The following is a 116180-nucleotide window of genomic DNA, read 5'->3' on the forward strand; positions in this document are numbered from 1 at the left end:
TAGAGTGTAGAATTCTCCTGTAATCAAAGGAGGCAATGCTTTTATTGGAAAGGTGCAAACTAGAGGGGAAGGATGACAGCTGTGTGAGGCTCTGTAGAGCTAAAGGCTTGGGCTGGGAAATTATTGTGACAGAGTCAGGCCATAGCTACTGGGCAAGGGGAGGGGCCGTGTCCTGGGCAAGGGGAAACAGGCAGTAGGCGGCCTTCGTGATTAGCCTTAGAACGTGCTGAGGAGTTCCCAGGGGGGGATTACGCCTTCACTTTCCTGGGTCGCCCATCAGGTCCATGAAGTGAGATTTCCTCTCTAGCTCCCATTTTATAGGGGAGGAATTGAAGTTCAGGGACGTTAATAAGGTCCCGGAGTTGAAGCTCTAGCCTGTCCACTTCTTCTCAGAAAGCAGACCTGACTAGCGTGAGGAGTGTGAATGAGAAAGGGGAAGCCTTGCTCTCTCTAAGCACATCCTCCAAAACTGGCACCTTCTTATTGCCTCTTAAGGGAATTCTGAAAAGCTGTTAGAGGATGTCAGGTGAAATTTATGACTTAAACATGAGATGTGCAGGTTGTATGTGTCTGTTCCAGTTACGGCTGCATAACGAATCACCTCCAAACTGATTGTCTTCCAACAACGATGTTAGTATATTCATGGATTCTGAGTCAGGAATTCAGGTAGGACCACCCTGAGGATGGCTTCTCTGTTCCATGATGTCCTGGGCCTCCGCTGGGAAGACGTATATACAGAAGGTCAGTTGACAGCTGGGGGCTGGAATCTTCTAAGGGTCCAACTCGTTGGACATCCAGGATTGCTCATCACATGGCTGGAAGTGGATGTTGGCTGTCAGCTGGGAGCTCAGGGGGGACTGTTGACCAGAGCACCATGTGTGGACATGGCAGTCTCAGGGTCTTTCGTGCGCGTATATGGAGACTGCTTTTCCCCAGGCTGAGCATCCCAAGAGAACCAGGCAGACCTTTTTTTGACCTAGCATCATTGCCACCCCGCTCTGTTGGTTGAAACAGACACAAACCTGCCCAGACTCAAGGGAAGGGTCACCGACCCCCCATCTCTCAATAGTGCCAAAGAATATGTAGCCATTGTTTTAAACACCACTATGTTGTCTGATTCCTTCATGTCCTTATTCCTCTGTGACCCCCGTTGAAGGAATTATCTCTCAGGAATTATAATTGGAGTCAGCAGGTGCTGGAACCCTGCCTTGGCTTTGCCACGAACCAACTGTGTGACGTTGGACAAGTCACCTAATCCATCCAAATGTCTGATTTCTCATTTACAAAATCACTTATTACAAAACAAACAAACTTTCAGATATCTTTTATCACTTACAAAGTACCTTCAAAATGTAGCTGTCCTATACAACTCTGAACAGAATTAATATAAGGGGTTGGAATAGTCGTAAGCTGCTGGCAGGACTCTTTTATTGAGCAGAAGCTTGGTGACGATGGAGGCATGGGGAGGGGCCTGGAGAACAATGGTGGGGAGATGGAGTCGGGCTGGACAGAGGTGAGAGGCGTGTGTGAGGACCACCTGAGGCAGGAAGAGACTGGAAGGCGATCCAAGAGGGCAGGTGTGAGCTGCAGTGATGCCACTGCTGCCCAAGGCAGGAAGAGAACTGTAAGAAGGAATGAATATTCTGGAAACTGTGATGATGGAGACTACAGGATGTGGACCTGGCCTAGGCTTAGAGAGTGACATATACAATAAGTAGAGGAAGGAAGAGTGTTTCTCCTTCAGAGTCCTGTATGGCTCAGCCCAGGGCTGGACGAATGTCAATGGCAGGTGTCAAGGCTGTGGCCTTGGGGGTAAGTAACAGGCAGTGTGTGCCACCTGGACAGTCACACAGCGCCTTGCACTTGGAAGGGCTTTGGGTTTGGGTCTTGGTCCTTTATTCAGAGAAGTCCTCTTTGAGGCCCAGCCTGGGGCAAGAGGGTACCTTGGCTCCCTGAGAGAGCAGACTTGGGTCTTCAGAGGGGCTGGTGTTTTTGTAGTTTTAAGGTAAAACTCAGTAAATCTGATCAACTAGACTTCACTGAAGTGTCAGTGCCCAGAGTGAGTTTGATAGTTTTTACAGGTTGACCATCTCTAGGGGTGAAGTTACCACCCTTCAGATCACATGGGCAGATACCTGCCTCCTTCGTATGTAGCCTACTCATGGGAGGCAACTTTTGGGTCGCAGGGTATCTTGGGGAGATCACTACTTTCCTCAGCTCTTGACCCGCATTCCTTCGGAGATCTCTGAGAGGTTTCCAGCACGGGGAGAGACCCCGTCCCCTGTGCAAGGAGCGTAAGCTAGGAGTATGGACCTCAGGCACGTCTGTGCCATTAGCCAGCCCCACAAGGTGACAGTGACTTCTGTAAAGGCAGGACAGGTATGTGTGTATGGGGGGGGGGAGGGAAAAAAGGAGGGAGGGAGAGAGTAGAGAAGGGAAGACAGAATAGCAAAGGAGAGAGGAAGGATGGATGAATGTCTGTAATGTTAGTTTTCCCATCCTCTCCTTCAGAAGGTAGCCAGCCTCTCTCTTCCCATGCATTAGTCACTGTATTTTAGTGAATAGATTCACATTTGAAATGTTCTGTGCGGTGGGGGACAGAGCCTTGCTTTTTTCGGTCTCCTTTTTCTTGGCTGTATTTGTGCGGGTACAGGAAGGAAGGTGGGAGAAGCACAGAAGTGCTGGGGACCACATCCCTCCTTGACCACAAGGAGGGATGTGGTCCCGTAGCTGGGAAATGCCATGTGACTCTATATCCCTGCTTCTAGAGACTCAGTGAAAACCTCAAGCAAGAAGCTGAGCTCTGCACAGCCACACTGCAAATATCATAGGGTTGCAAGACTCCACTCAGGCTACCCTGGAATGATATGGATTTGGTTCCTCTTTCAGTCACTCCTTGTCCTGTGTTTGCTCCTCTCCAACACCCTTGATCCCTCACTCAGAGCCACTGAGTCCTGCTGCTCACCTTTCCCAGCTCAATACACAGAGGAGAGAGAGGTGGAGAGGAGAGATGCTTGCATCTTCACACTGACTAGGAGCCTTGGTTTTTCTCTTTTCCTTCTTCAGCTTGGGGTTTCCTCTCCCTTCTGTTGGTCACCTCTCCATTCATCAACTCTGGTGGGCTCCTCCATATGTTCTGAACCCCATGAAGGAATCTAAGGGGATTTTGACAAGTAGGGAAGAAGTAGTGTCTGTTCAGCCCAGCTCCTCCATTAATGGGGAACATCCAGCTGAAGTCCATTCCACACATCTGGAATTGCTCCCTTTGACTTGTGTCTATCTCTTATAATCTGACCCTTCATCTCCAGCCCCGCTTTCTCTCCAATTCCTTTCCGCTGTCTGTGCCCCTCTGACACACCTACTGGCTCTGTCTGTACTGCCTTCTGGCATCTGTGTGGACTGTGAGAGGCAGCCACCAAGATGGCCCCTAGTGATTCTTGTCTCCTGGTATCATATCCCTGTGTAGTCCCCTTTCACACTGAACAGTAACCACAGGATGTTGTGGGAATAACGGAGTATGACTTCTGAGGCTAGGTCATAAGAGGTATTATGGCTTTTGCCTTACTCTTTGACATCACTTGTCTGGAGTGAGGCAGCTGCCATGTTGTAAGGACACTCAAGTAGGCTGTGGAAAAGGTCCAGGTAGTGAGGAATGGAAATTTCCCACCAACGGCCAGAACAACCTGTCAGCCAGCGAGTGAGCCTGTTCTGAAGTGGATCCTCCAGCCCAGCCAAGGCTTTGCGTGACTGCAGCCCCAGCCAACATCTCCTGAGAGACTGTGAGGCAGAAGCACCCAGCTAAGCCACTCCTGAATTCCTGACCCACAGAAACTATGAGATAACAGTTTACTGTTATTTTAAGCCACTACACTTTGTGGTCATTTCTTGCTAGCAGTAGATGTCTAACACAGACTTGTAAATGATAAGCATCTCTCTCCCAATTTTCCCCACCGTGGAAAACGGTGACTCCGTCTACTCCATGGTTCAGTCTAAAACCCAGGAATCAACCTTGATTCTTGTCTTCCTCTCACACCTCATGTCAGCAAGTCCCTGAAGGCAGCTTTTCCTTGAAACTGTATCACCAACCTGTTTGTTGTCTCTTCTCCATCTCCACTGCACCCAAGCCCCTGTCACCTCTTGCCTGCGCTCCTGGGACAGTGTCCTCACTGGTATTTCTATTCCCACACTCGTCTCCCCCATCAATTCTCAAGACGTCCAGCCAGAAAGACATATATGTTTAAACGCAGAGTATGTAACTCGTCTGTTCAAGCCTTCTAGTGGCTTGTGCCACATCGTCAAACCCAAACACCTCAGTGTCGCCTAGAGACAGACTCTCCGTGGTCCAGCGCTGCCCAATGTGCTGCCTTCTCTCTAACCACTCTCTTACTCACTCATGCACTCACTCAGCTCTAGCCATACTGGCATCCTTGCTGCTCCTTGACTATGTTCCCACTGCAAGGTCTTGACGTTTTCTGTAACCTTCCTGGAATGCTTCTCCCCAGACCTTGGCCCGCCTCGTTCCCACACTTTGTTGAAAACCCAGTATAAATGGTATCTTCTCAGGAAGGCCTTTCTTGACAACTCAGCATAAACACATCCCTTTCACCATCTACTCCCTTACCCATCCCATGTTGGAGTCGGGTTCTTGGGTTGCTGTCAACAGAAACCAACTCTTTCTGCAATTATGGGGGCATTCATTTGACTGAAGGCAACGCTGAAGAGCAGAAAGAGGCAGCTGTCACGCAGCTCTGATGCCACCCCAGCTGAACAGAGCACCTGTCTCAGTTGGAGAATGGGTAAACCCAACTTGGGGGTATGCAGTCTAAGAGGGCTCTTAGTGAAAAGGACCTGCTATTTATCCAACAGGACCCTGGGATTCCTCCTGTGGCCTGGCGGCTGAGGAAGGGAGTCGTGGGGTGTGGGGGGAGAGGTTGGAGAAGGATGACTGTTGTAGAAGCCTTCCCAAAGCAATTGGACTACAAAGAGTTAGCAATGTGATGAGCAGGACTTTATTTTACCCCATTCTCCTGGGAACAAATCAATGAACCGATCATTATTTTCACCAGCGGCCCATTTAGAAAAAGAACATTTGAAAAAGCACACAGAACTGATGGGTTTGTAATGTGTAAGTTTATCTGTAAGTAATTTGTTTCTAACTTCCTGGTGGGTGAAACCCAACACAAGCTAGCTTAAGCAGAAAGGGGCTTTCTTTTTTAAAAATAGAGACACGTCTTTCTTTCATAAAACCACAGGACTGTCATGATGGCCAAAGGAGTAGGGCCAGAAACTTGAGTTTTTAGTAACCCAGAGAGATTCTTATACTGCTTCTTGCCACCTCTCTATAAAGTAGGGCTACTCTTAACTTATAGATAAGGAAACTGAAGCACAGAGAAGTTAACTAACTTGCCTTAGGGTCACACTTCATCTTGCTTTTAGGGTAGGAAGCTCCTCGTTTGTCTTGGCACAGTCCCTGGGGGTTTCAGAATTTCCTTGTTCATTCCTCCATTACTTCCTTTCCCCATTCAAATGAGACCCAAACTGCTGGCACAGGAGATGGTTCAGTGTCTGTGGAACCTCTATTTTACCGGGCACAGTAACACCCTTCCTCAGAGCCCAAGGCTCCTGCTTCCTAGAAGTCCTAGAGGGGGAGAGCCTAACACCCTGCACCCTTTGTCTAAGGCCTGAATATAGAGCAATGGCCTGACTACTCCGGACAGAGTGACATGGAGCAAAGAACATCAGCTCTCGGGTGGAGGAGGAATCATTGAGGCCATCGAATCCAGGCACCACAAACCCACATGCTGTAAGAACCACTCGGGTACCATAAACAAAATAAGCAGGAGAGTAGGAGTGGTGAGAGCTGTAGCTACCGGTTTCATTGAAAACAGCCTGGTTTCTACTCAGCTGTGGCTAATTCTGCCATGTTGGACTGGTGTCCAATGTTGTCAGACTTTCTGATTTTTCAAGAGAAGCCAGAAATGGCTTTTACAACTCCTATCTGAGATTATTGTGACAATTAAAGGAAGTGGCCCACATAAAGTGCTGAGAACATGTGTCTGGCGTATGGAGGGAGCTCTCAATATGTGTCGGTTGCTATTATTATTACAGTACTTCACAGATGTGGAAACCAAGGCTCACAATAGGATCCCCGAAGATCACAGTTAGTGGCAGCAGGTGTTACCTAACAGCCCAGGCTCCTGACCCTGGGCACAGCTCTTCTTTCCTGGTTTCCGTCTCCCAACTTCACCCTCCTCCTGAGGCATCAACCATCTTCATTGTGTAGCACGACACGTTTTAGGTAACCACACAATGCCTTGCCATTGTATCCTTCACTCAGTATTTCTCCTGATCCCCTACTTTCAGAGAAATCTCCTTCCCTTAATAAACAAAACCTTTTTAGAAGTTTGTTCCAGTAGAACAATCCACAGGGTTCTGTCATCTCCCTTTAGCTTCATAAAAGAGTGGCAGCTTTAAAGGAGCTCCCCACCCTAATTTATTAGCTCTGCAGAGCTGAATTATATAAACTCAGACTTCTCCATTTCAGTCAGGGGTTCACCTACTGTTTACCCAGGGCCCATTAAACCATTAAGAAAAACGACACCTTTATGAGTCAGGACTCTTTGTACCCTTTGGTGGGAATGAAGCTAATTTCCTCTTGCTCTGTGGAAAATGCCCTTTATACTCATTAAAAGTTTGAGCAATTCTGTATCCTAAGCTGGTCCAGGTTGTTGTCCCCAACAGACCAGGCAGCAGGGTGACCGTTTCCTCCTGGGCACTTGGCTTCGTGGCCCTCACGGCTCCAAACAGGGCCTGGTGTTGGCCTCAGTCTGTAATTTTCTCTTCTACTTGTTCCCATGGTTCTGAGTTAATGCTCTCACTTCGCTCTCCATGTCAGATTCATCCCACTCACTGGAAGGTCTGACGTTGGATGGGGCCACTCACAGTTTTTTGAACTGGAATTGTCCCTGTGGATTGCCCTGCTGCTGGCTTCATCCTTTACCTTGGGGTGGTCACTATGGCACTTGACCTCAAAAGTCTGCCATGAGTCAGATGGCCTGCTGCCCTTTCTGGAGACTACGGGTGAAGAATATAAAAGGGAACTGGAGACTGACCGCTCAAGAACCACCATAAGAGCTGGACCCGGGAGGCACTGGCTGCCCTGGGTTTTCAGTCCTTCTCACCTGACAGAACGCTACTTCCTATTGGAGCCAACTTTAAGCCATTTTTCAGGTCTGTTTTTCTGAACTACTTGGAAATATGATTAAGGTACAAGGAGAGACAGTTACACTCTTTGCATTTGTCCATCATATAGGGAGTGACGTTCCTGGATAATAAGAATTTCCATAGCAGATGGGAAGCCGAACTCCAGAGAAGGCTTGTAAACGCGTGGTTGATGGCATTAGGGCTTTTCCAAATGAGGAAGATAAGGAGCCATGTAAAATAAGCTGTAATCTTGGGAACTATGACATGCTAATGACAGATGCAGGCAGAAGGGTGGAAGTCTATAAAAAGTTAGACAAAGGAAGATCAGAGCAGACCAATGCCGAGGTTTGTTCAGCTGCAGCCAAGGGAGTGAGATCCTATGTCTGGTGTTCCGCCGGATCTTACCTTGGATCGACCAGTTCTCCACTGCATCAGAAGTTTCAGGCACTGTGTAAGTTTTGGTTAGGAAAACCTGAGAACCTAAACATGTCTATGACTATCTGTTCCCCTTCAGCTCACTTCCAGCCTCAGTGAGTAAATCTCTGGTTATTAATTTGGTTTCCCTGGAATTCAAATTGCTGGGAAGAGGCTGTCCCAGATGGCGGTCACAACTATTTTGTGAGCTAAATGAAGTGCTCTGACCCATCAAAGCTGAGGACAAGATTCTGGGTCTGACCTGACCCATCTGTGAGCTCCTCCCTGCCAGCAAAACCCACTTACCTGAAACTCGAGAAGCCCCTGAATCTCTCCTGGGCTCAGATACCCTTGCAGCCTGGTTATAATACAGCACCCTCTCACAAATCTCTCCCTGCCCTCTTGCTTTTCCGAGGCATCCAATTTATAATCTCCATATTACAGAGTTGAAGAGGGAAGTGAGCTGCCTGGGCGGGACAGCTGTGACTCCTAACTGCCATTAATGACCGAGGTCACTGGGTCACGGTTGCCCGAAGTAGTCTTGGGTCTTCTGTTGCACTGTTCACCCATTAACTTCCTTTCCTGGAAAGATGTTTTAGGAACCACTTTGCCTCTGAAAGTGAGTCCCCTTGTTTCTTCCATTGTTCTCTCTGAGTACCGTGTTCCATAGTTTTCCCAGGATCCTTATAAAGTAAACGGTTCTATTCTTTCAAGGTAAATTGGTCACTTTTTTCTCAAAGAAAGAAGAAATTGGTTCTTCCATTCGCATCCATGGAGTTATGCTAACACGGATGCCTACTCCTAGGATTTTTGGGCACTGAGCAGCCAGGATTGCCTGCTTCTCACGTGTGCAGACTGACCCTAGGTCACCCACACTCTCCTGCTGCCTGGTTCCCAGGGGCCTGGCACTGGTGTGTACTGGTGTAGGGTGTAGACAGGCAGCAGGCCTGGGTGGAATCTCAGGGTGGCCACAGAGCAACGAGCAGCTTTCTCCCTTGTTTAGCAAAGAGCCTGAACGGGTGGGTTGGGACCACACGGAAGAAGGCCTTTAAATGTTTGCTGGGAGTCTTGTTGAGATTTTGTAGGAAACTGAGAGACTTTGGGTTTTTTGAGCTAAGAAGTAATCTGTCCATGCATGAATTTTTGACAGTGTAGAGGACTGATTAGTAAAACAGTGTAGAGGACTGATTAGTAAAGACAAGGGCTGGAGAGGTCTGCTATCATGGTCTAGATGCCAGAGGACAAGAGCGTGAGTTAGAGATTGGCAATGGAGACGGGGAAACAAAGTCAGAGCGGTTTTGGAGAACTCTATGCAGACTTGGCAAAAAAGTGTTTTATGAAGGGTGAAGTTTAAAAGGTTCATGGAAGTGCGTTTTTAATTATACTAGTTATATATTTATTTTTACATGTTGAAGTCCCTGCCTGCCATGGTTTCATGGGAATGACATGGCATAGGTCTGCAGAGAATGGGCATGGAAATGGCAGTATCTGGAGGACTCAGAGGTTCAGAAAGTTCTGACTCTCAAACATACCCTCTGTGCCTCTGTGGTCCCAGGAAGCAGTTCTGGCTTCACTGGAAAAGTATTGCAGTACCTCCCATGCCTCATGATGAAATTGGAAACACAGAACTTGAGTAGGGAAGAGAAAAGTTATACCCACAAGGGATTGCAAGAATTTCCTACTTTATATTTCAAAAATCTAAGAATCATTCATTCATTCATTCATTCATTCACTCATTCATTTAGCAAATGCTATTTCACACCTACAATGTGTCAGGAACCATACTTAATTCTGGAAATTCAATGGTGAGCAAAACCAGGAGTGGTCATAGACTGTGGAATTTACATAATCCAGAGGGAGAGAGAGATGTTAACTGATTCCATAAACAAATGGAAAATTGCCACAGGGATAAGTGCTAAGGAGAGATCCACAGTGCTCGGAGGCCTGAGGGTGGGAGGATTTAGCTCCATCAGGGAGGTCTGTGAATGTTTTTCCAAGGAAATACCTTACACTGATATTTGAAGATCTGGAAGGAGTTTAAGTAAACTAAGAGAGTGGGGGTTCTGAGCGAAGGAATAGCACGTACAAACACCCTGTGGCTGCAGGACACATGGTAAGTCCTAAAGACAGAAAAAAACTGTTGTGGCCAGAGTGGAAAGGGCCAGGGGTAGAATGAAGGGGCCCAAGGCTGGAGGAGCAGGGCCAGACCACACCAGGCCTGTGAGCCACGTTAGAGGGCTTGTGTTTATCATCGCTTACTATGCTTAAAATCTCATTATATAATGTTGTCTTCACTTTATTATTTTTAGGGTTACTTTCTCTTTATGGCGTTATTAGTTTTTAATGGATAGTAGGGACATACATGTTTTTAAACAGAATACATTTGAGATTAAAAATTGACTTGATTTAAATAAAAATGATAATAGTACTGTCAACAATTGTGAACATAACGCAGAGATAGCTGTTGTGGAAGGAACGTGAGTGTTGGAGGAAGCAGACCTAGACTGAAATCCTGGCCCCTCCACTACCAGCAGCTCTGTGACCTTGTCTGTAAAATAGGAAGGGACTTCCTGTTTTACGTGGGTGGTTGTGATGAGTAATGAAATATCATGGAGGATTCTGACAGTGCTTGGCACATCACAGGCAATCAGTGAGTGTTCTTCTAGGGGGAAAAGAATTTTCTGGAGGCACTGGGGATGGGCTATTGGTGAGGAGAGGATGAGGATAGTCTGACTATTCAAATATTCCTGGCAAGAAATGAAACAGATTTGCTCGAGAGTGGTAGACAGAAGAAGAAAATCTGGACAGAAAGTAACACTGGAGTTACGCCTTTCGAAAATGGCCCACCTGTCTAGGTATTAACCATATGTAGAGAGAAAAAGCATGCAGCCCAAGTGGAAGTTACAGAGTGAACAAAAGTGCAGGAGTGGGAATTCATGGGCATGTTTAGGGGGAAGGGAGACGATCCAATCTGGGTCTCAGGTGGGAATGAGTCCAGAAAGGTCGTTGAGGGTAAGGCCTACCCTGGGCAGCTTTATCTGTAGGGTAGACAGTTGTGACCAAAACAAAACTGAACAAAAAAACAACACACACAGTGGCGACGGCTCCCATTTGTTGAGCACTTAGAATGTGTCAGGCAGTACTCTAAATGCCTTTCCAGTTCTAACTCTTTATTCTCATATCAACTTCATGGCCTCATGTAAATTATTTTCTATAATTTACTGGTGAAGAAACTGAGGCACAGAAAGGTTTAGCAACCTGTTCAGGGTTATGTAACTGTTATTCAATAGCTAGTAGGGAGTCTTCCAGGCCTTCTGAGTAGTCTGGGTCTCAGAAGTGGTGCATGCAGCAGGGACGGTAGGAGGAAGAGGAGTCGGCCTGGCCAGAGAGGAAACTGTGGCAACATTTCAGACAAATTATGAGAGTTGGACTAGGCTGGTGGAAACTCAGAGTGGAGCAGAAACCCACTGCTCCACTGTTTTGTTTTTGTCCTTTTTTGTTTTCCAGTAATCACCGTGTACTCAGCCACAGTAATTTCCCTTATGTTTCCTCTTTTATTTAAGAGATGTACATGATCCAAATCCCCCATAGGACACCTGCTTAAGAGAGTCTGATGGGAGCTCTCCAGAGGGTTTACTTCTCTTTCCCAGTTAGAAACCACTGCTCTTGAATGATCCACACTCAGAGCAGTACCAGATACTAAATTATTTCTTCGGCTTTGTTAGTTCTACATATAATGATAAGGCACTAGCTTTTGTGGGTCCTCTGGGTTTGGATAGAGGGACCGGAGAAAACTGAATTCCTGGGCTTGAAGAGCAGGAAGAATTAAAGATCCTGGTTGCACGCAAGAGCGCTGGGGCTTTGGGGAGTGTGACCAAAGAACTGTTAAGATCAGGCGTGTGCAGTCTTTGATTTGAAAGGGTTTGTATTTCTGTAATCTCCTTCAGCAAAGTCTCCTGCATTAGAAAATGTCTTCTTTAAGCTTCACACTTTCTAATCTAAAAACCATGATTCCTTTTTTTTGTTAGCATTTTAATTCAGTGTGTGTATGTGTGTGCGTGTGTGCTATATTTATATATATACACACACACATGTATATAAATGCTAACAGAGAAAGGAATATGGAAATGAGATTTCCCCCCTTTATTTGTACTGACTCCTGACTGCAAGGAGAGCTTGTGAACCTCTAATTAACAGGCTTGTGAAAAAGCTTTTTCTCTTGAGATCACATTTATTTACACACCAGCTTCACTGAAAGGAGAATAGCAATTAAAAACTTTTTCTTGTGCTAAAACTGAAGGTTGAGACTAGTCCTTAAATATAAGATTAAATATAAATTTAAGTGCAACTTTAGGAAAAGGGACACGGTCTTCAAACGTAGACCTGTGTTATGTCTTATAACCCTCTTTTTCTATTTTGGTAAGCATACACATGTCTTTTGGTAGCGTTCGTTAAATGGTCTTGTAGACGTGTAGACTTAAACACTTCACTGTTGTCTCCCATGTCATGTAACTATAACTCTCCAAGCCTTGCTAATTAATTGTCATGTAAACATTCCTTGAGAAATCCTGGTCTGCAGCAGTGCTATATGTTTTTCAGTTTCTTTTTTGGCTGATAGTGTTCTCAGGCTTGCTTTACCTACCTCTTCTCCCTTTGGCCACAGGATTATTATAAAATCCCAGGCTCTAACAGATTCTTTGTCTTAAATGAAGTGTTAGAAAGATTTTTTTCTATGCAGCGCACGCTGAGTTCAATATGCATCTATCCGTCCTCCCCACTGATTAAAGACAGAAGCTCTTACTGTCTTACTCCTATCTGTGTCTCCTTTGACACCCCCTTCCCCACTAAGTGTTTTATAATTTAGTAGGAGCTCAGGCTATGTATAGTGAATAAATAGAAACAGAGGGGGAAAAAATAAGTCAAAATCCAGGTTTTTGAAGGGAGATGAAAATCTGCTGTTGAGGCCATCTGGCTTTCTGGAGGGTGAGCGACATCTGAGTTGGGCCCAGTGGGGGCAAGGTTGGTGTTCAGAGCCCGGGGCATCATTGGGGGACCTCCTGCCACTCAGCCCACCCCTTAGGCCACCTGGCTGCCAACAACTCCAGCCCAAGGAGGACAGAGTGGGTAAAGGGGACCTGACCACCGCAAGAGGCTGGGGAGTGAGGTTGGCCTACGCTTGTCGTCTGGCTTTGTACACGATGGCTTTGTAGTCATGGAGAAGCTTCAAGCCTGAGATTGCTCCCATTTCCCACCCCCATTCAGGCAGGCCCAGCATTTTGTTCCCTCCAATTAACTGTGCATAACAACAAGGAGTGAAACCAAGTGATTTAAGTAATAATTTATCATATTCAGTTCACCATTAACAGCCATCTAATGTTTCCCTTGCCCTTTTAAATGAGACTTTGTTCTGATGCTCAGCTCTTCTGTGTATTCCATAAGCTTTTAGTGAGCGTTTTCCCTCCCTCCCTGTCTCCCTCTCTGCTGCCCTCCTCCTGCTTTCCTTGAGCTTTGAATCACAAGTGTCTTTCTGGAAGCAGCTGAGCCATCTCCCATCTGGCATCTTTCACCCCATTTAACAGAGGACTTGAATGTTAATTTATGAGCATCAACTCCAGTCTGGGTGCTGAGAGATGCAAGCGAAGAGGGTACAGTCTTTTCCCTGGACCAGCTTTCAATCTAACTGAGTAAATGAGGCTCATCCAACGTGAAATGGTCACAAGAGGAAGGAAGGGACAGTATTTGTCAGTGCCAGCAACGTCAGAGCTTTCTGTGAGAAAGGCTCCTTGAAAAAGCGGACTTGACCTGAGTTCTGAGTGTTGGTGTGAACTTGGGGAGGAAGTAGAGGAGAGGGCAGCGCATACAGGGGTCTGGTAGGAGCGCGGTGTGCATTTGGGCGTGAGCCTCCATCTAGCGTGCGAGTAGGTGAGGTGAGGTCAGGAAGGTGAACCAGGCCAGTGCCAGGCAGGGGGGCCCTTTGTCTCCCTGCTTGCTAGTTGGTTTCCTCTTTGGGATCTCCTGGCCTATGAGCTTCCCTTTCTTAACTCCATGGTTTTTGGGGTGTGGGGAGCTCAACCTTACAAAAGAAATCAAGTCGTGGCCCCAATGAAGTTTTAGATTTTCTGGGTCTGTCAACTTTCACAGGTCGGTTCTGCAGGGCTGTGTGTGTGTGTGTGTGTATGAGTGTGTGTGAGAGTGTGAGTGTGTGAGAGTGTGTGCGTGTGTGTGTGCGTGTGTGTGTGTGCGTGTGTGTGAATGTACCCCTGGGCTCTCAGGGATCTCCATCAGACAGTAGTGTTTCTGGATTTGGGGCTGGGGAGGTAATAATAGAACTGTGCAGCAGAGGCTATAGCTTTGAGTCACTGACGGGCTGAGACCCTGGGATCCCCACAGGGGCCCTGATCGCAGCTCTGCCTCTACCTCAAGGCCTGTTGGGCTCCCTGTGGTGGGGGATGGCCCCAAGGATGCGGAGGAGAGGAAGCCAGGGCCTTCAGAGGGGCTGAGGGAGCACCCACTAGGTCCCTCCACTAGAGCAAGGTCCCATGGTCAGGGTGTGCCCACAGCCCACTGCTTTCATCCCTTCTCAGAAGGAAACACCCTGCTGGGAGCTCTGGGGGGGGGGGCACTCACTGGCTTCTGAGGAGCAGAGGTGCAGACAGGACTGCAGACAGGACTGGCCAGGGCACAGAGAATCCCCGAGAACGAGCTGAGGAGGGAGAAGCTCTGGAGGGGCCCCAGTGGTCTGTATACATATGCTCAAAACCTCAAGGTGGGTTTTGACTCAAATGTTTTAAAAATGAGGCCTCAAACAACAACAACATTAACTAAGATTTCTGGTATCTGTTTTAATTTCTAAAATTAAATATAAAATTGACAGTAAAAATAGATATTATGAGCTTTAATTCTAAAGTATGGCACTTCACTGATCTGGAGACACATGTATTTAGTAAAATGTCTTTTGGGGGGAGCATATTATTTATTCAAAAGAAATACTCAGGTGAATTTCTTCAGATGGAGGGTAAGTCCCCAAGCTCAGGCATGCAAAAAAAAAAAAATAGAGGGGGACGTCTTTGAAACTGATATGCTGAAGGCATTGAAAGAAATTTGCCTCATTCCTAAGAGGAAAGATGGTAGGAAATTGAGGTGAATATAAAGAGTTGGGAGTCCAGTGGGGTTAGGGAAAACCAAGAGAGACTCCCCCAGGACAGCCAGAGTGAGTACGGGTACCAGCAGAGGGATAGATAAATAACGTGCATGCTGCAGATGAAAGGAGACATACTTTTAATGATGACAAGTGGCCACAGCTCAAGCACGCTGAGGGTTTGCTTGGGCCACCTTACTTGTATACAAGTATGGAGGTAGTCAGAGGAGGTTTTGTGCTCAGGGTTTTAGAGAGAGAACTGAGCCTCATGAAGTTTAGGTTTTGGCATGAAGCCATTAACCCAACCGAGGCCATGTGGCGAACTGAGAGGGGAGGTCTTCCGATTTCTCCTGTGACACCCACTCATTCTGTTTCTGAACTTGGATCTCAGCAGACATTGCCTCTCTTCCATGCACATTGTCAACTCATTTCCAGATGCATTTAACTTGCTCTAAAATACCAACATCCACTTTCCACCTACCCAAGAAAAAGCAGAGTGAGCTGAAATGACAACTGAAGATGAAGTGAGGCATTCATCTTTAGAGGACACTGAACCACAGCCCCTGGACCACCTTCAGCTGCTAAAGGATGACGAAGGGGGCCAGGGAGGAGGGTCAGGGCGGGGAGTCTGGGAAGGCAGCTTCACAGTCAGGTCAGATATGTTTCTTCCTGTTGGAACTCCCTTCTTCTGTGTGTTCTCTAGGAGTGGCAGCACAGTTATCCGGCGGCATGGCAGGTCCCTGAATTTTTGTTCAGAGCCTAGACTAGATCCTCTCTTTTACAAGCTTGGAGCTGCTGCCCCTTTAAGACTTTTCCATACCTCTTCCCTTCCCTTCCCTCCCTAACAAGGGCACAATGAGAAGAATGAAGAAAATATTTGAAACCTATTAAGCGTGGCTACAAGTTTATAGTGATTCCTAAGTTAATTATATCCTTTTTGACTTCTGGCCAGTCCCTTCACTGAGCTTCCATATAGACTTGGCCACCTATCCCAGCCTCAGGCTGGCAGCATGCCTGCCTTGTTCCTTCCCTCCGCCCTTCCCACTACTTATTCCCTGCTCCCTCCTGCATAAGTAAGTCAGCAACCTGCTGTAGCTGCTACTTGGTGGAGCTTAAATGTGGTTGGGGTGGTGGTGGGTCTTTGACTTCTAAGTCGTGTGTTTCTCTTCTATACTATACTGGTTTCCAAACAGCAACAAAATTGTTGTGCCTTTGTATAACATTTACAGGTGGACAAAGGGAAGTTCATACATGTTGCCTGATTTATCTTTAAAACATTGTGATCTTGATGCTGTCCCCATTTGGGAGTTCTTCAGAATTTGTTCCTCCCAGATCTATCCCCAGGCTGGCAGTCAGAGCTACTTGACCTTCACTGACTATTTCAGAATCCGCCCCCTGAGTCAGGTGGGGCCACTCAGCTCCTTCCCCAGGAATTTTGTGTCTGAGAATGAAAGGGATCAACATGTAAACGCGGTGAGAGTGGCCGTTTTCTGTCTGGTCAATGAGGACCAGAGAAAGCCAGTGTACAACAAGACTGGAGAGCGTAGAGGCCGGGGAATGACAACAGAAACAAGAGACAAGGAGAGACAGAACTTTCCAAGGTTCCAAGGTTTTGAAGACAAAATCTTCAGTCTTTGGTTCTATTCCATGAGGGTCTCTTTCCTTGGTTTCTGTATAACAGCCCTGTTCCTTGCCTTGCTAATACTCTATGCTAGGGTTAGGATTTTGATTACTTGCAGCCAAAAAAATCCCCAATAATACATACCAGAAAATGGAAGCAGAGTGAACTAAATGTTATAAACTGTGGAAGTGAGAGGATGGAGCATTTTTCACTGTTGTGTCGCAAGAGACCTCATTGATTGGACATTAAAGTCTTTGTTCAGTACCTACGTGTATGTGCAGCCCTTTGGCAAACCCTGTGGTGGGGGAAGAATACACAGGAACCATCTTTTAGGAAGTTTCCAAGCATAGCAGATGCTTTTGTGACCCCTGTCACATTCCCTTAGCCTCCCTCTGACGTCCTCTAAAGCTATGGTGCACAACTTCTGCATTCTAACAGCATCCCACCTCAAGGGTCAGCCTTGCTTCTCTTGGCTTTTGTCTCAGTGCTTTCTCCAAAGCCCTGGGAACTCTCAGGCCATGAGCAAGCATAGCCCAGAGATTTGGAGATCAAAGGGAAGTGAAGCCCTAACTGAGATTGGAGGATCTGCTTGAAGATGACTTACTTCCATGGCTAACAAATTGGTGTGGGCTGTTGGCAAGAGGTCTTAGTTCCTCCCCCACGTGAAATCTCCAATATGGCTGATTGAGTGTTCTCGCAGAATGGTGGCTAGCTTGTTCTCAAGTGGCAATCCAAAAGAACAAGGAAGAAACCATCTTGCCTTTTATGACCGAGCCTCAGAAATTACACATTGTCACTTCTGCAATGTCATGTTGGTTACCCCTGTTCAATTTGGGATGGGACTACATAAGAACGTGAATATCAGAGATAAGGGTCATTGGGGCCATCTTGGAGGCTGGGTACCAGGATGTCCCTGTGGACAGCCGTCAAGTGATAGGGGATGTAAGCAGAGGGTAAATGTCCAAACTCCTAATTCTCAAGTGCATTCTGCATGGTTCCTCAGAGGTTCCCCAGAGAGGCTGAGCCCCAGTTGGCCAGAACAGTAATCATCTCAAGTGCACACCCTTCCTTGACTTCTCTTTCTTAGCCTTCTGTTCCTCTTTCCCTCACTCCTGTTTCCTGTGGTCACTCCCAAGGAGACTCCTGCACTGAGTGCTTGTCTAATGCTTTTGGAGAAACCCAAACCAAAACACAAAGGTAATTTCTAAAATAATTTTGAAACGGTGTGAAGCTGATCATAAAAGTATACATTGCACTGTGCTATTGGAATATTGATGATTGATTGTGTAGAGGGAGCTCCCAGAGGGATAGCGTGGTCAGGAAAGTCTTTATGGAAGCAAGAGGAAATGGAGGGATTGGGAAAGCAGTGAGGGAAAAAGCAAGAGGGAGGCAGCTTTAGCACTACTCAGAGTGAGCTCAGGGCCTGAGCAGGGTAGGGCACAGAGAAGAACAAGATGTGGCTGGGGCAGGAGCAGTCAGTGTGTGGGACAGCCTAGCAGGAAGGGGCTGACAGACTGCCCATGGGGAAGGCCATTGTGACAGTCTAGATGAGAGGTGACAAGGGCTTGTGCAGGTGAGGCTGGCTGGAAATGACGGATGAGAGTGAAGAGCCAGACCTCACAAAGGAGGCCTTGCCAGGGCTTCCTGTCCAGAACCAGATGTGTAGGATTGAGGAGCCAGGGCTGGGTTTCAGAAAGGACTGAGAGGAGGTTAGCAGTTCTTTCACTTATTCACAAATAATTATTAAGAACCTGTTAAATAATACGTACTGTTGTAAACATGGCGCCATCGCAGTGAACAAGATCATGAAACTATGTCTTCGAAAACATGTTTTCTATAAGGTCCTACCAAGGAATCTCTCTTAGAACTGTGAAGGCAAGTGCTTCCTAGGAAATGGATTCTGTACTTCCTCAGAGCTGTGTCCCAGAATCAGTCATAGCCGGTTCTCCCACAAAACGTTCTGTTCACTTTGGCTACTTACACCTTCTGCTGTGGCATACGTCATACCCTCAGCATCACCCACTGACATCTGTTTATTTACATGGAGGTCTTATTGTCCGTGAGAGGTCAGCAGTGGTGCACATTAGGGAAACAGAAGGCTGGGTGGTTATACATAAATAATTAAAAGCTGAAGACAGTGCCGGTGTCATGTCTGTGACTCTATACAAGTTCAAGTTCAAACTCCGTAGTGGTATTCAAGTGGTATGCAAGGCCATGCAAAGCATCCCTTCGTTGTCGCCTCCCCTTCTTCTGTGCCCCTCCCCTTGTCAACACTCCATCGTCCTGGAATCACTTGAGATTCTCTACACATGCCCTGTCCTTCCAGGCTGGTGTGTCCTTGCTCATGCTTTTCCTGGAAAGCCCATCCCTACTTTCTCCTCATGTTGAGTTTGTACTCATCCTGTGAGCCTCAGCTCAAATCCCATCTCTTCTTGGAAGCCTTTCCAGAAGGAGATGCTCCTTGTTCCATGCTGTAAAGGCCTCTGGTAGCATCTCGCTTGCAGCTTCTTGATGGTCTCTTTCTTATTTTTTAGTTCTTGGTATACCTTTCCTTGTCACATAATGGACTGCATGCTCCTCAAGGGCTCAGGTCTTATTTTGGTATTTCCAGGTGATCTGCAATAGTGGAGGGTCAATGTCATCTTTGCTAGATAAACAGATGGGAGGTGTGGCTTCTGCTAAAGCTGGTGCACCTCTGACCACTGACATTGAAGCTGGTCAGCTTATCAGATGGCAGGACTGAGACTCGCAGGCTCGCTCCTGCTAGCCTCTGAGGGTGAAGACGCTGTATGGCTCCAGAGATGCAAATGTGGAGTCATCCTGACCATGCTCTGACGTTGGTCTTCTTTTCTCGTGAGTCCTCAGCACAGGTGCTCTGCTCCATCTGTCAAGTGTAAGGAGAGGTAAGTCTGGGGCAAGTCCTGGATGCAAACCCATCCTGCTTGGGTGGCCTGTGTTTGTATATTACTCTGTCACTTAAGTCTTTACATTTTGAATCATTTACATTTACCTCAAAGATGGAACTAGAAAGATTCTCTGAAACTTCAGAGCGGGAAGTCTGCATATGACTTAATAGCTTACAAAAATAATATCTGCAAAGAGTTTATATTTTAAAAGGTCAGAGGCTTTTAAGATAATGGATTTAGAGGTCTCCTTTACTTCTTTAAACACACAGTTTTTTTTTTTAATCCATGCAAAAAATGCTTGTTAATCTAAGTCCTTCTCCTATTCTTTGGTCTTCTCTTATCCTGAGAATCACCCTCAGACAAGGGCTTAGAATTTCTGATCACTGCTTTAAAAAGTCAGGTTACATACACTGTGCCAGGCTAGGTACTAATCCCATGTCAGATTTCAGTACCTTTCCGTGAGATGTTGGTGTTTAGTCAGCAGAGGGAGAAAAGCAACCGCACCTTTTCCTTCTTAAAAATTAACTGATCTTTTTCCTAGTGTTTGCATCGTATTTTGACAGCTATTATCACATTTGCTTCTGAAGACTAAGGATGTTTGAAAGAATTATCCCATTTTATAGGGAGAAAATTAAGGCTCAGAAATGGAATGATTCATCTAATATCACTCAGCTTATAGTGGTAGAGCTGGGACTTAGGCCAATTCTTTTTTTCTTCTTTTTTCTTTTTCTTTTTTTTCCCCCACAAACAGCCCCATAGTCCTACTTAAGGCCTGGTGGGCACCACTTTGTGGACCCTGCCTTGAGTCAACAGGTGGGATGTGATTGTGAATTAGATGGAGCGGGTCCCGTGCTCCATTATCAGCACATAAATAAGCCCCAGCACAGAGAAATGACAGTGTGCAAAGCTGTGTGCACAATATTTGCTGCAAAACAGAACTGAATATTAGTATGTAACAGAAGTAGGCTAGTGGTCGAATCAATTTTGGCACAGCCAAATGATGGACGCCAAATGAAAAAACGATATGGGGCAACATTAAATGACAATGAAAGACAGTCACAAATGGACCCTTTGTACTACATCAGAGCATGCAGCAAAAGAAGTCAAACCCACCCACCGACTGACACAAGTCCTAAAAAAAAAACCCAAAACACAAAACCAATGCTGGAAGAGAAAACATCCAAGTGTTAAGAGTGATGTTATTTAACAACTTCTTGAGTTGTTTATAAAGAAGCTTAGGAGAATGCCCAACATGTTACAAATATTTAATTCCTTTATCCAAGTATTTAGTCTAAGTAATGAGTAAATGAGATAATTATGAATGTTCTTTAATATCACGTAATAGGAATTTTTCCTTACTGTGACCACTGTTTTAGCATTATCTATAACAGCTATTTAATATTCTATTACATGAGTGGCCAATGATTTACTCAACCATTTCTCCATTGTTGGACACAGATTTTTGAACAAAATCATCTAAAATGTTCCCAAGTATAAGTTGGCTTTTAAACTAGTGATTCTAAGTCTTCTGGAGTCTTGCAACTCTTTGTGAATCTCATGAAATAAGACTTTGCCCCCAATTTTTTTTAAAAAAAGGCACATGTAAGAATGAGTGCAAAACACCCACAAGCATTTTCAGTGGGCCGGGACCCCTTCACACCCCGAGGCCAATTCTTTTGACTGGTAGTTAGTGTCCCTTCTGGCGGGACCGAAATCTGCCTGTGATTCCATCCAACACCCCTTTGATCACTTACTTTCTACCTTCTGCCTTTTTGTATACATCCATCTTGTATCCTTTATCACAGTTGGCTGTCAGCTAGCCTCTGCAAGGTGACAATGGCTGAAAATAGCTTATGGGGTGACACTGCCCAGAGCGATTTCATGTTCCCCCAAGAATTAACAAAACAGAAGCTTACATGAGGGAGTTTGGGTTTGGTGACAGATCCATTGTGGAGATGCCTTGGTGACCAAAGGGTCTTCTTGGTGTTCTTACTGAGAACCGCATAAGCAAGCATGTATTTTCCTTGGTCTGAACCCCCTGTGTGGATGGCACAAAAGCAAAGAAAGGAGGAGGAGCTGAATGGGTGCTTTGTTTCATAATGTGAACAGTTTCACATTATGGGTCTCAGGAGGTCCTGGGGTATGAGACCCTGGTCCCCCAGGTCAGGCGGCGTGCAGGCTAAGCTAATGCAGACGTACAGCCTGGCGTTCATAGACTTTTCTGTATTCTCTCTACCACTTGGATGAGGCCAGAGAAAAAAAAAACAACAACCTGTTTCTTTATTAATGATGCTTTCTGCAGATAGATTAAGCACTGATTAAAGGCAGATGCTTCCAAAGTATAAATGTAAGTACCATCTCAGTCACTTCTCTGGTTACAGGGTTTCCTCCACGATTCTTTAAAATCACTTTGGCTCTCTTCCCATTTGCCTTCCTCCACACTCTCCACCCAGCTTCTGAGCTGCTCCTCCCAAAAGGGCTCCAACTGCCAGCAGCAGGAGCTCAGACTCTGTGGGAGACTTGCCCCGAGGAGAGCTTCCAGAGGTACCACGGACCACACGGCTGCTGTCTGGAGCCGCCTTACCAGAAGGCAGGTGAGTCCTCTGTTCTCTGCCTCCAGCCCTGTTCTGCCATCCTTTCAAGGCTGGACTTGCCAGTATGGAACTTGCTCTGTATGTTTTGTTTTTGTTTTTGTTTTTAAATCAAGGTGGAATACAGGCCTTTTGTAAACATTTCCCGCTCAAATCAGAGGCAGAGACCAGGTACAAGATATGTGGCTCAGTGATGGGGACCCTCAGGTGGTTCTCCTCTTTTCAAATGCTCTGGGGGAGGGGGGACATGGGGGCATGGGAACAGGAGATGGCTGGTTGGCTGGCCTCATAGGTGCTCGCAACACTGGACTTTGTGTCAGGACTTGGGCTTTTCTAGTAAATATGTTCTCAAATCCTATCTCCATCTGAGGCTATGGTGCAAATCCTCCAATTATTTTTCTGAATTCCCTGTGGCCAATTAACTTAGTCAGAAATTAATGTATACCTTTTTTTCCCCCGAAGAGTTAGCAAACTGTGGCATTGGTTTTGCACTGAGATCAATTGTGTTAAAGTCTGTCAATGTTCATTTGCTTTCTGATTTTCTTATGTGATCTCTGCAAGAGGAAAGGGATATTAGTTTTTACAACCCATATTAATGAACATGGTTCATGTGTCACTAAAGTTAAGAACTTGTTCAGACCACCACCTGAAATGGACAAAGGGGCGTCCTAGGGTGTAGCTACCATTGGGCTGTCTGGCTTGGAAGGAGGGTTAGGGTGTCATGGTGGGGCCAGAGGAATGCCTATGGGAGTGACATATGATTGGGGAGGTGGCAGTGAGCCTGATGTCCGGGGAAGCATGTCACACACAGTGAGGGTGTCATAAACCCAGCCCAGCTGGAAGCTGTGTGGCTTTCTCTTTCTGACTTCATTCTCTCACTTCCTTGGGATGTCGTAGTCTTGAGTATGAAGAACTAGACAGGTAGGTGGATTGCATGCTGGTAACTTGGGGTTGAAATTCTTTAGCAGTTACGTATGTGATCATAGGCAAGTATCTCAATTTTTCTAAGCCCTAATGTTTTATTTGGTAAAATGGGGATGGTATAATAATATTCACCGTGTATTCTTGGGAAATTATGAGAGATAATCCATTTAGAGCACTTGACACGGTGCTTAACTTATAGCTTATAGCTTTTATTAACCTCAGTGTGGACCTTTGGTATTTCAGGTTGTGTGGACCAGATGCCTGTCAAAATGTTCTGGGCGTGTAGTTGTAAACCTTTGGTGACTTCCCCAGTGACTTCGCTTACTGGTTATGGTAAAGTGTGAGGATCAGGTTGTCCAGTTTTGCTCCTTACCGAGCGAGAAAGCTACAGAGAAACACTAGTCAAGGAAGGCATAAGGTTAAAATCTCTGTCTCTTAAGAGAAGGTCACAAATAATTCACCTTAATTCCAAATGAACATTAAATGGTACTTATCATTGTAGAAATGTTTGTGATAATGCATGAACTGAAAAGTTCATGACATAAAATTGCGCATGCATGGCAACGTACATATGTAACTATGTACAAAAGGAAATATACCAAAATGTTAAAACTTCCATCTGTTGGGTGGCTTTGGCTTCTGGGTGATCATTTCCTTTTCTGTTTTCTAAATTTTATTTAATGGATGACTCTGCTAGGGCACTGGCAGGAAACAGATGGCACATGGAAACTAGACATTTTGAGGATATTTTATTAAAGGGACATTTTACAAAGATATGGGCAGAGGTCAGTAACAGAAACAAGTGAGGGTGCAGTTCTCAAGTGTCGTGAGAGTGGGTGTCATTACACCCTACATCAGAAGGAGCAAAGGCAAGGAGGTGCGACATGACTGGAGAGAGAGCTGTGTGGACAGGCCACCTGACAGGAAATGTGGCCCAGGGCCACCATCAAGGAGAAAGTTGGGGAGGAAAACCCTGACCTCACTCTCTACCAGTCTCTGGGTCTGTTGCTGGTGCCTCCCACTGGCCAAACTCAACTGGAAGGCAGAGTTCAAGGGACCCCGATGAGGGGTTCGTGTAGATCAGCTTCACGGGCACTGAGCAGGGTGGATGAGGATGGAGAGAGAGCTGTAGGGCCAACGGAAAAAGTCCAGTACAGTGAGGTTATGTCACGTCTATAATTGTGGGGAAAGTCATAGATAAGAAACAAAAGGCCCTTTCCTACCCTCAGAGCTTTCACACATGCATACACCTCCCTTTCTCCTCCCAGCTCAATGACTTTTGATTCTCCATAACCAGGCGCTCCGGGCTCCCACAGTACCCAACGCTTCCCCTGGTGCAGCCACACTCATTGTGTGGTTTCATCCTCTGGCCTTGATTTACCTGATTCCCCACATCACTCTAAGAGTCTTGAGGACTAAAAAGTGTATTATTATCACTTTGCAACCCCAGCACCTAACACGTGAAGGAACGAATGCTTGGAATTCTGATCTGAGTATCTCTACAAAGCTTATAGATTTCAAGTAAGGCCAGAGCTACCTAATCTTAACTGCAAGTCAGTTCCTGAGGAATGTAGGATCCCTGCTTAGGGAAGGGAGGCCTTGGCCCTCTTTCCTAGGGGAGCATTTGTCTTGCAGCGCCTCGTCACGGTCCTCCCCGTCTCTGTGATTTCCTAAGTTAAATCATAATTCACATGTCGTCGGCCTCCTGGTTTAGGACTACAAGTTGAGATTATGCTTACTTCTTCTGTGACTCAAGGAGATTTCGAGCCTGTCACTGTACTGACATTTTGACTCAGAGAATGTTTTGAGCCCTCGAAGGATTTTTATGTTCCTTTGCACTTCGATAAAAGTAACACATACATGCACATACATCAAATAGCTCAGAACGAAAATATATTGGGAAGGATCTAACATGAAAAATAAAATGTCTCCATCTTCACCTATATATACTCAGTCCCATTTTTAACCATTTCAGTTTTTCAGTCTTCTAACCATACTTAACCTCAACCGTGACCCTAGCCCTAACTCTAGTTATACTTCTGTTCCTTGATTTATCAAGTTTAGCTAGAAGTTATTGAATTGCCCCTATGTGAGATGAGGAATTTAGCTTACTGGCGTTACTCCTTCTGCTGTCCTCATGATCCTTTCCATTTTTGTTACTTACATTTTAAATTTGGTTTTGCCATGATTATCTGCACAATTTGAAGGGATAGACTTATACGTATATTCCTTGATCCATCAGCCTTCCTTAGAATGCCTTGATTGTCCAAGTGTTTAGGATGAGGAACTTGGTGACTTCGAGGTTTCCTTTGTCTTTTTTCTCCAACTCTAGCTTGCAACAAAATTTTATAACGTTTGTCACATTTGAATTCTATTCTGTAACGGTAATGAATTCTGCTTTATCTATAGGATGACTGTTAAAATTAAAACCTAACATAAAACTTTTATGATACAATAATTTTGTAGCTACTAGTCTTTAAAACCAAGTATCATATTTGGACCCATAGAGAAAGGGACAGACTCTGATATCATTAACTTATTGCTGCATGGAGAATGTTCTAAGTGTCAAGGTCAAGTGGACTCTCTTTTTTTTCCTATTCTTATATTGTGTCTGCTACTTAAGCCATTTAGTTGGTTTCATATGTAAAACATGACTTTCTGAAGAATGAATTGTTCTGATGGAATTTCTAATTACCTTTTTTTTTTTTTTTTTTTTTTACCTATCAAGAAACCAGTTTCTTAGTCATATTCTTTGGTATAGAGAATTTACCTTATTCTTGAGGGTTTTTCTGAGGGCACCCTGACTTCTAATTCTAGTTGAATCAATTGCTGGTTAAGCCAATAGAAATGCAGTCACCCTAGAATTTTTTTATTGCACTCTTGGGTTAGGTACACTGTGTCTTGGATTCCATGCATCGTCCATTTTTTTGGATTCTCTTCATAGTTTGGGACCATACACTTAAATAATTATTTCTGTAAAGAGTCATTTAGTGTCTTAAAAATTTGCCTTCATACTCAATTATTAGTAAGTCTTGGAAAATAATTACACTTAGCCAATTTGATTCTTCAGCCAATTTTCCATGCAATGCAATCTATTTTCTGTACAGAAAAATTTCCAAATTAAGTATTTTTGGTATAAATTTCATAATGAAAATTTGAATCACCCCCAATTTTACCAATTATAGTATGTTCCATATTGATTTTTTATTAATTTAGTTAATTTTGCATGTGCAACCTCTATTTCCACAGCCCAATTTTCCTTTTATTAAAAATAGTCGATTCTTTGATCACTTTTTTTCAGTTAATAAGAAAATTTTACTGCATGTGATTTTATTTTGTCAGATTTATTTGAGTTGCCAATTTTTATAAAGTCCTGTTTTTCCTGGGTCAATGTTTGCCATTTTCAATGTTACCTTTAAGATGTGGTTCTTCAGTTATTTCATCATCTATAACAAACTTTAATATGTGCACTTTCAGGGGTTGTCAGTTTCATTTTGTGTTATTTCTATCAAATCTCTTTTCCTCAAAACCCCAGGCAAAATATTCCCAGGGTCAGAACAGCAGGGTCAGAGTGTCCAGTTTCTTTTTTAATAGTCTCATTATTATGGCAGCAGCCTTCCAGTGGATTCCTTGCTGTAAGTCTGCATAAGGTCCAGTTTTTGCATCCAAGGTCTTTCTCAGCTCATCCATTTTATAGGATCCACTAACATCCATGTGCAGTTGACTGCAAAAGACTTCATCCCTGTCTTAAATGTCTTTCTTAAGCTCTAGAGCCAAATACCCACAGAGTCTTATTATATGCCCACTTCATTTATACAAATTCGGCTATGTATGTTTATGAGAGACAGAGGGGTGGAATGGAAGGGAAGAAGAATGGAGAGGATGGCAGGAGAGACAGAGTAATTTAAGTAGTACGGCCAGTTACATCGTCCAGGCGCATCCATGAAGAGCTTGACCCTGAATGAAGAGGACAGAAAGCAGTGAATCTACAATTCCACATTTCATTTCAGTTGACATAGAGCTCACACGTTGTGAATATCGCATCACCCTTCATGGGTTTAAAGACACACACATTGCCCGTATTATGTCCCTTAGACACAATCCAACTACTTTGGGGATTAACTGGAGAAAGAGTGATGGGCTCTGGCACTAGGAGAAAAGCAGGCTGTGTTGAATTTGTTGACCAATGAGTTTGGATGCCTCTTCAATATGATGCCGTCCTGAGGGATTGTCAAGAGAAATTTTGACAATGTTTTTGTTTTTGTCTTTTTCTTATGTGCTGTTTTCAAAGCCTAATGTGTGTGAGTTGTGATTCCTCCATATTTAAGTGCCACCTGGTTCTCCCCATTTGCAGGTCCCACAAGCAGCTTCCACTCCGCATGTTTTAACCAGAATTTATTCCCCCAAAGCTTCCTCCTTTCCTCGTGCTCTCTATATGAGTGAGTGCCACCAGTGTTGACCCAGCTGTCCAAGCCAGGACATTTGGTTCCTTACTGTCCCTCAAATCTCTCCCTTCCAATTAATCACTTGTCAAGGCTATTTCTTAAACGACTGACAAGTCCATCCACTCCATTAGGTCATCCTCAGTGGCTGTGATTTGTTGCAATAGTTTTCAAGGTCATTCTCTGATTCTAGCCTCCCCACCTCCTTCATCCGCCATGCTAAGCCCTATTCCTTCTCACCAGTTAGAGGGATATTAAAAAAAGAAGAAGCCTGACAGTGTTACTCTGTAATAATAATAATAACAACAGCAATCCACTCTTTAGCAGCTCCCCGTTATCCTCAGGGTGAAGTCCATGGTCTTTACTAAGGATGATAGGACCCCACGTGCTCTCACAATGCTGACTGGAGCCTTATCTGACCATGCCATGCCACAAAATCTCCTTTCCGGGGAAAGAGAACTTGTTGATGGACACCATGTTCTTTCTCACCCAGAGGCCCCTATACGTGCTCCTGCAACACTCTGATGTCCTCTTCTTGTGTAAGTCCGAGATCTCCTGCAGGTCTCAACTAGGAGATTAAAGCATTGGTAGGCCATCCCTGGTTGCCCCAAATTACTTAGCGGCCTCGCCTATGCACAGACATAGCATCCTCTACTTCTCACTATAGTAGCGTTTGTCTTACTCCGTCATAATCTCCTGTCTTTCATCCGTCTTCTCCATTACCCCCAGGCAGGATAACTGTAGGCCCAGGAGGAGGGACTGGTTTATTCCCCATTAGTGCCTAGCACTGTGCCTAGAACAGACTCTGAACACGTGGTTAATCCTCAGTCTCTTGTTGGAGTCCCCGTCATAGCTCCCTGGACTGGTTAGGGGGACAATCCCAGATTGGCATTCAGTCAATAAGAAAGGAGAGGATGGCTGACACGGGGAATAAAGGCATTCAACTTGCAGGTTGTTGCTTTTTCTCAGCCTAGTTTTAAGCCTGGGCTATAGAGAAAGTCCTTGTGGAAGAGGCCGCCAGGGATAGGGGCTGGGAGAGCTATGTCATTCCATGTTAGAGTGTTGCTATAAGCTTTGATAAATCCTTTGTGTTTTCTTGGGGTCTTGCTTCTGCGAAATCTGGGTCTCAGAAGTAAGAGAACTGGCATAGGATCATAGGTGTTCATACAAATAGTCATTCCTGTGTTCGTGGGTCTTTTGTTTCTATCCCACATACTTTAAGAACTTTGTTGGGCCACCAGGTGGGAGTGCAGTGCTCCTAACGCTGAGTTTGCCAGGTCGATTCCCACATGGGCCAGTGAGCTGCGCCCTCTACAGCTGAGATTGTGAACAACAGCTCTCCCTGGAGCTGGGCTGCTGTGAGTGGCCGGAGGTCGGCGTGAGCTGCGGTGAGCCGCAGGGGGCTACTGAGTACTGCCGCGGGCTGCTGAGTGCTGCCATGGGCTACCGTGTGCCACCGTGAACGGCTGGTGGCCAGCGTGAGTGGCCGGCAGCTGGTGAGAGCTGCCGTGAGCTGCTGTGAGCAGCAGACCAATGACAGGCAACTGACTGCCTCAGCCAGGGGAGCTCAAGGCTCACAATACCAGCATGGGCCAGGGAGCTGTGTCCTACACAACCAGACTGAGAAACAAGGGCTTGAACCGGAGTGGGGGTGGGGTGAGAGGTAGAAGAATGGGCGGAAGAAGAACTTTGCTGACCAAATGTGAGAAAAGACCCATGCACTTAGTTTTGATTTTGCAACCCATAGATACGGGCCACTCGATTCCCTGCTCCTTCCTTTCCTGTTCACACTGTGGTCACTTATCTATCATGTGCAGGCCTCACTTCAGTAGCTCAGCTGGTTCCATTGTCTTGCTCCATGCTTGGGTCTTAATTTTAGAGACTGGGCTTCTTCTGCCTCTTGCTCCTGAATTCAACTTCCCACCTCTCCCCAGATCCTCCAGGAACGACGCCCTGCTTTGGTCTTGCCTATGCCCAAAGTTCCTGCTACATTCACAGTGGTGGCCACTTCTGACCTGTCCCACAACCAGTACACTCCCGAGGCCCCTCACCTCAGTCTCAACTCTTGTAGAGCCCCACGACATCGTCCTCGGAGCGTGGAATCCCACGGCAGGCTGTGTGATTTCTGCCTCCCGGAACTCTCTGAGGGTCTGTCCCTTATCTCTGTCCCGAGGGTGAAGATGGATGACTGGTACTACCCAGTGATCTTCCCAGATGCGCGGAATTTCCGCCCCTTCACTTCTGACTCTCTGGCTGCAATTGAGAAGCGGATTGCCATCGAAAAGGAGAAAAAGAAGCGCAAAGACGCGACAGCAGCAGAACCCCAACTTCGACCTCAGCTTGATCTAAAGGCCTCCAGGAAGTTGCCCAAGCTCTATGGTGATATTCCCCGGGAGCTGGTAGCGAAGCCCCTGGAAGACTTGGACCCATTCTACAGAAATCATAAGGTAGTCCCATGGGGTGCCTGGGGTGTTCTAACCACGCTGTTATAACTGGTGTTACAAGGATCTCCAAAAACCGATCTGGGGGTTTGCAGAGGGCAGGCTGTACTATTCCTTTGTATTCCTGAGCACCCCTTTCTGTCCTCATTTTCTCTCTGTAATGCATGTCATGAAGAAGAACGTGAAGAGTAGGAGCAGCAGAAAGGTTAAAAGGAGAACAGAGAGAACATAAAATGGTGTCAGGAAATAGGACTGGATTAGCAGTCAGAAATATTGGATGTAGGCCATTTCAAATGATTGGCTTTATGACTTAGGGTAAATCACTTCACTAATCCTCATTTTTCTAATCTGTAAAATGGGAGGAATGCCTGGTTTCCCTACTTTACAACATAGACATGCTATAGAAGTACTTTATAAACAGTAAAGCATTATACTGATATGAAGGAGTAATACTGCTCTCCAGAAACATCCAGTTCAGCAACAAGAGTTTACCTTGAAACAGAGTTTACCTCTAAAAAGCCTCAGGAAATAGGCTTTTTAGGTTATTTTAGACTTATGATGGTCAAAACCAACACTTGACACATAATCAGAGCTCAATAAATAAAGTCTAAGAATATGGTAATCAAGTAGGCACATGCAAATTATATGTAAATCCCACGCCAATATTGTGATAGGTTTGCTGTTTCATCTACCTAAATATAGTTCTTGCAGGGAAATTCCAATAACAGTTCCTTAAAGCAGCCTCTGAGGAGGCAATATGAGCTCTGGATTCCTCTGATGGCTGTTTGAAAGCCTGTGAGGGGCAGTGAGGACAGTTATCCCCTTTCAGGAAAGGCTAAGAAGACCTTGCCACCATCATCTTACTGTGTGATCCAGCAGAGAATGGAAAACCCACCTCACCAGACTGCGAGCAGGGAGGAAGGAGGCTGGGGAGGCTGGGAAAAGTCCTAGAAAACATGGGATGATGAGAGCATCTTTTGCTGGCAACCATGAGAACTTGAGCTCTCCAGAAAAAGATTACCTGGTTTGTATGTCTTTGAATTGACTTAAGGTTAGCAGGTAAAGTGGGGACCATGTGTATAGAGGAAAATAGGGTATGCGTGGGAAAGATAAGGAAGGGGAAGAGAGCAGAAGGTGCAAAAATACTCTGGTATTCCTCCTTCTCCTTATGCCCCAGAATTCCAGGGGCTTCTTGGAGGCAGAGTTGTGGAATGTGAGCTAACTGCTGAAGGCCTCCTTCTGCCTCAAGGCTGGCTAGGAGACCCAGCAGGTCGCAGCTTGGTGTGTTGTGGACAGTCCTGGGAGGATGGGCTCTGTTCCAGCCTGGGTGGATGTTCTAGAACCATCTCTTCTCAGCCTGGGTTGTCCCTTCAAATCAGAAGACATGATACTTGTCTAGAACTCTGCACACCCGTGATCCATGCTCTCAACAGTCATGTGAGGTACGTGTGGTAACCGTTAACACTCCACCTTGCAGACGAGGAAACCGTAGACTAGATGAGGAAGTAGCTTATGCCAGGTCGAACAACTAGTAAGGGGTGGAGCTGGGACTCAAACCCAAAGGCTCTTTCTATAGTCGCAGGGCACTTCTTCTCTTTAGAAACTTCCATTTTGAAGAGCTACAGAGAAAGGGGTAGAGATGTGTCAGCAAGCAGACGGAAGAAGCTGGTACCTATCATTTTAATCATTAAAACCCTGGCAAGTGTAGTTAAATACACCATTAGTTGAAATATTTAAAGCAGTCAGAGGAGGCAGTAATAAAATATCAAAATCAAAGGGCATAGAAACAGAGCCATATCATGCCACCTATTAATTTGGAGTGACCCCCCTCAAGGAGAGTTTTGCTCTGTGCCCTAATATTGTCCTTCTATCCAAAGGAAGGGCACAGAATTCCCAGAGTGGGTCTTGGGCTCCCGAACTCATAGCTTTTAAAGAACCCTGTGGCTCGTTTAATTTTGTTATGGAAGCAATGGAAAAGACCCCATCCACAGGTTTCCCTGCAGCCAGATGGTCAGCAGGCAGGTAAGTTCCTGCACCTCAGGGAAGGACGGTTGATGGCTGGCAGTGGCTGAAGTTCTGGTACCTCAGCCAAGGCGGCACCTTCACTGCTGTCTTGGGCCTTGGTGACAAGGCCTGTCTTTCCTGTCTGAGAACCTTCTGGATTACGTGTCAAATAGTACTTTTTGCATATCTCAAAGGAACAGTTGCGTAGGGAGACAGGAATGACCCTCGTTCTGTGAAGGCTTTTGTAACTAACAGCCTTAAGGACACATAAAGGGACAGCTGGAGTACAGTTACATGGAAAGAAGGAGGTCTGGGGGCTGATGTTAGAAGCCTGTGAGTGAAGGTTGCTGTCGAGGCCTGCTTCCTTCCCAGAGTCCAGGAAATGTGCTAAGAGGAAATGGGCACTCGTTCGGAGTTCTTCAGTGGAGCACAGTTGGGTCCGATGGAGGGGACAGTGCATCATTTGGCAGGTTGTTCCTGGCTTTGGCATCCCTGGACCTACTCACGAAAGGCCAGTGGAGGCTGCAGTCATTGTGACAGACAACGAAAAACACCCGCAGGCCTTGCCAGATGCTTCTGTAGGCCTTCCCCTGCCAGGTGAAAACCATAGGCAGATTTGCCCCTATGTCCAGGGGGGAATGGAAGAGCAAGTCTGGGAACCTTGATGACTTTTTAATTGAAGATCCTCAGGGTTAGAATTGATTGACAGGCTATCTCATGTAGAACTGCTCAAGCATCACAATATGGACTCTCTCGGTCCCTGACTATTCGAAGATTCATTATTTTCAGTAGTAATCACAACAATTTAAAATAATCTGCTGAGTATGAACGTTCAGTTCTACTTCCATCTCTTCAAGTTCTCTTCTATAATAGTTCTTGTCTCCGTAGATACATACCACGGAGTACAATACGAAGAGCTTTGCTTTACCCAGTTATTATTCTTCATCCCTATTTTCTTTATTTTCAGGACCCATGTGTTCCATCTCTGGGGCTTCGAGAATATTCCACTGGGTGAACAGTCCACATCCCAGCACTTATCTTGGGCCTCTGAGTGAGACCCAGGCTTCCAGAGTCACAGTATTGGCTGGTCAGAAAGTACCTCGGGCTTCAGAGGGAAAACTCTCCAATCAGAAGCTGTAGTTATCGTAATAAGCCAAGCTGCACCTCAATCCGTGGTTCCACTGAATTTTCTCTAAATGCACTCATGATAAATATTGTTTTGTCACTGCATGTAATTCCTGTTGTGTTTGGTCTTTTGCAGACATTTATGGTGTTGAACAAAAAAAGAACAATCTACCGCTTCAGTGCCAAGCGTGCCTTGTTCATTTTGGGGCCTTTCAATTCCATCCGAAGTTTAGCCATTAGGATCTCAGTCCATTCATATCCTTTTGTTGCGTCTTTTACTACGTCTAGATCCTATGAAGAGTTTACGAGCCGAGCCTCAGGGTTTCACATATCTATTGAGTGGAAACGGCTCATTCTTTCAACAAATACTGGCTGAGTGCCTCCTACTCCATGGCAGGGTCGTGCTAGTGCAGGATGTGAACAAAGGCTGACCCCTGCTCTGGGAGCCTGTGGCCTCAGAATGAGCCGGGTCAAAGGCGGGTGATTTCCTTAGTGAGGTGGGCAGTTTGGAAATGGTAGTATGGAGAGGCGCCGCTGTGCTTTGGAGGCAGCAGGGATGGCTTCCTGGAGAAAGGAACAACTCAGTGGAGACTGCAGCAAAGGTCTGCACCCTGTGTACAGTATTTAGCCAATAAATGCATTGTGTTCGTGTGTTTAAAACTCTTGGGAAACACTCTCTAATGTTGAGAGTCCAGGTTTCCAGCTTCTTTTGAAAAATGGAACCTCTGTCAAGGCTTGGCCCGCGCTGCTACCTGGCAGATCAGTGTAGTGAGAAACCACTGCCTCGTAGAGGACAAGTGCAAGCTCTGTTTTGCCACATCTCCACCCCTCTGGGACCCAACATCAGCCTCCTTCTCCCAGTTATGTGGCTTGCCAGGCTCTTAGGACTTTGAGTTTGCAACCTCAGGCTTAACGGATAAAGACAGATAGGAATCATTGAGCACTACTGATACGTGCAGTGGGGGTGCGGTGGGGGGTGGTCAGACACTAGGCAGTTTTAGACTGGGGGGGGGGTGAAAAAGACATTTGGTAGACATAATGGAATGTGGAGGAGAATGGAAAGGAATAACTGTTTAGGTTGTGTTCCCGAGAAGCAGAGACTGAGACTGGGATTTTCATTTAAGTGATTGAGTAGAGAAGTGCTCTCCATAGAAGGAAGAAGGGAAACAGGACGGAGCCAAAGGAGGAGGCAATCAAGGACGGGGTCTGAGTCAGCCTGAGCCCACAGGGAGCTGCCCCGCCTGGAAGCCAGGGACCAACTGTTTGTAAGAGTCAGTCAGACATGGAAGGGAGCTGTAGCCCTCTAGGAGAGGTGTCGGCCATTCAGCCAAGGGCGGTTCTTCAGGGGAGGGGACCGCTGTGAGCTGTTCTCAGCCAACACTGAGACAGGTGCACCTGCAGAGAAGGGGACCTGGAGGCCACCGCAGCCCTTTCACTACAGTCAGTAATGACACATGCCCTCCTGCAGTGTACCTGCCTTAACGGATGCTGATCACATTGTTTACCATGTTCATCATTTGCACTGTCGTCATCAACTGCGTGTTCATGGCCTCAACCCATGGGAAGGGGTACATCGGTTTAGACATCGACAGTGCGGAGTAAGTGTGTGTCCCAAGGTTCTAAACAAATACGCCGGGAAGAACGATAACTCATCAGAGTTTAGATATACAGAGAAAGAGAAAGTCACCCGTCATCCCAATTCCCCAACACAAATGCTGGCAGAGTCAATTTTGTTTTTGTGTGTATATATATATATATTTTACAATTGTCTTTAAAGGTCTTTTAAAATTATATTGGTAATTAACAGCACACAGACAAATTGTATGTCTAGCTCTTAACTGGCTTTCTTTCTGCTTACATAGGCTTTCTAGGAATTATTTGTTGGCTGGATGATATTTTATCAGGTGAATAAACCATAATTTATTTAACTATTCTAGTGATTTTACTACTGTAAATCACATTGCCACAAGCATCTTTTTCTGTCAAGCTACTTTTTCAAAATTGTTACTTTCTTAGGATAGAGTCTTAGAAATGGGTTTACTAGTCAAAAAGTACATTTGAATGCTTTTAAAAATATATATATTGACAAGATGTTTTCCAAAGAGTTTGTAGCAATTTACTCTGCCATCAGCAGTATATTCTGATAACCAGTTGTACTAAGTTCTTGCCAGTATTGCATTTTGTTCTCCTTTAATTTATGGAATTAAAGATATTTGCATTTCCTTAATTTCCAGATGGGTTGAACTTTTTTTCTGTCTTCATTTGTGAATTGTGCATTTCCATTTTTGCCCATGCTTCATTTTTGTTTTCTTCCTGGTCAGTGTGAGTGAGTTCTTTGGACAATTAAAATATTAACTTTTTGTAATTTTTAGTTGGTTATTCAGAGATACAAGTTAATTTAGAATGATCTATATTTTGATAAATATTCTCTTATGTGTTGTCCTCGTTTTAGTCTTTCAGGAACATATTGAATGATGCATTGAATTTATCTCGTATTGTTTAATGTGAGACCTTTTACTTCTATCACATATTTCGCTATGGGATGGAGACCACCACAATCAACATACGGAACATTCCAACCACCCCCAAAAGTTTCCTCATGCCTCTTTGCAGCCAATCCCTGCCTCCCACTCCCAACCCCACGCAAATACTGATCTGCTTTTGGTCACGCTAGTGTTGCCTTTCCTAGAATTTCGCATAAATGGAATAATATGGCATGTATGATAACATACTTTTCTGTCTGTCTTCTTCCACTTACTGTAATGTTTTGAGATGCATTCTTCCTATTGTGTGAAGCACTAGCTTTCCTTCCCCCTCTTTTTTTGCTGAGTTGTGTTCTGTTGTATGAGTGTACCACAATTGGTTTCCTCATTCTGTTGGTGGACATTTGCGTTGTTTCCAGGTTGTTGTTGGTTTTTTTGTTTTTGTTTTTGGCTATTATAATTAAAGTTGTCATGAACATTTCTGTATGAAAGGCTTTTTTTTTTTTTTTTAGGAGATTTTGCATTTTCCTTGGATAAATACCCAATAGTGAAATTGCTAGGTCATATGATAAGTATATGAGTAACTTTGTAAGAAGCTGCCAGACTTTTCCAAACTGGCTGCACTGTTGTACATTCCTGCCAGTAGTGTGTGGAAGTTTTGATTTGCTCCATATAATTTGCTCCTTCAATTTACTTTACTTCGATTTCAATTTGCTCCTCTATTTCTAGCTTCTTAAGGTAGAAACTTAAATAGTTGGTTTTAGATCTTTCTTCTCTTCTTGTACAATTGTATAAAGTTATAAATTTCCATCCAAGCATTGCTTTAGCTTCATGCCACAGATTTTGATACATTGGATTTTTGTTACCTTTCAGTTCAAAATATGCCCCATTTTTTTCTTGTGAATTCTCCTTTGTCCCATATGTTTAGAAGTCTGTTTTTTAACTGCCAAATATTTCATGTTTTTCTAGTTGTCTTATTGTTATTGATTTCCAATTTAATTCTGTGTGGTTAGAGAATTTACTCTGTAAGATTTCATTCTTCTGAAATCAAGAGAAAATTGTTTTATGGTCTACCTTGAGGAATGTCTCACGTGCACTCGAAAAGAACGTGGATTCTGCAGTTGTTTGGTTTGATATTCTGTAAATAGTTGGTTAGTTAGGGTGGTTGGTAGTGTCATTTACATCTTTCATACCTTTACTTCTTCTATTAATACTTCTATGAATTACTGAAGAGTGGCTTGAAATCTCCTTCTATGATTGTGGACTTGTCCATTCTCCCTGTCTTTTCACCAAATTTTGCTTCATGTATTTTGAAGCACTAGTATTAGGTACATGAACATTTATGATTATTACATTTTCCTGATGTATGCATTCTTTCATCTTTATGAAATGTCCTTTTTCTCTAGTAATACTCCTTTTAATATTTGTTTTGTCTGATATTAACGTAGCTGCTTCAGCTTTCTTTTGAACATTGTTTGCATTGTGTATCCTTTCCATTCTTTTACTCAACCTTTTTGTGTTTTTGAATTTTTACTGTATCTCTTGTAGAAAGCATATAGTTGGTTTTTGTTCTTTGTGTGGTCTATCAATCCAATCTTTGCCTTTTGATGCAATGTTTAGTTCACTGGCATTTAATGTGATTTTGGATATGCTTGAATTTAGGTCTGCCGTTTTTCTCTTGGTTTTCTATTGATCTCATCTTTTTTTTTCCTTCTTTGCTCTTGTGTTTCTTGGTCCTCCTTTCCTGTCTTCTTTTGTGTTAATCAGGTATGTTTAGTATTTCGTTGGAATCCTCTACTGCCTTTTTAGTTTTACTTCTTTGCATTATTTTTTAGTGGTTGTGCCCTCTCTGTTGCTGGGTGGGCCCTGGAATCTGGTTAAGGCCAGCCAGCTCAGGGGCTGTGCCGTGGAGCAGGGAGGCATGAACACGCCTGGGAATAGAAACCATCCTGGCAGTGTCACTGCGGAAACGTCTCCCCTTTGGAGAGTTGGCTGTTCCACATGAGGAACTGAATGAGAGCACAGAGGCGGCTGCTCATTACGTTCAGCAGCCTCCCTGGAAGCCTTTGTGGTCAAAAGAGTGGGACCCATGGAAGAGACAGTTCCAGGAGGTGGCATTGCCCCCAGAGCAGTGGTTTGCCCTGCCCAGCACTTCTGGTAAGATATAATGAGTCCTCTCTTCCCATTAACTGGAAGCGGTGGTCCAACTGGAAGCTAATTTGCTCAAGGCCATTTTCACTACGAAAAGACCCGTAAGGCAGAGAGATGAAAAAACCCTTGTCTAGGCTTTATGGAATCAGAGAGGCTGGAGGTAGAGGTGGGAAGTGGGGGAAGCTGCTGCTGTCCCCTGGCGGCATTTAGACCCTGTAGTGGATGCATGAAAGTGGGGCTGGGAGGAGGCTGGTGAAGATGTCCTCATAAAAGGAGACATGCAACTGAGTGGGGGGAGACTTTCTTCAGTTTCTTCAGTTAGAAAACATTTAAATGGGGAAATTGAATCCAAGTTAATAACTCTCAGAGAAGGAATGCAAAAGTTCCCTAGGACCAAGTAATGGTGTTCTGTTAACCTCCTTGGACGTTACCATGGCTCTGCTGGGTCCCCGAAGTGTGCTTGAATTGACAGTGACACGCTCCAGAGGGCTTCTTTTGCCTGATGGGCTGGGGTCTGCCCATCGTGGAGCTCCTAAGTCCTGCTTCCTACTGGTGGGCATGGCTCTACTCCATGTCAAATGTCATCTTGGTCTGCCTGTCCCACCATGGGCCAGGCTTCTGCTGAAAAAGAGAATGGTGGAGGTGGGAGGTGGAGGCTAGATGATCAGACTGAAAAGGCAGTCAGGGGGGCTGTCTCTTTGGCTTGAGAGCTAAAGGAAGACTGGCAAAATCTCACAAATCTGCAATTGCAGCCTTTTCCCCAAATACCAACAACGTTATAAATTTTGCCTGAGCTTAAAAAGTGGCATTTAAGAGCAGACGTTAACTAATCTGCTGAGTTCATCTGTCACCTAAAAGGTGATCAGCTTAAAAAAAGGCTGAAGTAGAGAGGAGCTCTTGCTTGTGCAGCATCATGACCCTTTCTTCTCTTAGACTTGGCTGCTTTTGGATTTTTCAAGTTCTCAAGACCTTAGTTCTTTTGCTTTGAGGGCTAACAATGGCTGGATATTCTATCAGAAAAGGTCCGCTTTTTTTACTCTGAACTAACAGATCGTTTGACTTGATTGTTCTGGTCCCCAAAGTGGAACGTGTGTGTGCCTGCATGGGCACGCGTGCAGATCTAGCTTTTCTGACAATTTGGGATTATAACAAGAGAGATAGGGTATGGTGTTTTGTGTTATTTGGAGGAGGAGGAAGGGGAAGAAGGGAAATAAAGGATAGACATGATGAAGGACTCAGGGAAGAAAATGGAAATCGTTTTTTTTTTAAATTGTGGTAAAATGTACATTATATAAAATGTATCACCGTAACCATTTTTAAGTGTACAGTTCAGTGGCATTCAGTACATTCACATTGTTGTGAAAGCGTTACCACCATTCACGTCCAGAACTCTCTTCGTCTTGTAAAACTGAAACTCTGGGCCTGTTATACAGTAACTCCCCGTTCTGTCCTCCCCTTCATTCCCTGGCAACCACCATTCTGCTTTCTATCTCCATGGAATTTGACTACTCTGTGTGCTTCATATAAGTGGAATCATACAGCATTTGTCTTTTTGTAACTGGTTTATTTCCCTTAGCATAATGACGTCAATGTTCATTTATGTTGTAGTATGTGACAGGATTTCCTTCCTTTTTAAGGCTGAATAATATTCCATTATATGTACCACATTTTATTGATCTATGCATCCATCAGTGAATATTTGGGTTGCTCCCACTTTTTGGCTCTTGTGAATAGCACTGCTATAAACTTGTGTACGCAATTATCTCTTTGAGACCTTGCTTTGAATTTTTCTGTGTATATGCCTAAAAGGGGGATTCCTGGATCATATGGTAATTCTATTTTTAATTTTTTGAAGCATCTCCATACTGTTTTCCATGGTCGTTGTACCAATTTACAATCACACCAATGGTGCACAAGAGTTGCAATTTCTCCATATCCTCACCAATACTTGCTATTTTCTGCTTTTTTGATAGTAGCCATCCCAATGAATGTAAGGGGATAGCTCTCTGTGATTTTGATTTGCATTTCCCTGATGATTAGTGATATTGGGCATCTTTTCACATACTTGTACATTTGTATATCATCTTTGGAGAAATGTCTATTCAAGTAGTTTGACCATTTTTAAATTGGATTATTTGATTTTTTGTTGTTGAGTCATAGGAGTTCTTTAATATAATCTGGATATTAACCTCTCATCAGATATATGATTTAAAAACTATCTTCTTCTAGGAGTTTTATAGTTTCTGGTCTTACTTTTAGCTCTTTAATCCGTTTTGGGTTAATTTTTTTACATGATATGAGGTAAGGGTCTAATTTCATCCTTTTGCATGTGGATATTGAGCTTTTCTAACACGAGTTGTTGAAAAGACTGTCCTTTTTCTATTGAATAGTCTGGCATCCTTGTTGAAAATCATTTAATTATATGTGAGGGCTTATTTCTGGCCTTTCTGTTCTATTCTAGTAGTCTATATGTTTGTTTTTATGCCAGTACCACACTGTTTTAATTGCTTTAGCTTTGTGATAAATTTTAATATAAGAAAGTGTTAGACCTCCAACTGTGTTCTTTTTCAAGATTCTTTTGGCTATTCGTGGTCTCTTGAAATTCCATATGAATTTCAGGATGGATTTTTTTTTTGTTTCTGCAAAAAGTGTCATTGAGATTTTGATAGAGATTGTTTTGAATCTATAGATCACTTTGAGTAGTATGAACATCTTAGCAATATTGTTTTCCAATCTGTGAACATGAGATGTGGAAAGATCCAGTTTTTAGCCTTGTCATTTACTCTCTGCATTCCTTTGCTGTCATCCCCTTCTGTACATCAGAGTAACAATTCTAGAAAAGCAGTGACAAACTACAATCCCCAGTCCTAGGGCTCCACGTGGGCTGAAACTTCTGTCACAAATATGGCTGTGAAGCCAGCCACTGAAAAGCAGTTTTACAACTTTATCCATGGCTCTGTTTTCAGAATTTGCTTGAGGAGCTTGCCTTTCTGAACTCTGGTTTGCTGAAGACCAGAATGTTCAATGTTCCATCATAATGGGTAAAACCATGTCAAGGCCAGATAAAACAGGTGGGCTCTCTGCTTTTCATATAATTTATCATGTTCCTTCTTGTTCTGAATGATTTGCTTTGTAGGTATGTCTTCACTGGGATTTATATTTTTGAAGCTCTGATAAAAATATTGGCAAGAGGTTTTATTCTGGATGAGTTTTCTTTTCTTCGAGATCCATGGAACTGGCTGGACTCCGTTGTCATTGCAACAGCGTAAGAATATTAAAGGTTTTTATTAAAGAGACTTGGGGTGGGAAAGAAGCCCCTTGTCTTGCATCAGGGCTCTGAATCCACTGGAGTGGCTAAGTGTGGCCTGATAATACCTAGAACTCTGAGTACAGTTTTGGTTGGCCCTGAACAGCACCATACAGCTAATTGACCAGAGGCTTCTATGCACAAATCTATTTTTCATTCTCTCATGCTCTCATTCTTTCAGCGTTCACTCACTGAACACTGGCTTATTATGGGCCAGGTTCTGTGCAAGATACAGGGGTTGTGATTATGAAAAAACAAAACAAAACAAAAACAAACAGACATCGTTCTCACCCTCTTGAAGCTCACAGTCCAGACAAAAACAGAAACAATTAATGACTATTACAGTCCAGGAGGGTGAGTGGTAGGATAGGAGCATGTATCAGACTGTCAGAGCACGTAAGAGGAACCAAGGAGACTAAAGAACCTTTAACTACTACAGGGTTACAAAGAGTTTCTCTCATGTTGTCTTCTAGAAGTTTGATCGTTTGTGCTCCTATGTTTAAGTCTGTGATACATTTTGAGTTCCTTATTGTGTATAGTGTATATGACATGAGGTGAGAATTGAAGTTCTTCCTAAAGGAAAGGACATCAATTCGGTATCCGCATGATGAGGCGGAGTCAGCAAAATAAAAAGCAAGAGAACAATTGTCAGCACAATAATAAGAAACCTAACATTACTTAATGCGTGCCAGCCATTATTTTAAGCACTTGCCTATATTTTCCTATATAATATCCATAACCCTTTGAGATAGATATCATGTGCCATTAATTTCACAGCTGTACATTTGAAGTTCAACAGTTGGGTGCTGTTGGTTATTGAAAGGTGGTGTAGTGCAGTGCTGAAGAGTGTGGGCCCTGTCATCAGACTGCCTGGGTCCCTTCTGGGCTCGGCCACATAGTGAGACCTTAGGGAAGGGCACTGAGGCCTGGAACTTGGTAGCCAGGCAACAAATGTTTCGATTGATTTATATTATTGGTGGTAGCCACAACTACATGGATTATTTCAAGGAATCCTCCCCTTTGTCTAAATATAAAGATTAGTTGAGAACAGCCTCCTGTGCAATCTATGGTCCATAGCAATAGCGAATGGTATTCGGAGACCCTGAGATGAAGGTGGGCCTGGGGAGGTGAGGCCCTCGATTTCCCCTGGGGGGGCCCAGGGCCCAGGCTGCGCCTACTTGTGCCTTTATGGACGTGTGCAGTGCCGCTGCAGGATTGAGCAAGCCCAGGCTTTCCCTGTGCCTTGTTTTGTAGGTTTGTCTACTATTTACCAAACGTCAGAGGCAGCGGCATCAGTCTGTCATCCCTGCGTACTTTTCGAGTGTTCAGAGCTTTGAAAGCCATCTCAGTCATTTCAGGTAAGTCACTCTAACTTTCAACGCTGGCTCTTAGTGGGAGAGAATGTTCTTTTGTATTTAAAATGTCTCTACGTGTCATGTAAACCAAAAACAAAAAAAAACAAACTGCTTTTACTTTTCATTTGATCGTTCAACAAATACGTATTGTCCAGGCTCCGTGCTAGCTGCTTGGGATATGTCAGTGAGCAAACAGACAAAGAGCCCTGCCCTCATGGAGTTTACGTTCTAGAGGGGGCGCGGGGAGGGAGACAGGCCCAAGGTACTAGTTACCGTAAGTCAGTAAATTATCTAGCGTGTTAGAAAGTGACGTGTGCCATGGAAACATAAAAAGGAAAGATAAACAACATGAAGGCTACTGGAAGTCACAGGGATTAGGGAAGCAGGTTGCACTTTTCAATAGCGTGGTCAGGATGGGTATCACTGAGAAGGTAAGATGTGAGCAGATTTGAAGACGGCGATAGTTTCACCAGCAGATATATGGTAAAGAGTGTTCTGAGAATAGGAAACAGTCCATCTAAAGACCGAGGAATACGTAGGATGCAGATGAGGCTGGAGCAGACCGAGTGAGGAGCCAGCTGGTGGAGGCGGGACCACGTGGCTGAAAGGGCGGCTTGTCAGCTGGGAGGGCTTGGGTTTGCGCTTAGAGAAACGAGAGACATGTAAGGTCTTACAGCAGAGGAGTTACCTGATCCGACTTAGGTTTTGAAGGGATTACTCTGCCTGTCATGTGGGGAAGAGAATGTGGGGGAGCAAAGGTAGGAGCAGGAAGCCCAGACAGGAGGCATGGGGGGCACCATGGAAATATGCCTCTCAGACCTCCTGCTGCTGGGAACATAGTTGACTAATGGTCCCAGCTGCCACCTCTCTGGATTCCCCACTGCATTCATGTTCATGCCAAGATCATACTTTCTCTACATGTTGGGGACACTGTTCCTGAAGGCTATGGGACTCCTCTATTGGGGGACTTTGACTCAGGGGCTCCCCAGCAACCTAGTTGAGACTGTCACAGCAGCACTCCAGTCTGAGGCTCTTTCTGTCCAATCCTGCTTCCTTCCTGCTCTGCTTTCCCAGGTGTCAGCCCTGTGTCACAGTCTGGAGCTCTCTCTGCCAGCTCTACTCCTTCCCCCTTATTCTTCACAGGCATTTCACTCCACAAATCTCTTGCACATATGGTCCCAGAGTATCTGCTTCTCAGCCCAAACTGACAAAGAGGCCACTGCTGTAATCCAAGCAAGAGATGGTGGTACTCTCAGATCACATGGTGCCAGAGGCGTTGGTGGGCAGTGGTCAGATTCTGTATAAATTTGAAGGTAGAAACAGTAGGATTTCCTGATGGGTTGATTATATACTGGTGTGAGCAAAAGCAGAGAGTCAAGGATGAGTCAAGGGTTTTGGCCTGAATGACGGGCAAGACGGAGTTGTCATTGACTGAGACGGGGAAGGTTGTGAGGAGAACAGGTCTTGGTGGTCAGATTAGGAGGCAGCATGGAACACGTCCTATGTGAGGTGGCTGTGAGACATCCAAGTGAAAGTTTCAAGTGGCAATTGGATATGAGTCTGCAGTTCCGGGGAGCAATCTGGGCTGGAGATGTAATTTTGGAAATTATGAGCCTAGACATATTTAGAGCCATGAAATCTGACAAGATCACCAAGACAGTGAGCGTAGATGGAGAATGGAAGAGGGCAAAGGTCTGAGTCCTGGGACACTACAACCTTAAAAAGGAGGGCAGAAGGGGAGAAACTAGGCAAGGAGGTGAGCAGGAGCCACCAGTTAAGTAGGAGGGAAGACAAAAGTGATCTCCCTGAAGCCAGGTAAGGAAGGTGCTCCGTGAATCAAGATGAAGCCAAGCACAGGTTGTGAATATGGGTTCCAGTTTGTAAAAAAAAAAAATGAGGTTATTATGGCACACTCTTCTCCTTTTCTTCCCCTTTCCTCTCTTTCCTTTACCAAAAAAACCCCATCTTTACTAAAAAGTCTCTCTGATGTCCTTTCCCTCCTCCCTTCCCTTTTAGTCTCTTCTATCAACGGCTTAGCTCCAATACCAAAAGAACAGGCAATGTGGCTCTTTCCAAACAGAGCAGTGGGTTATTTTGAAAGTCCAGAATAACAACTGCATAGTGATAAAGAAACTGGCAGTCAGCGGACACTTATGTAGAATTTGTCCCTCCTTCTCCTTCTCTTCCTTTTTTGCGAGGTGGACCTTGGTTTCCCAGTGCCTTTATGGGCTTTCTGCATGAACTGAGTACCTTATATTTTCATACATGTAAAATACACATTCAGGCAGTCACTTGTAGCTTTCATGTCCCCTTTTTCATCTCCAAGCAGGTGAACATAGTCTCCCTTTTGACTCATGAACACATGAGATCCCTGGATGCTTTTTGGAAGTAAAGGTGTGAGGTACAATCTTTTAGGAACTATGTAAACATTGTTTAGGAATCACAACCATCTTCCCTCATTCAAATCTCTTTGGAGAAGACTCAAGCCTCTTATAGATTAAATTCGGGCTTGGATGAGATTGTAGTAATTTCTTGTTTGGTTGCAATTGGGGACGTAGTAAAGGGGGACATAGCTTGGCCTCAAGGCTCCTCCCCATGTGGCACCACACTTTGTGGGAAGGTCATCCCCTGAGGGCTCCTGCTGCCTTGTATTCTCAAGTCTACTCATCACAGTTGACACCAATCCATGGCAACTTTGTCCCTCAATGTCATCTCACATATTGCAATTCACATCTGGTTGTTTATCTCTCCAGCTGTGTTGCGAGCCCAGCCCATGGCTCAGTGTTGTGCTGGGGCGGACGTGTTCTGGTTCCCCAGCAGATTGTGCATATCTGTTCCCAACTCTGCGTCCAGCAACGTCATGTTGGTAGCTTGAAACCAACTGGGGGACCTGAGTGTATGGAGGGAGAAGAGGAATCTGCACCACAGAATTCAGCAAACAAGGGAATCTGTAAATGCTACAGATGAAGACTTTCCTGCACGCTCACCAACCCCTCCCCCCAGGGAGCTGATTTTAAATATTTGCCAGCATACCACAAAATTATGTTGTTCTTATTTTGTAACTTTGGTAGCCTGCCATGGACACAGGAGGTACTTAGTAAATATTTCTTGAATGAATGAAAAAACATCCCTATTGTTACTTGTGGACATCCTCATTATTTGAGTCCAGACAAAGCTCCTCCTTCCAACTTCCTGTCCCCCAATTTAGCTACATTTCATGACACCTCATGTACCTTGTAGTAGGTAGTGACTACTGAATGTGAAATGTAGCTCTGACTCCTTTTCTGGGGTGGCCTCCCTCTGGCTTTAGTGACACATGTGACCCCCAGCTGTGGAGGTGCCTGCACAGCTGTCCTCAAGTTACTCATCAAGACTTCTGCTCAAAGTCTTCTCATTTGCTCTTCAGAGCAACCCTCTGGCAGACATAGGGCAGGGATGAGGAAGCCGAGTCCTAGACAGGTGGACCACGCTGGTGATGCACGACTTGTGAGGCACAGAGTTGGAACTAGAACTCATGGCATCAGAATCCTAGGCCAGGCCAGTTTCCAACTCCAAGCTGCACTAGGAAAGCTTCCGAGGCGTTGGCTGCTCCCTCCTGGATCTGCCCGCTGCCTGTGTCCGGTGTGTGTGAGTGGGCACTTCTCCCCACACCTGTCCTCCTCCTCAGGTCTGAAGGTCATTGTGGGGGCTTTGCTGCGCTCTGTGAAGAAGCTTGTCGACGTGATGATCCTGACTCTCTTTTGCCTCAGCATCTTCGCCCTGGTAGGTCAGCAGCTCTTCATGGGAAATCTAAACCAGATATGTGTCCACAAGAGCTGTGAGAATCACAGTAAATTTGACGGTAAATATCCCACCTTTTATTCCTTGGTTTGTGCGTGGTTCATTTTGTTTTATCCTCTCTCATACTATCTACAACCTGCATTACAGAGTCTTTTAGGAGCAAGAGATGACTTCATCCTTCCAGGGTTCTCATGCAGGCAGGTGTATGTCCTAGAGACCTGCCTCATTTTTTGGGTCACATCCACAAGAACAGGGTTAGCTCCCGTCCTTTCCCACCTAGATTTCTGTCCATCTCTTTTTTTTTTTTGCAAAAGTCTTCCGAATGCCTGGATTTTGATCAAAGGGAATCAGCAACTTCCCAGCCTCCAACCCCAGTATTTTCTCCAATGAAATCACTTCTTTCTACGCTGCACCCTCTCCACACTAAGCTTGACCCTAGGCCAGTTGCATGTGTCCTGAATCTCACGTGGCGACACTTTCCCCGTGTCTGTCTTGGTTTATGAGGTGCTCATGGGCTGAACCCGTGTCTGTCTTCCCTGGGAGGTGGGCAGTAGTTCAGTTTTCTGTACGGAAAGGCAAAATGGTGGCGGCGTCACTGCTTCCTCCTCTTCTTCCTCCTCCTCCTCCTTTTTCCTTTTTCCTTTTTCCTTTCCCTCTTTTCTCTTGCTCCTTTGGATGGTGTAGACTCTGTTTCCTCTCTGGACACCCACATTGAGCATTTTAGAGGGTTCTGCGCCGTCTGACATATTTGCTATTCTTCTTCATTTCAGTGGTTTGTTTTTTATCTGAATTTATGATTCTTTTCTTCTCAGACTATTGTTTTGAAAAGAAAAGTTCCACTGAATTCAGACTCTGTGGCACCTGGTTGGGTACAAGGTAAGGAGCTTATGCTCTCCATTTGTCTCCCAAGCAGAGCAACTCTAGACCTTTCAAAGTGACGTGGCCAACAGTCTTCATCTAATGACTTTGGAAGCAGTGATGGTAGTTGTCAAACAGTACTGATTATTTCATGTGTCTAAGCAAGTTTAGACGTGCGTTATTAAATTAAAAATTATTTCCAAGTGTTTAGAGCAGCATTCTACCCCAAATTATGTTGAATTTGTAACTTATTAGAAACCTACTGAATATGTGAAATTTTGACTCGATAGAGTGGCTATTCAAGACTTTCAAAGGTAAGAAAGGATATTCTGATTGAGAGCCCATGAAATTCTTGTTTCCTGTTCTGTGCGTCACCCTGGTGCAAAGCCATCTGAACGGGCTTCTTCTGTTTGCTGATCTGTTGCCTACTACTGCCTCTAATTAGGTACACAGTTGTATGTGGGTTCTTCCACATTCATCCCAACAACTGGTAACTAACTCTCTGGCCCTTTGGGGATGCCCTTCCTTCATCAAGCATACCAGTGCTCTCTGTGGTGAGAAACTCAATTCAGTGAAGATTTATTGAGTGTATTTCAAATTAAGGTAATATGCTAAGCACTGTGATGAAATAGACTACAGTCATTCCTCAATAACAAGTAGGTACCAAGGGTTACAGTGTGCCAAGCTCTGTGTTGGAACCAAGTATGAACAAGGGAGCTCTACCTTCTTGAGATTTCGCAGGGAAGAGAGATATAGAGTAAATCTTTAAAAGTGTGATGAGTGTTATAAGAGATGTGCAGATACTGAGAGAGATAACAGGGGTTGTAACTCTGCCTGTAAAATTAGGGAAGGCTTCTCTAATGCCACTTATGGTGGTCACAGGTTCAGATTAGATCAAACTCACAAGATATAATAGGCTTTAACCTCATACGAGGTTTACTGAGATCTCTAGAGTGATCCTTAACAAGACATACTGCACCCACGGTGTTTTAATTTAATGAGGGACCCAACAGCTGTCACATGCAGTGCTTCTTTGACTCCTCATCCACGCAAGGCAGGTATGTTTACTGTAGGTAAAATACGAGGTGGGGTGGGCCACCTAGAAACACAGAAGCAGCAGCCTTAGTTTCCAACTGGTCTTTATAGTGTCCTTGTTTCTCCAAGCTTCTGTCACAGTCACATTTCTTTCAGTGTAGGTATAGTCTCAAAGCTCAGGAGTTTTATAGTAAACCAACTCCAGCGTCCTTCCACACTGATCATAACAGGGCAGTTTTCAAAGAGATGGCAGATCCAAGGTCACTTTCCCAGACAGGCTGTGTTGTGTTCAGGGCCCAGGCCTGGTTTTCAATCTTTGCTCACTTTCTCCTTCCCTGAGGACTAATGAACTGGTCACTACAACGTGGATCTGAAGCATGAGTGGAAAACTCGGGTAGGTGAGGAGATCGAGAAAATAATACCATCCAGTAGAAACAGCAAAGGAAAAGGCCTCGGGTGGTGTTGGGGATGGTAAGAAGCTTGTTACGCAGACGGGCAGGAGACCGGAACCAACCATGCAGGACTGAGCAGTCCATCAGTGCCAAGGATTTTGACCTCGATCACAAAGGACACAAGACTTGAGCAGATTAGATATTTTTAAAAGTCACTATGGCTGCTACTGTGTTTCCCCAAAAATAAGACCTAGCCGGACAATCAGCTCTAATGCATCTTTTGGAGCAAAAATTAATATAAGACCCAGTGTTATGTTATGTTATGTTATGTTATGTTATGTTATGTTATGTTATGTTATGTTATGTTATGTTATGTTATGTTATGTTATGTTATATAAGACCTGGTCGTATATTATAGTAAAATCAGACTGGGTCTTATATTAATTTTTGCTCCAAAAGACACATTAGAGCTGATTGTCCAGCTAGGTCTTATTTTTGGGGAAATACGGTGTGAGGAGAATTCAAGGATAGAGTAGACGAGGCAGACAATTAGGAGCCTATGTTAGTACAGAGAAGACTCATGAAGCTGTACAGTGGAGATGAAAAGACGTGGATGGATGAATTCCAAAGATACTGAGCAAACAGAAAGAATAAGACTCGTGAATTAGAGAGGAGTGTTGGGGTGTATATATGTACGCACATGCCCACATAAGGTAGTGGTGGGAAGTGCAGAGGGCAGAAAACTATTATAGGTGTTCCTCTTGTTTCTGGTGTGAGTGACTGGTGACGCCTGAGATGGGGACACTGGCGAAGAGACTTAATCTCCTGTATAGGTTGATGGGAAGGCATATCCAGAGAGGGGGAGATTGGGCAAAATAAGCTTATTTTGAATGGTGACCAGAAAATGAGGGAAATGAAATATGGTGGTAGATCAGCCCCAATAAGTTCCTGGAAGATAAGGGCACTGAAACATCACAGAATTTCATCGAGGTCTAGTGGGATGTCCTCCTTCCGAGTCTTCGTAAAGCAAAAACCTACCACCGACCAAATCCCACTCTGCACATCAAGCCGATGCCCAGTCAGCTTGTTAGGACCTCTGATTAAATGTGACCGAAAGCCCAGGCTTACCAGGCAACTGAAGAAAGCCTTTGGCATAAAGGATGCCAAGATAAAGAAACAGAAAAAGTAATCCTCGTCTTAGTTCAGGCCGCTATAACAAAATCCCACAGACTGGGTGGCTTATAAACAACACATTTATTCCTCACAGTTCTGGAGATTGAGGTCTAAGATCAGGGCACCAGGATGGTTGGGTTCTAGTGAGGGGCCTCTTCCATGTTGTAGACGGCTGTCTTCTTCTTGTATCCTCACATGATGGAAAGAGGGCTAAAGAGCTCTCTTTGGGTCTCTTTTATAAATGCTCCAGCCCCATGACCTAATCACCTCCCAAAGGTCCCACATCTTAATATCATCACATTAGGGGTTATGATTTCAACATATGATTTGGAGGGGACAGACATTCAGTTCATAAGGACTATGGACAAAACAAGAACCAAGGTCTTTTAAAACTTTAAATAGGGTCCGTGGTGAAATTTAAAGAGATATTGTGTACATAAAAATAAAAATAGCTTGTTTTGAAAAAGGAACTGTCAAAGAACAAGGAAGACCTTTTTTGGTAACATGATTACAAAAAAACCAATAGTAGAATTAAAAGATAAACTTGAGGAAATAGCCCAGAAAATAGCAACCAAAGACAGAGACAGAAAATGTGAGAATAAATATCAAGCTGGAAGTTCCAACTTTTGATGAAGTAAGAATTCTAGAAATAAAGCACAGAGAAAACAAAAGGGAAGAAATTAGCAAAGAAATAATACAGAGAATTTCCCTGGAATTAAGGATGCAAGTCCTTTAGAGTCCCATAAACTGCCCAACACAATGAATGAAAAGGGACCATGCCAAGTGCAGGATCACGCCATTTCAGAACCTTTGGGGGAAAAGACCTTAAAACCAAAGAGAAAAAGCAGGTCATCCACAAAGGAACCCAAATCAACACGGCATCAGAATTCCCACCAGCAACACAGGACAATAGCTGAGCAGTGTCTTCATATTTTTAAGGAAAAATGATTTTCAACCCAGAAATCTATTTCTGGCCAAACTATCAATCAACTGTGAAGGTAGAATAAAGTTATATTCCTATATGCAAAGATCACCCAATCTTCCGAAGAAGCTATTTGAGATTTGCTCCAGAAAAATGAGGGAGTAAAAAAACTTGGAAAGAACAATACATAAGCACCAAGAAAAAATGCATTTGACCCAGAAGAGCCATCAATCCAGACCACAGTATTTCTCTATGAAGAATGATACAAGTGTGATGCAGAGGGATGGGATTCTCTACCGTAGCAGGACATTCATCAACAAGGACCAGATGGATAAATCGAATATCAGTATAAGCGCTATGTTTAGTGATGTGGATGTATAACAGTTAAAAGTTACTGAATTGGGGGTGTGTAAATGATGGTTAAAAACGGATGGTATGGTGTTCATTGCCATGTGATTTTAAAATCACACCCAGGTATTACTTTGATAAATATTTTGTATTAAAAATTATGAAGGTACATATGCTTAGTATATCATATAGAAACACTTGATGCTTTGTGCTTTGGTGATGCGGACAAAACCTTGTGTGCAGGATGCCCATAGTCTGTAGAATAAAACCCAACTGTTTGTAAAGCCAAATGACTGTTAACGACTGACATGTAAATATTCATTATTCGCAAAGCAGTTAGAGAAATGATAGGACTGTAAGACAGGAAAAGCAATGAGCTGTCTCCCTGTATGCTGATAAGGAAAAACCTTTGAGCTATATTGTTCCGAGGAAAGAGCAAGGTGCACCACAGTGTTTAAAGAACTCCCATTTCTCTATTATAGACCATGTTGTTGATGTAGATGTGTGCGTCTATATTCGTAGGAGACTTCTGGAAAGTTACAAAAGTAACTTCAACTGCTGCTTCTAGGAAGTGGGAGAGAGGGAGACATAGTTACCGGATGCCCTTTTCTACTCTTTATTGTTCACTACGTCACTGCACTTAATTTTTCAATGAAAAACTGAAAATATGAAATTACCAATCAATCAATTTGGAAAGAGTCAGTGGGTGCCCACATTCAGGTATAGGCTGGGTGGCTTGGCAGACGGGGGGATGGCCACCCTACAAATACTCTCTTCACCCGGGACTTTGGGGTGTGAGAACATGGCCCGTGGAAGAACCAGTGCCATGAGGGGGAAAATGGAAGCTGGGCTGTGTGGAATGTTATTCTTTCTCTGTTCCCTTGTTTCCCATATCTAGTGCCTGTCTTAACACATCAACATGCAGCCACACCGAAACCAACCCTGACTATGGCTATACAAATTTTGACAATTTTGGCTGGTCTTTTCTTGCCATGTTCCGGCTTATGACCCAAGATTCCTGGGAGAAGCTTTATCGACAGGTTATCTTCTTTTCTTATTACCTCCCCCCCCACACACACCTAGCTATCATTTATTTATAACCTACCATCTCTTCTCCACCGTTGTCATTTATTCCTCATTCTTAACAGTCATGCTGTCAAATTCTGCTTTAGAAATTCTGTTAGAAATATCAAAAAAAAAATTATGAACATGATATCTAGAAGAATAGTGCATAAACCCTCCTTCTTCCTAGAAATATTACAGCTCTCCTAATTCCCTACTGCCTGAAGTCTCACCACGAGCGCTTTCGTTTTCATGAAGCATTGCTATTCCTCTTGCCCTTTTAGTTATAAAATGCAAATGCTCTGCAGAAAATCATAGTAAAGTCACCGAGACTTCCATGGGAACGTATAGGTGGCCTATCCTCCCTGAGAGACGCATCCCGAGTCCCTGGGTGACTGGGAAGGCGGTAGATGAAGCTGCAGGCAGCTGAGCCAACCAGTACTGTCCCATTTCTGCCTGAAGTGGCGCTCGGCCCTCCGTGGAAGAAGGCCTCTGAGGCCTGTGCTCTGTCCCTTGCAGACCTTGCGCACTTCAGGCCCCTTCGCAGTTTTCTTCTTTGTGGTGGTCATCTTCCTGGGCTCTTTCTACCTGGTTAACTTAACCCTGGCGGTGGTCACCATGGCTTACGAGGAGCAGAACAGGAACGTAGCTGCAGAAACGGAGGCCAAAGAGAAGATGTTCCAGGAAGCCCAGCAGCTGTTAAAGGAGGAGAAGGAGGTATGGGCTGGTGACGTCAGATAGTGGGCTCTGCCTAGGGCCACTCCAGAGGCCATGAGGCACTCCTGAGGCTCCGGCTGTTGGAGGTGGCCTGCTCACAGCACTCGCTCTGCTGGTGCTTTGCTGCAAATTTAAGCCCCTTGCAGACTGGCTCTGCTGCTATGTCTCCCTAAGATGTCCAGGCAGAGGGCTGTGGAGAACAGGCAACTCTCAGTTTTGTTGCTCTTCGACCTTCTGAAACCTGGGCCTTCTAAGACAGATTCCAAATTGCTGGCTAGAGGATAACACACACACACACACACAGACGCACACACACACACGTAAATCGAGGCTCTGCTCCAGGATATCTTTATATTTTTCCCATTCAAGTCTAAGCTTTTCAGGGCAGGGACCATGGTTAATACATTTTCTCACCCTCCACAGAGATTTGTCGGGGGGAGTCCATTGTATGTGCTTATTATCTGCATCGTCAGACACAAACATTTACTCAGTGCCTGACACATACTGAATATTATGTAAGGGTTAGTAATACAGAGATATGAGAGTGCCCCCTGCCTTCAGAGCTGCATTCTCGTGGCCAAATGAAACATGTTCCCCAGATAAATGATGACAAAGCTGGCATTTTCCAAATAGGTGATGAGCGATGTACATGGTACAATGCTACCAGAAAAAGGAGAGAATGCTCACTAAGGTCAAGGTCATTTGCAGTGTTTGACAGGGAGGTACAATCCATTCATTAATTGCCTTTTTCACTTTCTAAGGCTCTGGTTGCCATGGGAATTGACAGAAGTTCGCTGAATTCCCTTGAAGCATCATCTTTTTCCCCAAAGAAGAGAAAACTATTTGGTACTAAGAAAAGGAAGTCCTTTTTTTTCAGAGAGTCTGGGAAAGAACAGGTTCCAGTATCAGATTCTGATGAAGATACCCCAATAAAAGTAAGTATTGGCCAAGGAATTAATGATACCATATCACTGTTCAGGGGGGTAGGTCAAGTCGTCAATCTAATTGAAAGGATTCATTCATTCACTCACTCATTATCCACTCATCCATTTGCACATACTTTCCTGCCTCCATGTGTCTATTTAGTGACCCATTTATTTACAAACATTCATTTAAACATCTATCTGTCTGACAGTGTTTGCTGTCTGCTTAGCCCTGGGGTAGGTACTGGGGATACACAAGATGTACAAGACAAATGATTGACGAAGACACACTAATGAGGAGTCCGTTACTACTCAGTGTGACGGCGGACATGATAAATGCTGTGGGAGAACAGAGCAATGTCTTAGTTCTCCCACAGCATTTGCTGAGATGTTAGCATGCAAGTAGATTACTTAGAAAGTGATCCCAGGAATCACTGAGAAGGGAGGAAAGAGTGATGCATGGGAGAAAAGGTGGCCAATAGGGTGCATGATCAAGCCAGTTGGTGGTTAACCTCCCTGGACTGTGGGCACTAGAGTATTTATATACCAACTTTGGTCCATCATTAGTTAAAGACTGCTGGGGTCAGGAGGCAGTATTTTTCCTGTATTACTTCTGACTTACTGTGCATTAGGGCCGAGGGGGTTCAGGTCACCAGAGAAAGCCCTCGGGTAAAACCCAAGGACGTAGAATGGGGCCAACAACAGCGTCTGCTTCAGACAACCAACCAGATTTGGTGGGGTTTGCGGGGAGAGCAGTAGATTAGAGTTCCCAGGGGAAGCAGTTCTAAGGTTAAAGGATGAATTCATAGGCAAAAGAAAGAAGGGAGCACTACAGATAGAGAGAACAACATGTGAAGGCAAAGGCCTGGAAGCAAAGGAGAGAAGGAGAATATGACCCTGGGGGCAGGAGGGGCAGAGAGAGAGAGAGAGAGAGGAAGTTGGAGGGGTGAGTAGCAAGAAGCTATAGTGGTAAGATGGGGCCATCACAAAAAGTCTTGAAACCAAGCTAAGGAATTCACCTTTTGAGAGCAAGGGGTTAAGCTTCGTTGAAAAGTTTCAAGATAAAGGGTGATATGAGCAGATTTACACGTTTTTAAATCCTGGGTGTATTGAAGAGAGAGGATTGGAGGAGGGCAAGGCTGGATTCAACCAATTAGGAAGTTGTTGCAGTAACCCAAGTAAGAGATGACAGTGGCTTAAACTATGGTCGGGGCAGGGAGGTTAAAGAGAGATTAACAGGTTACAGTGACCTACAGTAGATAAAATTTGGCAATTGACTAAATGTAGAGGGGTGGGGATGGTGCCTGGTTGATAGCTTGGGTGGCTGACTTTATAAAGGGTAATTTGCTGAGACAGAAGAAGATGTTCTGGGGATGGGGAAGATGGCAAGTTCAGTTTTAGACATGCCAGTCTTGAGGTACCTATGGACATCTAAGCAGGAATATCAAGTAGCCAGTTGGCATGCAGAAATGAAGATATGGGGGTGGGTGGGATGTGCAGTAGGGAAAAAAAAAGCTCTTCTCATCATTACGGTGGGAGCTGTTTAAACATGTTTCATTGTGGAGAAAGAAGTCAGAAGAAGGAAAAATGGTGAAGACAGAGGCCAGGAATGATGGCTAGAGCCACTTTCCTGACGTAGGAGGAAGATGTAGTGGGTACGCCTGCCTGCGAGTGGGGTGGGGAAAGGGAGTTGAGGGACCTTTGCAGATGTAGATGGATGGACTTCACATCCCACTGTTAGCAATTCTCTGCTGCAGTGATGGAAACATCTGGTGCTCTAGAGCCTTCTTTGCTGTCAGACCACAGCACATTGAGGAGACTGCAAATATATACATATTTTTAACATTTTGGAAATTTCTCCTTGTTCCACAAAGACGCAGACACACCTAGTATAAAGTGTCTTTTCCCTTTAAGTAGAATAGGAAATAGTTATAAAAAGATCACACAGTGCCTTTAGAATAGCTTATCACAAAAGGATATTTCCCTCTGGGGCCCTGGTTGGTCAGAACTTTTGGAAAATAGCTCACGTTGTGTACCTGAGTTTCCCAGATAGCTGAAGGTTTACGTCCTTTAATCTCCAGAGAGTGCAGAATTGTAGGTAAGGTAGAGTCAATAAGTTCTTAGGAACAGCCTGAGAGAGTGTTTGAGGTTTAGTACATAGACTTTGTGATAGGTGTTTTGGCTGTTCTTTTCCGTTACTGTTTCAAAATCTATTTTGGCAGCTAGCTGTTCAAGACACTTCACTTTCTGGCCCCAATCCACCTTTCTAAATTTATCTCCCACTTCCGCCTTTCACAAACATTGTTTCCAAATTAGATTTTTTATTGCTTTCAATACCCTGAACCTTGGCTCATTAGGTTTTGTAAAATTTTGTTCTCTCTTTGTTGATAATGAATCAATCACAGAGAAAGAAAAAAATTCTGTAGGAAGGACTCTAGAAATGTGCGTACATAAGAAATATGAGTGGCCAACCCATACTTCTTGTATTTATTAAATATGAAATAAGAAAACTGAAAATTTGTCATGCCATGGTGTTGGCATGACTCAACCTACACAAGATATTGAACATCTGTGCTGCATGTGGCATTGAAACAAAGTAGTTTGTCAAGTTTTGAGGAGAATGAGCTCCTTCCCTTAGAAGGTCCACCATGTTTTCTTTCATAGCCACACCTCCTAGAGCAAACCAAACGGCTGTCCCAGAACCTGTCTGTTGACCTCCGTGAAGAGCATAGCGACCCCTTCCAAAGGCAGAGGGCGCTAAGTGCTGTCAGCATCCTGACCATCACTATGCAGGGTAAGTTCTGCCTCCCAGCCCACGGAGAGTCTACTTCAATGATGTCCTTCCAGTCTCCCTCTCTTCAGCCCCACAGAAACCCCTGCAACCCACTGTACTTCTTACGAAGAGTACTTTTCTGTGCCTTTTTGGAACATGGAACAAAGTGGTTTGGAAGAAGTGGGTCTTCCCCATAGGCCAACCCGGAGCTGGCACTTGGGTAGTATGGGAACTGGCTAGTCTTGGGACCAAGAGCGCAGACAGAATCTCATGATTAGGCAGGCAGTCATAGGAGGTCTCAGTGAAAATGAGAGTCAGAAAAGGAAGATAAGACAGAAGTTTTCAGTAGGTAGCAGTTGTCATTGAAGTTAGACTTAGGAATCTGGAATGGACAGTAGAAGACCTGTGTAGACAGTCTGGCTCCATCTGGACCTGACAAACAGCTGGTAACAGGGATCCAACTAAAGGGGGTGGGGGTGGGGGTTGCTGTTCAAGGGCAGGACTCAGTCCCTGTAAGGATGGGGTCAGAAGGGTTGCTTAGCACTTTCGAGCCGATTGCATCACCCCTTTGGACAGCATGGTTCCCTGAAATGGTGCCATGGAAATCAGAAGTGTAGCTGCTTTATGGCCTGAACTCCACCGGCTGACAGAGTGCTGTTTGTTTCAGTGCATGTAGGTGCCCCGGCCTGAATATATCTCCTTCCCCTGAACCCTGATGGCTCCCGGGGCTGGTTATAGCTGTCAGCATCATCTGCCTTGAGTGAGCATAATTTGGGCTTGTGTCTCTGTCTCTCATGGATTCCCATGGGAGAGAGAGAGAGAGAGAGAGAGAGAGAGAGAGAGAGAGAGAGAGAGCATTTACTTACCCATCTGTAGCTCTAACTGTGCAGCCAGTTCCCAGATGCTCAATTCAAGCATAAAGACTCAATGTGCTTGACTATATCACATGAAATTTGTATGTGGGAAACCTTTCTGGCTACACCAGTCAGTTCCCTTCTTGACTGATATGTTGTGTCTTAAGAGACCCGGGGGAAGAAGGAGGAAGGAATGCATTCAGGCAGAGAGAAGTCAGACGGGTTCAGAGAGAACTCCTCAACTACTCTTTCGTTGTCCTCCAGAACAAGAAAAATCCCAGGAGCCTTGCCTCCCATGTGGGGAAAACCTGGCCTCCAAATACCTCGTGTGGGACTGTAGTCCCCGATGGCTGTGCTTTAAGAAGGCCCTGAGAACCGTGATGACCGACCCCTTCACTGAGCTGGCCATCACCATCTGCATCATAATCAATACCGTCTTCTTGGCCTTGGAGCATCACAAAATGGACAAAAGTTTCGAGCAAATGTTGTATATTGGAAATGTGGTAACTTTAGGCTTTTTAAAAATATAAAACAGATTTCAAACTTTGAATTTAACTCTTTCAAAGCCAAAACATTTTGTGAGTGGCCCAACCTAACCAGGTCTTTGGTCCCCTTAAGTGGAGTGGAGGGAAAAGATGATTGTTAGGGTTTTGCTTTTACTTAGTAATTTTCCACGGGTGGGCCCTGTGTCAGCCCGTCTAGCCTGTTAAGCTGTCTTTTTAGTCTTCCAGTAGATGACTAACGTGTCACCCAGCGGTAAGCCAGAAGCCAGACATCTTAAAGGGTCAGCTATTTGGGATAATTAAGAAAACATTAACTATATCCAGAGGCCCGTGGTAACGAGTGCCACGATCCCTGGTGATCCTGATGACATCATTTGTCACAGAATAATGTGGCTGTCATTACTAGGTGTTATTCTCCTGGAAAGACGAGTCAAGGCCTGGCACCTGTGGGAGGTTCACTTTCCTCAAAGCGGGTGTCCGAAGCTGGTAGAGGCGGGCAGGGATAGGGTTCCAGATTTGAGCCTCCTTCAATATGTTTCTTATTGGATGGATCTAGTCCCAGTTAAATTGGGCAAACCAAGATAGAAGAGTAGACTTTTCAAGAACTGTTCACTTTAATTTGCCTGCAGAAGGCATTTTTCTCCCAAGGGAAAATTAGTCTCCCAAATATCAGAAATAACAAATAATTACCCACTGCGTGTTCTACGCTAATTAGCTAATGAGTTAAGGGGCTACAAATCTTATCGGAATGTCTAACCCTTTCTTCGTAAAGCTTTATTTTATTTTTCCAATTTAAAAAGCATTACATGCTGTTTTTTAAGTTTTAAAATAAGGGAAAATACAAAGGTGAAACTCATTTCCCATGGTCCTACTAGCAAAGATGATCATATTTAGCACTGCAGATTATTTCCAGGCAGTATGTACATATGGATGGATGGATGGATGGATGGATGGATTTTTTATTTTATGTGGATTTTAGGGTTATTGTGCAGCCATGAGAGTATATTTTATTTCTTTGTAACCTCTGTAATTCCCTAGGACCATTCTTAAAAGTGTATGTCCAAAAAGAGGTGGCTTCCTTTTCTCATTTTTCTTTGTCTCACTGTAGGTTTTCACTAGCGTTTTTATGGCAGAAATGTGCCTAAAAATCATTGCGCTCGATCCCTACTACTACTTTCGCCGAGGCTGGAACGTTTTTGATAGCGTTGTTGCTCTTCTCAGTATTATAGATGTGATGCTGAGCAACAAAAGTGTGACAGTTTTCCGGTCCTTAAGAGTGGTAAGGCACTTACTTTCTTATTTTGCTGAATGACATAGCAGCCAGGATTGAGAAGAGTCTCGAGTGAGTTCAGTGGCTATTTTGGATTAAACTTTAACTCATTTTACCTTAACCCGAGAACCAAAACTGCACACCTCCTCCCATCCAGGTCTTTAATACCCTTGGGAGGCCCAGAGGGGTCTTCTCTTAGCAGAACCCCTACTCCCTCCCCAACCCCCACCCCACCACGATGACCCTTTACGCAACCAGAAGTAAAATTGTGTCTTACAGTGTCAGGACGCTGCTTCTTCCTTTGGGTACAACTGCTCCAATGATTTCTTCCCCTATAGAGCTTTGAGCCAGGCACCCTCACCCCTGGGCTTACCAAGGGGGCTTAGACTACAGAGCCCAGGAGGGGACAGAGGCTGCTGGCAGATGCTGTCTCTTTCTGTTCTGTAGTCTTTGCCTTCCATCAATAACCATGGAGGCATTCTGGCAACCTTTGCAGAGTACCTGCTATAAGCTGACACAGGGGAAGCTCAGAGATGAGGAGAGCACTGTGTTCAACAAGTCTGCCGTCCAGGGACGATACAAGAAATGACCATGAGGCAAAGTCGAATGTGACTGAACCCACAAGAGATAGGAATAGAAAGCTATAGAGAAATCACATCTGAGAGGGGAATTGGAAAACCACAAAAAGTGGCCTTTTGTCCTCTTTCAAAGATTAATTTGGCATGGATAGGATTTCTAAGCCTATAGAGTAAGACATTTGATTCGGTTACCTAAGTGTACATTTGACACTTGGGATATGTTAGGAGATCATACCACTCAAAGTCAGGCATTATTAGGCTGCTCTCCTAAAGTTTTACTGGTGCTCAAGTGAGCAAAATTACATTAATTTTATTGCTGTTTGGGCTTATTACAGCCACGTGCTGAAGCGAGGAATTCCGTGGCATTGTCTACATATGAGACCAGACCCACAATTTCTTCCAGCTCCACTCTAAATAGACAGTGGTGGTCCTTCTCTTGGGACAAAAGACTTATTCACATGCAGTATTTCCATCCCCAAATAGTTGATACTTAACAGGATGGTACTTTGGAATTAAACCATTGGTTTGGTTGAAAATTAATGTAAGAAATAACCTATGAAACTTGTTGCTATGTTTTCTCTAAGGTTATTGTCTCTTGAAATGTCTGTAAGTTTCCAGGAGAAAATTTCTCTTTGGAAAAAAGTGTATGTCTCCTGAATAGCCGATTGCATTTTCACCTCTGGATACAAAACATCGTCTGACACTCATCGTGGTCATAAAGTTTAGATTCAAACTTCTTACCTAAGTTACATAATGCAGGAGTTAGTGAACTATTTCTGTAAAAGGCCAGTGGGTAAATATTTTCAGCCCTACAGGTCATATGGTCTCTGTCAAAACCATTCAGCTTTGTCATTCATTGTAGCACAAGTGTAGCTGTAGACATTTGAGAATGGGTGTGGCTATGTTCCAGTAAAAATTTATGAATGTGGAAATTTGAACTTCATACGATTTTCATGTGTAATAAAATATCTTTCTCTTGATGATTTTCCAACCATTTAAAAATGTAAAAAACATTCTTACCTCGCAGGCCATACAAAAACAGGCATGGGATGGATTTGGCCCCTAGGCCTGAGTTTTTGACCCCTGCTGTATATTTTATATACTAAATATGTATGCTCAATTCCATCATCATAATCCCATAGTCTTTATCGTTTAAAAATAATTAGAACAAAATATTTCCATTTACAAAACAAAAAATAGACACAAGTATTACCGTTTTTCCTGGAAAATAAGACCTACCCCAAAAATAAGCCCAGGTTAAGATCGTTAGCCAGACAGATGCATTTAGTACATTATGACGATGTTCCAGAAGAAGATGACATGACTGTATTTGAATAAATGTACATTGTTGTACATGAAAAAATAAGACATCCCCTGAAAATACACCCTAATGCTTCTTTTGGAGCAAAAAATAATATAAGACCCGGTCTTCTTTTCTGGGAAACACGGTAGATTGGGACATGGAGTTGGTGACTATGTTTAGGATGGATTTGGCTTTGTAAAGATTTTTGAAAGTCATAAATGCTGTGGCTTGGGAACATGTCGTTTGTTTTATAGCTTCATGGATAGAACTTGTCCTTAACTGGCTTTTCTTCCATTTTTGTTCATTGTCTGTTTCTACAGCTGAGGGTCTTCAAGTTAGCCAAATCTTGGCCAACTTTAAACACACTGATTAAGATAATTGGCCACTCCGTGGGAGCCCTTGGAAACCTGACCGTGGTTCTAGCCATTGTGGTCTTTATTTTCTCTGTGGTTGGCATGCAGCTGTTTGGCTCTAAATTCAATTCTACAATGAATAATACAAATTTCTGTGACCCTGCCCTCCCATGTTTACGACGCTGGCACATGGGGGATTTCTACCACTCCTTTCTGGTGGTATTCCGCATCCTCTGTGGGGAATGGATCGAAAACATGTGGGAATGTATGCGAGAAGCTGAAATTCCACTGTGCATTGTTGTCTTTTTGTTGATCATGGTGATAGGAAAACTTGTGGTGAGTGTCTTAGATTTTTTTAAAACAAAATACATGGACTGAACAAATGTATTAACTTCTTTTGCAGCACTTCACTAGTGAAATTCTTAGTGTACATATAGTTTAATGTTACATTAATATAATATTAATAATTTGTGTTTGAATTTGGTTTGGGGAAAGTATGATAAGTATGAAACAAAACCTCTCTGTCACATAGTACTCATGTTGACTGATGCCCCAATAGCTATTCTACTCCAGGTAATTATTCTAAGATAATCATATTCTCTTTGCCAGTGATTGGCTAAGGTAGGGGTTTGTTACTTAATTTGGTCAATAAGACGTAAAGTGATATCCACTGAGGAAAGCTTCTTATTCTAAAGAAAAGGAAAAAAAAAAAAGAAGGGATGAGGGGGAAAAATGGTCCTTTTACTTGCTCTGGGCTGTTTTATGACTGTGACTCCTGGTAGAACTGCAAACATGATGCAAATAAAAGAACCAGTCAAAGACAAAGCCAGAACTGAGGAAGGTAGAGTGAAAAGGTGAAACAAACCTATCTTCATGGCATAACTAGCTCCCTGTTTTATTTTCAAACTTCTGGTTACGTTACATTTTCTTACTATGTCAGCTGCCTTGAGCCTGCTACTTGCAGCTGGAGACATAGATGTTTAGGTGTACACCTGTGAGGGTATGAAGAGACAGGAGACAAACAAGGACACCTGAGCACAAGATTCTTCAGAGTCGAGTTGGGGCTGTGATGCAAATATACTTAGGTGTCTGCACACAGTAGTTTCATCCTAAGTACCTAATAAGTGGGATAGATAGGTAATAAGTGATACCAAAGTTCAGAAGATATCACCAATGGGAGTGGGAAGGGAGCATTAAGAAAGGATTTGTGTAAGATACACTACTTGACAATGACACTTAAGAGGCAAGGAGACTTAGCACATAGACGAGAGCCTGAGCAAAGATCCAGACTTGGGGATGTTCATCTTCTTGAAGAAGAGCAGCTCCACCCATGCACACCCACAAGACACTTCTCCCCGAAGGCTTTACATGGTTGAGCTGGTGAGAGCCACAAGCAAAGAGGTTTGAAGAGGTAAAGATGATGAATTAGGGATATGTAAGTGTAGGCAAAAATCCTAACTAGGAAGCCATCGAATTTAAAGTGATATGTGCTTCAACAGAGGAGTTGGAAATTTGATTCAAACCCCTCTGGCTCAGTCCCAATCACTCAATGCAGTTTGGGCAGTGGGACCTAAACAGCCTGCACAAAATACACCATCTCGCAAATTATGGGAACAGGAGAGACCCCGCAGTAGTCTTAGACATCAGACCCATATCCATGTGGGCAATTCCAACAAAAATCCAAGCTCAGGAGTCTGGCTGATTCCTGAGGAATATATACTTTTGATGTTGCCACATGGTTACACCATTCTGCTTACCCTGGCCAGAGTCTACAATACATGTTGCTTATATGCAGATAGACTGGATTTATCTGTTTGTACCCTTTAACTTCAATTTTTTTTTTTGTCTTACCTTGCTATCTCTGTTACTCCTTAATCTTCTCTCCTTTTCTTTATATTACATACGAACTCTCTTGGGAGATAGAGGGACATAGAATTCTTGTTTGACTTGGATTTGGGTCTTGGGGAGAAGTTGCTCCGGAAATCTACTGTATCCTTTCCTTTGCTAAATTTTCCATTCTCCTCGCGCCCTTCCCCAGGTACTCAACCTATTCATTGCCTTGCTGCTCAATTCCTTCAGCAAAGAAGAGAGAGATGGAAATGGTGGACAGGTCAGGAAAACCAAAGTCCAGTTAGCCCTGGACCGGTTCCGCCATGCTTTTAATTTTGTGATATGCACTCTGGGGCACTTTTGTCGCAAGTGGTGCAGTAGGCAGAACTTACCAAAGCAACAGGTGACAGGAGGCTCTTCTGCAGAGAACAAAGACGTCATTCCCCTGGTCACAGAGATGAAAAAAGGCCCAGAGACCTGGGAGGAGTTCTGTAAACTAACTTCTGCACCAAAGAGCTTGGATATTGGGCTGGATGGGACGTGGTTGGCCCCACTTGCAGAGGAAGAAGACACTGACTTTCTTGATGAAGATAATGCACAACCTGAGGCTGGAAAACAGGTACGAAGGTTCAGAGTTTGTTCAGAGCTAGAGTTGCCCCAGGGCATGGTTTGCACTATGCAGGGATAATAAGGGTATAAAATGTGGTGGCCCCTCAATACCCATCTGCACAGCCCAGGGCTGTTCTAACCATGGTCTTGCACATGTGGCATAGATGGGAGGTGTCAGAGGAGTTCAGAGGGAAGCAAGACCAGAGTGGTCTGGGGCAACGGGGGAATCAAGTGCCTTTGGTGAAGCCCTAAAATAATTTGCATTGGATGAAAGGGAGTGTGGAAAGTGAAGCAAATAGCATACAAAAGGAGACAGTGGTGGGAACAAACTCAGTCTCTGCAGGGATCAGTCGGGGGGCTCATGGGTAAGAAGTAGTGGGAGATGGGGGCTGTCAATTCCTATCACACGTATGTTGCACCTTTGTAGTTGCCTATAGGTTTTGGGTATTCTGTTCTGGGTTTTCTTCCCCCACATTTTTTCTCTTTGCTTTTCAGTTTTGGAAGTTGTATTGAGATATCCTCATTCTCAGAGAGTCTTCCCTCAGCTCTGTTCAGTGTATTAATAAGCCCATCAATGGCATTCTTCGTTTCTATTACAATGTGGTGTGTTGTTTTTTTATCTTTAGCCTTTCTTTTTTATTCTCTTAAACTTTTCCATCTCTCTGCTTAAATTGCCTGTGTGTTCTTGCATGCTGTCTACTTTATCTATTAGAACCCTTAGCATTTAAATCATAGTGTTTGCAATTCCTGATCTGATAATTTCAGTATTTTTGCCATATTGAGTCTGGTTCTGATGCTTACTCTGTCTCTTCAAACTGTATCTTTTGCCTTTTAGTATTCCCTGTAATGTTTTCTTTACAGTTGCATATGATGTACTGGGTAGATGGAACTGCTGTAAATTGGCGTTTAGTAATGTGTAGTAATGTGAGGTGGGGGAGGGGGAATGGAAGGGTTTTATGGGAGATGGAAGGAGAGAGGGAAGAATTCACAAATATGTGGAAATTAAACGAAACATTCTTAAATTACCAAGTTAAAGAAGAAATCACAAAACTATTTAAAAGACTTTAAGATAGATGGAAATGAAACTATAATATGCCAAAATTTGTTGGATGCAGCTGAATTCTCTCCCTCTTCCTCTCCCTCTCCTTCCTCTATGATTAGGTCTCAGTCTTTTAGTGAGCCGGTGCCTCTGGACTCTGAACTTCGCAGTGCTTCTCAGTACCCCTGCCCCTTAGGTGGGACAGAATGGCTACAGTGAGCTGGAGTTGGGTATTTCCTTCCTTCCATGTGGAAATCTAGATCTGGCTGGAACTGGGTATTTCTCTTCCCCCAGGTCAGTTAGACCCTGATAAAACCCCAGCAAGTTAGTCTCTGGTTAACTCATTTCCCTTGAAGGCAAGTCTTGTTAAGAAGAATATAATGCTCTCATGTATTTCAAAATGATTCCTTTTCCCTTCTCCCTGCCAGAAGCATGAGGGGGTTTTTCTCCAATATTCATTTGAGAACCTAGTAGAGCTCCAAGAGGTAAAACTCATATACGTGTTGGGACCCTCTGAAAACTGGGTCTCATGGAGCTTTTATCTCTTAGGATTGTCCATACTCAGCCTCCAGCAATTTGTCAATTATAGTTCCAGTTTCCTTACCCTGGCACCGGTGCCTATGGACGTTTCTGCTCCAGTATGTTGTGATTCTCTGGATTTGCCTATCTCTCAGTTTGGGGGTGTGGCAGCAGTTTGCCCTGGACCTCACTTTTCTTATGGATTTAAGAAGAGTTGTTTGATTTTTCAGTTTGTCCAACTGTTTACTTGTTAGGATCGAGTGGAGACCTCTATGCTTCTTACCTGTCAGACTAGAGACTAGAAGGTTCTGTGGGAAATTTCTAAATTTTAAGTTCAATCTCTTTACGTGCTGTAGGGCTATTAAAGTTTGCTATTTCTTCTGGAGTCTGTTGTGTTAGATTTTGTATTTCTAGAAATATGCCTGTGATGTTGAAGTTATCTAATTTGTTGACATACAATTATTCATAGGTTTTCTTTAAATCCTTTTGATTTCTGTAAGGTTGATAATATTATAACATCCCCCCTTCACTAGTAATTTGAATCTTGTCTCATTTTCTCTTAATCAGTCTTGTTAAAGTTTTGTCAATTTTGTTGATCTTTTAAAATAATCAACTTTTGGTTTTATTGATTTCATCTATTATTTTATTAATTTTTGCTTAAGTACCTATCCTTTTCTGCTTGCTTTCAGTTGTCTTCATTTTCTAGTGCCTTAAGGTGGAAGATTAGGTTATTGATTCAAGATGGCTCCTTTTTTTAATTGTATGTACTTATAGCTATCAATTTACCTCTAAGCACTGCTTTAGCTGTATCCAACAAATTTTGGTATATTTTCATTTCCATTTATCTTAAAGTCTTTTCTAACTTTTATTTCTTTGACTTTTGGTTATGTAAGAATTTCTTGTTTAATTTCCATATATTTGCTAATTCTTCAAATGTCTTTTTATTGTTTATTTCTAATTTTACTTCATTGTAATCAGAGAACATACTCTGTACAATTTCAATCCTTTTAAAGTTATTGAGCATTGTTTAATGGCCTAGCATATTGTCTATCCTGAAAGTATTTTGTATGCACTTGAGAAGAATATGTATTCTGCTGTTTGGGGTTGAGAGTTTTATAGACATTTGTTACGTGTAATTGATTTATAATTGTTTTAAGTCTTCTATTGTTTTAAGTCTTCTATTTTCTCATTGATCTTTTATTTAGTTGTTATATTAATTTTTATTATTATTAATTATTTATTTTATTTTTTATTTAATTTGTTGGGGTGACATTCGTTAATAAAATTACATAGGTTTCACGTGTGCAATTCTGTAATCCATCATCTATATATTGCATTGTCATCACCCAAAGTCAGATCTCTTTCCATTACCATATATTTGACCCTTTTCTGCCTCCCCTGCTGCCCCCTTCCTTTCTGGTAACCACTAAACTTTTGTCTGTGTCTATGAGTTTTTGTTTGTCTTGTTTGTTTGTTGCTTTCAGTTTTATAGCCCACATGTGAGTGAAATCATATGGTTCTTGACTTTTTCTGTCTGACTTATTTCACTTAGCATGATAATCTCAAGATCCATCCATATTGTCGCGAATGGCAGTATTTCATCTTTTCTTATGGCTGAGTAACATTCCATTATATATAGTATGTACCATATCTTCTTTATCAAATCATGAAGGCTACTTTGGTTGTTTCCATGTCTCAGCCACCATGAATAATGCTGCAATGAACATAGGGGTACATATATCTTTACAGATAAACGTTTTCAAATTTTTGGGGTATATACCCAGAAGAGGGATGGCTGGGTCATATAATTCTATTCTTAATCTTTTGAGGAATCTCTATACTGTTTTCCATAATGTCTGTACCAATTTACATTCCCACCAGCAGTGTATGAGGGTTCCTTTTTCTCCACAACCTCTCCAACACTTGTTATTACTTGTCTTGTTGTTAATAGCCATTCTAACAGATGTGAGGTGGTATCTTATTGTGGTTTTGATTTGCATTTCCCTGATAGCTAGTGAAGTTGACTAACTGCTCTATTGTTTTTGACAATACCATGTGGAATTAATTGCTCCGTAGTGTGATCTAATTAAATTGAGGAAGGGGTATTTAAAGGTCAGTCTTTGAGTTTTGTTCTGACTCTGGGGAGACTCTTCTTAGCTGTCTCTTTCCATGGTTCTCTGTGGTGAATTTGCTGCCCTATGCTATGGTTTAGTCTGTTGCCTTTAATAAAGAGATGGTACCAGTCTCTTCTTATTTACTTACCATCAAAATCTCCATTGGTTTCAAGAGCACCCTTAGTCTTGAATTTCCTCACATTGTGTTTAAAATAAAGTCAGTTCTTTTATGGAGAGCTTTAGAGCTCTCATTTTTTATGGATTGCCTCCCACTCTGGGCAAAATCTTTTAGCCACTACTTCAGGTACTAGGAGAGGCAGTAGTCTCTCATCTTCTCAGCTTCACTCTTCCTGTATGGAACCTATGCCCTAAAAGCTAGCTCAAATGAAGATGATCAGGGACTCTGTTCTTAGGCTACTGAACCTAAAATAGAGACTCTGTCCTATGAGTAGAGGCTAGATTGAAAAAGGGAGTCCAACATCCTGGCTCCACTCACCAGGAATTTGGCCTCTAACTCAGTGTTGGAGGGGATGAAAAAAGCTGGTGACCTGCACCTCCTGGTGAAATACATATCCCTTGAACAGAAGCTGAAGGTAGAGGGAGCCCATCTTCTTGGTCACATCTACCTACAGTGGAGCTTCCATCACCCAAACTGATCTGGGTGGAGAGCTGAGGAGGGAGAGGGCAGGTCATTCAAGTGCCATGAACTCCTGTTTTTATTATTGAATTTTGTAGATTATCTTGAATAAATGTTTCTTCATTTGCTGTATGCCCTTAGGACAATTTCCAGAGACTTTAAATGATTATTTTTTTAATATATATATTTTTTACCACTTATGCTGATTTTCCTGGGGACCATGTCCACTGAGCTCCTTACACTGACATCCAGGAAGTGAAGCTCTATATATTTCTTATTAGGTCCTAAACTTATAAATTTTAAAGATACTTTTGGGTTATTATATAACTTTCATTTTTTTCTTGAGTAAATTCACCTCCTGGTAATTAATTTTGGAGGGGCTACTTATGTTTGTCTCCTCCCATATTTTGAAGTGTTAGTTTGAAAATTCATCTTTGGTGGGAAGATCTGCCACTTTCTTTGCAGCCTAAGTTCTGTCATGTCTTCAGTGGACTCTTCGAAGGCATACATTTCGGAACCAAGTTTTATATTGCCATTATTCTTCTCGAATAAGGATACTAGGCATATTGCCTATCCAGTCACTGAATCAGTGGGTACATTTGTCCAGGTCCTATTTCTGAGGCTGTTTTTCCTCCTGCCTCTCTAGGAATGCAACCTTGTATGATCGTAATTCCAAGCACTGGCCACAGCTTATTTTGGCTTTCTCTCTTAAGTACAAGAATTTCAACCCAGCCCACAGTTTTAAGCCTGGGACATAGTTGTGGTTCCCCTCCTCACATGGGGCACTTTTCGTCACCATTACCTATTATGTGCTTTGAATTGTTACTAATTTATATTTCTGTTCTGTGTCTGCTCCATAGGTATATTTACCTGGTTGTGTGTGTGTGTGTGTATGTGTGTTATTGCATGTGTTCAACAGGGAGAAGTGTTTTTAAGTCATGACCTTACAATGTCAGAAATCCTCACACAGTTTTTTGGAAAACCCTCATCTAAAGCGTGACTTCACACATCCTTCTTGGGTATCCCTGCAGGTCATCAGAAAATAATTATTTTTTTATTTTTATGTAGTGATATATTTTCATGTTTTTCTGTATGCCTTTTCTATGTTGCTAAGCCAACCCTTTATACCACAAAGGATAAAAAAAATATATTTTCCAAATTTTTCTTCTAACGGATTTACTCATCTATTTATATACCAGAACTGTGGGTTTTTTTTTTTTTACAATTTTCTGGCATTGGGTTAATTTTTCAAGAAAAGGTAATTATGCCAGTACCATTTATTAAATAATTTGTTATTTAGCCATTGAAGTGAAAAGACACAGTAAGCTCTACCTCTGAATTATTTGGTGAATTGTGTACCAGAACCATATTTTTTTGATTATACGCCTTCGGAGTAAATTTTATTATCTGTTTCCCAGATTTGTAGGTAACCCAGATTTGTTTTATGTTGAGTTGTTCCAGAAGCAGTTTTAAAAGTAAAAAGAAAAGAGGAATAATGTCACAATTTTCATGACAGACAGAAAACCAAATAGAATTCAAACGTGTTTCATCTCAAGAGAGAAGTCCAGGAGGAATATTCATTCTACTCTGTGCTTCTCTGTGTCAGGCCCATGAGCTCCATCAGGAGGCCAAGTCCAGAAGCCCAAGAGTTCAAAGTGTGGAAATTGATGTGTTCCCTGAAGATGATGCTTATCTGTCAGTACAGAATCCCCGAAAGGTAATTTTCTCAGGATGTTCTCAGAAAAATATAAAGATTAGTGTGCAGACAACTTCTGGAATCACCTCTTAAGCAAAGTTGTAGGCCAGGGTTATTCAACTTCTCTATTATGACATTTGGGGCAGGATAATTTTTTGTTGTGGTGGGCCATTCTGTGTATTGTAGGATGTTTAGTAGCATCCTGGGCCTCTACCTACTAGATGTCAGTGGCATTCCCCAGTTGTGAAAATCAAAAATGTCTCTAGACGTTGCTAGAATGTCTCCAGGAGGACAAAGTCAACGAGAACCACTGGTGTAGGTTTCTTATTCCAGGAGCTGACATAGCTGAAAATTCCAGTCTCACTAAAGTTGCCTTCTGCTCATCACATGGTTTCCGTATTTGGGGTGAAGCAGCTGATCAAGGGTATGATCTGTAGGAAGGAAAATGTTGAGATACTATGTCTTCACCAGGGGAGAGCCCTTAAAGAATTTTCTCCTGAAGTCAGGGCTGCTCAGAGCATTTAGAAAATGACCCAACAAGAGGGACACTTTCTTGACACCCCTCATACTTAGAAGCTTTTGCCTAGTTAGTTCCGTACCTAAAAGGTCATTGCATGAGGTACTAGGCACAACCCCGGTGAGGCAGAATGCTGGTAAATGATTCTTTCTTTCCTTTGTTCTGATGTGCAGAAGTCTGATGCTACCAGTGTGTGCTCAGAATGTAGCACCATCGATCTACACGATCCCTTTAGGCGGGTGCCTGAAATGGTTACCCAAAAGGAGCCAGAGAGATGTTTGCCCAAATGTAAGTGACAGTATTCCTGCATCCAGTTCACAGAATATTTGGATGGGATTCTGTTATTCTTTGAAGATCTGTGCCTTTGATTCACGCCCTCTATTTCTACTGGAGACAAAAGTGAAGAGAGCTCAGTCATAGATTCTTGGGGCCATTATCAGGTCCAAGCAAAGGGGATTTCAGGATATTCTTGAATCAGGCAGGCTCAGCTTACACAGACCAAGAACCAGGGAAGAAACTCCAGAAAACTTTCCTAGAAAGCCCACCGGGCCAATATGTCTGCCACTGTGTACAGTCTCCAGTATATCAATTGTCAGGATATACTTGAGGTCATAGAGCAAGAGAACTTGAATGTAAGTTTTGGGTTGCCTAGAGCCCCTGACAGGTCTCCAACTCCTCCCTCATCCCTTCTTGTGAAGCGGGACAGCATTGTAGTTAAGAACTTCATCTCTGGAGCCAGGCTGCCTGAGCTCAGATTCTGGCCTTTCCATTTACTAGCTCGTAACGTATTCAATTTCCTTAGCCTCTCTGTGCCTCATTTATAAAATGGGTATAATTATAGTACCTGCTGCAAAAAGTTGGTGTGGGTACGACGTGAATAAATGTAAACCACTTAGAAGAGCGTCTGGCTCATAATAAGCAATCAATAAATACAGCATTTCCTAATTCCTTGAGTGGGTATAGTGGTTCCTTCCTACATGCCTTCATTATTTCCTGGATTCATTGTGGGGAATTTATTTGTGTCTGTTTCCCCCACAGGGTTCTTAAAAACAAAGTCACTGACTTAATCAATATTGTATCTCTTATGTGAGACTAGAACCTGGCCCAGATTATGGGCTCAACAAATGTTGATACATACATAAATAAGTAACTTAACAAATGAATCTAAAAATTTATCCGTAAGTTTGAGACTAGACTGGACTCAAAAAGAATGGGTTTTAAACTCATTCCACATTGTTTGACAGCCCTAAAGCTGCCCATGGGGTCAGAGGTCAGGCGAGGGATGGATTAGTACTCTCTTGACTTCCATTGGGACTGGTCCGTGAGGTGTGCACAGGATGTCAACAGTGGAGGTGGAGAAGAAAGGAGTGTTTTTAGAAGAAGGGAGGAGTGCAATAAAAGAAACACAGACTTGTAGGAAAATTAACTTATTGATGTTCTGAAAGATGAAGAAAGGTAAGGAGCAGAGTAAGGATAGCTCACAGTGCCTCTAGGAAGATGATGAATTTGTAATCATCATGAAGTAAGCATCCACAACATTTGGAGGAGGAGAGAAAGAGACAAGGTGTAAGGGGTGATGTGATTCATGCTGAAGGTGTGTGTGTGTGTGTGTGTGTGTGTGTGTGTGTGTGTGTGTGTTGAGACCAAATGCTCAGCTATTTATAAACATCTTGACAATTGATCAGATTCTTCCATATATGGTTTGGGTGGTTAACAAAGCCTGTACCCGTCCCTACCTCATTCTGGGCAGTCCTTAGGACACTGTTCACTACAGCCAAAAACCATGGCTGCATAACAAGCAACCACAAAACCTTGTAGCATGCAATAATAAATAGGTGTCTGCATGATTCAGCTCATCTAGGCCAGTTGTCTCTGCTGATCTTGGCTGGCTTGATTCATGTAAGTGGTATTGACTGCAAGTCAGCTGATCTAGCCTGGGCTTAACTATGCAGTTACACAGATCCATGTAACGTGCTGATCCTCCTGGAACCAGTGGGCTGACCTGAATACAACTTTCTTATGCAGAGCGTGCAGGAAAGCAAGTGAAAACATGCAAGTCCTAGGGGGGCCTCGGCTCAGCACTGGCACATTGCAACTTTCCTTCTGCTCTATTGGCCAAATCAAGTCACATGGCTGGGCCCAGATTCCAGGGGTTGGGAAAAGACTCCCCCTCTTTAGTGGGAGGGATTGCAAAGTCACGTGGTAAGGCGCGAAGCATTGGGCTGTTAATGCCATTTACTGCAGACACTAATGACAGGGCTCCTGCTTATCCCTTGCAGGCCTGGGTTGCTGCTCTCCATGCTGTGCTGTGAACAAGCGAAAGGTCCCCTGGATCCTTTGGTGGAAACTGCGGAAAACCTGCTACCAAATCGTGAAGCACAGCTGGTTTGAGAGCTTTATTATCTTTGTGATTCTGCTGAGCAGTGGGGCTCTGGTAAATTACCACGTCTTGTGGGGACATGAGGGAACAAGGCAGCGGGGGAGCTGCATCATGGCCTCACCCCTCAGGGGGCTGTGAACAGGGGGAGAATAGGCAGCAGTGAGATCTTTGCTGCTCCTTCCCCTGAGGGGACAGGATTTTGCATAACAACTTCTGGAATCATGCTTTGAAATCCCCAAGCCAAAGACGCTTTACGCACGGGGAAGCATGACCCAAACCAGCACCCTAACGTGGCTATTGGAGTCTTGCCCTCGACCCTAGGTCTGTCCATTATTCTTGGAGGATTTCTAGACATTTTCACTGTATCCTACCTGTTTTCTCCTCTAGACAGCAGTGCTCCTACCCTCTCTTTTCCTGAAGACCATAATGCTACTTTCTGAAAGGTAAAAGGTTAGAAGGAGAATGCTACCGGGAGCAGAGTAGGGTATAGTAAGTTGCCTTGGTGTTTTCCATCATTCATGATCCCTTGAGAGGAGAGACAAAGAGATACTGCTTTATGTGCATGACAGAGCCATCCAAATCGAAGTGTGGTGTGTCCCAGTGAGGTCTAGAAGTAACCGAATCCGTCAGCCTGCATAGCAATATAGTCATAAACTCCTTCCTGCTCTCTCTCCTCATCCTTTGGTCCTTCTTTCCCCCTCTTTATCTTCCCCTTGGGAGATAGTGTTTTCTCTCTTATCACCTACATATTTCATATTCTCTCTCTCTCTCTCTCCTTCCCGCTGTATTTTGCATCTCCCCTTAAAATGGTCATAATATAGGAGTAAGTTTTTTTGTACTATCTGTTATGAATGGAGCCCTGGGCTCCTCCTTATTGATTTAAAGTCAAAGAACATTTCACAATAAGTTGCTAGCAAATAGAAGGGACAAGGAAATATCTTCCTTCTTCACCCCTGTCTCCCTGGTTAGTGCTTTACACCTGTGTGGTCTCTCGGTGAAAGATGCTGAGCACATACTGGGGCCCATCAGAGCCTGTGACCAACAGACACCCCCCTTTATCTTCTTATCACGATATAAATTATTCCTCAAACAAAAAAGCAAATTTCTCTAAAACGATCCCAGAGAACGGCCTTGATTGATTTTTATTGCTAATCATTGGCCCTTGGTTCCCTGTAATCATTTGATAATTATAGTCTCCCTGGCTGTCTACTCTTGTTCAAGTGGTAGGGTTCTTTCATTTACTCCGCAAATGGTAACTGGTGTCTATCAAGCCCTGTGCTAGTCAGTGGGAAAGCAGTGGTATTGATTCCATTGGGAAAAAAACAGTCTTTCATACCTTGCGAGCAACACTTTATTACCAAGAGAGATACTAGATTATTCAAATAAGGAAGAAAAAGAAAAAGTAGAGTCAGCAAGGAGTTCTATGCAAATATTCAACCTGACCTATTGCTATGCTTTATCATTACAGATATTTGAAGATATTAACCTTCATAAACAACCCAATATCAGAGCATTACTTGAGTTTACCGACAATATTTTCACATACATTTTTATCCTGGAGATGGGTCTGAAATGGGTGGCCTTAGGATTTAGAAAGTATTTCACCAGTGCCTGGTGCTGGCTCGATTTCATCATTGTGATTGTAAGTTTACCATCTCTGTGTCCCATGCAGGCAGGGGTAGGGGCGGCAGTGGGGGAGGGGATCATATGGGAGCTGCTTTTTCTGTGTGCCTCTCTAAAATGTTTTCCTTCACAGTACTAGTAAGTAATTATTGTTTATGTAACAGCAGCCCTGTCTTTCCTGGGTCCCATTTATCGTACACTGCACTTCGTGTGTTTACCACCCCAGTGCTTTCCATGATGGCCCTCATCTACTTCTCTCCAAAGGTGCTTATGCCCGATGTACACCTCAAATGATTTTGAGTCTCCTCCATTTACCCTTCTTTCAACTTTCCATTTCTTTTCAAGACTTCTCAAAGCAGGTCAGCAGCCAACAGACTAGGCTAGTCTCCATCTTGATTGAAAAGCAACACAAGAGGATTATTCACAGATACTCCTTCCTTTCATCTGCACAACAAGGTCTCAGGTGAAGCAGAGTTATACATCACCTGCCACCTTATAGACAAGGATGCCTGAAGCTCAGATGTTCAGCAGCTTGTTTCAAGTGAAACTGGGATTCACAGCTTGGTTTGTACGGTGCAAAGGCCATTCACAGTAAAAGTGGATCACTTTTTTTGAGTGCTTTCTCTAGTCCAGGTCCTCTGCCCTAAGCTTTCTACGCATTCTCTTTTTGAGTTATCACAGCCACTCCAAGTGGTAGGGGTACTATAATTTTTCCCGTATACATAGGAGGAAAGTAAGTCACAGAGAGGCTAAGAAACATGTTCAAGATTGCCCAGCTAGAAGGGGTGAAGGTGAGACTCAGACCTAGTAAGTCTCACTCCAAAGCCGTTGATTTTAACATCTAGATCCTTTCTACCAAGAGCTAATTAGTTAGACTTGTCCATGCTATTTAAAGAGGGAGGTATGACAAACGCATACGCGTGAGCCATGCGGTCAGCATACCCCATAGGAGAACTGTCATTTTGATGGTGGACACGAGTAGGTCATGTGGTTCAGGCATTTTGGAAAGGCCTCTGTGGTTCAGGCATTTTGGAAAGGCCTCAATGCCATAGGAGCTCCAGTGGGAGCACCCACACGCTTGTTGTGTAGATCCCTTCAGTTTCCAGAGTACAAATTACTCCGTACCCATTATCATGTTAGATCGGAGTGAAGAATCCATAAGACAGTTGTCAGGTTATTTGTGTCTCCATTCTATGGATCTGGGGTTTATTGGCCTAAACTTAGAAGACTGGTCCTAAAGCTGATCCCATGTCTGTTCCCTTTCTGTGTAACCTTAAGCAAAGTGCTTAAGGTTTTGACAGAAGTTTTCACATGGTTAAAAATGAGTGTGGATTATAAATTGCCCAAATTTGACTGGATGCAAAATGAAAAACATAAATCTAAGAATAACCATTTAAAAGATCAAAACAGCAGTCGAGTACCACATGGTCGAAAAGGGTACCAGGAGCAGATGGCTTTACAGACAAGTTTTTCCAAACTTCCAAGGAGCAATGCTATAGACTGAATGTTTATGTGAATCTCCCTCCTCAAAATTCACATCTTGAAATTGAATCTCCAATGTTAGTACTTGGGGCCTTTGGGAGGTGAGTAGGATGTAAGGGGAGAGCGCTCATGAATGGGATTAGTGATCTTATAAAAGAGACCCCACAGAGCTTCCTCACTTCTTCTGCCATGTGAAGACAACCAAGAAGCTGGACCCCAACAAGACACTTACTCACCAGTGCCTTGATCCTAGGTTTTCCAAGCCTCCAAACTGTGAGAAATAAGTTTTTGTTATTTGTAAGCCACCCAGGCGAAGGTTTTCTGTTAATAGCAGCCTGACCTGACTAACATAAGAAGTAAACCCCAACCTTATTTAAATTGTTACAAAGAATAGAAAAAGCGGGGATGCTTCAAAACTTATTTAATGAGACAAGTACGTATAACCTTGATACCAAAATGAATAGAACAAAAATGAGTGGAACAAGAAAAGAAAACAATTTTATAATTATGTATCTTTATAAACCCTAGAGAAAACACTAGGCAAGTGTGGTCCGCTCTCACTGTTATTGACCTTAGCATCGTAAAGACCATGGTGAGAATCCCAAATGCACCTGAAACATGTTGCTTGATCCTCTGAGCTTCAGGTGGTAATGTGGTAGGTGACATATAATGATGCTTAAGTCAGGACGTCACGGTGCAAATTAAACGAGAGACTGTATGTGAATAATCCTTTCATGTTGCTTGTTAATCAAGGCCGTATAAAATGATCTTTATAATTTTGGAGTAGAAAAATGCAGATACGACTACAAAAAATATATATAAATTCAACTAAATCAAAATGTAAAACTTTTGTTTTTCTATTCAACGATACGATAATTACAGTTAAAGACAGGCCAGAGCCTAGGAGTAGCACTTGCCGTAGACATAACCATTACTTATTATCCACAGTGTATAAAAACTCCCTACAGATCAACAAGAAAAAGATAACCCAATGTAAGAATGGGAGAAGGATGCAAACAGGCAAGTCACAGAAGGAAGCTGAATTGCTAATAAATGGGTGAAGAAATACACTTAGTCATATCACCAGTTAGCACAGGAGTGCATATTAAAATGAGAAACTTTTTATTCGTCAGATTGACAAAAATGTTTAAGTTGGAGAATATCTAACATTGAAAAAAGATGTAGGAAAATGGAATCTCTAATCATTGCTAACAATTTAATTGGTTACAGTCACTTTGGGGAAAGTTTTGCACTATTAAGTAAAATTACAAATGAGCCCAATTTGCAGTCCAGAAATACCACTTCTCCCGTGTTTTCCCGAAAATAAGACCTACCCAGACCATCAGCTCTAATGTGTCTTTTGGAGCAAAAATTAATATAAGACCCAGTCTTATATAAAACCGGGCTAATATAATATAATATAATATAATATAATATAATATAATATAATACATAATATAATACCTGGTCTTATTTTAATATAAGACTGGGTATAATATAATATAATACCGGGTCTTATATTAATTTTTGCTCCAAAAGACGCATTAAAGCTGATGTTCTGGCTAGGTCTTATTTTGGGGAAAACATGGTAGTTATACAGCTAAGGAAAACTCTTGTGTATGTGCCTAGAAAAAATGCATCAATCTGTCTAGTTTGCTGTTGTCCATAATAGCAAAGAAATGGGAATAACCTAGGTGTTCACCAAGGGGGAATGAATCCATAAAATATGAATATTTATATCCTGTAATATTCCACAACAGTTAAAAGGAGCGAAATGTAAGAAGACATATCAACATGATGAATCTCAAAAACATAGTGCAGAGTGCTAAATGAAAGTTAGGTAGACATAAAAAAAAAAAGATAAAACTAGCGGAAGACTTCCTACCCTGAAGAATGCTTGGAGTGGGAAAGAATGTGGGTGTCTTCACGTCTGCGTGTGTCATTGATGCCTCCCAGTTTGGTGGAACAGAGACTGGGGGTGCGGTTCCAGGTGAAAAGGTGTATAGCGTCCCCCTGGGAACACTTCTTCCCCACCAATGTTAATAGTCATTTGGTAACGCGGAATGGCTGCTAAATTTTGCCCTCTTTTTCCCTCTGGCTACGAACAAGTATTTGTGGAAAAGCTGCTCTCGCAACAGGCAATGCTAGTAAAAACAAACAGCCCATTTAAAAAAAAAAAGACTACAAATAAAAACAGTTTGAATTGATGGTTTTTTGTTGTCTTTATTTTAAGAAATTGATTACAAATTTTAAATTCTGGTTACTGTCACATGAACTCACTTAATATCTCTCAATTTGAAAATATTTTACGACCACAATGAGATTGGCAGGATTAGTGGGGTATGTTTTAGATAATAAGGAACTTTGCCATCAGTTTAGTCAACAGTGTGGTACTTCGCTTCCTGTCCTGCTGAGGACTCCCCTGTCAAGGTGAGAATGGCTGAAGATCTGCAAAGAGCGGTCTTCAGCTTAAGCTCAGCATCTTTGTTTAATTTTGTTAAAATTAAGTTTTACTGTATTTACAGAACTTTCCAATTCTTAGTCTTGTCTTATTGGGAAGAAGTATATTGGGAGGGGAAAAAAAAGGATTTAATTCCCCCAAAAGAAGCTATTTGAGTGAGGGGAAATATCAGCAAACAAATAATTTATTATTTCTTTGTAACTTTTAATTTTGATATTATTTTAAACTTACAGAAATGTTGCAAGAAATAGTGAAAAGAACCCCTTCTTGTCTTTTCCCCAGATTCACCAATTATTAACATTTCACCTCACCTGCTTTGGCATGTTCCCTTTTTTTTCTAAACTGCTTGAGATTAATTTGCAGGCACCAGGCTCTTTACCCCTCGTCATTTAAGTGTGTATTTTCTAAGAACAAGGATATTGTCTCACGTTGTCACCGTACAATTATCAAACCTAGGAAATTTAACTCACATCCATTTTCAAATTTTGTCAATTGTCACAAGATCTTTTATGACTACCTCTCTCTACCCACCCACCACCATCTCCACCCCACCCCACCCCACCCCAATCAAGGATCCAATTCAGGACCCCACACGACATACCATTGCCATGTCTCTGGTTTCCTTTAATTCAGAACAATTTCTCAGCTTTTCTTTGTCTTTCATGAAACAAAGAATGTAAATACATCCTTCTCACCTGTATGGACTGTAGATTTGCCAGGCAAGGAGAGAGAGAGCCTCTCCACCTGCCGGCAGTGTCCGGCTGGTTTCTGTGTCTGGACAATCCACATGGCCTCTCAGCACCCCAGTCAAGTCCACTGACTGTGGCTTCTCTTCCCACCAGGTGTCTGTGACCACTTTCATCAACTTAAAGAACTTGAAGTCCTTCCGGACTCTACGAGCACTAAGGCCCTTGCGAGCTCTGTCCCAGTTTGAAGGAATGAAGGTACATTCTTTGGGTGGATGAGAGGAAGTTCAGCTAGCAGGAAAAGGCGGAGCTTTTCTCCCTGGGCTGGGCTTCCCTTAAATTACCAAGTTTTTCCTGTACTGTCTCCCATCCTGCCCACTGCTTAGAATTTGAGAGATGGAGAAAAGTCTAAGATGTAGTCTCCATCCTAAAAGAGCTTCTGTTACAGCTGGGATGGGCTTTGGCTTCCCTTCAATCCTAGGGCAGGTGTCCCATAAGTCTGTAACACCAAATCAGAGGACACGTCTCAAGTGACGGTCAGTGGCAACAGAAAGGACCCATTACGTATGGAGCTGAGAGTTAGGGTGTCGGGTGAGAGCGGAGAGTAAAGACGGAACTCTAAGAGATCCAGCCCACCCATCAGGCCTATCCTGGAAAGATGAAGCGCTCGGTGAGTCTCTCACATCTACTATGTTTTTCTTCTCTTTTCTTGCCTTAAGGTGGTCGTTAACGCTCTCATAGGAGCCATACCTGCCATTCTGAATGTTTTGCTTGTCTGCCTCATTTTCTGGCTCATATTTTGTATCCTGGGGGTAAACTTGTTTTCTGGAAAATTTGGAAGATGCGTGAATGAAACAAATGACTCGATCTTAATGCATTACACTATTATCGCAAATGAAAGTCAATGTAAAATGACCAATTTATCCTGGGTCAACCTGCCAGTCAACTTTGACAATGTGGGGATGGCTTACCTCGCCCTGCTGCAAGTGGTAAGTGCTGTCGGCATGTTTTCCACTCTGAGGAGAGTCATAAATTATTTCTCAACTAATAAAAATATTGTGACTCCTTGGAGATAATAACATCACATCCCAATTCCACATGTGGAGCCAATGCTCTCTGGAATTGCTCTGCACTGAGCTTCTCCAACTTTATCGTCTCCTGAGACTCAACCCCCAAGGGGTATACCCCTGTAAGGGTTTGTATATCTCACCCTGTCCGAATATGGTGCCTTGATTTCCGGAGCGCCAATCAGAGGGGAGTGGAGGCTCAGATGCCAAGTGAAACTGTTAGTAACAGTTCCCTGTCAGAAGTCAGTCCCAGATCAAACCACAGATACCAGGTCTTGGACAGACGGTGCAGACATTAGGAAAGAGCCTTAACCAGGCTCTTTCTGTTAGGTTGGTGCAAAAGTAATTGCAGTTTTTGCGATTCTTTTTAACCTCATAAACTGCAATTACTTTTGCACCAACCTAATAGCAGCTGATCCACAGCTTCTCTAGCAATTTTTAAGGCAGAATTTTCTTTTCTTTTTAAACTTTTTATCTTGTGCAAATGAGGAAGAAGGAAAAACGAAATCCAAGACACCCATCCTTGAATTCCCTTCTACAGTTCTTTTATCTGGACATTCCGTCCTGGAAGGGTGGGGCATCATGTTAGGTACATCTGCGCACTGGACTTGCTTGCTTTTGCATGACACCTGTCTGTTGATGTCAAGTCTTTAATTGTGTTCATGTTTCGCTGCTTTTGTTGCAGGCAACATTTAAGGGCTGGACGGATATTATGCATGCAGCTGTCGATGCCAGAGAGGTGAGCTTATGTTCCACCATGTTCTAGAGTGCTAGGGTCAAATCAGGGATATTGTGACTACATGGACCGTCCAGAGCTTCCTGCATCATAATTCCAGTGGCCGGGGTTCTTTGTTTTGTTTTCCTTAAACACTATGAAATGGGGATTAAAAAGGGCTCTTTTTCATCCTCCTGTGAGTATCCCATCTAACATGCTCCAAAGTCTAGTCCTCTTTCTCCACAGTGACCCAAGAGAAACCACTCATGTAGGAGATGGAGCCAGAAGCAACAACAGAATCACAGAATGTCTTGATTTTCCTCTCACCTCTTTCCCAAATGGATGGATAGGCAGAAGCCATTTTTCACAGCCCTGGGCTGTGGGAAAACCTTAAGATTGGACTAGGTGTGAGCAAGAGCGACCTCCCGTGGCTCCAGGCTCCAGGCTCCCTAGAGACTACAGGGGTTTCTGGTGATTGTCAACAGTTAAACTCTAGTTACATAAAAAGTGACCATGGATTCCCAAAGTTAGGAGAATATTCAGCAATCTAGTCCATTTCTATTTCCCAGTTGGAAGACAGAGGAATAGAAAGGAAGAGTGTTGCCCAAAGCCGTGGTGTGAGCGAATGGTTGAATCAAGAATGGAATCAGCATTGTTTGTTTTTCCTATCATCACACTCGTGTGTGTTGTTCTTTTTGAGAGTCTTCAGAGTTGATGCCTGGCACATAGTAGGTGTTTGGTACATGTGAGCTTGTAGTAGCTGTAGAGTTGGTATGAGTAGAGTTATAGTAGTAGTAAAGGCAATTTATAACAAAGGAAATACTTTAAAATATTATTATGCTCATCTCTTTTTTTTGGTCTAAGACCCTTACCCTAGTTTACCTTGGGCATCCATCTTCCTTGAGGTGGAGCTGGGTGGTGGGGAGGAAATCGCATGCCGATGTGTGATAGGAGAGGTGTGTGGCTTACATAGTGGCTTACATATCATGTGGATGATAGGTGTGTGGACAGGCGCCTGTCCTGGTGCTGGTCCGGGGACATTCTAGCTGGTGTGTTGCTGGCTTCTAGCACGATGGCCCTTGTCTGTGTAGTCACGGAGCACCCTGCTAGTTTCAAATATGGAAGTTACAACTGGTTAAAACACGGGCCTTTCTCCCCCCTCAACAACTCCTAGCCTCAAATACTGACTCTCTGCCATATTCGCCACATGGTCTGACGGCCCAACATTCTACTCCCATTCCTTGTTATTAATCCCACCATAGCAAGAGAACTGAAAAAGGTTTGAGAGACCTCTCTCTGTCTGATGACGCTACCCCGGCTTCTGATGCTTTTGGTCACACCTTGAGCTGGGGGGACTTGATTGTAGTCCATTTGTGTCCATTCTGGAGCTTGGTTATGCATTAATTCATACATTCCTTCATTCAAGGTGTGCTACATGTCACAGGGTATGCTAGGCACTAGGGATTCAAGAATGATAGGACACAAGCACAGACTAAATAAAACGTGGGATCCGTATGAAGGACGCAGTCAGTGGACCAGCATTGGTAGTTAGTCACCTCTGCCTGAGGTGAACATGCCCTCCTCTGGTGGCCTGGTCTCCAGTTTGGCTCCCTCCAATTATGTGTCCATATAGACATCCTAGAGACCTTTTCAAAGGACACATGTGGTCATGCCACTCCCTTCTCTTACAACCTTCAGTGATTCTCTGTTTTTTAGAAGAAAAAGCCTAATCTTCCTGCCACACTCCCTCCCCACTGCATGGTACCCCCGCCCCCACCCAGGGGAAACTGAAAGAGGGGCTCCCTGCAGGTGCCATGGCTGTCTGGTAGAGTCTGAGAAGTTAATGCTGCAGCTGAGAAACACGTGGTCTTCTAGATAAGGTAGTTAATATGGCTTGTATGTTTCTCTAGTAATTGTTTTCTTCTCTCATTTAAAATATTCTTAGAAAGATGAGCAGCCAATGTTTGAGACGAACACATACATGTACCTTTACTTCGTAGTTTTTATCATCTTTGGCTCATTCTTCACTCTGAATCTCTTCATTGGTGTTATTATTGATAACTTCAACCAACAACAGAAAAAGATAAGTATGGGGGTTGTCCTGATTTGGTGTTTTACCTCTCTTCTCCAAAGTGCTTGAGTGAAACATAATTCTTGTCTAGATTGTTGTGCAAAGAAGACGTTATCATCTGCACGAGAACAAAAAGGGAGCGACCTGGAGAAGATTCTTGAAGATGTGGCTGAAGAAAGTACGGAAAACAGCTGGGTTTTATTTATTAAATCACAGTTTTTCCTTTCTGTTCTACCCTCTTCCACAAAGGACATCGTTGAACCCTAATAAAAAAGCAACTACCAGGATTAGTATTTATGACACTATAGTCATATTCTAGTAACCTTTCAAGCGTACCTTGTTATCCAGGATACAAAGAATAAACTCTCCTCCTTCAGCAAATTTGTATCCTGACTCCCAACACCCAAGTCTCAGCAGAGCAGATTTATCGAACTTACTTGGAAAAAAGATAGTTGGAGAAGAGGCAGGTTTTTTAGGGAGATGTCCCCTCACCCCATGCATTGTAATAAATAGATGTTTATTTTTCTGATTCTATCATCCATAGTAAGCGTAGAAAATAAAGGAAGATAAAAAGAAACTTTAAATCACCCATAAGGTGACCACCAAATGATAACCATTTTGAATTAAGCCTCATCCTTTTGGTACAATCCCTTCCGGTTACTTCCCACTTAAATATGTATTCCTTTTACACAGTTGATATTGCACAATATTTTGAATTTTGTAGCTTCTCCTCCTTCCCATTAGTTATAAGACCGTGTCATAAACTTATCTTTGTTGTAGGAATTGTCAGGGCTGAATTACATCCCGTATTATGGCGAGATCATAATTTATCCTAAGCATTACCTCCCTCCCCGCCTTTTTTTGACATTTAGGTCATTTCTGGATTTCTTGCTATTCTAAAACTATCCCGGACATTCCTGAAATTCTCTCTGTGTATCTCTGATTATTTCCTCAGAATAAGTTCTTGGAATTTAAGGCATTAAAGATATATTGTTAAATTACCTTTCAGAAATACTGTGCTGGGTACCCTCCTTTTGTAAGATATGAAAATGCCTCTTTGTTAAAGCTTTTCTCATCATTCTGGTTTTTATAATCTTTTGTCTTTTCTAGCTTGGTGGCTAACAGTATTACCACATTGTTTTATATTCATTTACTTGATCATTTGTGAGGTTCACAGGATTATGGCCATAAGTATTTCTCCTTTAAGAATTATGTCTTTAGCTTTTGTCTCCTTTTAAAATCGAGATTGTCATCTTTTTCTTATGTTTGTATATAGTACGTCCAATTTGTGACTTATATCTGGCATTATTGTAATGACGTTTTTGACATTTGTAGACATTTAGTCTCTTTATGGAGTCAAAACTCCGAATCTTGTCCTTTTTGACTTCTCTTGCATTTATGAACTGAAGGCGTTTTTCAATCCTAAAACTAGGGAACTAAATGTTCACCTTTGGTTTCTGATTTTTGTGTGGCTCTTTTCCATTTTTCTGTGGAACTGTTTTAGCGCATCCCAAATGTATCTTGATCCTGATGAGCCTTCCTCCTGTCTGTGGGAGAGCCAGTCACTGTCCATAAACAACTGTATCACTGCTGTCACCCGGGGGTGTGCTATGTGGAGTCACTTCTGTAATACGCAACTTGATTGCCATCAGTACCTGCCATTTGGATGTCAGGCCTTGTGATTTTAGGTTTCAGCTTACATTTGAAATCACTGTTTTGATCAGCCCCTAGCAATTTTGTTTTATTTTTTTATTACAGAAAATTTCAAACATACACAAGAGTAAACTAAAATGAACCCCAAATACCAATTACCCATCAAAACACTTACTGATTTAACACTTATGCCATCTATGCCCTCACCCAATCTTGCCACTGGATTTGTTTTTTTTTATATAGAGAGCAAATCACAGACATCATCTCATTTCATCCACAGATATACGAAAACATAACTCTTTTTAAGCATAACCACAATTCCATTATCACACCTAAAAAGTTGCATATGAATTCTTTAAATTTGTCAAATACCCAGTCCATGGTCAAATGTCCTCCAGTCTTTCATTTTCTTAAAATATTTTATTAATTCATTCTTCCATTAATTGATTACTTGATATTAAAGTTTGTTTCTTTTCAAATCAGGATTCAAATAAGATCCTCCCATTTGACAGATTCCTTGCTCTTTGGAACGATGAGCCATTCCAGGCTTAGGTCAGACCTTTCCTGCCCCAGATCTGGAATCAGCCATTTCTCTAAAGAGTCCTAGTTTTGTTATGTGAGATGATATTCCAAGAGCACAGTCTGGATGCTCATTGTTATTGTTTCAAGGCTTTAACAACAGATAGACCTACCTCAAATTTAGGACTACTTGGGGGTGGCCTGTTAGCTCAGTAGGTTAGAGCGTGGTGTTGATAACACCAAAGTTGCCGGTTTGATCCCCGCATGGCCCACTGTGAGCTGTGCCCTCCTCAAAAAAAAAAAAAAAATATTAAGACTACTGGGAAAGATAGATGGGGAAGTATGAATACTGATCATTCAGATTCTGAACTATGAGATTTTCATTTAACCACTACAACTGTATCTCTTTGTCACACTGAGAAACCTGGTTCTCATGGGTACAGAAAATGATAGCACTGAAATTTTCCATAAATACTCATTTTTCTTTATCCTACAACACACACATAGGACAGTCTCAGAATAATAGTACTAATACTATCATAACGCATGTGATTACTGAAGACACTTATGTCTGCCAGGCTTTCCTGAAACAACCTAGTTAACTTCTAGAGCTCTATTTTCCCCCCTTTTTTTTCTTTACTGTGGTACAGTACACATAACACAAAATTTGCCATCTTAACCATTTTTAGTATACTGTTCAGTGGTATTAAATACATTCATAATGTTGTGCAACCATCACCACCATCCATCTCCAGAACTCTTTTCATCTTGTGAAACAGAAACTCTATACCAATTAAACAGTAACTTCCAATTTTCTTCACCCCCAACTCCGGGCAACGACCTTTCTGTCTCTACGATTTTGACTACTCTAAGTATCTCATATAAGTGGATGATACAGTATTTGTCTTTTTGTGATTGGCTTATTTCATTCAGCTTAATGTCCTCAAGGTTCATCCATGTTGTAGACTACTGAAGAATTTCCTTTCTTCTTAAGACAGAATAATACTCTATAGTATGAATATACCACATTTTGCTCATCCATTCGTCTGTCAATGGACACCTTGGTTGCTTCCACATTGTAGCTCTTGTGAATAAAGCTGCTACAAACATGGTGGTGCAAATATCTCTTTGAGATCTCAATTATTTTGAGTATATACCCAGGAGTAGAATTGCTGGGTCATAAGGTAGCTGTAGTATTAATTTTTTGAGGAACAACCATACTGTTTTCCACAGAGGCTATACCATTTCATATTCCCACCCACAGTTTACAAAGATTCTAATTTCTCTACATCCTCACCAACACTTGTTTTCTGAGTTTTTTGGGGAGGGGGTAGGGTGGGGGAGGGGGGAGTGTTTTGTTTTGTTTTTGATAGTAGCCATCCTAATGGGTATGAGGTAATATCTCATTTTGGTTTTGACTTGCAGTTTCCTCGTGATTAGTGATGTTGAACATTTTTTTATGTGCTTGTTGGTCACTTGTATATCTTTTTTGGAGAACTGTCTATTCAAGTTCTTTATCCATTTTTGAATCAGGTTGTTTGTCTTCTTGTTGCTAAGTTTTAGGCATTCTCTATATATTCTGGATATTAATCTCATCAGATATGTGATTTACAAATATTTTTTTCCCATTCTGTGTTACCCTTTTTATTCCACTGATAATGTCTTTTGATGCACTACGTTTTTCTTTTTCTAAAAAAATTTTATTTATTGGAGTGACATTAGTTTATAAGATTATAGATGTTTCAAGTATACAATTCAATAATATACCATCTATATATTGCATTCTGTGTTCACCACCCAAGGTCAAGTCTCCTTCCATCACCATATATTTGACCCCCTTTACCCTCTTCTACTGTCCTCCACTCCCCTTTCCTTTTGGTAACCACTATACTGTTGTCTGTATCTATGAGTTTTTTGTTTGTTTATTTGTTTAGTTTGTTTATTTGTTGCTTTCTGTTTCATATCCCACATATGAGTGAAATCACATGGTTGACTTTTTCCATCTGACTTACTTTACTTAGCATGATATTCTCAAGATCCATCCATGTTGTCGCAAATGTCAGTATTTCATCTTTTCTTACGGCTGAGTAGTATTCCATGGTAAATATATACAACATCTTCTTTAGCCAATCATCCATTGAAGGAATGTAAATTGGTACAACCACTAGGGAAAACAGTATGGATGTTCCTCAAAATATTAAGAATAGAGTTACCATATGATCTGGCAATCCCTCTTTTGGGTATCTACCCCCCAAAATTGAAAATTTTTATTTATAAATATATATGTACCCCTAAGTTCATTGCAGCATTATTCACGGTGGCCAAAACATGGAAACAACTGAGGAGTCCTTCAGTGATGCACTAGTCCAATTTGTCTTATTTTTTCTTTTGCCTTTGGTGTCATATCCAAGAAATCGTTGCCCATGTCATGAAGCTTTTGTCTTACATTTTTTTCTAAGAATTTTGTTGTCTAGATTTTACATTTATGTCTTTGATCCATTTTGAGCTAATTCTTATATATGGTGTTAGGTAAGGATTCACCTTTATTCTTTTGCATGTTGATATCCAGTTTTCCCAGCACCATGTTTTGAAAAGACTGTCCTAGGGCTGTGTATTTTTGGTCCATACTGGTAGTGTAAATTCAAACCCCATACCCTCATCAAGGCAGTCCTGGATTCACTAACTATCAGGGAAGACTGGGTTTTTACCCATAGTACAGACTGAGACAGTTTCCTAATTGTCTTTCAATGCCAACAGACAGATTCTGTTTTCTTTACCACCCTTGCAATGGCAGCACTTGGAGAGTCCCAGATTCATGCAGGGATCTTGGCATAAGCCCACTGCCTTTTCCCCCCATGACCCCTTGTGGTTATTAAAGCCCAAGATTCTAGTTTGTACAGAGATTAGCAAATGATCTTAGGCCAACCATGGCTTCAGAGCTAACTTACTGCTCTGTCTTTTTTTTATCTCTCTTGATTTTCCTTACTTTTGTACAAGTTCAGCTATACATTTAAAGAAATTCTATTCTATTTTATTATCTAGCATTTCCAGATATTTCACTTCCCCCCAAATTTCCAGACATGAAAATCCCAGCTCATTTTTCTGTTCTTTCTTGTTCAGTAGTGAAAACATTTAAAGGTCTCTAATTTCTTTTTTTTTGAGAATGGCTCTGGACAGCTGTTATGAAATTTTAATAATAGTGACCTATGCATTCATTTATTCAGGAGAATTTTAATTGCCAGTTTGTGGGATGTTTTGTTGTTTAAATTTTTGTTACTGGGGCGGCTGGATGGCTCAGTTGGTTGGAGCAGAGCTCTTAGCAACAAGGTTGCCGGTTCAATTCCCACATGGCATGGTGGGCTGCGCTCCCTGCAGCTGGGATTGAAGACGGCAGCTGGACTTGGAGCTGAGCTGCGCCCTCCACAGTGTTAGATTGAGAGATGGCAACTTGGAGCTGATGGGCCCTGGAGAGATACACTGGTCCCCAATATTCCCCAATAAAATTTATTTAAAAAAATTTTTTTTTGTTACTAATTTCTGTTTTTGTTGCATTGTGGTTTGATTTATGCAACTTGAAATATATTCAAGTTTTGTAAAGATTATGTAGATGTTTGCAAAGAACTTTTGTTTATATTATAAAAAGTGAAATGCAAGTAAAAGTAACATTTCTCCCTTATTCCTTAATTTAAACGCTATTTCTTTTCAGCCCTTCCTTAGAGTCCAGCATCTTTTGCTTCTCATTGGAATTTTAGGAACTGGTGATAGAAGTGTAATACAACTTTAAAACTATTTCTGACAACTCAGAACTTGTTTCCAAAAATCTGTTAATAATGAACTATCATCTTCTTCATATACTTAGGTGGCCAAGACATTTTTATGACAGAAGAACAGAAGAAATACTATAACGCAATGAAAAAATTAGGATCCAAAAAACCTATGAAGCCCATCCCAAGGCCTCTGGTGAGAGCAATGGTTTGATTCTAAATACATAGATACGTGAAGGGGTTATGATGAACTCAGATGTCTACAGTGCTCTTCTCATTTGATTTTTTAAATTTACAGACATTATTCAAGAACTCAATAAAATCCCACATACGCTGGTGTCTGGCTCAAGTCCTTAGGAAAATTAGACACTCAAGTTCAATAGCAGGAGCCTGGTCAACAACTTTGTTTTTTAGTGAGCACACAATAGGTGCTTCGTGTATACTCGTTGCAATGACGTGAATGAAACAGTCTGTTTTAATTTAATCCTGACCAGTTTAAACTATATGTATAATGTCTTTTGTCAACTTTTTCTACTGTGAAGTTGAGGTCATGCGTACTCACTTCCACTTTACAAGTGTTTATGATAAACTTTCTATATTAGGCGCTGACAAGCTTTTTCTGAAAAGGTCAGCCAGTAAATATTTTAGGCTTTGCAGGCCATATGGTTTCTGCTGCTCCTATTCAGCTCTGCCCTTGTAGCTCAAAAACAGCCATAGACAATATAGACTAAATATGCATGGCGGTGTTCCAATACAACTTGACTTAGAGACACTAAGTTTGGATTTCGTATAATTTTCATATGTCACAATTTTATTCTTCTTTTGAGTTTTCCCCCAAACATTTGAAAAAATGTAAAATCCATTCTAAGCTCATAGGCTATACAAAAAACAGGTGGTGGGCCAGATTTGGCTTCCAGGCCATAGTTTGCTAACTAACCTCTGCTTTCTACGAATCCTGCTTTACCAGGCACTAGAGGGCTTCTCTGTGCTTACAGTTTAAATGAAAAGCTGGGATGTGAGAGCATAAGATTATAAAGTAATACAACAGGCACCGTTGGTAGCTCTGACAAGTGAGTTTGAAGGATTTCAAGGCAGGGAGGGTCAGTGGGGGCTAAAAAGTCTGGGAAAGCAGTATGGGAGAAGGGCTTGGTATTGGAAGCGTGTGGAGGATTTGGAGATTGTCATTCAAACATGAGATCCAGAATTATCAAAAGTGTGTTAAATTTACTGCTATTCTCAGCACTCAGGATAGAGCCTGGCATACAGCATGTTCTGTGTATTTTTTTTCTCAAATGAAAGAATAAGTTTTATGATACACACAGAGTCCATCCCACTAGGATTAAATACTTGCTTTGCACTAAAAATGTCTGTGAATGTCAGGGCCAAGTGTTTAGAATTTATAAAACAAAGAATTTTTGACCAAGGAGTTAATGATAAAATTATATCCGGGGAAGTTTCATCTGTCAACAGAATGTGAAACTTCAGTCTACGTAAGTCAAATCTAGCTTTTAAGTACCAGTCTCAATTTCCAGTACTAATTTCACTTTGAAATTCTTATCTGAACTTGAGCCAACAAAAAAGACAATGAGAATTTGTATTTACATGAGCGTGCTATGCAACCACTGGCTTGATACCAGTTGGTCCCAGATTTGGAATTAACTAACACTCTCGAGACACAATACAGTCCCGCATGTTTACCAGTTTATTTAATAAAGGCTATGAAGCTAGCAATGCAACACACAACCAAACAGAAGCTACAGACACAGATGCAGCTTCTAGGCCTCTCCACTGCATTGATATGAAGTAAACATAGACTGCTATCCCACAGGGAAGCTGCCGCCTCCATTCCTTAAGCTATCTTTTATAGCATTTTTTTCACACGGCTCATCTGGGAGTAGCCACGTCACAGCTCTCCCTGGGTAGCTATCAGTCACTAGTCAAGGATTCACAATGAGTGATTCCGACAACCGAGCACAATCTCACCAACTAATGTTGCACATTTATCTTAACTTCTGTATTCCAGGGTTACATGAAATAAATCCAACACCATATCCCCAGATGCCCCTGAATTGGAGCTAAGGCTTCACGTCAGCTGTTAGCTCTTTACTCACAACTTTACCTCCCCACAGATTTTTTTTTTTTTAAATCTCTATAACCTAAATACTATCTTTTGACCTTTGGAACAAATGAATAGTAGTTGCATGGGGGGAGGATGGATACAGCTGTTTGAACCTGAGCAGTGATGGATTTAATTCCCAGCAGTAAGTAGAACAAGGGATTGGAATCATTTCTGATTCTTCCTGAAGCGAGCCCGCAGGGTGGCTTCATTACTGGGTTTAAAAATCATATTGAGGTGTAAGGGGTCACTGTCCATTCCAAAGTGACAGAGAATAGTGTCAATCATCCACCACTTTAGGTAATTTATACTCTTCAGCTCCTCCGTTTGTCCACATATTAGAGTTGAGCTGTAAGGCCAATGGCTTCCCTCCCTCATGTTTACTGTCACCCCTCATTCTGCTTCCCTGGAGCGTATCCTTAAAAGTATTTTGTTCTCCAGGTCCTGTCTGACTTTCTGGACGCATTCTCACATAGGAAATGCACTTGACTTTCAAGTTGCTTCTCTAGACTCCTTGCTAAAAGCTGTAGGGCTCCTGGCAGAAAGTTTGAAAGCCACCACCCTACATGTTGTGCCGCTCCAATGCTGTCCCTTCTTTCTTCTCATTGCCCTTGCTCTCCCTGAGTGATATCATTCACTTTCCTGGTGTTAATTCATATCAGTATTGATAGCAATGAACTTCACATCTACATTCCACCTGAGCTCTCCACCTGAGGTCCAAACCCACACTTCCACTTACCCATGGTCCTTGGATGTCCCACTGGCACCTCAAACTCAGTGTGCTCAAAACAGATCTCATCTTCTCCCTCCAAAATGTCTCATCCTCCGTTCTCCGGCTGTTTGAATGGCTCCACCAACCAGAAAGGATATAGTTTCAGTCTTAACTGTCCTGTAGCCCCCTCCATTCAAACACTCTCTGACTCCGTTAGCTCTTAAATCAAAATGCTTCAGTCTTTCTCCACTGTTAACCACCACAAACCAACATCATCTTTTGCCTGAATCACCGTCACGGATGCCTGGGGTCCTAAGGATGAATTCTCTATGAGTTCTCTAAATAGAACAGTGTCTGTATACTTTGATTAAATGATAATATAATATATACAATATATTGTAAAACAACCAATGTATAGCCAAGAATACCATACAATATCAGTGTATGAGTTTGTTTTTAAGAACAGTTCTCTACTAGGTAAAAAACAAAATAGTGCTTCACAGCAGTTTAGATGAAAGAAAATAGTAGAAAAATTCAGTTGTTTCACTGCACGGGGTAGGTTAGGCGTGCAAACTTGAGTAAGAGCCTATACCAGAGCTGTTAGCACATACTCACTTTGCAAGGTCACCATCAGTGATAATATGAAATAATCAGGTTTTCTGTGTCTGTTTTTCTAATCATTGGATCAGAATCCCATTTATCTAGCTTTATCTTCAAGTGAGCAAGAATTAGAAAGTTGGCATTTAAGAATTGCTTGAATATGGAGTTTTGGTTAAGTATAAGGTTTGATTATTCTGACAAACGGAGCCTTGGAGATGATAATTCCGCTGTGTCCAACATAATTAGGTGAGCAGGTATTCTCTGCATTAATGTCATTGAAGTCAAAATACAGAAACAGATGAAACATAGAGACCCAAGTTTATCATTTCATTTTTAAATCCAACATGAGCTGTTTTACTTTAGCAAAGCATCATCCACCACATCAAAGGTATGTTGTTACTAAGAATTTTTTTATGTATACATTTCTGTTGTAAAATAAAAGCTATAAGCCTACAACTGAAAAATCCGTGAGTTTAATTAAATGTAAAGGAAAACATGTACACAAGAATTTCTTGCCCTTTGAAAAGGGTCTGCGCGTTTTTCAAGAGAGAATAAGTGTACGAGAGCACGCGTTCTGTTGTCTGTGCCTTTTTTATTTATGTGAGTTCATCCTTACAACTCAGAATGATCTGTGATTCTTTTTTTTTTTTTTCTTTTCTCCTCAGAACAAATGCCAGGGCCTCGTGTTTGACCTGGTCACACACCAGGTCTTTGACGTCGTCATCATTGCCCTCATTCTGCTCAACATGGTCAGCATGATGGCTGAGTCGTCTGACCAGCCTCCAGCCATGACTTCCATCCTTGACTGTCTCAACCTGATATTTGTGGTCATCTTCACAATTGAGTGTCTCATCAAAATCTTTGCTTTGAGGCAATACTACTTCACCAATGGCTGGAATTTATTTGATTGTGTGATCGTGGTCCTTTCCATTGTTAGTAAGTAAAATCAGCCGCCAGAGGGGTTTTCATCAGAAGTAGACTTGTAAATCTTCTGACTTGGAAGTACGTGCAAACTATCTGCAAAGCAACAAACTAGGCGTAATGTGATTTCTGAAACAGCAGACCTGTGTACTACTGCCATTCTCTACTAGGAGGTCGCTAGGGGATACAGAGTCATTTCCTGCCCATAAGTGTCTGCACAATTAAAACAGAGAGTTAAATAATAAGGTAGATCATTTATTCAATGGAGATCAACAAAATTAAGATGACTTAAATGTTTCTGTGGGGACACCTTGTTTATCCAGGTAATTGAGTCAAAGTTCTACCTTTCCTGTGCAACTAGAAGCCCTAATGAACATTTTATAGTTTTAAGGATTTGGCATTTAATTCCCATGTTTTTCTCTGGTTCAAAATCCATGTGCATGTCAGATCACAATTATTATACCCCTGTGACATTGTCAGGCCTTCCCTCACCTCCTGTATGCGGCCCCTGTGGCCCTTCCTAGATTGGGCTTCCACAGTGTGCCATAGGCCAAGCAGTACTTTTTCTTTACTCTGTGTCCTGTGTGAACTTAACCCACAGCGTGAACTGTGTTTGTCTCAGTTGCTTGGACCAGCCTCTCTCTATAATCAGTATATTTTCCCTAACCACAGATATGATTAATTATAATGTTTATGAAAGAAGACTAGGAATAAAAGAGGGTTATTGCCATATACTTTTATTCTTCATGGCTAAACCGTAAGAGTTTACTCTGGTTTTTTTTTTTTTAAAGATTTTATTGGAGAAGGGGAACAGAACTTTATTGGGGAACAGTGTGTACTTCCAGGACTTTTTTTTTTCCCCAAGTCAAATTGTTGTCCTTTCAGTCTTAGTTGTGGAGGGTGCAACTCAGCGCCAGGTCCAGTTGCCGTTGTTAGTTGCAGGGGGCACAGCCCACCATCCCTTGTGGGAGTCGAACCAACAACCTTGTGGTTGAGAGGACGCGCTCCAACCAACTGAGCCATCTCAAGGTGCCATGTTCAATCTTAGTTGCAGGGGGCGGAGCCCACCATTTCTTGCAGGATTCGAGGAATCGAACTGGCAACCTTGTGGTTGAGAGCCACTGGCCCATGTGGGAATCGAACTGGCAGCCTTCGGAGTTAGGAGCATGGAGCTCCAATCGCCTGAGCCACCAGGCCGGCCCATACTCTGGGTTTTTAAAATCTGCTTTTCACTAAACTGAAAATTGGACTTTTTATAATTATTTAAAACTGCCCAGGGGCCCTTCTCATAGTTCAAAACGCAATGAAGACAATGAAAACTGATTTCACAGGTAGAAGCTTTTGTTTTATTTCAGAAAGGATGCATCAAACAGATATATTGGATCAAAATATTTTGGTTCCTATCACTACAGCAGCAATGCAGAGGTTACAAAGAGCAAGAAAATGGTACAGTTCATAGGCTGTTCTGGTTTCTAAGTGATGAAGTTTATGTAGATGTAATTTAGAAATAGATCCTTCCACATGCTTACAGTTAAATAGACCTGTAACCTTTATTAGTCAATTCCAATCACAAATCTTGGTGAAACTGACAGGAGCAATCATGTTAGAAAATGGTATTGGATGCATCTGGGGCAGAGCCCTCTGAGAACTTAGAGAGCTCTTCCTCCAAAATGCAGAAAGCAGCTAATTCTTTCCACTATTTAACGAACTCCTTCCAGGCAGTGCCAGGAATCGTACACTTTGTGGAAATATCTCTGACTTCTGTCTTTTGAACAGATATTAGGCAATTGCAGTTACACTGCATATTCCTGGATAGCATTTCGCTCCAGTGGTTGAGGAAATACACACATGGAGCCAAATCCTGCTCACCAATTTGGCCTTTTATATGCCTTTGCGAGTAGGTCTGCCATTCAGTAATTAGTGTCTGCCCTTCCTCAAGCTCTTTCCTAAGCTTTTAGAGAAATACAAAAATGAGTGTGAGTCCATATGAATCTCTCCAGGACTTAATAATCCAGTTTAAAGAACCAGAACAAGATAGAGAAATTAATTGAACACCAAATCACATGGTACCCGGAAGAACTGAGCTCAGAGATGGGACAGATTACGGTGGCCTTGATTGCTCAAAGAAAGATTCATGGAGGAGGTCCTTAAAGGGTGGGTCTCCTCCAGTTGCTGAATTCGTACTTAATAAATTTCACATCTTGGCAAGGTTAGCTGCCCAATTAACATATGAATTAAACTTCTTTGGTATAATTGGGCAGTAGGTGAAGTATATCATCAACTAGTTCTCTTGAATCATTAGGGGATGGCAGATAATTCTGGCTGTCTATCACTCCAAAAGACTTTAGAGGACCCCCCCACCCCGCCCACCCAGGGCAAGAACAACGCCACGCCTACACCAGGCAAACATGTTCCTGCCATTCTGTACTATTTGGGCCAAAATGGGAGTTGTTTTAAATCTTTGTTTCACTTGCCTGCAGTTAATGAGAGAATAGGGTGACATTTTAGGCCAAATATTCAGCCGCTTCCAGAAACCTCTGCTTGAGATGCCATTTCTGGGGTGTCTGCAACAAAAGAGAAAGTATCTCCATTTGAGTCCCTTAAGCTTTTTGAGCCTGGACTTGAGAAGTCCTTAGAATGAACTTACTAACAAATATGAGTGTTCTGTGGCACCTTTAGCCCAAAGATGAGCATGTTAACCATGCCATCTCCCTCAGCCCTGACCTTACCATGGCAGACTGTGTTCAAATGCCTCTCTACAAGTAAGAGTCTGTCCCTTTAAGGAACTTCGAGGTTAGGGGTTCCACAATTTCCAGTAAGAGCCCAACCTTCATTCGCAGAAATTTCCCCTTGCACTCTAAAAGACGCCATCTATAGTTTATCTGTTTTCCATTTTATATATGCAATAAATATGAAAAACTATTATAGTCACCACATGAATGCCCACATGAATGACTTTAAATGCCCAACGCAGATAATGTACTTCAAGTGCACGCGACAACTCACAAAATAGCCTTTCATAAGCCTTTCATAAGCTTTCCTTTACTTGAGTCTTTAATATTTTAGACATCTTATTGCATCTAAAGTCCCATCTAAAACTATGGCCCTTCGAAATTATTTTCCAAATTAAGGCACAGATAGATATTTTCCCTTATATGGAAAAATAAAATTCTGAATTTTGTGCTTAAAAAGTATTAAAGAACAAGACAAACAAATGAGAAACAAAAACTCATAGACACAGACAATAGTTTAGTTTAGTGGTTACCAGAGGGTAAGGGGGCAGATAAGGGTAAAGGGGGTCAAATATATGGTGATGGAGGGAGAACTGACTCTGGGTGGTGAACACACAATGTGATTTATGGATGATGTAATACAGAATTGTACACCTGAAATCTATGTAACTTTACTAACAATTGTCAGCCCAATAAACTTGAATTAAAAAAAAAAGTATTGGGGGAGGCACGGTGGCTCAGGTGGTTGGAGCTCCGTGCTCCAAACTCCAAAGGCTGCTGGTTCGATTCCCACATGGGCCAGTGGGCTGTCAACCACAAGGTTGCCGGTTCAACTCCTCGAGTCCTGCAAAGGATGGTGGGCTGCGCCCCCTGCAACTAAGAACGGCAACTGGACCTGGAGTTGAGCTGCGCCCTCCACAACTAAGACTGAAAGGACAACAACTTGAAGCTGAACGGCACCCTCCACAACTAAGATTGAAAGGACAACAACTTGACTTGGAAAAAAGTCCTGGAAGTACACACTGTTCCCCAATAAAGTCCTGTTCCCCTTCCCCAATAAATTCTTTAAAAAAAAAAAAAAGTATTGATAAAAGTTGATCCCGCTAAGATCCAAGGCAGGAGAGACAGTCTGGGTCTGAAACCACTGTGCCTGCTAGAAATTGATTGACTGTTTTCCTTCTCCTAAGGTACAATGGTTTCTACCTTGGAAAAACAGGAGCACATTCCTTTTCCTCCGACACTCTTCAGAATTGTCCGCTTAGCTCGGATCGGCAGAATCCTGAGGCTTGTTCGGGCAGCACGAGGACTCCGGACTCTCCTTTTTGCTCTGATGATGTCCCTTCCCTCTCTATTCAACATTGGTCTTCTACTCTTTCTGGTTATGTTTATTTATGCCATTTTTGGTATGAGCTCTTTTTGCAGGGTGGAGCAAGATTCTGGAATTGATGACATATTCAACTTCAAAACTTTTGCAGGCAGCTTGCTTTGTCTCTTTCAGATAACCACGTCAGCAGGCTGGGATACCCTCCTCAAACCCATGCTGCAATCAAAAAGTTCATGTAACTCCAACACAGAGAATAATCACCTCTCTACCATAGCCATAGCCTACTTTGTCAGTTACATCATCATCTCCTTTCTCATCGTTGTCAACATGTATATTGCTGTGATTTTAGAGAACTTTAATACGGCCACTGAAGAAAGTGAGGACCCTTTGGGTGAAGATGACTTTGAAATATTCTATGAAGTCTGGGAAAAGTTTGACCCAGAAGCAACACAGTTTATCAAATATTCCGCCCTTTCTGATTTTGCTGATGCCCTGCCTGAGCCTTTGCGTGTGGCAAAGCCAAATAAATTTCAGTTTCTAGTAATGGACTTGCCCATGGTGACTGGAGATCGCCTTCACTGCCTGGATATTCTTTTTGCTTTCACCACTAGGGTACTCGGTGACTCCGATGGTTTGGATAACATGAAAACAATGATGGAGGAGAAGTTCATGGAAGCCAACCCTTTCAGGAAGTTATATGAACCCATCGTCACCACCACCAAGCGGAAGGAAGAGGAGAGATGTGCCGCTGTTATTCAAAAGGCCTTTCGAAAGTACATGAAGATGACCATGAGTGTTTTGGAAGACAGGCCTCATACACCACTCCAGACACTCTGCAATGGAGATTTGTCCAGCCCTGGGGTGGCGGAGGGCAAGGTCCACTATGACTGAGCCCCTCCCCTCCACCCCTACCTCACAGCCTCACAGCCTTGCTTCCAGCCTCTGAGCTCCAGGGATCCACAGCTCAGTGTATGAACAGACAGTGGACTCACGGAACTAGCTATTCTATTTTTTTTTCTGGCTAAAAGAAGGGATATTTCAAAGTTCACTTCAAATGGTTTTTATAGAGCTATAAGATAACGCTACCTGACTATAACCACTGGTACTGTTTTAATAAGGAAGAAGACGCTAGAAAGGGCTGTAGAGGACACACTAATGTTAGGATTGAAACACCGTTCAAATTATGTCAAAAGAATTTTTTAAAAATTAAAATTTTAAGTTATGTTTTTCCACGTTTCTAGGTACATTATCCAATATGTTTATTTACTGTTTTCCCCAATGCAAGTATGTGGCTTATCACATATAACTCTTTTGCATGCTAAGTGAAAATTCAAAACTTGCCAATGAATAAATACCTTATTGCAGATGTTTTTACCAACATTAAATATTTGAGGTTGATTTCAAACCTAAAAGCATGATTTTGTCAGTTACCACCCTTTTACCAGCTACAGTCTCTGTTATATATATTTGGAAAAAATAAATACATAAGTGAGACTTTCATTTAGCATTTTATTCAGATACTACACTAAAAATCCTCTTGTTCGGTGATTGTGTAAGTAGTGGTTTAAATGTGATGCTTTGCTTAGAATCAAAGGTGGAAGCCAGGGGTGTGCTGATAAGAGAATAAGAGTTGGCTCTTCAGAAAAAAAAGGAAAAAAAAACAGCCATGATTTGTAGCATTTACTGATTTCTGTGGTGAATACGTCCATCATGACTGATTTCAAGCTACCAAAATGATGTTTCTGAACATGGAGTTGGGAAGCAATTTCTACCATCAGGTCGTGTGAGCTGGCCCGAGCTGGCTCCAGCACACCACTGGCTGGAACCGATAGGAAGGTCTCACTTGACACTGGTTAAAAACCTGCAGTGGGCACCTTCGATGGATACAGCACCCTCTTAGCAGCACCTGGGCCCCACAGTGGGGGAGTCATAGGACATACTAGTCAGCCAGTGATCTGAGCTATTTGATGAGTCCTACACCCACGTCTGGCTGAATGTCTGCATGAAATGCAGCCAGAGAACAACCGAGGCCTATCAAGGGGGCCTGGGCCCAGGAGTAGCCCAGGACCTCCTTACAAACTGGAGATGCTCAGAAGCAAAACAAAACATTAGTCCCCAAAGACTGGACTGGGGGCAAAGAACCTACATTGTGATTATCTAGGCATGGGGGAAAACCCTGCAGAAATAGCCCTGGAATCCTGTACTTAGACCGGCTGGAGGAGCTGATATGTATGTCAGCAGCCTGGACTCTGAGGTCCGAGCCTCTGACATGCTCCTGACTATCCTGGAAGGAAAGCCAGTGCCAGGGGCTGTAGTGCACTGAGGGGTGATTATTTTCAATGTATAAAAGATCGAACCGTGTCTCGATGTATTCATGTCTAGGGCCCGAGTTTCATGAGTTTTGTAGGCAGCCTTGCGCGCTGGAGCATTGGCAAAAAGTAATAATATTATTATCTAATTATGATCGATATCTAAGTTTTATGTAGTGGTTGCTGTGCATCAGGCACTGGCTAAGCATTTGTCATGAATAATCTCGTTTATACCTCACAATAACCCAGTGAGTGTGAGGTCACTGAGCCTTTGTGCCATGCTACAGAGGGGTTGTGGGTGTCCCAGAAGCAGGAATCCGTCAAGACCCAACCACATGGGGCTACCATGTAGGGCTACAAGGGCCTGGTGGAAATCACCAGTTCTTAAGGCACTGGGGATGACCTATGTCTTCCCTAAAAGATGCCGCTGATTATGAACTCTAGGTGTTTTATGGATCCCTGCCAAGTTTTCCGAAAAAGATGGCTAGCCATCATTCCAGTAGGGATACCTCCTGGCTGGAGATAGGGGAGGTCTTGCCCATTCCAGATGACAGTTTAGGGGCTAGGATGTGATCTATTCTGTGCAAAAGCTTTGGCCCTTCCCACACATACCTGTTTCCCCCTCCCCTTTTTGCCAGGGCTGGATTCCTGGAGCTAGCTTCTAGGGAGAGCACAGGATCTGCTTGGCTTTTGCAAGAAGCTGAGCCATGTTTCCTTCACTAGATGGCAGCAAATGCCCGACATGTTCTTTTCCGAGAATTGCACAGTATCTGTGGGTGAGCCTGATGTTCAAAGAGACAGAGGGCAAAGGAGATGAGAACCAAGGCAGGAAGTGGTGACACCCTGGATGGGTGCTAGAAAGCTCATACTCCCCAGAGACAGCTCTCACTGTACAAGGACTCAGGATACCCACAAGAGACAGGTTGGTCTGAACTGTGTCCTCGTGAGGCCATGCTAAACGTCCATGGCAAACAGCCCCACAGGCACGTGAAGTCAGTCCCCTTGTCCTCTTGTCTTCTCTTCTCCAGGCCAATCAGCCCCTGCTCAGTTCAATCCACAGACATGTTCCTGAGGCCCATGCGGTACCACCTGGTGTAAATTGCTCCTAACCAACGGCCCTTCACCTCAAGAGCATGTGTGCTACTTGTGAGGAAAATTAGATAAGTGTTTATGTGACGATAATACAATGCAATATGACAAGTGCCATAAACCAGGGACACACCGCTGCTCTGAGAGTGTGAATGGAGGCAGGCTCACACGAAAGTGTCACAAGAGAGAGGGGACCTCTGAGGTGAGCTTGGTAGATGGGTCGGATTGTACCAGGGGGAGATGGTTCAGGAGGGTCTTAAAGGGAGGAGACAGTCCAGGCAGCACCATGGAGTGCAAGGAGTGGAGAAAGTGAAGGACGAGCTCCCCAGTTGACTGGACTTAGAGTATAGCTAGTGGAACAGCAGCAGCGGAAATCTTAGACGTGGACTGTGGAGAGCCTGGAAAGCCAGCGTGAGGAGTTAGAACATATTTAGGTAACAAAGAGGCACTAAAGGTGTTTGAACAGAGGAGGGAAATTAATCAGACAGAGGACGCAGGGTGGAATAGAGGAGGAAGAGCCCAGAGTACTGGTCCTGGTGGGGAAGAGGCACTGAGTAAGGAAGGAGGCAGAGGGCAATGTGGAGGGAACAGAAGGCTTGTGCCAAGCGACTGGCCATGGGGGAGGAGTCTAGGGTGAACCGCGGGATTTGGGGTCAGAGTGACAAGATAGAGGACAGGACAAGTTACCAAGTTAATGAGTATAGGAAGGGCAAGGTATGTGTATTTTCATGGCTAAGAGAAAAGAAAATTTAAAAATCAATTCAGTTTTGATCATTTTGAAGGTTTAATATGCCAGGTCCAAGTGACAATGTCCGGCCAGGCCTGGAACTTGAGGACATGGCATAGACAGGAGTCCTCAGCCCAAGAGCAGATGAAAGCGTAGAGCAACAAGCCCACCCACATCTAGAAGGCAGCAGAGGATATGCTCTCAGAGGTCAGGAAGAAGAGGAGTGAGGCAGCTCAGAGGAGGACGTGGGGAGGTAGCTGAAGGGGAGCACCACAGCGCGCAGAACGCAGCATAGCCACAGAGCAGGCTCCATGAAAAATTCACAGCCAACAAGATGAGATAGATGCATGGGCCCACCCTTACATGCCTCCCACCAAGAAGCACGCAAGGGGCTAGGGCACAGCGTGGTTGCGTTCCAGGGAAGGATCCCACTCCCTGCTCTTCTACCTTTGCATTGAGCCAGGATGAGAGCTGGCCTTATAAAGGACCCAGGTTCAGGAGCCAGCTGTTCCAGGAGCTGTCTTGGAATGTCAGCGGTGCCCTTGCGGGGGTTGCAATCCTGTACAGCTCCTCCTGCTCAAGGAAGGAGAGCCTCTAGTTCCAGATAGTTTGTTGCCTGGCAACCCAGACAGAACCTCCAGGGTCATTCAGTGGGCAATCCTGTCCATTAAGGCACAAGGAGTAATCAGAGAGGCGGTGAGGAATCAAGTGCTAACATTTACTGAGCACTTATTCTGGGCTCGGTAGCCACTTTACCAGCGGCACCTCCTTTCCTCATCTTCACAACGGCTCTATTAGACATAGATGATTTTTAATCTTCGTTATTCTGATGAGGAAACTGAGGCATGTAGAGGAACTAAGAGGCTTGTTCGAGGCCATCTAGCCAGTAAATGGCCCTGGCAGGATTCGAACCCGAGTAGTTTAGCTCCAGAGCTCAGGCTGTCAATCACTACACCACACTGCCCCCAGATGAAAAGGGGTAGTGTGATCGAAGTTGAAGGGAGGCTGCAGAGTTTTCCTGGTAATCTCTGCACACTTTTCACCATCCATTTCTTTTCTTCTGGAGATAATGCTTGCTTTCAAAATTCTGACTTTGTGGGAACATCCTCTACATGGGGAGATGCTGTGCTTTCTCTCCAAATGTAACATCCTCGGTTCTATAGACATACTCAGTTCCCTAATATTTTGCCATAGTTTCCATCATTTTACCACTCGCTACCTTCTTTTCCAGGAAAACTCTGGTTCATCTTTCTCCTCTAGCACCTGGTACCTAGGAGGCTGGAGGAGTTATCCCTCCCTTTTGGACAATATACTTCTATTCACGTAAACTTGAAATGTGCTAGTGTGACACTGGTGGTACTGAGAGGCATGATGGGGACGCCGACTTATTTTCCCTTAATCTCCATCAGTCCCCCAACCCAAGTCACCCTGAATGAGCATACGATCTAACTAGAAACACTGTCTGGTCTGCCATTGCATCTTCAAGTCCCCTTATCTCCTTTCCATACTCTAAGCTCTTTCTATATTTTAAAATCGCTTCTGGAGCCAAATCACACTCTATTTTTCCCCCCAGCTCTATTGAGCTATGATGGCAAATAAAAATTGTACATGTTTAAGGTGTGCAATATAATGGTTTGATATACATATACGAGTACATTGTGAAATGACTACCGTAATCAAGTTAATTCACACATTCATCATGTCACATACTTTTTTGGGGGGAGGAGAGGGGGCAGTGCTGAGAAAACAAGGTGTACTCTTTTAGCAAATTTCTAGTATACCATAAAGTATTATTAAAGTATTATAGTCACCGTGCTGTAATTAGATTACCAGAATTTATTCATCTTATAACGAAAGTTTGTACCCTTTGACCAAAATCTCCCCATTTCCCCAACCCCCAGCTTCTGTTAACTACTATTCTACTCTCTAGTTCCATGAGTTAAATTTTTTTAGATTCCACATATAAGTGAGATCATGCAGTATTTATCTTTCTGTGTCTGGCTTGTTTCACTTAGCATAACATCCTCCAGTTTCATCCTCCAGGTTATATATATATATATATATATATATATATATATATATATATATATATATATATGTATGTATATGTGGGTGGGTATGTCTACACACCCACATATATATATAAAACAGTTTCTTTATATACATATATACAGAGGGTGCCAAAAAAATGTATACACGTTTTAAGAAAGGAAAAAACTGTATTAAAATTGTAATACTCAATATATACCTATAACAAAAGATGACTACAAGTCACGTTTGACTTCTGTAATTACAAGAGGTGCTCAAAGTGGTTACCATCACAGCGCAATTTTAATACAGTTTTTTCCTTTCCTAAAATGTGTCTACTTTTTTTGGCACTCTCTGTATATATAACATTTTCTTCATTCATTGATGGACAATGAAGTTGTTTCCATATTTTGTCTATTATGAATAATGCTGCAATGAACACTGGAGTGGAGCTGTATCTTCAAAATAGTGATTTTATTTCCTTTGGATATACTATATCCAATAGTGGGTTTGCTGGATTGTATGGTTGTTCTATTTTTTCATTTTTAAAGAAAAATCCATACTGTTTTCCATAACGGCCGTACCAATTTACATTTCCACCAACAGTGTACAAGGGTTCCCTTTATTCCACACCCTCACCGACACTTGTTTTATCTTGTTTATTTTATAATAGTCATTCTAATAGGTTTGAGTTAATATCTCACTGTGATTTTGATTTGCATTTCCCTGGTGATTAGTGATGTTAGCATCTTTTCATGTACCTGTTGTCCGTTTGTATGTCGTCTTTGGAAAAATATCTGCTCAGATCCTCTGCCCATTTTTTAATTGGATTCTTTGTTTTTTTGCTGTTGAGTTGTGTGTTCTTTATATATTTTGGATGTTAACTCTTTACCTGTTATATGGTTGGGAAATATTTTCTTTCATTCCGTAAGTTGCCTTTACTTTTTGTTGGTTGGTTTGGGTTTTTCTGGTTTTTTTTGTTTGTTTCATTGGTTGGTTGTTTTGGTTTTGCTGTGCAGAAGCTTTTCAGTTTGATGTAGTGCCATCTGTTTATTTTTACTTTTGTTGCCTTTGCTTTTGGTGTCATATCCAAAAAATTATTGCCAAGGCTAATGTCAAAGAGCTTTCCCCTATGTTTTCTTTTAAGATTTTTGTTGTTTCAGATCTTATGTTTAAGTCCTTAATCCATTTTGAGTTGATTTTTGTATTGGTATGAGATAGGGTCTAATTCAATTCTTCTAATCTGAGAACACAGGATGTTTCTATTTATTTGTGTTTTCTTTTATATCTTTCATCAATGTCTAATACTTCTCAGTGTATGGTTCTTTCATCTCTTTGGTTATATTTATTTCTAAGTATTTTATTGTTTTTGATGTTATAAATGGGATTTTCTTAATTTCTTTTTTGGATAGTTTGCTGTTAGTGTGTGGAAACACAACTGAGTTTTCTATTTTGATGTCGCAACTTTACTAAATTCGTTAGTTCTAACCGTCTCTTGGTGGAGTCTTTAGAAATTTTTATACCTAAGATCATGTCATTTGCAGAGATAATTTAACCTCTTGGTCTCTGATTTGGATGATTTTTATTTATTTTTCTTGCCTAATTGCCTATTTGGATAGGACTTCCAATACTATGTTGAATAGAAATAGTGAGAGTGGGAACACTTGTCTTGTTTCTCATCTTAAAGGAGAAGCTTTCAGCTTTTCACTATTAAGTATGATGTTAGCTGTAGGCTTGTCATATATGACCTTTATTCTGTTGAGGTACATTCCTTCTATAATTTGTTGAGAGTTTTTATTATGAAAGGATGTGGAATCTTTCAAGTGCTTTTTCTGCATCTATTGAGATGATCATATGATTTTTACCCTTTATTTTGTTAATGTGCTTTGTCAAGTTTATTGATTTGCATAGGTTGAACCATCCTTGCATCCCAGTGATAAATCCCACTTGATAATGGTGTATGATCCTTTTAGTGTGCTGTTGAATTTAGTTTGCTAGTACTTTATTAAGGAGTTTTGCATCTATGTTCATCAGAGATATTTGCCTGTGATTTTCTTTCTTGAAGTGTCCTTGTATGGCTTTGGTATCAGAATAATGCTGGCTTTTTTAGAATGAGTTTAGAAGTGTTCCCTCCTCTTCAAATTTTTGGAAGAGTTTGAGAAGGATTGGCATTAATTCTTCTTTAAATGTTTGGTCAAATTCATCACTAAAACCATCAGATCCTGAACTTTCCTTTGTTGGGAAACTTTTGATTAATGATTTAATCTCCTTGTTAACTATTGGTCTGTTCAGATTTTCTATTTATTCATGATTCAGTCTTGGTAGATTGCATGTTTCTAAGAATTTATCCGTTTCTCCTAAGGTATCCAATTTATTGCTGTATAATTATTCATAGTTGTTTCTTATGATGGTTTGCATTTCTGTGGTATAAGTTGTAGTGTCTCCTCTTTCATTTAAAATTTTATTTATCTGAGTCCTCTCCCTTTTTTTCTGGTTAATTCAGCTAACAGTTTGTCAATTTTGTTTATCTTTTTAAGAAACCAACTCTTAGTTTTGTTGATTTTTTTTTCCTATTACTTTTTTAGGCTCTATTTCAGTGATTGTTGCTCTAATCTTTATTTTCTTCCTTTTGCTAATATTGTGCTTAGTTTGTTCTTTTTCTAGTTCTTTGAGGTGCAAAGTCGGGTTGTTAATTTGAGATCTTTATTTTTTATTAATGTAGGCATTGATCACTCTAAACTTTCCTCTTAGAACTGTTTTTGCAGCATTACATAAGTTTTGGTATGTTGTGCCTCCATTTTTGTTTGTCTCAAGATAATTTTTTATTTCCCTTTTGATTTCTTATTTGACCCACTGGTTGTTCAGGAGTGTATTGTTTAATTTTCACATATTTGTGAATTTTCTAATTTTCCTTCTGTTCTTGACTCTCAATTTCATACCATTATGGTTCACAAAGATACTTGATATGATTTCACTCTTCTTAAATTTGTTAAGACGTGCTTTGTGTCCCTACATATAATATATCCTGGGGAATGTTCTGTGCATACTTGAGAAGAATGTGTATTCAAGTGCTATTGGATGAAATGTTCAATATATGTCTGTTAGGTCTATTTGCTCTATAGTGTTATGCAAGTCCACTGTTTCTTTATTGATTTTCTGTCTGGATGATCTATCCAATGTTAAAAGTGGAGTGTGGAAAGCTCCTACTGTTACTGTATTGCTATTTATTTCTCCTTTCAGTTCTGTTAATATTTGTTTTAAAGACTTAGGTGCTCCAATGTTGGGCACATATGTATTTACAATTCTTATATCCTCCTAATGAATTGACCACTTTATCACTATATAGTGATCTTCTTTGTCTCTTGTGACCAATTTTGATGAAAGTGTATTTGGTTAACATAAGTATAACCACCCCTGCTCTCTTTTGGTTACTATTTGTATGCAATATCTTTTTCCATCCCTTCACTTTTAGCCTATGTGTGTGTTTAAAGTCTCTTGTAGGTGGCATATTTTTGGATCTTTTTTCTTTTTAATCCATTCAGCCACTCGGTCTTTTGATTAGAGAATTTAATGAATTTAATACAATTGTACTTAAAGTAATTATTGACAGGTGAGGATTTGCTAGTACCCTTTTGTTATTTTCTGACTGTTTTATAGTTCTTTTGTTCCTTTCTTTCTCTCTTGCTTTCCTCCTTTGTGATTTATTTTTAGTAGTGGTAGGCTTTCCCTTTATATTTTCCCTTTATATTTTCTGTATCTACTAGAGATTTTTCTCTTTGTGATTACTCTGAGGCTTACATAAAACATCTTACAACGGTTTATTTTAAGCTAATAACAACTTACCTTCAATCATATACAAAAACTCCATACTTTCACTTCTCCTCCCTTTACATTTTATGATATTTATGTCAAACTCTACATCTTTTTATATTGTGCATCCATTAACAAATTATTATAACTATACTTATTTTTAATAATATTGATTTTAACTTTTATACTAGAGATAAAGTTTTTACACACCATCATTACAATGTTAGAGCATTCTGAGTTTGACTATATGTTTACCAGTGAGTTTTATACTTTCATATGTTTTCATATTGGTACTTAGCATCCTTTCATTTTAACCTCAAGAATTCCCTTTAGCATTTCTTGTAAGGCAGGTCTAGTGGTGATAAACTCCTTTAGCTTGTGTTTATTTAAGAAAGTCTTATCTTTCATTTCTGAAGAATAGTTTTGCTGGGTATGGTATTCTCAGATTTCAAAATTAAATCATTTGCTTTTAAAAGACACTGTTAATGAAAAGGCAAGCCACAGACTAGGAGAAAATATTTTCAAAACATGTATCAGACAAAGGACTTTTATCTAGAGTATACAAAGGATTCTTCCAGCTCAATAACAAGAAGGAAAGTAATCTAATAAAAGAATGGGTAAAAGATTTGAATAGATGGCAAAAATGTACAGGAAAAGATGCCCAGCCTCACTAGTCTTTAGGCAAATGCAATTAAAAACCCAGTGAAATACTGCTATACACCTATTAAAATGGCTAAAAGGAAAGAAAAGAGGGAAAAAAGAGAAAAGAAAAAGACTAACTGCACCAAGTAATGGTGAGAATGTGGAGCAACTGGAATGGTCATACACTGCTGGTTGGAGTATGAAATGGTGCAGGTATTTTGGAAAATATTTCAGTTATTTCTTATGAAGTTAAACATACACCTATGGCACAACCCAATCATTCTACTCCTGGGTATTTACCAATAGAAATGAAAGCATATGCCCAGAGACTTGTACACAAATATTAATAACACCTTTATTTTTAATAGCCAAAAAGTGCAAATGACCCAAATGTCCATTAATAGGTGAATGATAAATAAACTGTGGTTATCCATCCAATGCTATACTACTCAGTACAAAGGAATTTACCACTGGTACATGCAATGATATGAATAATTCTCAAAAAAATTATGCTAAGTGAAAGGAAGTAGATAACAAGCACACACTGTATGATTTTATTTATATAAAACGTAAACTAAAATATAGTGATAGAAAGTAAATCAGTGGCAACCTGGGGATGGGGGAAGTGTTGTTTAAAAAAAAAAGGATAAAGGGGCATTAGGAAACTTTTGAGGATGATGGATATGTTCACTACCTTGATCGTATTGATGGATTGTTTTTTTTAGTAAATGAATAATATGTGTCAAAATTTATCAAATTGTATACATTAAATATGTGCAGATCATGGTGTGTCAATTATCTTTCAATAAGCCTATAAAAAAAAAAGTCCAGCCCTTGAGTTTTTTAAATGGAATTCTCAATAAGCTTCTGGATCTCTTAGTTTAGAACTAAAGTATGAAGGGAGAGGCTGCTTCTCTTACAGAGATGGCAGCTAAGCCATGGCACCCGCCCACCTACCTAGGGAGACACATCAAACAAAGGTAATACCTTGCCTGAGGATAGGTGGTGGCTGCCTCAATATTAGGAAAGAAGCCCTTGGAAGAAGACTTGGGATACCTCCCTTATTAGGGAATGACAAAGCTCAAAAAAACGTCAAGACGTCATCTTGCCCAGCCCCTGTTCGTACAGACAAGAAAACTGATGCTCAGAGATTGGTAGTCATTTAAATAAGGCCTGTGATTGATGGTAGGACCGATTTAGGGACAAAATAATGAGTGAGCATTGTCTGAAAGGGGAGGAATGCTATGAACAGGGACTGAATTAATTCTCTGTCTCTTATCTATCGTTGTAGTCTTCACTCATTGCAAAGGCACAGGCTGTTGGGTGGGTGGTCTTAGCCTCTGTGTCCCCACCCACCCAGAGTTAGTGAGAACCAGCTGGCCACTGAACACTCTGTATCCTGGCCTGCATTCTCTCCTGGGGCCTCACCCCTCTTTTCCCTCCCAGGGGAAGGCACCATCCTGCAGCTTGGAGGATGGGCTTTCTGCACCCCAGGCTCTGCCCCAAGAGGCAGGAAATGCCAGGCACTTTCCTTCTCCCTACAGACCTTGTGAGCTCATTCTGGTAAAAGTTTAATGCCTAAAAGTCAATTATGCTTAAGAATGCTCTGATGAGCCCCACAACAGCCTTTTCTCAAAGCTATTCGGGCCTGTAGCTGCTTTCCCGCTCCCTCTACCCTGTGCTGAGAAAGCCTTCCTGCCCTTCCTCACAGTACAGCGGGGGCCTGATCTCTGCTTTGCCACCAACTTGCTGTGTGATTTTCAGAGAGGCCCATTCCCCTCTGTGGGCCTGACTTTGACCTTAATAAAATGGAAGGGCTGCCTTAGACGCTCTCTGAGACCTGTGCTAGCTAGGCTTGCCCATCTTCACAGTCCCTCATCTCTGGGTGAACACAGCAAAAACAGAAGGACACATCCAGGTTGGAGGTCTGTAGGGGAATGGTCCGGGGCAGAAATGCCAAAAAGCGGAGCTGTTGGAAAAGGTGGAGAAATCCTGCATGGGTTTCTGTTCACGAGGTGAGTAAACACATTATAATTGACATTGGCAAAGAATTATACAACGCATAGTCCAGATTATAGTGACCTGGCCACCATTCCTGTAGGCACCCAACTTCACCCACCCACCATTCCAGACTTTTTATCAGCTGGCCCCAGATGTGCCACAGCTGGCTTTGGGCCTGGGCTAATGGCTCAGACAGCCTCCAGGGAGAGAAAGAATGAAGGTGAGCGGGTCTTCCTGCAGGCGGTGAGAGACGATTTACCTCTAATCTAGCCACTCATTACTTCCCATTCAGGGCCTGCCATCCCTCAGGCTGGCCTTTGCATCATCCTGGTGGTTCCTGTCCCTACATCCTCTTCCCTCCAGTTCCCGCCGCTGGGATGCTCTCCCCTTCTTGTTCCCTTCCCAAAGCAGCTCTGGAAGCTTCTCTGCTTACCTTCACTCGGAGATGACTTAGAAGATTCCTGCCCTCCCTCAAACCCTATATTATCTGATCTCTGCAGGAAAAACCTTGGACACCGTATGGAGGAGGCTCTGTCCAGAAACTTGGGCTTTGTTTGCTTCTCCAAAGTCTGTACCCTGCCCCCATCATGCCACTGGTGCCTACACAACATGACAAACCACAGGTAAAATTCTGGTGGCCCTGAGAGATTCATTCCAAATCCAACAAGTGGCTCTTTTGAGACAGGGGAGCCCTGACCCATGGGACACAAGAGACCAATTCTGCTTCTGGTGGTGGCTGCTTCCGAAATATGGAACAGTGTGTGAATTAGGGGTTCCCCCCTTTCTAGATAGAACACTCTCATTTAATTTCATTTGGGCCATCTTCCTCTGCTTTGGTTCACATTTTATTTCCTTTGTTGTTTATTCCGACTAGAGATGGTATTCAAAATATGTAATCTGGTAAGGCTTGGGTGCTGACCAGACAGAATGGATGTCACCGAGTGCCAGACAGGCTCCTGGGCATGGTGAAAGGGTATGCAGGAGAGGGGATTAGAGGTATGGCCAGTGTGACCCTTTAGTTTTTGGATCACAGGACATATTGCAGATGGGGGTCACAGGGGCAGGGACAGGGCAGCTTGGGCAGCCAGAGAACATTTGGGGGGACTGGTTAGAACCCATTTACCCACACGCTCACTTCAGAGCACTTCTCTGCCCTTTTTTCCCTGACCGGTGTCCAGAAAGCAGAGCCTTTCAGGCTGCATCAGAGAGCCTTGCTTGCAACCTGACTTCCAGTTGGGTTGACCCACAGGAAGCACCAGCAGGAGATTGAAGAGAAGGAAGAGGAAGCAGTCAGGGTATTTTCCATGCTTTCTGCTTATTCTGAGCTCTTTCTAACAGTGGCTGCATTCCTCTGATGCCACAGCTCCTGTTATGCTCTCTTTCCGGAAGTCCAGCTCTCCCTGGGCTCCAGGAAAACTCGTTTCCCAGGGCCCCTTCATGACCAAGGCTGGCAATGCTTCTGCCATTGCTGGTCTGATGGCCTCCAGGACGGCCCCCAGTGATCTTTGCCTTCTGGAATTCATTCCTGTGAGTAGTCCCCTCGTACATTCTACCAGGTTGTGTATGACTAATAGCACACAGCGGAAGTGATACTATGTCACTTTGGGTATTAGGTTACAAAAGACTGTAGCTTCCGTCTTGAGTTCCCTCTGCCTTGCTCTTTCCTGGGTCACTCATTCTGGGGGAGGCAGCCCTACAAAGAGCCCCACATGACAAAAAAAGCCCAAAGTCCCTAACTAGTAGCCAGCCAGCATCACAGCTTGCCAACAATACCCTGGATGAGTTTGGAAGCAGACCCGGCAGCCCCCACAGACAACGTGGCTGCAACCTCATGAAAGACACTGAGTCAGAGCCACCCAGCTAAGCCACCCCCAGGTTCTCATCCCTCAGAAACTATGTGAGGTCATAAATATTTGTTGGTTTAAGCTGAAAAAATATTGGGGTAACTTGTTACACAGCAACAGATAACTAATACAACTACATCCATAGTTTTGTAAACAGGTATGTCATTTATGTTTCCTGAACCATCTGAGGTGGCTTTTGCTTCCTGACTAACAGGGGCTCAAGGCAGCTGCCACTTACGAACTGACATGAAAAAAGTTTAATATCTTAACAGTGCTGTGATTGTACTGGCGTATTCCCTCTGAATAGCTTCTGACCCATCCATCACCTGAAGATCTAGGAGTGAGGGCCTTGGACAGGGCAAACCTAGGGATTGAGGAGGGACTAGGACAAGAGGTAGAAGAAGGGAGAAGGGGAGAAGGGAAGTGAGGGGGAGGCCGACAGGAAGCTAGATGGCAGAACAGAAGACGCAGGCCTGAGTTAGTCCATAAGAAACCAAGAGAGGCATCTTCGCAGTCTTCACTTGCTCATCAGATGGGATCAAGGTGAGAACCAGAGCGAGTCTAGTCCAGGGAAGAGTCCCCTGGACTGACAGTTTTGTGTGGTTAAGTTAGCATGAGTTCTAGGTGAGTTTTCCTTGCGATGCCAAATCCCGACTGTGCTGGACTCTCAGCCTCAGCGTGCTGTTCTGTCTTTGCAAGTCCTCATGCCAGCAGTCCCTGGGCCCCACAGAGAGCCCCAGCCTAGAGAAGACAGCTCCCCTTCATAGGCGGGGCACTTTCCACCCCACAGTGCACCAGCAGCCTCACATTACCGCACAGGGGGCCCCTTTGTACAGCTGAGTGGCCTTGGGGTACCCTTCATGAGTCATTTCCTGTTATTCTGCTCAGAGAAATCCTGCCATTCTTTGAAGCAAGATTTGACATTTTTCTAGGACGAACTTCTGGGGCCTTTTGGTCAAGAAAAAAAGCAAGGATTCTTTCTTTTATATTTACAAAGCCATTAATTGGCCTTTTTATAAAATTAGACTCCATTATAAGCTCAATTGGAGTGGGGAGCACAGCTTTATTTAGTCCAAAACACCAGTCCTAAAGGATTCTTTTTAATAACCAAGTGTTCTGTAGCAAGAAGACTGGTAAGGGAGGCTCTGCCTCCTTCTGCTGCTGAAATCCAGCGGCCTTGACTTGATGTCGTGCTCACAGCTGCCCACTGCACCTCTGAAGACAGAGAAGGGGAGGAGGAAGGCATGCTCCAGAGCCATTGCCAGGGTCCCACCTGCAGCTCCTGCTTCTGTGTCTAGGTACCCATCCCGTTCCAGAGGAGAAATGTCAGATGAGGAACTCCCCAAGCCTGATCCCTGCTCCAGACCTAGCCCTGGCATCGACAATACCAGCCACGTGGCTCATCATGCTCCCTGACCCTGGGCTGCCAGCCACTGAGCTTTCAAAGGGAGTTTATCGCCACGCCACCCGACCCACGCAGCTGCAGGAATCAGTGATCTCCCATCATCCACATCACAGTCTGGGACCCTGGGACCAGCTGCCCAAATTATCTGGATTTCTCTGGGTTCAAGGCACACAGAGCATCTAGTGCAGGTTTCTCAAACTTCAACGTACAGATGTATCACCTAGGGAGGTTGCTAAAATGCAGACTCTCATTCAGTCACTCTGGGGTGGGGCCTGAGAGTCTGCATTCCTAACAGAGACACGCTGCCGCTGTTGGTCCAAGACCACTTTTATGGAGCGAGGATCTAGTGCACACCCCTTCCATAACAGGTGGGCAGATTGAGCCCAGAAGGGAAGAGTGACGTTCCCAAAATACTTAGCCAGGATGTAGCAAGTGTCTCAGGTCAGCTTGCCTGTCTTTTATCACCTTACGATACAGGCCCACAGCTCTTCAGGAAAGTGCTTCTTAAACGTTAGCACGCACCTGAGTTACCTGAGTTACCTTGTTGAAATGCAGATTCTAGCGCAGTAGGGCTATGGTGGGGCTGAGCATTTTCGTTTCCAGCAAGCTCCCAAATGATGCCAATACCATTGGTTCTTGAAGCCCATTTTAGTAGTGAGATCCCAGACGTGCGCCTAGTACATCACAGTTTGTTAGGTGCTATTCCTTGTATCAAATCCCCTGAGGCTCACAGCAGCCACGGGGCACAGCCAAGCCAAAGGCACTTATTCTCCCCATATATAGGTGCGTTCCTACCTGAGGCCAGCCCAGAGACGGGCTATGCTGTGGAGGCTGCTGCTTCAAATTGAGAGCAGGGCCAGACTCACCTCAAGGTTTCTGATGGTCAATCTGCTTACAGCTTGGTCTCTCTGAAAATGCCTCAGGGCTGTCTTGACTACTGGGACCAAAGTCAGGCCAAGGCAAAGGAACTTTATGGCAGAGGGGAAGTTTATTGGGTGAGGGGCTCACCCAATATCCACTTTCCTCTTTCCTTCGTAAAAGAAATTCTGATTTTAGTAGAGGCATCAAAGTGTTCACTTTAAAAAAACAAGTGTAGTTCCAATCCTCCCTTGAAGCTAAGAGTGGACTTGTACTAAGTTCTGGCCAATGAGTTATAAGTGGACATTGCTGGCTGAGGCTTCTAGAAAAGCTCCCTAAAAGAAGGGGCCAAATCAGTTGATAAATGCCTTTTTCTCCTTTACCACCTTCTCCTTCTTCCTACCTGAATGCAGACGTGGTGCTGGGCCTCCAATAGCCGCCTTGTGACCGAGAGGCACACTACAGAATGGGAGCCACACCCTGATGGTGGCAGAGCAGAAAGACGGAGAGAGTGTGACAGCTGCTGTGACCATGGACCTGCTCCACTAGCTCTGAACCACCTACTTCTACATATCATGTTATGTTAGCAAAAAAGAAAAAAGAAAGGATCCACGTATATTCTTTAAGCCACTCTTTAATGAGTCTGTGTTTCAAACAATTGTGGGAAATTTCTAACTAACACACTAGTTCTGTCATCAACCTTGAAGGGTGATGCAATGTATTCCATTGCCAGAACGAAATAATGGAATCTAAATGGGGTTTAAAATGACCAGAAGCGGATGTATTTGGATAGGGAGAGCTGCAGAGGGTGCTGCTGGGTCTGTGAGTGCGTCTGCTCCTAGCCCTGTACCAGCCTCATTGCAACGATGCTGGCAGAGGCTCTCTGTGGGCTGAAAACATGGCAGACAACGCAGGCCACTTGGGTCCCAAATCCACACTAACAAATAGCAGCAGGATGACTTTGGACCCATCTGTCAGTCTCTTTGAGGCTCTAATCATCGGAAAAAAAAAAGAAAATGGAGACAATGGTGACAACACCTACTTCTTGAGGTAGTTGCGATCCTTAGAGGAGATACAGGTTAATTAGTACTGATTTTATTTCCATGCATTAAATACTTAGTGCACATATATTTGCTAGATTTTGAAGAGTCGAGATGGGGGCACAAAGATGGTAAAAGAGTAGTCCTATTCCCACCCCGTCAAGGCACCTCCAGTCTCATTCCTTGTTGTATGCGTTTGATTGTTAGGAAATCATTCCGATGCTGCCACGGCAAGAACCCGTGAGTGAGCCTGTATCCTGGGACCCAGGCCCACAAGCCTCTGGGTGGATGCTCTCCCAGGAGTCCTCATCCAAGGGTCCCCAGGGACTCTGAAGGTGGTTTCTAAACGGGTTTCTCCAGTGCATACGACAGTGCAGAGGCATTCGAGTCACCTCAGTGTCTTTCCTGGCCTTTCTCTTTGTGACTTGAAGAAGTTTGTCCCTAACTCAGTTGCCTTGATGTTAAAATGGGAAAGATAAAAGCACTGGTCTTTCAGGAGAGTCAGCAGTGCTCCATCACAGGCCTGCTGGAGTCTGTGATCTGGAAGGCATGGGGTGGTGCAAGATCAGCTGCCGGGTCTAAGGATGAAGGAGACTTTCCCTGGAACTAGAAAGTGGATTTTTTACATGCCAGAGACCTCGGTGCTTTGTGCACTCTATTTAGTTTGGCCGGAGAGAAGTTCTGAGCTAGGAGTACAGAGGTGTTAAGGGGAGAGGGCAGAACCAGAGCAAAACAGCTTCAGGATGTTAAAGGGAAGCTGCATTTGAGGCCCTGGGCGCCCCAGCCCTGGCAAAAGATGTCTTGCCGAGCAGGGCATCAAGTGGCAACATGACTGCACGGCTATTATGGCTTCCCAGAGCATTTCTGACCCTGTGAGGAAGGCCTGGAGAGCTTCCTTCATCTCTGGGAGGAGGTGGAGACAGGAAGAGCCCCAGGGATGACTGAGATGGAGTTCTCATCCCCTGGAGGCATGACGGATCACAGAGACATGTCATTTGATTTTAGAAAAATAAAGCGATGTAGTTTTACTTGCCCTCGAGCACTGTGGTGCAGTGAAATCCTTGCCGGCTACATGCACATCCTGGAGTGATCTGAAACAGCACTGGCATCTGTCACCTTGCACGGGATCCCTCACCAGCATCCTGGCCCCGTCACTGAGTATCCTCTGCCAGGGACTCGGGCCCCACTCTCCTTTCACAGCAGTGCGACCTGCTACAGACTGAACCACGTCTCCCCAAAAGGTATAGTTTGAAACCCTAACCCCCAATGTGACTGTATTTGGAGACGGCGCCTTTAAAGAAGATAATTAAGGTTAAACGAGGTCATAGGAGTGGGGCCCTAATCTGATAGGACTAACGTCCTTATAAAGAATAGGAAGAGAGACACCAGAGATTGTGCGTGCACAGAACAAGGGCCACATGAAGACGCAGCGAGAAGGTGCCTGTCTGTAATCCAGGGAGAGAGTCCTCACAAAAAAAACAAATCCTGCTGGACCTGGATCTTGACTTGGCGCCTCCAGAACCATAAGAAAATCAGCTATTGTTGTTTAAGTCACCCAGCCTGTCGTATTTTGTTGTGACAGCCCATGCGAGTACAGTATCCAAAGCGCAATGCTCAACACTGGCATCAGGCCACGTGTGAAAAACAGATTCTTGGAATCAACTCTGAACTTACCCCCTGCCCCCCAAAAA

General features: G+C 42.9%; 1 protein-coding gene across 2 annotated transcripts; it reads left to right on the forward strand.

The window, feature by feature from the left end:
• The first annotated feature begins 21755 nt into the window (after positions 1–21755).
• SCN11A (sodium voltage-gated channel alpha subunit 11) lies at positions 21756–98005 on the forward strand. Of its 2 annotated transcripts, XM_033131491.1 has the most exons (27): positions 21756–21876; positions 29413–29686; positions 32946–33064; positions 34306–34407; positions 40580–40708; positions 42005–42108; positions 45773–45946; positions 46698–46761; positions 51512–51653; positions 52195–52392; positions 53154–53327; positions 55980–56109; positions 57207–57445; positions 58554–58724; positions 60917–61285; positions 62988–63398; positions 69304–69414; positions 70084–70198; positions 72190–72344; positions 73759–73932; positions 78699–78800; positions 79262–79531; positions 80295–80348; positions 82270–82407; positions 88423–88527; positions 92425–92695; positions 96600–98005. In XM_033131491.1, the coding sequence occupies exons 2-27, from the start codon at positions 29420–29422 to the stop codon at positions 97625–97627; spliced, it is 5316 nt and encodes a 1771-aa protein (XP_032987382.1). In that variant the 5' UTR covers positions 21756–21876; positions 29413–29419; the 3' UTR covers positions 97628–98005. The 2 variants fall into 2 exon arrangements, with proteins under 2 accessions (XP_032987382.1, XP_032987383.1); XM_033131492.1 differs by lacking the exons at positions 21756–21876; positions 29413–29686; positions 32946–33064 and having other exon boundaries at positions 45773–45867.
• Positions 98006–116180: the final 18175 nt, after the last annotated feature.

The sequence above is a fragment of the Rhinolophus ferrumequinum genome, chromosome 17 (genome assembly GCF_004115265.2).
Source record: "Rhinolophus ferrumequinum isolate MPI-CBG mRhiFer1 chromosome 17, mRhiFer1_v1.p, whole genome shotgun sequence".
NCBI lineage: Eukaryota > Metazoa > Chordata > Mammalia > Chiroptera > Rhinolophidae > Rhinolophus > Rhinolophus ferrumequinum.

Coding starts and splice junctions, on each gene's coding strand:
- SCN11A (XM_033131491.1), top strand. CDS start 29,420: ATGGATGACTGGTACTACCCAGTGATCTTCCCAGATGCGCGGAATTTC. Junction 51,654..52,194: donor GGGAGAAGCTTTATCGACAG/GTTATCTTCTTT, acceptor TGTCCCTTGCAG/ACCTTGCGCACTTCAGGCCC. Junction 69,415..70,083: donor CAGTACAGAATCCCCGAAAG/GTAATTTTCTCA, acceptor TCTGATGTGCAG/AAGTCTGATGCTACCAGTGT.